We start from the raw sequence: 115,935 nt of genomic DNA on the forward strand, positions 1-115,935 counted from the left end.
CTTAATTCCCAAAAACTAATTGTTTGATTCAATGTGATGTCACACAGAAGAGAAAACAAAGTAACTAATTCAATAACGTTTGCCTACGTTGCGTAAATCAGTAAGCAAAATTCGTTTTTCTTTTACAACATTGATGCAACGTCTTCAGACGCAGGCGTTGAATCAATGTAAAAAAGATGGATTTTACTATTTGTGCGAAGATTGTTGCATTCCCAAAACACTCTTGAGACTGAGAAAAAAGCGATTCTCCGGATTGTCCTCACGGTGCACTTGTTTCAAATAAGATTATGTCAATAGGAAGCCATATGGGTTACAGTTCAATGTTTATCGATTTGTTTTGTAGAATTTATTTTTTAAACAAACGTAAATGTACAATAACCTATATACACAGATCTATTGATACCTGTTTGCTGACCTTTTTAGACGGTTTTCAAATAGTTAAGGCAAATTATGGAATCATCTATTGAGACTAGAATACTTATGCGTGTTGGTATCGGAGCTTGCTTTGTTTGTTCGTTTTACTGTAAGTATTTTTTACTTTTATCCAAAAAAAAACATTTTTTCTGTTTTTACATGATGTGCGAGTTGAAGATGTTGTTATTCTGCGAAATAAATTCTAAATAAATTATGTTAAGAGATTAGATCGTTGTGCAAATGCGCGCATTTGATGAATGCAAAGTAGCATTACCATCTAATTGTATAATTGAAATTTAATCTTTCTATAAAAACACGTTCTAGTTTCTAGCTTAGTCTTTATCCAGCCAGCGAACAACTCCTTTTGAATTAATGCATTATGCATCAACTGCAAACGTTGAATCAGTACACTAAGGAAATGATTTTCTGGCTAAATGAAGCATCTTTTGATGCAAATCTCCTAATAATAACAATAATGTTATGTTTTTTTTTATTGTCTCTTTGCAACTGCTAAGATTTTTTAGCGATAGGGCTCGTTTTTAATTTTATATCAGATTTACGATGTATTGTAACAACATTATTGCCCGACTTAACCATACTGCTTTATGCAAGGGAGAACACAATCGGTACTGTTTTTACAGTCTGCTGTTTGACCCGGCCTGGAATCGATCTGAGAGCTACCAGAGTCGAAGGGATGACCACTCGGCCACTGAGCAGTTTGCAAATCTCGCAATTCACCTTGTTTTGATGTTCGTATTGTTAGCCATGGACGTCGCTGTCCAAGTATCAGCCTACCTTGCTTCGTTCCAACGGCGACTTTCTTGCTCGAATAACTTGTGGAAGCAAAGTTTAACAACAGTTTCTAACGTTTGACCAATGTAAATTTATAGGTTTTATTATATTCATCGCATCAATACAAATTTGACTGCTGTATTACTTGAAACGCAATAACAATTGAGTAGAGCTTGGACATTGAGCAATTTTAGAGCTTATACCTAATTTCCTGTCACATGTTGAGCTTTGTGAGTATCTCTTTCATTGCTTTACTTCACTTGGTTGCTAAAGTTTTGGTAACAATTCGTGTATTTTGTCGTATCCAGGCTTACACCCGGTGGTTGAAGATTTAGATTAAGTGGACGGGAAGGCAAGGAAGCCAATCTTCGTGTCCACCTTCAGGCATGCCTTCAAGTGTCCTGCCACAGACACAGCCGCATGCTCTTGAGTGGTGTCGAACCGGCGCCCTTTCGATTGCCGTTCCAGTGTTCTCACCACTCGGCTATGCAGCCGGCTTCGTGTATTGTGTTGAAATGACGCTTTCAGACAGCAAATCAGTCGCTTTTTACATTGATTCAAGGTCTGTAGACGTTGCTGTCTGGGATGTGGTTTGTCAGGAAACTTTAAAGGTTGTTGCATCTTGTGAGCGCATGAAATGTTGATCAGTGTAGAATTGTGACATTAGCTGTAACTTACAACTAACAAATCACACATTACAGTACGGCACTGTAAAGTAAAGAGTCATCAGTAACAAAAAAACTGGCCACCGTGTACTGTAAAATGACAAACCGGCCGATAGGAATTATACTCCACTAAATTAAATTATGCAACGTTTAATCATGAAAACGATAACAGAATATTTGAAATACTACTCTTAACCGCTCGAACATTGAAATAAATATTCAAGAAAATAAGCCCATAAAAGTAAACTTTGATGACAACAGTGGTTCTTAACCTTTTTCCTTGTTGGCACCACCTTAACATCACCAATCAGTTCTCGTACCTCTCTCAGAACGGCTAAAACGTAATCATCATCATCATTAAGTTCCTTCTTCTCGTCGGGAGGCAATGAAGCGTCATGTTTCTGTGTTGTGAGATTTTTCTATTGCAGTTTTGTAATCAAGTCCTGACCAGTCTTTAATATCATTAGTCCAAAATCTTGGTGATCAACCCCTATTTCGTTTTTTCCATTTATTTTTTCTTCTAGTAGTTCTCTTTGAATTAGGGAACGTTCAAATATTACGTAACGCTTTTTTTCCGAATTTTTGACCCCCCCCCTCCCCCATGTAACGCCAACGTAACGCTTTTTTCAATCCCCCCTCCCCCATGTAACGCTTTTTCACTACGAATTCAGCACAAAAAACTACCATTCCGTACTCGAAAGCGTTACGTAACGTTTTGCTTGAACCCCCTCCCCCGCGATGTGACGCTAACGTAACGCTTTGCATAAACCCCCCTCCCCCTCGAAGGCGTTACGTAATATTTGAACGTTCCCTTATTGCAAATCATATGGCCAGAATACTTCAATTTTCTTGTTTTAATTGTTTGTAGAATTTCCAACATTGGTTTGCATTGTAAACAGTACACCTTCATTTGTTATTTTATAGTAATAATGATTTAAAAAGTAATAGTCACCTGCAATTTAGTATGCTAACAAGGCAACCAAGAATGGTTTCTAATGACATTTCAAAAGTAACCATCATTATCCAGCATCTACGCACCCCCTGGGAACAGTTCTCGCACCCTTTAGTGGCGCGTGCACTCCCAATTAAAAATCCTGATATACATTTTCACTTTATTTTGATCTAGAAAACTTGAGAAAAAGAGTACAAGCAACCGAAACGAGTTCTGTGTACGTTTGATCACTCAACGAAACCCAGACATTTTTCTCTGTTGACTTTTATACCTTTTGTATCTAATAACCACTTGACAGGGTTTGTCCATTAGGGTGGAGTGAAACATAGGTTAAAAATGAAAGTTGATAGAATCAATCTGTAATAGTTACTAAAAGTTGTGATGTGGTAAATGTATTCACATGCTGAAATATTTTTGATTTTGATCAACGTTTACGTCTGCCGCAAGTCCATTGAAGTTTTCACTGGTATTTTGGAGCTATGACGTCATCACAATTAGCAGATCGTCACTTTTATCTAACTTCTACCTTCGGTACTTCTATCTAACAATATCAGAGTTGTAAATTACACATAAATCGTTGCAATGCAGTGGAAAATACGTCTTTTAGAACGCTTGTTGCATGTATATGATCAACTGATAAGAAAAAACACGGATTTTAAGCTATTTTCTTCAAATTTCTGTTCCTTTCACAAGTTCATCACCACAGTTTAAGCAAGTATGTGCAATGAAGGTAAAGCAAACTACAGTAGAAAAGTGTTTTTCTTAATATGACAATATTGAGATTTCGGTTGCCTGTTTACTTTTGATCCCATATAAATATTGTAAACGCTTTTTAAATCATCAGCTTATACAGTACATGGGCGTTGGCAGAAATATTGCAGGGGGAGGGGGCAAACATCTTTTAAGCCAAATTTCATCTTGTGAGCTACAACGAGTGCAACGTAGCTAAGTGTATTGATGAAATGTAACGTAAATTTGGACGGCACGAGCGAAAACGTTACAATTAAAGATATTTCCAAGGCATACTTAGCGATAGTTTCCGAAAGCGCGAAAAAATAGTCCTGGAAAAATGTTGGTTTACTTCGAAGAAAATTGGATGAAAAAGATATTATCGCCCAAAGGTAAGAAACATTTTTGAAAGTATCGTTTTCATAAGGAAAGAAACGTTTATAAAACCCAAATCCAGGGGGACAAGTGCCCCTCTCTGCCGACTCCCATGAGTTTAAATCTCATTAAGCACTCCATTTGCCAAAAACTCTCGTTTTGTATTGAATACAGGCATTTCTAATTTTGACTGCAGTCTACTTCGAATAAATCCCTCCCGTTGTTTTTGCCCACACACCGCAGATGCTGCTTCAGTAACGAGGCGCACGGCCCCTTCCATGGCTTGCGTGTGACACGGATAGCTAGGAAATTCAAGCTCTGGAGCTGCAGCATCTTGAATGAAGGACATTAACTGACTGTCCGGTATGTCTCGAGTTAGTGGTGGTTCATATCTCTCTGTATGCTGCCAATCAATCAGTTCAAAGTATTCGTTTGCTTCAAAGATCAAGAGTGGAACTTTAAAGAGACGAATGGAATCTCCATGACCTTGTTTTCTGGAAAGTATCCTTCTCAGTGCTAATTTTCTGTTGTACAGACGTTCATCTACCAACATCCACAGCAATAGGTTCTCTTGGTGAGCAAAAACGGCATTTCGGTTGATACCAGGGACAACTATTGCTTTTAGTTCAGCGCTAAGACAGCGCGACTTTTTAACTACGTGAAACAAAGTGTTTAGCTCCTTTACAGTAAGTAGTACAGGAAGGTTGCCTTTTCACTGCAAACCACGTTGGAGCGTATAACTTGGCAATGTAGGCTACTCCACCAAAAGTTTTCTTGCTTCAGTTGTCCCATTAAGTCATGACGATGTCGCCGCCAATGTGCGGGTTCAACTATGGCAGGAGAGACTGGCAGCCGGACCGACATTGGCCAATATGGAGCTCACACCCATGGAGAGCCTTCCTCCCAGAAAACGTGAACCGTGGAAGTATTGGCGATGCCTCAACCGCTTAAGAACTGGTATTGGCAGGTGTAAAACCTTGATGAGACACTGGGGGTATTCCATGGGGAGCACAAGTTGCAAATGCGGACAGGAGCAAACGATGCAACATCTACTCGAATGCCCTGACCTAAAAGCAAGGTGCTTTGCACAGGATTTGGCCGAGTTCAACGATAGAGCAAGGGCCTGCGTGATGCTCTGGGCTACGGCCGTGTGATACACGATGAAGAAGACCAACGCTCTCAGATTTTACAGGGATTGTTTCGTGAAACATAAAGCTTCAAAATGCGATTGGTTGTTGTCAGCCATCTGGAGTGATTCATCTTTCTTGGATTACAATAGGCAAGCTTGGCATCACAACGCCCTGAGCTAATTGCTTTACAGATGCCATACAAGTACAGTAGGCTACTGCTGGTCTGTGCTTAAGCTCACGTCAATTGAAGGCAGTTGAATATCAACAGCCTCAAACTCTGTGACTGGTAAACTGTCACAGTCTTCAAGTTTTTTACCAATGGAGCCAGAAAAACTTAGTGGACCAGATGTAACTCCATCAAGATAATGCATCAAGTGTCTCAGTGGTAATTCATTAAAATGCAACAGACATACAAACCGCTGCAATGGCTTTTTCAGGCCCTTTTTAAGAATTGCATATTTCCGATTATGTTGCTTAAATGGACTAATTGAATCGTAAGAAATATCCTCTATGACGTCACATGCGATGGTTTTGTTGCGGAAAAAAATCTGAAGCAAATTGTGATATTTAATCAGCACATCCCTTGTAATCTTGAACTTGCTTGCGGCAGACGAAAACTTTATTTTAAAACGCTGAAATTTTCAAAGCTTAATAGTCAAGCCACACTACAACTTTTAATCGCTATTACAGAGCAAAAATCAAAATTTTCTTTTTTCACTCCACCCTATTGTCCATTCCTAAGACGATTACATCTATTTAACATCGGATGTAAGATTTGATTACAGTTGTTGCAGATTGAATGACAAGCAAATATCCTCGTTTACATTTTCTGAGTTAAACTACGCTTTGATTCTGATTTTATTTTGTGTGTATAACATAGCATTCCACAGATCCCTTGTGTTAGTTTAGCTCAGGATGTCGTAATTACAATAGAGATAGGAAGTAATATTTTTGTACGTTTGAGTTTATGTTTTTATGCCGAAACAATGGTTCGAAGATGGAGGAATTTTTTCTCGAAACAGTTTTTTTCATTTTTGAGTTGAATACACAATAACGCAAGCCCTAATCATTCGTATCTGCAGGATATGGCACGCAAGCTCTGAAGGTTTAAGTTTCACAGTGCTTTTGTGTTTCGAGATTCTTGTGTGTTTAGTTTTTGTTTCGAGCTCCGACTGAAAGGAAATTGTTTCTGTTTTAAACAAAATAAAATTACTCATTGATAAACAATATTCAAAGTGAAATTAAACAAAGAAAAGAAATTTTGCCTCGAGACGAAACGAAATATTTTAGTTTTGAAGAGACCAAGAATTTATCACTTTTAATCACATTGTCAGAGTTTCTAACAGGTTTGAAAGGCTACGTTGGAAAACACTGATTTCCTTGTTCAAACGAACCACATCACACCAATCTCCACAGTGACTCATCTATGTGTGTGTCACAAGCATTCATTGTTCTATGATCTGATCAAAGCTGCTCGTGGTGTGTGGCAATTGACAATGTCCGTTAGGTGGAAGTATTGATCACACGAAAAAGACCGCTTTTCTCCAGAGACCGGCATGATTAAAAACAGGCGTTTGAAGCGCCGCAAATCATTGATTCTTCTTCGCGTCACACTTTTGTTTTTACTCAATACTCATGAGCCATCTCAAACTCGTAATGAGTGGAAGTCAAGGATACGTTGGCTTAACCAAAGCTGTGAACCTTTTCAAAATAGCTCCAATGACTAGACCACATAGATGTTTTTTATGAATAGCCGTTTGGTCATAGGGATTCTCAAGGATTTATTTATTTTCTACCAATTTTACGTTTATCTTCTTCAGTTTTAAACGTCTAAAAATAAATTCGTATTTGCATTTTTTCACTAAAAATTGCAAATTTATTTAAATCATTGTTAAAGTCACTAAAATGATTTGAGATATAGGTCACCCGACACAATAACATTTCATAAACTTTGATGCAAATAAATTTGTGTTTTAAATGTTTCTTTTGCTGATTTGTTGTGTTGCTTTAAACTACTTTGTTGTCAAAGGTGGTGCAATGGCTCTGTCGTGCAGCTCCTCAACGGCGGTGAAATTTATTTAGAGCCTTATCATGATCCAAAACACACTCAAAACAACAATGATGCAATTTTTGACTAATGTGGTAGCAAAGTGCACGGAAAGAAGCTACGTTTCTTGAAGTATCATTAACACTGTCAACAAATTAAGTACAAGTAAGCTAAAACGATAACCAACTTTTCTTTATCATATTTCAAATCCCCAGAGTATATTCACTTGTCTACTTTCACGTTTCAACAAAGCAGAGTAGAGAAATCTGTGGTCATTTTTTAATGTCTTTTTGTTACTAATTTTGTCATAAATCTACACTTGTGCTTGCAATTTGATGAACGAATGAGTGGGTGACGTGAATGAGATGCAAGTTAACGTCGAATTGACGTGATTTGCTACTGTTGCGTTTCGTTAGCAATCGGTTTCCGAGTTTAAAATTATCTTCCCGCACTTTCATTAAACTTTTATTAGGACTTTGATTTACGAAGATCGAATTTCAAATTGAATCGCCAGACTGCCTATCCTTGCCAAGATACTGCGTCACTTTTCAGCCGATTTCGCGTTTTTCTACAACCATTGGCTCGTTTTGCCGACCGCATAACTTTGGCTCCTTAGTCATTAAATTGAATTAACTCAAACTCTTTCAGGTTTAGCAAGTGATTCCTGAAACTTTCTACCAGTTAGAGTTATCTTTATTTTTCTTTTGCCGATGTCGACGCAAAAGATGTCTCACTATGTCATAGTTATTTCAGTATTTTAGTAATTTTCTTAAAAAACTTAACTTCATAGCCTATGCCCTATATTATGTTTGCAGCATAAGTGGGTCTCACAATTGCTGATGCTAAGAGAGAAAATTGACAGGGAGTGACAAATAAGTGAGAGGCAGTCGCTTTCCGTGAAGCTTTTTCGGGATTTAGAAAGGCTCTTGCTATAGCGAAATTGATAATCTTATAATAAATAACGTTGAGATATCTGAAGGATTGGATTGTTGTGCAAATGCTATCATTTAGAAAGCGAAATGCAAATTAACTGTCGTGTCAATATTTTTCAAGCGTATTCACCTTTACTTTACCATAAGAGGCTGAGAGACAAGCTTATATCCGCCACGTTTGGGGGACACTGTAATAGTAATCTCAGCCTTATTAGCGAGAAATAGTAAATAACTTTCATTATTGTATATGTTGATTAGACGTGACATATATAGTTTATACACTGCGGTGAAACTTCATTTGGTTGCTTGTATAGATTGACTAAAGTCTTGTCAGTGTAGGCATGTGCTACATGTTCTACTATCGGGCATTTAATATTTTTCAGTTATTAGTTATTTTTCGCTGATTAGTGGAATTATTATTTATTTTGTAACGCTTGCAAGCAATCAAGCCGTTTGCTACAGTGCACCTTTTGGAAAGTCGGTAGTCTTAATTTAAAATACAAATCTATCAACTTTGGAAAAATGCCAGTTTAAATTTTGCTCAAACTTAAGTTACGAAATATTGCATTAGTAAATTGCTATGTCAGTCTTCTGCCAAATTTAAAAGCAAGCGTTATGTTCGCCATCTTGCGTGCTCGCTGCTCACTTTAATATTGCATTTTTGGCTACGTAGAACTACTTTCAAATATGAATATGAATTCAAAAGGTAGCCTAGATCCTAGAAGATAGGCTACGTAGAAGTGGAAAAAATGTTCTGAATTATGTGAAAAAAAGCGGTGGTTGACGTTTTACTTTCATAGATTTTGTGACATGCTTTAACCGCGTGATATTTTGTCCGGCGGAAGCTTGTACGGAAGTCAGTCTGTCATTATTAATTTGATGTGAAAACAAACATCAACTGAGTTATGACTGAAAAAAGTTATATAGGCATGCTTGAAACAAGTAGTTGAAAAGTACGTACCTGAGTAAACAAGTACTATTGATTGGGGCATGCTAGCATTTTGGTTTTAAGTATTTTGGCAACACTACAATACGTTGATATGGAATGGATACACACATAATGTTTTCAATATTTGGTTATTGTGTAAGAATCAAGGTTCAATCAAAGAATTCGTTGCATAGATTGATTCAAAGCACTTCTCCCTTGCACAACTTTAGTGACCGTTATTTTAGAGAGGCCAGTCTTACTTTTTTAAGTGTTTGTGTATTCCAACCCACAACAATTAACTGCTTAGTTGCTTTAATGTACCACAACGTTGGGTCATTGCAAGGTCCTAACATTGATGAATAGGCCTTTTCTTAAATGCGTAACGCCACTACGCTGTTTAGGAAGTGACGTGTTGGAGTCCTCTTTTCTCTCTATTTTTCCTCCTACTTTCTAGTTAGGTTTGTGCTGTGCTTGTTTCTTTATCTTTTTATAATTTGCAACAGGAAGTAATGGGCGAGCTCACTCGCTTCATACATAGCGCAGTTAGCGGTGAATCAGGAAAAAACAGACATAGGTTAGTGCCAGATTGATTTCAGCTCAGCCCCAGTGATTAAATAGGCGTTAGTTTTGGAAATGGTAACAGCTTGATGTGTTCTGTTGCTTTAGTTAAAAGCAGTTAGAGTTAATCAACTTTCTGTTTATTGGTTTTATTAAAGAAGTTTCATTCTCAGGGATGAACACTTGAGAGGTCAGAAATAATCGTCAGAATCTCTTATAGTATTTTTCATTCCATGTTTGACGTGTTCTGCAGCCATGTAATTGTTTGAATTTCATCTCAGGTCTTGGATTATTTTCTTTTGCTGCATATAAACGAAAACAGGATCTCTACATAGATATACGTAGTAATGTAAGTAATGCATCAGCGCTTTACCTTATTCAACTGATTCAAAGAATAACGCAAAGGAATACCAAGACAGCAAGCACCATTATTGTTTGCTTTTTACACCTCACATTTGACTATATGTGACATCACAAACGATGAGCGAGCCAATAGAGAAGACGATGCGAATGAGGACCTATGTCCTCCAAGAGATTTTAAAAACGGAGCGAGATTATGTTGAAACACTTCGTTTCTTGGTTCACGTAAGTACAACGTAATAATAGCATAATTTGCATGCCAATCAGTTTTTTATAATCTAACTTCATCCAGGTAGAAAAACTCAGTAGTCTATTTGTTGCGCTCGGAATGCCAACCAGCTGTATCATTGTCTGCGTGCCTTTAGTTATCACTTATTAGTCATTGAATATGTGTAACAAAGCTCTTTGAAATCGCCCATTTGGTTATTATTGTGGTTGGCAAGATTTTGCGGTTGAATTGAACAACACTACGGCCAACATCACGTGAACTGCAAAGTGATTACATGTCATGTGAACTTTCGATTTAATTCTAATCTCAGTTGTATCAAGTTCTGTTGTCTGCTATTATCATGATTTAGAATTTTAGATTTTACCACATTCCGTACTGCGTAAGACAATAAACCAACCTCCCATATGAATGCCATCATTGCCTGATCGGTAGTGTTGCCAAGTGAAGCTGATTGATTGATTGAATCTTTATCCTCGGACTGGGAAAGCTTCTTGCAGAGCTTAATCCTGGCAGTTTCTCATACTTGTAGAGGCTTTGAATCACTGATGCAGGCCCGGTCACCGAGATTGACAGAGTGAAGTTTCCGATTGCTGAAGTCTTGTTGCCGTGGAACTATTCCATCCATTAGATGCCGCTGAATGGAAAGCAGTCCTTAACGTGCGTTGCTTGAGCAACGCACGTTAAGGACTGCTTTATTTTATTTTTTGTTCTCTGGCACTAGCACTCCGCACGTTTATTTTTTTTTTTGTTCTCTGGCAAAACGAACGACTCATTAAACATGTTACTCCAGGTCCTATACTGTATAGGAAGATAAGTCTGATGAGAGATATAAAGAGAACATCGTACCTGGACTGGGGAAGACCAGCAGGATGATAGTTTGTGGCCCCACAATGATGCAAAAACTTTCTCTGCTGAATCTCTATATTTGCAAAATAATTTAGTCCATTTTTTTTGAAAATTGTAATTTTGTTTTCATAACCTCAGGTAAAATTCTTGTCAGAGGCTTTGAATAGACACTACAGTGTTTGCAAGCCTAAAAGTTTATCATCTTGTTTAATGGAGCCGCTTGTTCTTTGTAGGTCTTCATGGAACGTCTGCAAAACAGAGAAGATGACGAAAATGATAAATTGATCCCACAAGGATCCGTAATGCTCCTCCTGTCGAATGTTGAAGATCTATACCAGGTTTGTTCCTAGATTGCCAGTTCAGTTGGTGTTCAGCTTTACAGCCATGTCAACCAGAACTTTTTTCACACTGTTATTTACTTAGCATCTACTTGATTTTAAAATAAAAATAAAAGTTATATCGTTTGTATTATCTTACGTGATAATGACAAATTAGTTTATCCATTACGGATTTATTTAACTTTCTAATGTTGTGAATGCTTTGTAGCAACGTTAAAGCGCATGGTTATCTTATGTAAATCATACCATATTATGACCAAATGTTCTGACAGTCGAAGGATACTTTCATAAAACTAACAGTGATGCAGTGACAACTTGTAGCAAGCTATACCTTTCAACTTTTAGTTTCATCAAGAGATGCTAAAGAGCGTTGAAGAAGCTCTTGCTCCTGAACCGGAGTACCATCAGAAGATTGGAGATGCTTTTTTAAAGCATGTAAGTGTTTGCATACTTTTTGTGGGTTAGTTTGTATTAGTTAGGACCTGATCTACACATCTTTGTAGTTGCAACAAACTTTAGCATATCCCAATCCCTTCAGTAGCTTGATATTGTCTTTCAATTTGGCTTTCTGTAGGTCCATGTTTAAGTATTCATAGCTTAGCTAAGGTGGTCTACAGTAGAAGACCGTTTGGAATGCTCTGTTTTTTTTTTTTTAATTTTATATATAAGTGTTTTAATCATTTTAAACGCTACTGGTGTGTTTGCAAGGTCTGTGATGGTGTGCTAATTTGATTTTCATCCAGTTACATAGTCTACTGCTTTAGTCATTATAAAATGAAACCTTATTAGAACATCTGCTCCAAAGGCATGTAGTCCAACTTAACCACACACACATCTTGTCAAGATGTAGCCTGTACTCTTGTATGGCATGTCAGCTTGCAAGCTATGTCGAATAGTAAACGGTTGACACATAAATTTCCAGGAAGTCCGCTGCTTTTACACTGCATCCCAGCAAGCACATCAGTCTGCTTGCGTGGATTTAACATTTTCAAACGCTAGATCAACGTAAAAAGGGATGATGTTGCCAGCTGCGACAGGTCCTGTCGGCGTGCTATACAAATTTGTATGAAAATAGCTACATGGCACTCATAGTGAATAACGTATTGACAACTGCTATTCAATATTCTTAGAATTTATAAGGATTTTTATCGTGCGATTATATGACAAAAAGTAACCATACAATGTACATTTTACCTTTGATTCAGCATATCCAATTGTTCTGTAAAATAGTGCAATAATGTAAACAGGTCACACGGCCCGACGTGTTTCCCGAAAAAGGCTAACCCAACCTGTGTATAATTGTTGTTCTTATTTTAGCTGTTGTAGAAGGTTTGTTTTAGGCTGCTATTGACAGAGGAGCTTTATTTTTTAACTGTATAAAACTGTTGTTATTGTTTCATCTACCAAACTAATACTGTGTTTGTATTTTGTCCTTTTTTATAACTTAGGTTTCACCAAAGAGTTGATTTTATAGAACCACAATTGGGTTCCATGGCCGACATATATCTGGTTATGTGAAACATGAGTTTGAATTTTGAGTTGAGATTTTGATGCATGAAATGTTAACTTTGTAAAGTACAATAGTCTGGTTTATTTATCACGTGCTATCCCGCGTTGGTCACTTGTGTTGGGTTTGGACCGATTTGACTCTCAGTAACGTTGAGTAAAAACATGCAATTTGGCGCTCTCTTGTCTCGTAACAAGTTTTGGCGAAGATTTGTGTCATTATGTTTGAACATTTGTGATCAGCGAATTGACATGCGTGGGTAATACCGAGTTAACAAGCCAGTTATTTTTACTGTGAGTTTTAACGTTTTATGACATCGTTTTAAAGCGATAATGCTGTTTAATAGCAAGGGATTATTTGTAACACGGATTTTAGTACAAGCTGCATGCCATGTGTGTCGGGTGGAGTTAGTAATCATCCCATCTTGTTTTCACTTTGTCAGCCCTCACAACTTGTTGAATTTTATTTTTTGAGATGATGACTCAATATTTGCTAACGTTCAGTTGAAACCATTTTGAGCGAGAGTAGCCTATTTATTTTGTTTCGACAAAAACGTTTTAATCAAGCAACCTCACTTTTGGTGTTGAACACACGAAGAAACCTTTTCCTTTTGACAAATTGATGTGTAATGACATTTTTGTCCTAAACCATTTGCAGCTTGAATACTTTCATTTTGAAAATCAGAGTTAATAATAAATAGTGATAGACTAATGATAGAATGATAGTTTTTGATCATGACTAGTATTTTAGAGGTAACGTTAAACAGCAATGCAAGAATTCAACAAACCGAGATTGGCAGAGTGGAATTGCACATTAATCGTGGGATCAAAAGGTTGTGTGTTCGATTCCCTTATTGGCTTTCCTTGTTGTGTACTTAGATATTAAACGTTAAGACATATTTGCTACTGAACGACATTGTTAGCATGCGTCTGTTTTCCACAACATATTTTTTCGCAAAGATCTGCGTTCTTGAAAAGAGACACCCAATAGTATTTTTATTATTGCTTATGATTTTACTGGGTTTGATATTTATTAATGTAACTGGTTGTTTCAGTACACGAAAATGCAAAGTTACTATTTTCAACTTGGTAATATGTTGTAGCCCTAATTTTAAACTGGACGCATTTCTTTCCACAGTTGACTTGATGTGACCAAAGCGAGATGTTTATTGGGACTATCAAAAAGGAGATGGTTGTCTTTGCTGTAACGATTTTCTTTGTCTTTCAGAAAGATAAGTTTGAAGTTTACGCACCCTATTGCTCGAACCACGAGAGGGCTCAAAAGAAACTGAACGAGTTGACAGAGAATCAAGAATTCCAAGGGTTCATTTTGGTAAGTTATCGCTCCTTGGTTACGTCACTAAAAACAGGTTTGTGACACAAGACGATAATGCGGAAGCGCTGAGGATAACATACAAACGCCACTTGGGGAGCGATGTTTACTATTTGCATGCTGAAATGCTGAATCAGCAAAGAACAGTGTTGGCTGGTTTGTTGAGGTCTGTGAATTATGGTTAGATGGGTTTCCGAGAGTGACTAATAACAACCCTACATCAATTCTTAGTTGAGAAACAGTAAATGGTAATATAGTTACCACTTTTTTCCCTTCTTGAAACCGAGAAAATGACATCATGTAGTCTGGCCAGCTAGCAAAACCTGTCGACGTTTAATTGAGGTAAAAGTGACGGATTATATCAGCTAGGTGTGTGTTCAATGAACCGTACACGCCATTTGTTGACAACCGTGCTTAGCCTACCACGCATTTTCCCATTTAAACCAGCCCTATTGAATCACTGTGAAATCTTATAATTCACCGATTGGCTAGTGTCTGTGGAAATGCAGTTGGTACTTTGATCTTACGTTGTCCATTTGTCATCGCGGCTACAGATATTTAGTGAAATCACTGAGCAGGATAAATACAGCAAATTGACATTGCTTCATTTTGCGTTAACGTAAGAGGTATTTTTACATTTCTCCTCAGCTTGATATGTGATTATTGCCAAAAAAGTATTTTTTCAAACTGGATTTTTTTCGTGTGAATACTCCCATTACCAATCACTTATTCTCAATTATAACTTACAGTTTTCCGTAATACCGAAGAACCAGAACAAAAGTTAAAGACATTAACATCTGCTTTCTTACTCATTTACATAGTTTTGCCAAGCATAAACAATTTGGACATACTTTTTCCCGCTAGAATGACTGACAAAGTAATTCAAAATTGTTTACTTTACGACCACATGATGTACTTGCATCAAAATGTCTTCGACGTGAAATCCAATGTACCCAGCCAGCAAATCAGACTTTGTTTTTACATTGAGTCAACGTTTGCAGACATTGAATCACTGTAAAAAAGACATTTACTGGTTGGGTAATTACCGTTATGTTATAATCATGTACGGTATTGAAGGGAAAGGGCTTTTGTTCTGTTGATACCATTTGTCTTTCTTACCGTGCTATGGGAAATGGTTGTCATAGCGTGAAGGAAGGCATCTAACTGACCAAATACAGATCAGTACAAAGCATTATCCCTTTTAAACAACAGTTGCTTTCTTGCTTATAGAAGTTGAAGCGACACAAAAACGTTTACTAGCGTAGGTTTTTACCTTGTAAGTATGTGATCACTATCTTGGATGGAAATACCCGGTTTCAAGCACATGAAATGCGTCGCCTAGTTGAATTAGCATAACGCGTCGGTTTTTCTGCCACTAAAAATAAGATGAGGTCAAGGATCTTTGCATATTGGTTCCATTGTTGATTGTCATATGCTAAACTTTGCACTCTTTCATCATCTCACAATGGAATGCATTGTGATGATAAATTGCGTACAATTTTTTGCGCTCCTCAACTACTACAATTGGTCATTACATGTTCACTTAAAGATCTTCTATTTCATTTTTGTGTATGGGGGTGATTTGTGTTGTTCACTTTGGAGGTATGTTCGCAGTTTTAAAATGGAAACGCTTATTTTCTATTTGTCATTTTTTCTTCTTTGGATGCACTTGAATGTATTAACGGTTTACTGTCGAGAACACAATAATGGTGTTGCGCCGAGAGCACAAAAAGCAGCGTCGAGAGCACATGCACTTCAATGGAAGTGGCCACACGACCAACCATGGAAATCATTCTTGCATTTTGCATCAGTGTTAGATTCACATACGTTAAATCAGTATAAAAAATGGACAGTTAACATTTTGTCTGCTCGTCAGATCCTAGCCAACACATCAGATCGCATTATCGATGTAAGTAAAATATGTAATTAGTTGGCTGGAAGTGTCTAAGCCATGGTCTCGTCCTAGACTCTTCTAGGGCCTAGGCCACGAGTGTCTGCTTTATCAAAATTGCACAGGCACTTGTAGAGTGTGACTGAAGCAAATTGTGACTTGGATCCATGCCGTAACCATATTAGTCGTTATGTTTTTGAAGTTAAAGACTTTGTTGTTCAACTTGCCTCACTATCTCAAAGCGACTGCTGAGGCATGTTTTAAATCCTACAAACTTGCACCACCTTTTCTTTGTCAGCACGCCGATGTATCACATATTGCAGCTAGTACAGTTTTTCTCGAATACGTTAAAGACGCACAATAAGCTGAAAACGATTTATAGCGTAGTTATCAATTGTTTTCATACATAGCTTTAACACTAATGAACGTCTTGCAACCGCTCATTGTTAAGGTGTTGGCCGTTGTGAGTGAATAAGCAGAGATTTGTTTCAAGGCAGGCCTACAACTTATCGGCTGTATAACCGAGTGGTGAGAGCCATGGTTACACGTTCGAAAGCTCGCCAGTTCGACACCGCTCAAGAGCATGTGGCGGTCTCTTTGGCAAGACACTAAAGGCGTGTCGTCGATTGCGGAGTGAGGGCCTTTCGGCGACAGCCCTTGATTTTTCTCATGATTATGAACCATACGCTGGTTTAGAGAGAAATGCCTACGGCCGCCCTTCTTAAGGTCAGGGCCGTTACGAGGATAATTTGGGCTCGGTACCAATGAGATCCTCGCGCCCTTAAGATTATCCCTGGCCCGGGTCCAAAAGTACCACCTGAACCCTTCGTCAACGCTACTGCTTAAGTCTATGGCCTACTGAACTGAGGCCAACAATAAGATCATAAATGTAGCAAGCATCCATCAATCAGCAAGCATCCAAAACGTTTTGTAACTACTTGGTAATGCTCTCGGTGAAGATGTTGATTGATGGGTTCGTGTGACTTAGTTGTGAAAATAAAGCAGGTGCTTGCTTCCGATACAAAAGCATGCACATTGCACAGTGTTGGTGTTAGCTCATCACGTTGGGATTATCACAACAATCCTGATGTAATCTGCATGACTCAGCCTATGCGCAAGAAGTTTTTGTTTAGCGCAGGCGGCACCTTCAGTTCTAAGGTTAGTTTCTTAATGAAAAATTAAAATTTCCATTTTGTTCGTTGAGTTACGCAGACCTTGAAATTTCGGCATTGCTTCTGTTAACCTTGTACAAGACATCCAAACATTTTTTGTTTCTACAACGTTTATTGACGTCAGATCGCTGCAAAAGTATTTCCCTTTCTCACTGAGATTGTTTCCCTGCACGTTGATTGACACTTTTCTTCTTGTTTGGAAAAGAGTATTTGTCTAAAAGTAAAAATTCCGGCAGTTTATATTCATTGTGTCAAGAGCTAAATTGACATATTCTTGTTTCAGTTACAGCGTTTTCAGATGGATAAGGCCTACCATGTTTTCAGCCCACTAAAGATGCCATTGTTACATCTTTTACAACTTTGCCAGACGTTAAAATAATGTTAAAGAGCAACCTATGCTAGCTGATTTGGTTGCATTGTGGCTAAGTTTTGAGTAAAGGAAAATTTGATGTTTTAGTGCAGTCACGCTTAAAATGATGCTGCAACGGTTATTACAATAGCAAAAGCGTTGATTTCTTGGACCGCCTTTTATGTCCAGGTGTGACCAATCGCACGGCTTTGACGCAACCACTTATTGATGGTGCAGCTGTATAATAAACGCAGTCACTGCTGCACGAGACACGTTTATGTGCATTATTATTAATAATGGCAGTCTATATTTAGGACTATTGTCATTGTACGACAGCTACCAGCTCAGTGGCCGAGTGGTTTCGCCTTCGGCTCTGGTGCTGGTAGATCTGAGATCGATTCCAGGTCGGGTCAAACCGAAGACTTTAACAACGGTACCGACTGTGTTCTATCCTGCATAGCGCAGTGAGAATGAGTCGGGTGATAATGTGATAACATCGTAAACCTGATATAAATTAAAAATGAGCACTGTCGCTAAAAGACCTTAGCTGTTGTAGAGCGACAATAAATAAAACCATAACATTATTATTATTATTATTATTGTACGACAGCTGAGGTTTGAAGTCACTGTCTGTTTCCAACTGTTTATCCTTGTTTGTACCATATCAACGATGCCCTGTATATTATTATTTTGGCATGTCTTTGCTGTGTAAAGCAAGAAAAAATATAATTCATACCATCTTCATAGTCGTTTGATGTGACTCTGGTTGAAATCAAACCCTGGCCTACCAGGATTAGAGACGAGGTTAATTACCTGTGGGTTAATGAGCTGACCGCCAATACTATCGGTTGATAAGAACCCCATGAACTTGCTTTATCGCATGCTCTATCCTGACATATTAATATCAATTTTTTTCACAACTGTTATTAGTGATTGTTGAACAGTGAACACTCTTCAACGAGTTTATCGTTCCAAGCAAACAAGCACGCGTGCGAAACTGCATGTCTTATTTTGTACTGTCGGCCAATCTCAGTTCTTCTGTGCTCGTTTTGTCAGCTTTTCAAAAATATATGTAGTAGAGAAGGTTATTTTTTACATCCAGGAATGGAGGAAGGATGTTAAAACAAATATTTGAAGACATGTCAAAAGTCATTGATCCCATTACGTACCCTCGTGTGTGCATACAATTCATTTCGTTTTTACCCCGTGATATGCCTCTTTTCTTTTTCCCTTCCCACATCTCTGTCTTCTATTTCTTCTCAACTCCATGATATGCATGCCCACGCGTTAGAAAGGAGTTTTCCCCATGTGCCATTTTTACCACTCTGCTTTCTAGAGGTGGAGTGATGCTGCATCCCGTCACCACATGATTGGACAACGAGTTAAAACCCTAAATGGATCCTGTTTTTCGTTTGATGTTTCATACTACCGCAGTTTGAAAGTTGTCCCAGAACGGGAGGTGTTTTCTAAACTCGTTTGAATCATGACAAAAAAGACGAAGAAGTTTTTGGTTTACATGAAAATCAACGTAATATTTAAATTACCTGGACTGGTTTGGTGGCATCTGCTCCGTTTAAAATGAAGTTGCGATCACTCATCGGTGTATTGCAATGTTGTTTGTATTTAAATTACATTTATTTTTCATGTTAATATTATGCGATCGCAAATTGAAGGACTTTTGCTTTCCAGGGCTGTTTGCTTCTCGGAAATTATGTAAACGACGTGTCAATGGAAGGGTTTTTACTCACTCCTATACAAAGAATATGCAAATATCCGTTGCTATTGAGGGTAAGTGATTCTGCTGCACTTGAGATTGAAACAATGCAAAATCTACATTTAAAAAACTAAAGTTACTAAAAGCTTGCTGTGAAGAGATCATCCTAGCCAGAATGTGCCCTGAAAATCCATAGGCCAGCTCACAAAATTTATCACTTTTATATTAATTTTACGTCTGAAGATGTTGAATCAATGTAAAAATGTCAAAGAGGACAAATTTTGCAAGCTAGGTTGGTTTCATGCGTTGCGCAGCGGGGAGTTGACAAGTGTGTAGCAAAACTTCTCTTTCAAATATTATCTTGGAACGTGAATAGTTTACATACTTCATCATCGTTGGGTATCATAAATGTGTTTTGGGCTGTAGGCACACACGTCGTATCAACGTTTAATTAGTGTTGGTTTCAAGGACGTTATTGTTGTTTTGCTGGAAAGTTTTTGTTTACACAAAGCGCCTCTAACTTTTTAAGCAAGGTGTTTTATTTTACCTCAAAGCGGCTCTAAACATTCGCCATGTAGAAACAAAGCTGCAAGAAAATTCAGGTAATCAAACTTTATTTCGACGTTTCATCAACCAGGCATCTAGCATCTAGCATCTAGCAAGTCAATTAAGTCGTGTCTGATTGACGAACCGTCAGAATAAATGCAGATTATCACCTCAAACAGCTTTTGGCAGTTTTGTTTTACACCAAAAGAACGTATCATGTTATTGAATTGAATGCCTTTGAACAGTCTCATTCAATTTTAAAACTTATTCCAGTTATTGTGAGAAATGCTTTGTGAATGTGCTGCAGCAGCACAATGTCAGTATTTTCCAAGTCAGCATTTGCTCGAATTTGTGATGCATCCAATCAAACCTTCAACAGTCAATCTGCAGACTGAAACTGCACTTGCGGTTTTCACAAAATTGCAGTTTCATCGTTTACGTTGCAAGAATAATATTTACGTTGTTTTTTTGTTATTGTTACACACGTAAATGATCACGAAAACAAATTAGAATCAGAGAACGTTCATTTGATGGCAATGATGAGCGAAAGATACAGCTACAAACTCTCAACATATTGCAACTCTGCTTTATTGCCAATATTTTGGCAGTCCTGTTTTGGTTTATTTATTGTCACTCTATAACAGCTAAAGCTACTTTAGCGACGGCTTATTTTCGATCTTTTCTCATAATTACGATACCATCACATGATTACCCGACATCTTCATTATGTTATGCAAGAAAGAACTTGATCAGTCCTTTTCAATATCGCAGGTTTCCAAACAGACGTTTTAAGCCTTTTGTTATTTTCAAACTATATCACTTAAAAGTATTAGAAATATGCCTACATATGTAATTTTAAATCACTGAAAAAGAATTTAGATTTTTTTTACGCTTTTTTGAAACAAGTTTTGTTTGTGACAGAAAGAATTGGACTTCAATGCTTTGTCAGAAGTTGCAAGCGAGGATTTTTAGCGTAAACATAAAAAATGCTTACTAATCAATCGTCGATGGTTGTTTTATTGCCAGTCATGCTGCGATCATCTTCATTTCTTCGTATTTTTAGGAGCTCATTAAGAAAACTCCAACAGATCATCCTGACTATGAATCGGTCAAAGGTGCACTCAACCTTATGAAGGAAGTTTGTAGCAATGTCAACGAAACCAAACGGCAGCTTGAGCAACTGGAGAAGCTAGAAGATTTGCAAGCGACGATCGCTAACTGGGAGGCAAGAGTTTACCCCACCAGGCCACCTGGAGATGCGGCTTGATTTATCACATTTTGCAGATTTTGATTACCGCTACTGCTAGTGACTGACATTTTCTGCGATGTTTTTCTTTTTTGCTGTCTCTTAGTCTTAATGATGCAAAAGCTTTTTGTTGGCTTGGGGAAGCAGTAGCAAATGAATAAGTTGAAAAACGCTCAATCAGACTGTTATTGAAAAATTAACAGTCTGACTAAAATCTGAGTAATCAAATTGTCTTTGTTTTTCAACATCTGATGATGTTAAAAGTTGTTGTGTCGTCTGGGGAAAACAGTAAAGAAGGCGAAAAAATAGAATTTTTAGAAAAATTCATTTATACAGTCGCCCAAAGTTGGCATAATCTGGAAATTTTTGCAAAATGTGACAAATTTGGCCGTATCTTTATAGGTAGCCATGCCCTCACCTATTTTTTTCTGATAAGCAAGTTGTGAAAACAGAGGATAAATGGTAACATGATGGTAATAATAATAATGCTTCATATAATTTGTTGTTGTACCAGCCACAACTAATAGGTCAACCATTTAAAAACGTGCAAATTAAATGTATTATTTTATGGCTATAATACCCAGACATATCCTCGTTCGTTATTCCAAACAAAAACGCATTTTTAAAGTTGATACGGCTGTATTAGGAACCGTAGCCTGGTCTACCAACAGCAGTCACAAAAATTTCAACTGTTTAACACTGTTTTAGTGCAGATTAGCAGATTACCACTTTTATATTTCCAAATGACGATATGCGTTGACAGCACTTCCTGCGGCAAAGGTCATACATACAAAGCCCTGCCGAATTTGTTAGGGTTGAAATGTTTATTGTGTAGGTCACATGTGGCATGACATTTTAGTGCAAAGTTTTGTCTCATTTTTTGTTTGCTTGCATTCTCGCAGTAACCAATATTGTATTTAAGATTGCATTGGCTTATATAGGATCGCATTTCTCACAATTGCTTTGTGTTTGATAGTTATGGAATCATATAGTTTGATATGTGCAAGTTTTTCTTATAGGGTGTATGTGGCTCAAAACGGGTAGAGAAAGCTGCACGATTTTCATTAGCAATTAAGTCAAATGTTGCTTCAGTTTTCAAAAAGACGTCTTTATCCTCATTAGGCTACTCTTGTTTGCACCTAATTCTAATTACAGGTAGCCTATTTGTTTTAATTTTTGTAACGATTCCATGAATTTTTTTAAACCATTTTCTTCTTTTCTTTTCTCTTGATAACCTTTTTATCAACAATGGGCGCTTTCTGATATGAAACAAATGGTTACTGACAACAGATTACCCCAATCGAACCATTCTTTCCAGCTGAGTTCCTGCCATAGGGCATTCAAAACACCACCTTTCCAGTGTTATATGGTTTAAAAGTTTAAACTGACGTACAGTAGGTTGCAAGATATTCCCCAGTTAATAAATCAGTCCTCTGTTATATTAGTTCAACGTCTGCAGACGTTGCGAGATAATATTTCAAACTTAATTTGTTACAACAATCTTTTTCTTGGTCATTTTTGGAATTTGTTTGCAAAACGAAACTTTGAACGCTTTCAAAGAGTACCAGGAAGTGGACTTGCCACAGCAAAGGCTGCATGCTACCTTATAAATAGCATTCGAAAGTTATTTATTCTCGTTGTCGCAATGCGGCGAGTGCACGTGTTACAAAATTGTAAAGATGGCCGCTTCTTTTAGGCTAGAAAATGCAAACACAAACTGAAAAGAAGATTTCAGCTAAAAAGTAACCTTTCTGAATCAAATACACCTGACACTGATAATTTGTAATGGAATTTCTACTGGTCAGACCCGAATTAACTTTACGCTTTCTTAAAGTCAAGGCCTAATTCGAAAAAACGCTACCCGATACTAGCCAACGCATTATGCGTTGTCGATATGGTTTACTCTGCCTGTGTTAGCTCATGTTTCCTGTTGTAACAGCAAGTACGATGACGATGTATAATATTAAATTTATTTGTTTTTGCAGGGGGCAAATTTAACTGACACTTGTACGAGGTTGATCAAGCAAGGGGCGCTGCTTAAAATATCAGCAGGAAACATTCAAGAAAGACAGTTCTTCATGTTTGACCATCTCCTTGTCTACGCAAAGAAACTCAACACTCTGCCAAGGTTTTTACCTTTTATTTTCGTTATCCTTGATCTTATTTCAAGACCTTCAACTTATTGTTGTTCAATTGCGACTCAAATAGCAAAATTCACGTGTGCAGACGTTGAATCAATGTAAAAATGACGAATTTTGTTGTTTGGGGGATGAACACACCACCTACAACAAACCAAATCATTCCTTTGTCTAGTCTAGTGATTCAACGTTTGAATCGTTCAACGTTTGAATTACTAGTAGTTTTAACGTTGATTCAACGTTGAAAGAAAACAGAGCTGTGTCATCTGGTATTTGATTTGTTTGGATAAGAATTACTAATATTATGTCACTTTAGATCAGCAAGTCTCTGTTTTTGCAGGCAGAGGTGGCCTTGCATGGCCAGCAGGGGTTTCCTTTTTTTTACTATATTGTTTTATGTAACGCTATCTGCTTGGTGAACGCATTTCAACTCCCTTGTGTTGATCTGTTGTTGTTTACATTAACGTCCTGTTAAACGATGGCATACAGTAGCAACGTTATTTTCATTCAAAAAGTGGCTTCCATTGTTTTAAAATAATAATGTTGGGTGGAACGTACAACTGTTGGAAACGAAAATATTTCGTTTCGATACAACTTTCGTGGAATCGCCTGAAAAAGCAATTTTGTTGTTTCTTTTTGTCACATCCAGGTTAATTTGCGGTGAATCAAGATTTTTCTTATCTACGATTTACCTATTCTTGTTATTATTTAGACTGCGGGGTGTTTAATACCAAAATATTTTAAAAGTAAGAAACATTTTGTTTAGACACACAGTTCGTTATCGTGATTTCGTATTGTTTCAAGCGAAATTTTTTACTGAAGAACTTCTTCGTCCAGTAGCAAGAAATCATTGTGTATAACGTAATTGAAAACAGTACAGTACCAATCGTACCATGTGCGTGAAATAAGTTTATTTGCCAAATCAGATTCTATAATAGTATTAAGCTTTCATCACAATAACGTACAATTCACAAAACATAGAGAAACGTTATGCTCAGTATTGAACATTTAAATTTGATTTGCTCGGATCAGCGAAAGATCGTTCGGCCATCCAGTCAGCTGTGACGACAGGGCCCGGTTAAGGGCTAGTGTTCATATGTGTTGAGTTAATTACTTTTTGTGACTGTATGGTCACATGTGTTACGGTTTTAATTTAGATTGACAAGATGGTATAAAGCGAAACAATTATGTTGTGTTTACAAAACAGCTGCTCAGGAAATTAAGCATCGAATTACCAAACTTCCTTCACTTTAACTAGCAGGCTTCAGGGTACAGCAGAAACAAAGACGGGCACAATTCAAAGAAAAAAAGTGAAAAGGAAAAAGTCTGCTATCGACCAAAAGAAGTGGCAATTCAAAGGCAGGATATCAACAGAACTGATGGAAATAGAAAACCTGGAAGATGGTGCATGTAAGTTGCTCTGAAGAGGTTATTTAATCTTCGTTAAAATTTCTATTTATGATCTTATGGCCGACGTGGCAACACCAGCTGGCTCGCACATTCCACTCATATAATAGATTCATCAAACTACCCAGCCAGCAAATCGGTGCATTCTGCATTGATTTAACACCTGCAGACCTTGAATCGATGTAAAAAAGGTTGATTTGCTGACTGGGATACGTTTATTGCCCTTGAGTTATTTTGTAGGATTTTGCATTGAAAGTATCCAAAATAGCATAATGTATTCTTTTAATCTTCTGAGATGTTGGTACATTTTCAGCCATGACTGGGTCCGCACTAGCCTACCTGGATTACAACAAAACTTTTTGCATTGCATTTGTTAAATGCATGTTTGTTACTTAATTCTCCAAATATCCTTTCAGAAGTGTTAGAAAAATTCAAATAGTTTTCATTTTCGTGGTACGAAACATATCGTGGCATCAGGAACACGAATATCGGATATGTGGGCGTTTGTCAAATTTTGGAAATTTAATATTGAACAGTTTTCTGAAATAAAAAAATAACAAAATATTAATGTGTACTTTGACTCTGTTCAAGTAAATAAATATTTTGAGTAAATTCCGTCAGACAGACCTACAGTAGAAGCTAAATCAGTCCTTTTTTGCATTTATGCAACGTCTACAGACATAAACTGACTCACTGTCTAGAAAGCACAAGATGTGCTCTGAATCTTTGTTTCCGTCAACTTTTGCGCAATAATGACGTAATCCACTCATAACATCACAATTGCAGCTGATTACCATTGTGGTGGGTACACCGTCACGCATGGATGGAAGGTATTGAATGCTGCCAAGAATAAGTGGTTTGTCCTACTGGCCAAAGATAAAGAAGAAAAAGAGGCTTGGCTGAATGAATTCATATCAGAACGTGAAAGAAGAAGTATGCACAATATTATGAAGACGTAATTATTATAAAAGACCTCCCTAAATAACATTTTCTGCTAATTTGATGTTGTGCCTTAAAGTTCAAAAAAAGGCAAGCTTTTGCTTGTATCGTTGTTCGCAATACGAAGGTTCTATTTTTATACTTCGGTCAGCACATTGTCTTCATGAAAGCAGGCTTGACACTTAAGTGGTATAACTGACATTGTGGTATAGTATGCCACAGTGAATTAATTTCAACTAGATATTAAGTGAGAATCAAGCAGCAAATTAGTAAAAAGAAATTCAACCATAAAATAGGCTACGTTTCCTTGAGCATCTTGGCTTGGGATGGTGCAGCGGATAAGGCACTAGCTTTACAGTCATGCAATCCTGGTTCGACTCCCGGCTTAAGCTGGTTGTTGAAAATCACCGCTCACCTCTACCCAGGGTGTAATAAATTGGGTGGGCGTAGTTGCTGAAGTAAAGGCGGCCGAGAGAAAGGAACTGGCCACCCTACTCTCGTTAGTGCCGAAGGCTTATCTTATAATGAGAACCTTATCTTCGTCATCCCCCGATGCTTGGATCAAGTATGGGACTCACCACTTGAGCATCAAAGTCTTTGTAATAGGACAAGCAATAAACATGTTCTGTATTACGTCTTTGCAATTTGCTCTATGACGGTTACTTGTTTTTCGTCGTATACATAAAACCTAACCGACGAAATGTTATCCATCATTCCGTTTTACTGAACTATTGAACTTTGTAAAAATGAATCTTTTTTTTCCAAAAGGCAAAGTGAACATTGACCAGCGTGACACCATTGACGTCATGCATAGCAGAGGCAAACGAATCTATTACAAAGCGACCCACCAGAAACTTATCAGGGATAGAAAGTCTAAAATGAGGCACTATCCTAAATCCGTCCTTGGAAAGTAAGTCATGCTATAAACCATAGGCTCTCAATATGTGTTCCCTACTTTACCCCTTGCAGACAATCTCAAAATAAATTTGCCTCCTCCATCTTTTCATTAATCAGGTTTTTGGCATTTGAAAGTCATGAAGTCTGTTTTTGTTCAAAATAATATTTACTCTTTTGATAGATCAAATTTACCCCTGAAGAGGGTTTGCAGGCCAGAGATAAATTTACTTACAGGGGAGGGTCTTTGCTATAAAGGCAATGGAAGTAAAGACTGAAACGTAAAGCTTGTGTGCTATGAGGAAGTCTGTTACTTACATTGACTGAATTCAAAAGCCTTGTAGTTGCATAGTGTTCTCTAATACTTTAACGTAGGAACGCTAAAAAAACGATACCAACTCCAAACGACTAAAAACGTTTTCGTCACCGCTGTGTGCAGCCAATTTCAATGACAACCTGCTGCTACTTGCGCCTGTTTAGGGATTAAATATGCTTGAAAATGTTTTTGTTTCAGCGAATTTGTCAATTGGCTGGTGGAAAGCAAAGAAGCCAAAAGCACCGACGAAGGAGTGCTGCTAGGCCAAGCGCTACTTGATTGTGGAATAATCCATCACGGTCAGTAATAGACTTCCTGTTATCAAATTACTGCTATTAGGTTTGATTGATTTGATGTAAAAATTAGTGCCACGTAATTGCCATTGGCTTGTGCGAATTTGGAAAGAATCAGGTATTTCAGCGTAAGAATGCAACCTTACTCTCTGTAGTGGGATATATAAAGGTCAACGGCAGGTTTTCAAGAACTGATTCATTAAACTTTTGACACCCTGATAGACTCAGTCAAAAGCTAATGTTTTGAAACTGCGAATTTGATACACGATTAATAATAATCACACATTTCTTATTAATCATTAAAAGCTTACTTTGTTTCAGCATAGACAACAAAACCCGCATTTTTACATTGATTCAACGTCTGCAGACGTTAAATCGATACAAAAATGACGGATTTTGTTGTCTGGGAAGTTCTTTAAAGTTTATATTGCAGATGCTTTTATTTCACGATTCCACTTTTATGTTTGCAGTCCAGGACAAACACCACTTCCGCAACGAGGCTGTCCATTATAGGTTCCGATATGACGATGGCACTTTCAAGCCAAGAGGGGAAAACCAAGACTTGATTGCCAAAGGGTTGAGGATATTTTGCCGTGTGCACTGCCTGTTCCAACCTATAGTGAGGTAATAAGAAAGGTTTATCCTGGTTTGACAATGGAATATTTTAATTCTTTCGTGTAAAGACTTTATAAGCGTTGACTGGAAAATGTGACAAAGTTAATAAAGACTTGTTACTCTGTCAACGGCAAGATCAAGGGACACTGGTTCAACTCTTTCCGCGTGCAGTTGAGAAGTTTGTTTTAAACGTAGTTCTGCACTTCATATTTTTTAATGGATGACACTCATAGTTAACTGGCACGGACGCTTCAGCTGCAAGCAAAATCTCCACATCGTCAGGCTTGTGGGCTGGTGCTGCGTCAATTGTTCATGAAATTATCGAGAAAAGACTTCAAAAGACGTTTTCTCGCTCCAACTAAACATTTCTTTTACCAAGCAATCAACTCCATAGATTATCTTCATCTGTATTCTTTAGTACCCTCACTGTGCATTTATCATTAACAATTATTTCATACGTGCGTTGAACAACTTGCAATCAGTTTTATCTTTGATCCATTTGACGTAGAGCCAGATTCTCCGTGAAAGCTTTAAGTCAACGAGTCAACAAGTCTACAAGATGCATCATAATGTATTCACTCCGTTATTTCATTTCATGACAAACTTTATTCGTGCTCACAATACTTGCAAAGGTCAATTTGTTCAGGGATAAAGAAAGGAACCTGCGCAGCTACAAGCTTGTCATTGAAGCGAAGAAGCTCATAGACTGGCTGCAAGACAATGGAGACGTACAAAGCAGAGAGGAGGCGGCGACCCTCGGTCAATCTTTGTGTGAAAACGGGGTCTTGCATCATGGTGCGTTTATCGATTTCAATTTTGTGTTGTCATAATGTATTATTTGTTGAATCAAATTATTATAACTTACCAGTGCTAAAAAGTTACTGTTCGCCCAGCTAACAAAATCCGTCTTTAATTGATTCAACGTCTACAGATGATGCATTAATGTCAAAAGAATGAGTTGTACAACATTTTGTTATGTTAGTAAAACATCGTCAAGCTTTGAGATTTAATAAAGAAATAGATTTATGCTACTGGTTAGCTTAGGCCTAGTAGGTCCAGTGTGTTTAGAAAAGCAGAAGTTCTTATTTTTTTGCTAAGTTGTGTTTGTAAACCAGTTTATAAAGTGAAGCATTTTAAAAATTAATCTTGTTTTCGTCTTTTGATGACTATTTTCCTCTTTACTTTACATTGTTGCAATTTGCCATGGTCCCATTGTGGATCGCTTCATTTTGCGGCTTTTGTGTTTTGCAGCTTTGGACAAGCAAGACTTCAAAGATGATAATTCTCTCTTCAAATTTTTCCCGGACGAAGAAATAGGAGAAATGAGTAAACTAAAAGATCTCATGAGGAAGTCCTCTGCCAAGCTAGACTTCAAATTTCAAGAAAGTTACAAAACAAAAACTCTTCTCTTGGTGAGACGTCTTGCACTTAAAAACATAGTTCTACTCCAACTAAAAATAAATATAAAGTAATTATTCTTAGCTCTCCGTTAGTCAATTGCCTCAACAAAGCAGCATGTCTTTGAAAGTAGTCGATTCAATCGTTTGAAACAGCAGCAGTACTTTTGTAGTTGGAATTCACTTTTATTTTGCGATAATATCATTATGTTGTGAGCCTGTCAAATTCTCCAACTAACTTTAAGTCAGCCAATCAGTCCTTTCTTCTATTGATTCAACGTCTTCAGACGATTTTCAATGTAAAAAGAATTGATTTACTTTGTGAGTTTTTGTTGACCCCGTTAGCTGCTCAATCCTCATAATATCTTACTTTCCAGCTGAATGTATCAGACAGTGAATCACTTGGCCTGGAGCTAAAGTACATCGAAGACAAATCTTCCGTTGTCATCACATCCATCATCAAGGGATCTCAGGCTCAGGTGGCTGTCTTGTTTCAAGATTGTAAAAAGAAATAGCTTCGCGCTACCTTTCGAGGGTTGAAATATTTTGTGTTGCGAAATTTACTAACAGTGATGCAGCCTGACGCCATAGGCTAATGGTTGTTTTTTTCAAAATAAAAAATAGCAAAAATCGGCCTTCTTAAGATTCACCACAAACTATGACAAACCTGGCCGTACCTGGATTGGCCATGTCGCAACTAAAATTTTTTATGATTTGATGACATCACATCGAAACAAGGGACAGCATTCTGTTATTCACCTGACTCTCTCAGCAACGTGTAGCATGCTGTGCACAGTATTCATAATCAGAGAGGTATAATTTTTACCATTCTGTGTTTAGATCCAAGGTTTCCAGCCTGGAATGACCGTAATCCAAATCAACAATGACCTCGCCACCAATTGCAGCTCACAAGACCAGCTAGACTATGTGATGAAATACAACTTAGAGAAATATAAACTCATGCACTTTGTTGTCAAGTGCGATGACGAAACGTACGGCAATGTCTATCTTTGAAACATGGTTTAGTTTTTACGTTAGTTTTACGTATTTTAGACCTACACACATGAAAATATGGAATACGCAAATATGAGTAGGTTTAAGGTTGTTCTCACAGTATGGTGTTTCATAGCAGTAAAATGCTGTTAGAATACATGAAAAAGATGTCAAGCCGCTGGGAGAGTGTTTAATTTTAACCCTTGAGTGTCCGTCATATTTAATGTGGTTGTCACCTAGTTAACAAGATCCTTTTTTTTTTCATTGACTCAATGTCTGCAGAAAGCTGGCAATTATATTTGTGTCGTAACATGTCAATCGTAATAGGTCGCTTAATTACGAAACAGTCTTTTAGTGGATCTCGTTTCTGCTGAGACGTATTTTTCTGAATAGAGTTATGTTTTGTTTTTCGTTAGATTTGTATTTTGTGAACCAGCCCTGAGTATCTATCATCTTGAGATCTTTTCTTGCCGAAATGCAACTAAATTTAAACTTAAGAGACAAGTTCAGTCATTGGGTGGTTGATGCCCTGTGCACACAAACAAAACTCCTTGTCAACACCACTGCACTGTTGTGTTTCAACAGACCCATATCAATACCTGTCACTAAGGACGGCATGGGATTCCAGATCCGGGGTTCGAATCCATGCGTCGTTCATGCTGTTGCTAAGGGAGGTATGGCGATGAATCACGGACTTGTTAAAGGTCACGCTATACTGAAAGTAAGTGAAAGCAGTGTCAATTGTTTCGTGCATCCCAATACAAGTTAAATTGCGAGGCTTGGTCTCCGTGCTCAGTCCAGCGCTTTCTGTTTTCCTATGACGAAATGTTGGTAATAATCTGGTGGTGTAGAGTTGAAGCGAATAATTTGCAAGTGAAAGGTTTCAAAATGCGATTGCGCCTGAACCCAAACTTGCCGAGGGTCGCCTTGGAGGTAATTCCATTCCGCCATTGCTCCCCACACGTGACTCTTACCGGATCCAAATGATAATGAAGAGATGATTCGATGAATTTATCATTTCAACTAATGCACTAAGCATTGCCAATGTGTGCAGCATTCAAAGTCTGATTGCTTTTCGGTACATATCGAGCTAACTTTGTTGAAGGTCTAGATTACAGATGCTTTCATAGCCGCTTCATATTGTTGCCAGGTTAATGGAAAGCTTGTCACTCAAAACTCTCATGATGATGTAGCAGCATCCATTCGTGAAGGATGCAAACTTCCTTCTCTTCCACTTCCTGAGAAAAAAGAAGATGAGAATAGAGAGAGATCACCTTCGCTCTCCTCGGAAGAGGACGGAAAAACAGTATGTCAACAATATCTTATTATCTTGCTGTTTCTCTGTAGGTAATAGACTTTTTGGACGGTTTCATTGGTAACAACTTTCCCTTTTGTCAGTCTTTCACTGATGATTGAATTCTTTCTCAATCTCAGGACAGCAATAGCTCCTTGTCCGCTCCTCCATCTAGAAGTGGAGTTAAAAAGTCGAGAAGTTTCAAGAGGCAAAAGCTCGCTATGCTGGTTGGGATCAACCACACCAGCCTGACACAAAAAGGAGAAAAACGGTAAAATAAACTTTGCATCCTTTGTAGGTTTTGTTAGTGCTCGAAGCATAGAATCTTTCCACTAGGCATTAACACTTTACATTGTGAACGTCATTTTTCTCTCAAACAGCATCTTTATCAATGGATTTAAAGGATTCTTGAACCGAGACTTGTAAGTAAAGGTGAGGTACTTCTGGAGTACAAAGCTCACCGTCTGCGTTATGTTTACTAACATATCGCCAGTTAAATACTGTATGAATACCTCATAACTTTCGGAAACATGTTGCGACGTCATCGCAAAGCCAATAATAGCTTCTGCTGATATGAGATATGCTTCGAATTCACACGCCTCTTAATCTTAGTGGTTTGTTGCAGTGAGTCAGAGGCAGGAACGGAACCCCCTAAAAACGAACCTCCTCAACTTCAGGTGATTCGATACCTTAGAACTTCATTTTTAAGTGTTTCATTTTATTGATACTGGGTAAACAATTCAAATGAACTAAAATTAGAACAGTAATTAAATCATTGCTATAAGTTGATTACTGTTTGGTTATGACATTTTTGTTTGCGTATGACTATTTCAACTGCTTCCATTCATAACCGTACTGGTTCCATTTTCTTGAAAGGAAATACAAATTTCCTTCAACTGATCCTATTTTGAAATATTTTCAGCTTTTGGTTGGAAACCGCCATTTGGAACGCACTTGTGTTTACAGTTACATCAATGTAAACGGTGTGAAAACTCATGTTGTAGAAAAGATGTCAGAAACTCCCTCCATTTTTGACTTAGCCGCTCAGGTGAGATTATCACCAAGCATAGAGACACGCAAGTTTAGTCGGTCATCGCTGCATCTTCCCATTTAGTTGATATTTTAAGCTTAATCTACTTGTTGCTATGTAAGATTTTGTAGCAAGTAAAATGGGCGATTGTAGGCTTAAAAGCGTTTGTTATGTTTGAAGACGAATGCAAATTAGCTGGAAAGCTGTGAAGTCGAGTTCAGTTTAAAACAGACTGTTTGATATTCAGTTCCCTGTCTTGCTTACTTTTAGTATAGCTTTGGTAGAGAGATAATTTTTGAATACCATAGACAGATAATTGTAGTTATCTTTTATTTTATGTGTTGTTTTTGAAATATGCAATTCAATTCTATCAAGTTACTATCAATTTTGTCTATGCTTACTTTTAGTTTAATGGGAAACCTGTAACATTGCGTCAACACAAATCGACGTTTACTGATCATTTTGTTAAAACAACCTTTAGCTTCTTGAAGTGCTTGTCGCTGAAGACGAGCGGGTATTGGCTGACGTGCAAGCCTTGGAGAACGTTGCTCCTTACATTGCTGACGTCAAGAGCGAGGTATTTGAGAGAAGAAGGAGCCTCAGATACGAGGTTATCAATGAAAGACTGGAATGCTACAAGAAAGTAAGGCCTAAAGCATCTTTTTTATTTTCTATAATAATTTTCATATTGGGTTTCAAAATGGGGCAATAAAACAGCGAACTCAATTTGCTGGAGGTTAAGTTTAAATTTATAAAACTTTTGGAAATTGTAACTTGGCAACAGTGGTTCTAGAAGGAAAATATTATCAATAACTTCCTTGGGCTTGAAAGCTTAGCTCATGAACTTATTTGTGTTAGCAATTCTTTCCAGTACAAACGCCATCTAGCTTCCTACATGTGGCCGTCATACAAAGAGGCAAAGGACCGTCCATCGAGCTTGACCGCGAAAGACTTTTGTCCCACAAATTGCCACGTCAACCTCATGACGGTTAGTAATGATTCTTATGACGTTTTAATGACGTAATAACTGATTATGCGAATGTTGCCACCATCCAGACGACGTCTGAAGACGTTAAATCAATGTAAAAATGATTCAGCTGCTGACTGGAAAAGCATAGGAGTTTCTAGACTTTGAGAAAGTGAAGTGTTAATTAAGAACTTGAGAAGTAAATATCTTCTTTTCAGGTAAGCCACGCAGCCGAGACGTACAACCTTAGAGGAATGGCACTCTCCGAGTCGAAGCGAGAAAGCCAACAGTTTGATGTCGGTGGGTGCTTCAACGGTTTCACCTTATTAACATTTTTGTTATGTTTGCGTCTAGTTTAGGCTACTGAGTTTCACGTCCTATCTTTTTTGTTCATTAATAGTAGGCGAGAGTTGGGAAAAAGTTGTTGTTTTTTCTTGCGAAAAGCAGAGAGTTTTTTTTTAGTACAACCTCATATTCCGTTGAGTTTGAAAATAAAAAGTGCACTTTAAGGAAAATATGCGTAGCCGAGTGGTGAGAGTCCCCTGAAAAGGCAATCGAAAGGGCGCCGGTTCGACACCGCTCGTGCATGCGGCTGTGGCTGTGGCAGGACACTTGAAGGCATGCCTGAAGGTGGACACGAAGATTGGCTTCCTTGCCTTCCCGTCCACTTAATCTAAATCTTCAACTACCGGTTGTAAGCCTGGATACGACAAACAAACATTGATTTTAAAATGTTTTTTGCACACTTTTAGACAGTATAACCTTGGAGAGAAGTAGTTATATAATACCACAAACAGACAACAAGAGATTGAATTACAGTTTTGGATGCTTTTTATGGTTGTTTTTGTTTGCAGCAAACATGGTGAACACAACTCACGCTACGACATGCTTGGCTGCACCCTCTTTCCGCAACCGTGGGAAGGAAGGTCACGGTCTGATGGCTGTATTACGTGGCGTGGAAGCAAGCACCGAACTCATGGACGCCATCCGACAACTCATGGTGGCGCTTGACCATGCCTTACTGGAGCTGAGACAAGGACAATGCCAGTTGATCAAGTATGTGAGGAAACGAAATCGATGTCATATGGAAGGTTTACATAAAAATAACGCAATTTTTTTGTGTGCGTTCTTGGTTCAAATTCTTGATTATTATTTCAAATAAGACTAGTTGCGGGATAATTACAAAAATTTACTTAGGAAACCTATTGGTCACTTCTAAAAGCAATGCGACATAGATAGTAGTAACATTTATAACGAATACAGAAAGCGTCGAAATTCTTTTAGTCAGCATCTCGCCCCTCAACCGTAAAGTCCGAAATTACATTTCACGCTGAAGTGTAACCGGAAGTTGTCTTTCAGGATTTTGAATTCCGGACTAAACTCAGACGGGAAACGAAATTCCTTCCAACCCACTCCAATGCACTCGTGTTCTTACCCGCTAAATGATGAGAGCGAAGATCTTCCCAGCACTCCAATGACTCCTCCCACCAGCTTTGCAATCTCCTCATCGCCAAATAGAAACCTGGTAAGACAACATCTTCATACGTCAAAAGCGTGGTGCGTGCTTGAAAACGTCAAAAGTTAGTTGCGTGGTGCGTGCTTACGTGCTCAGGCTACGCTTGTGTCTGGTTGAGAGTGAAGACAATTTGCTGAATTTTTGCGTAGAAACCTAGTTTGAGTGACAACCAGGTGGGGTTGATCAGAGTTGAACGTCAAGCCTCCATCAGCCTTATTTTGTCGTTGTCATTTTTGCACGTTAACCGTCGTATGTATCATACTATCATTACTATTGCAGCCTTGATTTAACTTAACTAGCTACTGGGCTCGTCAATTGCCATCATTTCAGTTTCTGTGCAGTATTTTCAAAGTTCTTGCAAGCTTATTATTATTTTATTAATTTAATATGACTTTGCACTTAATAAAAATTTATTTTAGGTGCAAAATAGCGCCGATAAAAAATCTCCATAATTGGCGATATTCAGCCAATTGTCGCAGTTCTTCTGAGCTGGTGTTCTGTGAGGCGTACTTTGCACTTAGCCTGCAATGAGCATCATAATTGATGAAAAAACTTGACTCTTTGTAATCCGTCTCGTTTTTGTCACAGAGGCCTAAAATTCCACCAACGCCTACCCCAGATGAGGACCCTCCCACCCCTCTCCTCACATCCACTGGTAGGATTCCAGACTGTGGGACATTAGAGAAGCGTTCTGGCCAAGGTAAAATGGTCACGTCATCACTTTCATACATTTGTTTTTAATACTAATTTATAAAATATTAAGCTAAAGTGCCGCTTTAAAGATAGACTTACTTTTTTTCACATTTTTCTTATTTTTTTCTATGAAGTTATAGCACCGTGAGTGTTGTCATCTGACTTTGAATTGGCCTTAAGCTTTTTGATTTTCCTGTTTTCAACTTTAGTAACGCAACAGACATGTCGCGTATTATCCTTTGCGTCAAAGACTTAACTTTTTGTCTGTCCTCCTGTGATCGTATTCAGAGTAGAAGGTGATCTAGACTCTAGAACATCTTCGCTTCCTCATCCCCACATTAACGTGCCACTTAGTTGAGTTAGCTTTATCTAACTAACTTCGCCTATGATTTGACTATGATCTGCTTCAAACTGTAGCAGCTTTTGAACAGTTTTTTTTTTTAATTGTCACATGCTGTTTTCCACATCAACGTACACTTGACCAAAACGTAAAGTACTAGTTACAACAAGAGCTTTACTAGAATGGAAACTCAATAGGATTATAAAATATTTTTTACATTATTGCTCCCTAACCGTTTTCATTACACGTAGAATCACCCGTAGGGGACCCTCACCACAGCAACGACAGCGGGCACGGTGGAGACGAGCCTCTTGCGCGTAGCACCCCCCAGCGTTCCACTCAAGGCAGGGGGAGTTCACGCAAGTCAGGCGACGAACAGTCGATCACAGGCAACGACTCCGAATGTGATTCAGGTAGTTTGTGGTGTTTATGCGCAGTTGTGCACTACGCAACTCTGCACACTTTCACCTTGATTTGACTATCAGTTCTCTGCAAAGAAAATTTTAATATGTTTTTTATTCATGTTTAGTGAATCGTGACTTGAAGTATGCCTCCTTATTTTAATGTTTTTTTCTTGAGTAAAAATAGCATTCTACAAAATGCCTGCTAACATTCTTCGACTAAGTCTGTATAAACTGCATCCAGTTTCAATAGTTATTGAAATATTTCGCCCCATGCAAAAGAATAGAGCGACAAGATCAAAATATCTATAGTGTTTGACGTTTTCGTATACAAATCTCACCCACTGTAGCTTACTACAGTGGCTGAAGTAAAGATATGAACTGCTGAAGTGCTGATGTTCAATTGCATTATACATTGTTTGTTGTCAAGATGGCTGAAATGTTGTTTTGTTGGACGTTTAGGTATCCATAGCAACCGGGGTTCAATGGTGGTTAGCGACAAACTGGTCTTCAGTTTCTCCAACTCAATCGACGCTGGCGGTGAAAGCAAGCCAGGTACCACGACAAGAGTTTTTCGTTTATGGCTTCTTAGAGAAACCATCTCCAGATGGCCATGATTTCATCGAACTTATGCTAAAGATATAACTGTTACTTTTATCGTGCAATTTTAGCTTGAAATGGTGATTTGAATTAAGTAAACCAAGAACTAAAACGTTTAAGTGAATGCACATTACACACCACTGTCAGAAACACTTCTTAAAACAACCTTTCTTGTCTAAGTATAAAGTTTCATTCAAGTCACTATTTGGATTTCTGCCAAATCGAATTTGTTACATTTTCTTTTGTAAAATGATCACAACAACAGCAAGTAGTAGACATTCAGCAACTCATGTCAGTCTGAATCCTTTCCCAGACGCCAGCGATCCGTCCCAACGGATGTCCGTTCTCTCCGTATCGAATTCCACTGACCAACTTAGCACAACCGCGGATGACCCGAAAGCAATAAAGTCATCGCTGTCTATGCCGTCCCTGTCGTAAGTGGATTGTCATCATTACTATATGTTTCAAATTCGACTGTATTTGCGTATTTTTCAATGGAGCGTTCTTTTTCGTGTTGTTTTATGTATGCAAAGAGAAGTATTGTAGTAATCGTATCGCGTTATTTCAATTTGAGAAAGTAGATAAAGGAGTTTGAGATTAAAATTGTTGTACTTTGTGTAAAGTTTTTTTTGTGCAATTCTCACAATGTAAAAAACACGTTTGATTTGCTATCTGAGTGTCACCTGCCTGTGCAATGAGCATTGTGCAATGCAGCGCGGCCAAAAATTAAAACCGCGTCCGCTTATCTCTTATGTAAGCTTTGAGTAAATTAAAAACAAACGCTCTCTTTCTTTGTTGAATGTTTATTTTTACAACGATGTTCATCGAATTTGATCAAACCAGTTGAAACGAATGATTGCATATGTATAAGTTACAACTCTTCTCGTCTGTATTTCCAGCCCCCCTCCACCAGTCTCCCCAGTTAAAATGAGGTCAAAGACAGCAAGACCAACATCGCGTGTTCGGTTCTCAGGTAAGTTAAGTCCAGCAGCTTACTAAATTACGACATCCAGCAAACACTACATTTTTTGCATCGCTCCAACGTTGCCATACGTTGAAACGATGTAAGATAAACAACTTGTATTTACTGAGCACTAACGCAAGATTCACGTAGTGATGTTTCTTTTATGTAATGGACTAAGAGTAGGATGCTGAATGAAAGGTTTTTGCCAGTGGTTAGGGCATTAGGCTTTGAGTTAACACTTAGACAAACACCGGTAGCTTCATCCTGTCAAATTGGTTATTTCCGACCACCTCACCTGGTTCATCACTTCCAGGCCGAGATCGGATATCTCTGATCAGCATGACCGAAAGCACGTGCTCATCTGAAGGCAGAGACAGCATCAATTTCTTCGATCTTGAATTGAGTTCTGACGCGTTGGACAAGCTACAAGGAATGATGGAGCATTTCTTTGGAAAGGTTAGTAAATCCTGCAGAGAAGGCAATCCTCACAAAATGTTCCCCTCGTTCTGAGGAATACTTTTGTGCGGACTACGTTCTTCATTGCTGTTGTAGCCTGTATCAAGAAGTTCTTTTTTTCCTTCACTTCGCCTGAAGTGCAGTAATATCAATGTGTGCCTTACTTGTCAATATGGCTACTACAATGGTGGGACTGTAGCTTACCAATTAAAAGGTGCTGAGGTTGATACCATCCGAATGCATAGGCCGCTATGCTTTCAAGTTCTCTTTAGTTTTCAGTCACTTGGCAGGTCTGCTACTTTTGTTCTTCCACACATCCCTATCTTCTGCTTTCCCCTTCGTTTTACTATTACTAATCCTTTTCACTAAAAAATATAACGTTTGTTTCTACACGTGCCTTTTAGTAATTCAGACAACAGGGACCCTCAATCCGTTCAGCTGTTGGATATATGAACAAACGGTTGAAAGTTTACACATCACAAGTGCAGATTCTATTTGAAACCAAGACTGATGCACCCATCAAGTCACCGTAGTCCTTTCTGTTACTTCTTGCAAATTTCATGTTTACCATTTTTCCGTCTTTAATTGCGATGTTTTGCCCAGATTCACAGCTTGGTCGATCTTGTCCAGTCTGAAACGGTCAAGACCGTATTCTCCAATACACAGGACACCACGCCAGACCGGAAGTACAACAAGATAATAGAGGGCTTGACTGCTTGGTATGTCTTGTTTGTGTTTTTTTGACTGTATCATGGCTTTTAGCTGTGAAGTATCGAAGTGTATGAAGCTTACATCACGTCGGGCATCTAGAAGAAAAGACAATATTCCATTGATTCTTTTGAATTAGATTATCGACAAAACCACTTTACGATGACGAAACTCCAATTCAAAAATGCTGTTTTATTAAATTTTCACTTAATCTTTCCCAATCAGAAAAATCAGTCATTTTTACATTGATTCAGCGTTTTCAGACGTTGAATCAATGTAAAATGATGAATTTTCTTGTCTTGGTCGTAACCCCGGCCATTAACTTCCAGCACAAGTGAAGACTCTGTCAAGTTGTCTCTTTCAACCTGCGGAGACACCGAACAATTTGCTGACATCATCAACACTCTGATTGAAGGTGTAGATCTGCATGTGAATGAAATCAGAACCCAGCTCGTTTTATCTGTCTTGTTGTACGAAGGTAAGCTCGTTAAAACTTAAGAGAATGTCTGTGATTAAACGTAGGAGTAACGTTGTAATAACAAAAAAAGGAATAATTTGTTTATTACGACCAAGACATATGAAATAGGATTGTGAAGTTTGGCTAAGTGAGGTTCGAATGAAACTACCAACACAGAAGGAAAAATGGCACAGGAGAAAAATAATTGGCAACATTTTGTTCAGACAACGCCTGTCTGGATATAGACAACCTATCACACGCATCTCGTTTACTTCATTCACTAATTGCTTTCAAAACCTTGTAATACGGCCATGTGGTAGCCCATAATGAAAGGTAGTGTTATTGAGAAATGGTCGTATTACTTACTGTTTCTCACTGATACCACCAGGCCAAGCTTAGTTAGCCATTTAATGTTCTTATCGCTATATTTAGATCCAAAGCTGGTGTCAAGAAGGGACAAAGTATTCAGTCAGTCTCTCATCACGGCCATTTCATCCTTCTCCACTCAGCTGCGTTGCGCGATAGCAGGGACCTTCAATAACATGAAGGTGGAACTTTAGTTTTTTAAAGGAGCTGAGCTACTTTCTTTACAAGGCAGTGAAAACATTTGTGTTGCCTGAACTAGGCACCGCAGCCTCATAGTTCCGTTTATGTGTCTTTTTTTGCCACTGTTTATCAAGAACTATACAAATCATTACTTGTACCGTTTTTGAAGTCTTTGATATGACCCGATCTGGAATCAAACCCAGACCTACCAGAGTCGAAGGCGATCACCACTCGACCATTGGGCTGGTCAGAAGGGAAAATAATAAACCTTTTTTTACTTATAATATGGTGTGATATTTAATACTCCAATGGTCACGTTGGTTTATTTTGAATGAAAAAACATCTGAAATTTGATTTTACTTTTGTAGTTTATCTGCAGTAGATTAAAAGTTTTAAAACTCCTGTTGTTAATTTTAAACTACATCTGTGCAGTATTGCAACTACCACATTTAGTGAGAGTATCTTAGTACCTTTTACCACACCCAACACTTTATCAATATTAGAAGTGATGTTTAAATGACGTTTCCCTTATTCCTAACCAAAATATCACCATCCTCAGCCGTACGGAGTGAGATCAGAGGAAGCCAGCAGGAAATGGTTAGAGCAATGCATGTCCATCGGAGTCTGCATCATGTTCCAGACAATGCTCAACCCTAATGAGGTGCACCATCCATGTATTCGATTGGTTTAATTTACTTAGAAAGTGGTGGTTCTGATTGTATGTTCGTGGCGGTGTATCCTAATGTAGCTGTTGCATTGGTCCATGCCGTGACGCGACAATTTATCGAAAGACAATTTATCGAACGACAGTTCATCGAACGACAGTTTATCGAACGACAGTTCATCGAACGACAGTTTATCGAAAGACAGTTCATCGAACGACAATTCATCGAAACGACAGTTTATCGAAACGACAGTTCATCGAAACGACAGTTCATCGAACGACAGTTTATCGAAACGACAGTTCATCGAACGACAATTCATCGAAGGGGCTAGAGGCTAGGGGTTAGGGTTAGAATTAGGGGTTGGGGGTTAAGGGTTAGGAGTAGGGGTTATGTTTGGGGGTTAGGGTTAGGGGTTAAGGGGTTGGAGGTTAGGGGTTGGGTTAGGGTTAGGGGTTGGGGATTAAGGGGTAGGGTTAGAAGTTAGGGGTTAGTGGTTAGGGGTTAGGGTTAGGTTTTAGGTTAGGGGTTAGGTTTTCGATTAACTGTCGTTCCAGGCCCGTAGCCAGCCGGGGGCCAGGGCGGGCCTCGCCCCCTGAAAAAAATTTCGCCCCCCCTGGCAAAATCCCAACATTCAAGAGCAACAGCTACAATTATAATGATTTTGCCCATTTAAATTTTTTCAGCCCCCCCTAAAAAAAGTTGGCCCCCCCTTGCTTTGCGGTCTGGCTACGGCCCTGTGTCGTTCGATAAATTGTCGTTCGATAAACTGTCGTTCGATAAACTGTCGTTTCGATAAACTGTCGTAGTACCGGTCCATGCGAAGTAATGCAAATATATGTAGCCTATTCTGTGTGAATTACAACTATTTATCTACTTTGGAGCGAGAGAAAAGGTTTTGGTTTTCAATTTATTAAGGAAGTGATTGGTTTGATTAATGTTAAACCCACGGGCTCCAACCTTAGGAACTTCTTGTAAGCAAAATTGCATGTTGAGTTGAGCCAACGTAAAAAAACGTACTTTTCCTTCAGCAAAACGAATGCTCCATGCTTGAGGACAGTTGTGTCGGGGTGTATGATCTTGAAAGGGTTTCCTTTCACTTTCGAGCCATCACAGGAGATGTAGAGCCGAATGGTATGTTGCAATATCTTGAAAATGTCTGGACTTTGTTGTTTTTGCGTCGAAACAACGTGATATAACATCAAGTTTGCCTTGAAAATTTATCTTTCTCATTCTCTGAACAGTTAACGCTTTCAATAGTTGGTGCTGATTCTTTATCCGATGAAACTTTATTTTTGATCTGCAATTGATCGCAAGAAATTGGTCGTAGGCTAAACATTGCATGGCTTACTTATATGACTTTGCTGCTGCGTAGTTGAACACTGCACTGTTTATTCCTTGGGCACTGTCTATTGTCTATATTTTTGTTTTGCGTTGATCTTTATTTTAAAATGTAACAAAATTTATAGGTTTTATTTTGGCAACATCTTGAGTAGTAATATTGCTCATGTAGAAAGCGCTCCAACTTTGGCGAAGTATGGTGTCTGAATGAGCTTATGCTGAAGTTAGCTGAAAGGCCAGTTTCAATTTGAGAATAGTCTTATATCCGAAGCCTTGGCAGCATTTTTATTTGCATTGACTGGATCAATTACACAGTTTTCCCTTCAATTACACCAACAAATTTTTTAATTACATTGTTCTGAGATTTTTAAATTACAATTTCAATTACTTCCAAATGTGATAAAATGGATTTCTTAAAAATTCATATGGTTACTAGTCCCCTTTTGAGGTTTTCTTGACAAAATGTACCTCAAATCGTACACAAGCCATGAGCTGGCGGCTTGGTGGCAAGTCCCTTACCCAGCCGGCAAATTGGTCTTTTTTACATTGATTGAACATTTGCAGACATGAAATCGATCTAAAAAGTAATGATTTGCTGGCTTGGTAAAGTCATGACGGATGACGGACCCCGAGGTTGACTTATTTGCTTTCCATTAAATTTAATGCAACTCCTAAATTGTTATCAGGCATGATCCTTCATAAAAACAAAATAATAATCAGCTTAAATGCAGCGGTTTTCTGATTGAGCTTCCCATGATTTTGTTTTGATTTTGCTTGTATTTTCTTTGAATCAAGAATGCCCCGGGAATGTCCACAACGATTTTGACGGTTCGCGGCCGGTTCATATCGATGGTGAGTACATCCAAGATTGTTTTGTTTTTTCAATTAGCAGCTTTTATTTTTGCACCTTATTTACTGTAACCAATCAAATAACCAGCAAATTGTGTTTTTCTTGCAAATTTGTGTTTACAGTAGCTGAGAAATTCATGCACTGTTGATTTATTTTGTTTTTATGATGTTCACATTTTAAACAAATACATTTTTTTGTTGATTTAACGTCAGTAAACATCTAATCATCACGATCAGCCGAAAACACCGGTTTTCTGTTGTCACCTCTTGATTTCATTGAGAACAATGATAAATCCTCAATTACCTGAAACGTCACAGACAGCAAATCAACTGGTTTTTACATTGATGTGACGTTTGTCGACGTTAAATTAATGTAAAAACGATCGATTAGTTCCAAGGACTTTCTCATTGTCAAGCAAAGTTTCGCATCTTGTTCCGACTCTCTGACCCGAATTTTGTTTCCCATTCTTCGTTTTGATTTTAAAAACTCGATCAAACTGCATCAGCAATCGTCGTGTGTTGCGTTAAGTAGTAGTGGTGACCGGTCTTTCTCACTTCCCTCTTGTCATCTTTCTTGAGGGTGAATTCTCCCAAACTGCCGTTCACATCTACTGCAAGCATTAAATCACATGAGTGTTGTTTCCGAAATAGAGGGAAAGCCAACCATCTTACTGTGTGTGCCATGGACCCACTACAATGAGCCTCTTTCTTTCTCACACCTGAGAGCGATTATTTGCTTTTGAATATTACAACGACACCCTACAACTGAGTATGGGACCTGGTAGTTTTATCCTCACTGGTATAAATCTGTAAGAAATAAAACCATAACATTTTCCTCAAAAGTATTGGTTTTAAATAGAGTTGAACTGCTTGTTGAAATGTTGATGTTTCTAAGAGATGCTTTGACTCATGTGATGGTCAAAGCCACTGGATTGTTTTGAGGTGACTAATCAATCGTTGGCTGTAAAATGTATATTTTACGACCGTTGATGAATGATGATCCTAATCTTTTGTTTGTCAAGAGACTAACAGACAGTTCAGTCTGCGATTTGCTTGCTCTGTAAAGCATCGTTGTACTTTATGAGCATCTTTCTAGAAAGACCTCAATGTGCGTTTGCTTTGTCACTGAATATAAATATGGAGGTCGTTCAATGATGTTGCTATTCTCTATCTTTATTTACGTAGCAAGAAACTGAGCCTGACTGCAACTGGAATCTTTAAGCAACTCGTTTACTTTTTTTTTGTCTCTGCAATTTACTTTTATAAATTGTAAAATGTGACGACGTTGTAGGGAACGGAATTGGTTACTCTATGGAAGGGAATAGATGTGCCTTGAAGATATACTTTCATCTTGACAAGCATGTCTTCATCAAACTCCCACCAAGACTCCAAGCTGGTGGAGGAGTCAAGCTTATTCCCGTCCTCATCAATCATGGTTAGTGTCAGCTCTTGGAACATGTCGCATTTCTACTTTAATTGAAATTGGTTGGTGAAACTCAACTTAAAATATATGTTTGGTAGCTAAACTTCATTTTTTACATTTCATGACCATTGACTACTGTTTTGACTTCCAGGTCTGCAGGACCTGGGGAGTTTGTTGTACGAACAGGGTGTCACAATGCAGGCGTTCAGCAACGCTGTGAACGAGAAGGCGATCGGGAAGGCGTACGACTACTACAAGAGGTTCCGCGCCTTCCATCTAGACCGTTCCAAGCTGCCCCGCGACACAGAAGCAAAAGCGGTGTTGATTGACCGGGTAGGTGCTGATGACAACTACGAAGATTTTGCACTATTTGTTTTTTCATTTATTTAACCTTTGTCAGTATGATATACTTGTAAACAGATTTGGCGATGCATTGATCATGTGGCAGCCTTTTTTTCCAATCGTGCATAACCCCAGACAGCAAACCAACCGTTTTTTGTTTTACATTGATTTCGGGTCCACAGACGTTGAATCTGCAGACGTTGAACTTACAGTTTTCAGACGTTGATTCAATGTAAAAAACGGTTGATTTGCTATCTGAGACCTCATTACGGTTTTCTTTAATGGTTTCATTCTTATAAAACGCCATCTACTTTCAGCTTTCGCGACCTTTAAACGCTCTGGATGAGGTCATGACCTTAATGGAAATCAACGCCAAGCCACGTCACGGAAAGCCCAGTACTCTAGCGCCGCTTGGCTGTGGGGTGATTCCCCTAGCCATGGAGTTCTGCCAGCGTTTGGGTGGCTGTAGCGTGATAGCTTGCCACAATGGCACTCAAAGGTAAATGCAAATACCTTTCTTACGAAAGATATCAAGTATTTATGAAAGTCTGTCCGATTGTCTTTCCAGCGAGCAAAATTCGTCCTCTTTGCATTGATTCAACGTCTGCAGATGATGTGAAATCAATACAAAAAGACCGCATTTTCCTAGCTAAATCAATCTCTTTTAGATAAAAATTTGTGTCAGTGGGCAAAAAAATTTTGGTCTGGTGTAGTTTTATAGCATGTATCCCGGAATATCGAAGCAGCTACCTGTGAAATGTTGCGAAAAAGGTCTTCAATAGACATGTTACTGCGCAGCGTGGAAGTGATGAAACCTTCAAGAATCAAATCTAAGGATTTTGCCTGACGAATGTGCATATTGATATCGCCGCTCGTGACATTTTAAGTAACAACTTCCACAGGTTTAGTGGTGCAGAATGTTGTGCAATTATCAGCATTTTGAATTAATGTACCAGCAGGCAGTTTGGCAGCAAACTGTAACAGAAAATGAACCTCTTTTTTCCTCTTAGGTCCACTACAGCATGCAGCATCCAACAAGCATTGTCTCTTGCTTGTTGCCACGGACTTCCTCCGAAACAGCTTCTTTCCGCTTCCCACCAAATGAGCAGGGTTGGAGCTAGAGGATATGCGGAAGTGAAAAACCCTGAAACGAAAGACAGGATCTTCAGCACCCTCCCAAGGTGATTGGTTCTTGCACGCGTAAAACCTGGCTTGAAAGTGATTTTAAAGAAAAATCTATGAACCGCAATTCTAACCATTTTAAGATTTTTTTAAATAAAGTGGTATCCTGGCGTAAAAACTATTCTTCTTTTCTAAAAGAGGACTGATTTTGACCCTGATTGGGTATTCGGTTTATTGTTTCTCTTTTTATATTTTCGGAATCGTCTGCATGGAGGCTACTATTGTACTGGCACTGCTGTAACAGCATTATTTGAAAAGAATGAAAAAAAAATTTTTTTGACCGTCCTTCATGAAATTTTCTTTCAATTTCCAGGCTCTTTCGAAGATGTCACATTGACGGTGAAGTAACGTCACCATCATGACTCGTCAGTGACGTAGATGCATAGGATGACGTCATATTCTTCAGATTGTCATCAGACTGTGATGACCGCGACGTCCGAGCTTAATGCAAATTTACTTGAAAAGGCAAAATATTTTTGTGTTTGTGTTCATCAATAGAAAATGCTAAAATAATCAAATCTGGCTTGATACTCGGCCTGCCCAGTTTAGTGCATTCTGCAGGAAACGTTTGCATTTGCAGCAATTTTTATCTTTTGTTATGAAAATGGAACTTTTCACTGTAGCATTTTAAACAACGTCGCTCTCTTCGTAAAGTTCTTTCACCCGTTTTGATATTCGTTGTTCTGCTTCAATGTGTCTTCGTTTTACATTATCTTTCCCTAACCTTTGTATACTGTATGTAAGCATTATTATTTTCGACCAGCAGTTTTGTGTATATTTTATAGATCAAAATTCCTTGTGTGGAAAGACATTGAGAGCCAATTAATGCAACTTCTTTTATTTAATAATGATTTGTATTGTTAAGAAGTTGACAAAAGCTTGGTAGCTATTCAGCCATCAAAGGTTGTAACTTTTACATCGCTTCAGCGTCTCTAGATGTGAAAAGAACATCATTACTGATTGGGTGACACCTTGGTAAATTCTGTTATCAATTTCCCATTCACTGCTGCTTCCTGAGAAGACTTATATTCTACTCATCGTATTGGAAATGCACTCGAAATCAATAGCCGGTGGTTTACGCCAAGTGTCCTACTCTAACCGGTGTAACGGTTCAGGAGTTACTGCAGTCCAAAAGTTACCGTGCTGCTGCAGCGTGGCAGTCTAAAGTGACGTCAGACCACAAATGACCAGAGCTGCCCGGTGCTTCAGAAAGCGATGCAAAAACAAAAATGTTACAACTAAGTTTAAGTTTAATTGAGTAGTTGCTCTTAAACTAATGCATACCTTTTCATTTAAGATTAATCAATGCTTAAAATTGTCAATGTTTTTTTAGCAAAACGAATTTCAATTATTTTCATAAAAAAAAATAATTAATTATATTTGGCAACCTTTCTAACTTTCGGACTGCGGTCACTCTTGGACCGTTACACCGGAGAGGAAGTTGTCTTACTCCATCTTTCCAACATTAAGACAACCCCATTTAACTTAATTGGGCGGGATATGTCATTTCCCAGACAATAAATCAATATATTTTTAATATACAATGTAAAATATAATAAATAATATAAAAAAAAACTGACTGATTTGTTGTTTGGGTTGAAACGTCTTCATTTCCAACTTGTAGGCAAGTTTGTGAATTGTTTTTTTTTCGTTCAGAGCTGTTTATTCAATGCCAAAGTAGACAATTCTTAGTGGAGTGATGATAACGCATGAGATCATTGATTTGCAGACGTTACAAGTATCCAGCAATGACGTTTTTTAATCTCTGATTGCTGACGTGTTTATCAGTGCACCCATGGCCACCTGGAGATGCTGCCTGATTTGCCACATTTTGCAGATTTTGATTACCGCTACTGCTAGTGTTTGACTGACATTTTTTGAGATTTTTTTACTTTTTGCTGTCTCCTAATGATATAAAAGTTTTTTGTTACCTTGGGGAAGCAATAGCAAATGAGAAAAAGTAAGTTGAAAAACGCTGAATCAGACTGTTATTTAAAAATTAACAGTCTGACTAAAATGTTCGAAGTCAAATTGTCTGTGTTTTCCAACCTGTGAGGATGTTAAAACCTATTGTGCCATCTGGGGAAAACAGTAAAGAAAGCGTAAAAATATCATTTTCAGAAAAGTTTATTCAAACATTCGCCGAAAGTTAGCAAAATCTGGAAATTTCTGCAAAATTTCTCAGTTGCGCCTTTATACGGCTGCATTGACACTGTCTGCTTTGTAAAGCGCTGAGGAGCAACTCCTTCTGCGTTGGATACAGCGCTATATAAAAACTAACATTATTATTATTATAAAATGTGACAAATCAGGCCGTATCTTTAGGTAGGTAGCCATGGCGCACCCAAAATGTAAAAAGCGGCTTTACAAAGTATCTTCTATCTATTATCCAGAATTGTTTTTGCTGTCTTGCCAAATTGCCATCGCAATACTGTGGATTGTGGAACTACCGAATGATTTTTTCTTGATGTTTTTTTGTACTTTAGAAACGATGACAAGTAAATTGAACTTTGGAGGGGTTAAACAAATTAAACTCGAACCCCCTCAAAAGCTATTGTAAACAAATGAATGTCCTTGCAATTCTGCGAAACCGTTTTTCATGAAATGTTTACCAGCTTCTAGTCTGGTGACAAAGTCCAAAGAAACAAAATTGATCGGAGTTGATATGCTACAGCTGCTAGTTTGATGTCCTCAACAATGACATTCTCTTTCCCGGAAAGCCAACGTGTTCTTATAGTTTGAGTAGCGGTTCTTTCAATAGAGTAATTGCAGCCATATGTCGACGTGCCTGCGTGGTACGCTTCATTTCAAAACTTGATTGCCCGATTTTTGTTTGTATTTTATCGCCAACCATTGGCAGCAATGTTTCTTTAATTATCGCCATGACTCGTTTGTCAAGTGTTTCCAATTATATTATCGATTTTAGTTGATTTTTTACGTCACGAACGAATCGATAAGAAGGGACGCTCGATCGACGATTTTAATTTTATGATTGCTTTTCTTTTGATCAACATTCGATATTTCTCGCAGTAAATAAATGTGTTGAATTTCAATGTTTCTTGTTTGTTTTGAGATGGAAAGATGAAACAGGATTAATTTTATTGGTCCGCAAATCTTATCAACTATGCCCCAGTTTTACTATTAAAAACTTTTGTCGAAATTGGCGTTTGCATCAATGCCAACACCATACCTCCAAAGCAGTGGTGTCCAAAGTCCGGCTCGCGATACGTTTTTGTACGGCGTATTGTTGAATTATGTGTTATTTTTGGCCAGCAGGCACACAGAAATCGTACAAGTTCAATTTTTTTTTAATTAATGAAGACTGTATTTTCAAGCAAATCCAAGCGAAACAGTTAAAATCATTATTGCGTCATAATAACGAAACCAGCTTACATTACCTGAGAGTGTAGTGCTGTAGTATTTGTAGTAATGAGTGGTACAGCCGAGCATTCATTTTCTTGCTAGCAAATTCAACGACCCCTGCTAATTGAGCATCTCTGCGACGCCGAAGCTGAGAGCAACATCTTATTTATTGATAGAGCTTCGGTAGAGATTTTGTCTTGTTGAACCATAGGCATACGAAGCCGAGTAACGTGATCAATCTTATATATTATATTATAAATTATAAGTCCGTTTCTTAACTTTAATATATGTGTATGTTGTAGTTTTTTTGTGATGGTTGACGACTGATGACTGAACGAGGAGACGACTGATTCTTTCAACTAATCCATCTAGTTCTAGGCTATTTGTTTTAACAATCAGGTTTGGCGGCCGTGCCTAATTACTGTATACCCATTGATACATATACCATAGAATTAGATCTTGTATGTTCACGTCTTAAACCATTACGGTTTTGTCACCTTTTCTTGGTTCTTTTGATGTATGTCGTTTCGCAGTATCATTTCTTTTGTGTTCTAACGAAGAAACATTAATTAACTTGAATTTACCTCATGCTTTTATGCATGCATAATTGCGCATGGCAATGCGCAAAAACCGTGAGGACAACTTTATCGTGTTTAAAGGTAAATCTTTGCCCACAAAAATAGTCTGCGGCTGTGCTTTTGCAACACGTTGGTGAGTTTCAAAAACAAAAATGACGTAAATGAAACATGAGGCGATTTTATCGTCGTCTCTTTTCATAAAGTAAATTTTGGGGTTGGAAAGGAGTTTGAATGGACATTTAAAAAAATCGACCAGAGCTTAGAATACCCTGTTGCATCGAAACATCAAGGCTAAAGTTAAATTTGAAAATGTTTGCTAAATAAGCCGTTTGTTTGATTTAGGCCTAATTTAAGCCTAATGTTTCAAGCACGGTATCATTTTTTTCATCGGCAGTGAGTGCAACTAGGCTACCACGAGGTAACCGATAGCGGTTTTAATTACCGCAGTATGTAAAAGATTCGTGGGAAAAATACTTTACGGCCCGGAGACCGAGGATGACGGTTAGAAGTCTACTTCCAAGTCTGTAACATAGAGTAGGCCTATATCAATAGATCTACAAGCCTACTAGGCTTATTTTAACACATATTTTTGCTTTAACCTGAATGTTGTTGTGGTGGTCGGATTAAAACCATTTGCAGTATTTAAGTCCGTCAACTGAAGCATTAAAAACGAAATCATATTCCCTACTATCTGAAAAAATAAACAAAATATTGGCAAAGATTTAGTTTTTCCTCGTGTGGTAGGATTAGCAATGCACCAATTGCAGGCCTGCTTCGAGGTTTGTTTTATTTAGCGGAAATTGGTTGAGCATACCAAAGCTTTAATTTGTAAAGCTGTTTCCTGAATCAATTTCCGTATTCAGCGGGATTTTTTTCTGCAAAATTCTTTATTGTGTTAAAACTTTCCTTAAATGGTCTTCATTTTCTACAAATGTGTGATGCTGCATAAAGACACTTTGTCATACCACTACTAGGAAACTAATGCGCAGCTGATTGATAAGTATTTAATGGATTTCCATTGAAACAGCTTGTTAATTCCAATATCACTAAAATAAGGAAACACTTCTTAACGGCAGCAAAATTTAATCTCTGTTGCATGACTATAAAGAGGCTTTGAAGATCACACGCACCTATTATTAAAAGGTGTTAATTAAAATTTCCTACGAAAATACAAACATATGCAATTGATTGAGTTTCGCTTTTAGCAGCATGATCGTTGCTTACTTCAAACTCAACAGCCGGCAGCCTCAAGCTATACCAAAGAGCCACATGAAAGAATCACTCACTGAATTCAACACCAATCGTCATAGCACATGACTAGGAAACTGTGTTCCGAAAGCTCGTGCAATTCGATATTGCCACAACGAAAACTCGCAGCATCAGGCTTAAACAGATCGTTAGAATCTACACTGTGAAGTACAAACATATGTTTATGTGAAAGTTGAACAAAGAACAGGGAGCATCCCAACACCGCCAGCAGCGTTGATAGATTGTTCCAGAGAGTAATTTTGGACCCGGGCTAGGGATGACGTTTTGGGCCATGCAACCTTTCCAAGGAGCCCTGGAACTTAAAAAAACACTTTGACTTGGGGCCCGAAAGTCTCGTTGGCACCGCGAACTCAAATTATCATCTCAAAGACCCTGAACACCATACTACATTGTTTTGTTCACAATGCAAACACTTGGAAACATCTTTTAATGTTTCAACACATATTGTCGCTGACACGGGGTACGGACGTTCCATCAAATGTTTCCAGTGACGTTGTAAGTCATTTTGGGTACGGGTAAAGCATGATTTTAGGGACCAGGAACTTTTCCAACTTTCAATTAAAGAAAAAGCCTCATAGGTTTTGCCATGCTGCATTTACAGCACCTACTTTTTTTAATTTTGGAGACCACTCTCGCTTTTAGAAAAGCATTAGGCCTACCTCTTGCATGATTTTATTAGGATTTTCTTCTCAATTTTGGTAAAGAGGTGACTTTCTTCAACCATAGACAGATAAAACCAAGCAACCACACGGCATTTAACATCATACATTAAAGCAATGATGTAAGCGCATACAAAAAATATTGACGCGTCAGCGTAAACGCAAACGTTCGAAAAACCATACGCCGTATGCGTCAACGTAACTTGTAAAAAAAGTTTGGCGGTGTCAGCGCATACAATAGCGTAAACTCATTTTTTTTGCTAGGTGCCAAACATTCACACGGTATAAACCACTGGAAACAAACAAGTTTTATTTTGAATCTCCACGAGGAAACACAAGCATCCGAAAGTGTTCATCTGACATTTTGCTGCGTTTTGGTTTCAATATGCCTTTGCCCATTGAAAACATTCTTTCAACTGCAGCACTGGAAGGTATCGGCGTGTTGTAGCGAAAAAAACATTTCGCAGTTTGAAAAAAAAATGCAAACAAAAGCTAAGACATTAAAAAATATAGGCCTACGACCTACGTTGACGCTATACGCCAAAAAACCGCGAAAACTTTACGGCGTAGCCTCAAGCGAAAACTATCCAAAAAAATGTGGCCGTAAGCGTTAGCGTAGAATTTGCGGAGTATACGTACATATCTGCAGTGAACATAAACTATGAACGTTTTCGGCCATACACATGTTAGCCCTTATCAAGTAACGAAAACAACTGATTTTACATCTACATTGAAAATAGATAACTGATCAACACAATGAATTGAAAAACTAAATGCATAAGAGTGAAACGGCAAAGCAGGGGAGAAAGGCACATCACATGGTGGTTAACTCCGCGAGGCAAAAATGCATCATATGATGAATTAAGAAAAGACGTTGAACAGATAGGAAGAGCCTGCGGCAAACAATTGAGTATTGAGGCGAGGATTGCAGGATTTTATGATCAAAGCTTTGTGGATTTTAGTATCAAGTTCAGTGAAACATTCACACACAACTCTAAAACATTCCCAGGATGGGCGTTAACATAACATGATTGGCAATCGAATATACAGTATGGTCTTTAATGGCACTTTTTCTATTCAAATTAGTTAAATCTAAGTGCTCCCTCACTCTCGTGGCCAAATGCCGCGTGGAAATACCAATGTATGTACAGACATTGTTATGTATAATTGTTGTCTTTTTATTTGGAGAAGTTTATCTGATCGTAAATCTCTGAACGGTTTTGATAACACACAACAGTATCAAACTAGCCAGATGGGTAAATGGTGCTATACACATCGATATAATCCAGTGAAAGTTAAAACTACTTAGTAACACGAATAAAAGCTTTCCGTATAAACCAGACAAATATTTGGTGAAAAACGATGCAGTTCAAAGCTTCTTTTTTTGGTTTGACGTTGCGATTCTTCATTTCTTCGTAAACTACAACAACGATTGATAGGCCCAATAGCACCAGTCACTAACTTATCATAAAAAAAATTATTTGTTTTTTGCAACATCATTGATCAAAAACTTCATTTTTTCAAGTACGGTAAACAAAAAGCGATCTTGATCTTCAAGACCACGTTGATCTGATCTTGATCTTCAAAATCATGTATACTTGGTGGTCTTGATCTTCAGTTAGAGGATAAGATTAGAGTGTTAGGAAGGGAGTTGAATTGGGAGACGGGACAGTTTTGTCGACACTGCCTTAGATAAAATGATATAGCTTAATTGTGGAAAAGCTAAGTCATCGTGATTGAATATAACTCCATAACACTAACGATAGAAATTTTTATTAGCTTCTCCGTGAATGAAGCTTTGTCGATGTTGGAAGATGGCTTTCCTCAAAATTACTCACAAGCTGATATTTATCTCTTTCCTGCTGTTTCTACGCTCTCGGACGAAGACATTGACGATGAAGATAACTTTAATAGTATGAATCACCTCTTTGGCAGACAGCTGTCCGCTCCAGCAGAGGTCGTTATGCGTACACACCAAGAATTAAAAACTAGCGAGGATGAAGCCCAGCTACAAAATAACCAAAAGAAGAGAGTTACAAAACAAAAAAGAAACCGCTAACAGAACTCTTCCAAATCAAGAACTTGGAAAGCTAAGGACATATCTTCAAAAGAGTACCTAGGCATTCCGAAGCGTTCATACGTACAACGAGATTGGAGTCCAGTGGAGTGTTTTCAGTTTTTCTTTGACGACGATCTCATCCAATACATTGTACAGTAGAGCAGTCCATATTGCATGCCAAGCAATCAGGAAACCATAGTTTTGCCATCACCGTTGATGAGCTCAGGGTTGTAGTATCTGTACTGCTTTTGAGTGTCTACACCAGATTACATCCTCGTGATATGTATTGGGAGAATGCAACTGACGTGCACATTGACACAGCAGCTGTCATATGGCGTGCCATATAATAATCATTCGCTATCTCCGCTTGCAGCAGATTGCGCATCAACATGGGTTACTTGACAGGCTTCCATGTGATTTTATGAGCCGTACTGCTTCCATGCTGGCTTGCCATATGGTGGTTTTAATTGCCAAACTGATTGAGAAGATGTTGTTGCTGTCATTGGCGTATAGCTAGGGTTTGTGCCGCCAGGTGCCGAGCATGATTTTTCCACCCCTGATCGCGTGAAGTAGGAGCCAGCAAATAGAATTCAAGCCGAAGGTTACAAATAAGATTTTTACTATGGTTTTTCGTTTACATGTTTCTCGTTTTTCAAAACAACTTTGTGGCTGAAATATCACCTAGAAAGAGCAATGGGAACTTGTGGCGGTTTTTAATGGGTTAACAACTGCGTTTCGATAGCATCGCATGCTAGTAGAGTCACGCGTGTATTTTGTTTCTTTCACTATTTTTATCGTATAAAACTCATAAATATGGAATGGCTCTCCCCTGATACAAAATACTTACGTCACTGATTGTGAAAAAATAAAATGTTTTTTTTGGCTAAAAGATACCACAAATGTTTGAATAGCTGTGGGTGGTACGATTCCCGGCCTGCTCCACTCAACGGCCTTACCTTGCTGACCCGGTATCAACTATCAACAGTTATTTTCTTATTCCTTGTTAACTAATGTCAATGGTAAAGATCTCAGCTAAACAATAATAATAATAAAAAACACAAGGCCTTGAAACAAAGCAAGCGATGGTTAACTTACTTGAAAATATATTAGCCAGCGTGTAGATGATATACAGAAAGTCTCCCATTATGACGACATCACGTCTCGCTCCCAAGTAGGCTCATCGGTAACTGCCGAGGAGAAAATTGAACTACAAAGCATTGCTGCAACGTAAAAAACTGCTAAATTTGTTCTCTCTAGCTCCAGCAACATATATGGACGGCTGTAAACTCACCACCCCAATGAAAGAGGCAAATGAGCAAATAGGATAATCTCAAGAAATTTGATTGTTTTTTCAAAGATTTAGTTTCAGGAGAGAGTTTTCTTTCTTGTACCAAAGGCAGGCAAGACACAACAATGCAACAGGGTTGAGCATTACAACAATATATTTTACATATTTACAAATAGTTCAGTCAAACGTTTTCGGCTTAACTTAAGCCTTCATCAGGAATTTGAAAATATTTATAAAAATGCAATCAATTTCAACTTCTAGAAGGTAACTAGCTAACTAATTATAAGCATCAAGAAACACGCAGCGACCAAAAGCACAAGTACATAACTACAAAAAATTTGCACCACAGGGTAGTGATAGGCCTACCCGATACATCCAGTAAATGTTGGGAAGAATGGACGCGCCTCCCGCAAACAATTGTTGTTGAGCGGCATGGCACATTGGTATGCAGTTCAAACCTAGTTGCAGTTTGATGGTCCAGCCAAGAATGCTTCAAAAGAATGGTGCCGTTGTAGACAAAACAAGCAGGTTTTCACTGGTTAGTTCATGACGCTTGATCTAACTCAGCTGAGCAGCCGAGTTGTGCGAGCCCTTGGACGACGTTTAGAACACGTAACACAGACCACGCAACACATAAACCTTGTTATTTTCTGTGATAAACAGTGTGTTCACAAAAGTTTTGATTTAAAAAAAATGTTTTTTTTCTTCAGTCTTGCTTCTTTGTTAGTTGATTTTTCAAATAGGACAGTCCTTTCAGTTTGAAATACATATAGGATCCATGGAATCTTTTTGGAAGATGGTTGAAAATAAAATCCTGAAAGGTATAGTTAAGTTAATCCTGAGGTAAACAAGCTTAATATTTGATATTTGATGTGATGAATAATGCCTTTACCATTATCAAAAAAATCCAACTGCTGCTGTAATCAGATTTCGCAAAAATTGCCCTTATTGGCGGTTGTCTCTAATTTATATAATTTTCTCCTCACAAAGCACTTCGAGACGTTCATCTGTGTGGCGTTATCTATCAAATCTTCACATGCAAAACTAGAACTATTGGGGTTAGGGTTAGGGCTGAGGGTTATGCATTTATGTTATGCTTGACATTCTGCATTTGTGTCCTAATTCTAGCTGTGATGAATACTTTGTTCAAAGTTGTTGTTCTATTTTTCTTTGTAAGATGTTTTTCAGTAGTTTAAATTCGCTTTTGTTAAACTTCTAATAAAGCGTATGCGATGCAACATTTACTCATGTGGGGTCTGAGCATGTAGCCTATCAACCTTTATCCTGTTGTGGTGAAAAAGAAGTCAGCTAAGTTATTCAATAAATTGTCGTTTGATATAAACTGTCGTGGCAACAAACTGTAGTTTGAAAAATTGTCTGATGTCACGTTATGACTAACCAGTTCTTTATAGTTAGTTACACAATCATTAATTACCTCACGGACACTCTCTATATTTCCAAAGGTGATCGTTTCTTTGCCCACAGTTGCAAGTGAGGATGAAACGTATTCTTCTGGGGTTTTCAATGTGTTCCAGACTAGAAGGAATTTTGTCATGGCGGTTTTGAGGAAGTAAGGACAGCAGCACTGCGAATCGTAAAAAGTTTTAGTTTGACTTCGAAAAGTTCAATGTCTTCAAATGTTGCCTGGAAGAAACCTATACTATACTACATTTACTTTGTATAGGTTACAGGAAAACATAAGCAAGATCACCACTTCTGGTAAGCTTCAAGATCACCAAGAATAGGTGATCTTGAAGATCAGGATCAGATCACCAGAACAATGTGATATTGAAGATCAAGATCACTTTCAGGATCAATTTTTGTATAGGCCTACTTAAAAAAGATAATTTTTAACTAATGAGGTTGCAAAAACACAAAACAAATTTTACACGTTAGCAAACTGGCTAAAGATAATTGCTATGGCTAACTTTTTTTCAGTAGGCTATCTACTTGAGCGCGAGCTAAACAATCATAGTAAGTTTGTAGTTGTTATTATGTCAATCATTGTTGTAGTTCGTGTAGGATTGCAACGCCACACACAAGGCTGAGGGTTATTTTTAGAGTACTCCGGTAGCTTATTCTCAGACTGGATATCTGGACATAATATGAACTGTTATGCAGTTACATTATATCTTTATCAAGAGTTTTAGGACTATCCAGCTCAGATGGAGGTCAGCACAAACGGTTGTCTTGATTTGCGTCGCTGCATTTTTCCATTCTCTAAATTTCTTTGTTTTTTTTTAGAAAGCAAGTGAAACGTCACCGAGTTACGTCAAACAAGCTGGAGAATGGCAGCCCTAAGGCAAACCTTATGATTGGATTCCTCAGAGGATAGAAAGATATATCGTTGGAACATGTAGGAGGCTTCCAGTCATTATCAGCAAGACGACGCTCATAGTGCTGCACTGCTCAGAAGTGGGGTAGACCGGTGCAATCCCAGCCAGCAAATTAGCCTTTTGTTACGTTAATTCGACGCCTAGAGTCGTTAAAACAATGCAACAAAAGACCGGTTTGCTGGCTGGGATGGCTGCTGTGCAAGGGTCGCCGTGCGAAAGTAAACATTTTTTTGGAATTTAGAAAATAGAAATCTGAATAATTTTTCCATACCCAACATAAAGTATAGACTATGCATAGGTGTACTTGTTTTTTATTAACACAAAAGGATCCTTCAATTTTGAAATGGCAACACTAGCCGATTAAGACTTCAAATCGACTTTTGTTACGCATATTATATTAAGTGACTTAATGTTAGTAATTGCTACCAATTCCTTTGCACAGTACGCAGTATTAAAAAAATGTCTTTATCTAAGTCGAATTAATTTCCAAAGTGTTCTTGGTCTTGTTGGTTTTCAAGATCAAGATCACACAAAAATTAAAAAGTGCTCTTTAAGATCAAGATCACTTAAATAAAAGTGATTCAAGATTAGATCACGATTTTGATCATCAAGATCACACTGTAATCTTTAAAATCAAGCTCACGCCCATCTTTGGCTACAGGCGAGTTTTTCAATTTTGCCTACATTAAATGAGATGAACAACATGTGCTTTACCTGAACTGTGATACCTTTGTGTTTATATTCGTCGCTAAGTGTCTGCGAAAAATGTTTGAGATACGCTTTACTAGCTCCGTACAGCGATACTTTGCCGATTTCATGAAAAGCGCTAAATGACGACACATTGATAATGCACCCACGTTTCCTGCATTCCATTCCAGGCAGAACGACTTGGATCATCTAAAAGTATTCTAGAAAAGTTTAGATGTAGCCTAAGTTCTTCGATTTTAAGCAAAAATACTGTGAGCTCATTCAAATAATAGTAATTCAATCAGAGCAAAACTACCAGCGCTGATGTGTTTTGAGCCATTGTTTCATGGCTGAATTATGGTCTTATTAGGCCGCCATGACAACGTATAAACCTTTGTAACTTTTTAGAATTTAAATAAACAAACAAATAAATACGTCTTCTTATCTGCAGTTGTATGATTGTAGTCAATATACGGTAGGTTATACACTATCTGCAGTTATATGAAAACATAGACGTAACTGTTTCGACCTCCTTATTCCCATAATATCACTATACTATATATTGTATAGTAATTTTAGGATAGCAATTGTCCATTTGTGGAATGCAATGAACCCCACTTGAAACTGTCACCTGCTTTACCACTTGCACCTACTCTTGAACTGCTTGATGAGCAGTAATCTACGCGCAACGCAATATATTTAGTAGGCCTACATATTTATGTGTTACAATATCATTGATTAAACCGTGACACATTTTTTCGATTACTTCCATAGACGGTTTACAGTTTGATCAATTAATTATTATTAGAAACAACATGATTCTTTATTGTCACAGGCCTACAAATTTATTTCATCCAACAGTGTCCTACCTTGAGAGCGCTCAGGATATTAATTTTGATTGAATTGTTTATTTGCTTTGAAAGATTTGGAATTTCTGTGAAATGGGCTGGTGTGTGTGCTATCCCAACATTATTCACCAACACCCCAATATCGTAGTCTTGGAGAAATGTTTCTATATCCTTGTAGATTGATTCATCTTCACTGAAGTCGACTTTGTATTGTTTAGTTTGAACTCCATGATGAGAAGCTACGATGAAAAACAGAACAAATCGACATTTTAATATTTTGAAGTTGAAAATTGATTTTGAAATTGATGCTAATGGTCTTGTTGGTGCAACCACGGCTACCTAGACTCCTAGAGATAGGTGGCCATGGTTCAACTTAGACACTACTGTTCGCATTGCATCGTCTTGGCTTAGCATAACTTATAACACTTATAGCTAAGTAAAGTATTAAAAATAGAATAAGACTGTTCACCAGGCATTCAATTATAAAACAATATTTTCCGTTCTTCTGGTGACTGTAAGCTATAGGCTACCGGTACCACAGGACGCTGAGAATGGCATTGGCGCGAAAAGCATTGTTTTTATAAGTAGCCTACAGTATGTTATTACGTAGCCTACAGAATATTGTGTTATTGAATAAATATAATTTTGCGGACTGGTCCGCGAATCCTAGGTTGGAAACTTGTGTTGTAGAGTAGAGGCTTTTAATCACTGACTCAGGCCTGATCACAAAACTTGATAGAGCGAAGTTTCCGATTATTAAAGTGTTGCTTTCTGTGAATTATTCCACTAAGTGAGTGCTGCTAAATGAAGAACCGTCTATGTTGCTCATGTGCACACTGCCACCATGACCGATAAACTACCGTTGTTTGATCATGCCGTTTCTTCATGCCCAGCAACATCGAGAGATTAATTAACTAAACTATCGCAGCAGTTGCAGCCAAAGTGTTGTATGTCGACTCCTTCTCAAACAGTTCATCAATTGCAAACAATTTCTGATGCCTCACTCAGAGAGAAAGAAAAAATTATATGCACACGAAGACCAGTTGTGGGGACAATGGAAAGATGTGGTATAAGTTTTGATAGGAAAGATCAAGATGCATGGGGTCACGTGTGATCCCAGTTTTTGAATTACAATGACAAGTTCTATATGCATCATGGAGTAACTTGCACATTTTCTAGGTTCCGCTATGTACATAAACATGAAACCAAAACATGAAACCAATTTGTTAAATGGAAACGCATGGGTTCACCAACACTTGGGGCGAGAGCATAAAAGCGCGAGAAGGGCTTCGGGATGACAATAGAATTAGACGTTTGCTTTTCAATCATGGTTAGACTTCCGATTTAAACTGATTGTTAAAAAAAAAACACTTCTCCACTAAGAATATAATTAATGTGCGGAGTTGCTGAACAAGTGCGCCATAAAGAAAAGGGAACTCGCCACTCTACTCTTACTATAGTGCCGATAGTTGCGTCAGTACAATGACAACCTGGTTTTATCATTTTTAAGATTCAGTGACTGAGTAGGCTACCTCAAATCAATACGAAATGTAATATTCTAGTTAGTTAAAAAAAATAGCAACATTTCATTGTGATATTTAATCTCACATATGTAGTCGGCAACCTCCACCAAGCCTTTTTCATCCCGATCCATTAGGATTATGTTTTGGCCTTTCGAAGCAAGCTGCAAGTCGTTTGCACGGTTAACTACGAGTAGGCTTATTTACAAAATTTGTAGGCTACTTTGTAACTTATTAGTTTTGTTAGAAAAGATAGTTTTGCGTGACTTGCTTACAAACTTAACCAGCATTTCTTTCAACTGTTACTTCCAATACAATCTTTACCTCCATGGCAAAAGCTTTTCCTAGTCCAGTGACAGAGCCGGTTACAACTGTAAGAATAGAAGAACATCGCATAAACATAAACCATCAGCCTTACCGGTATTCAAATGGACCATCATTACGCTTTGGTGGGTCGCGAAGAAACAATGAGAATTAAGAAAATCACTACCATTTAGATTGACTTGGTTTGGTTTTTGAATCTTTATCCTCGGACTGACAAAGCCTTGATAAGTTATTCCTGGTAGTTTCGCATACTTGCAGAGGCTCTTGACGCAGGGCCGGTCACCGAGATTGGCAGAGTGAGGTTTTCCGATTGTTGAAGTGTTGTTGCCGGGGAATTATTCCATTCACTAGATGCCGCTGAATGGAGAGCAGTCCTGAAAGTGCGTTGCTCAAGCGCACACCCCGAGAGTCGAACTTGCGCCGCGAGATCTTGAGCCGAGCGCGTAACCACTGAGCTAACGGAGCGAACAAATTGTTCAGCCAAAACGTAAAAGTGTTGCGAATCGGTCTTTTTTTGATATATTGTGACGCAATAAGTGCAGTGAGCTAATCCATCATGTCGTTGGTGTTTCACAACTGGCATCGTTTTTAGATTATATTATTAGTAGCATTTGCAAAGGGTCCATAAGGTACTCGAAGGCGCGAAGGTTTTATTGGTAACCTAAGAGCCGCAAAGTATCTTCTCAGACGTTTTAGGTAATGCACTATATCTACGCGGGGAGTGTTTATGCAGTGTAGAAACTTATTGATATAAAAGTATAGCAAAAAGAACTGCATCGACCAAAAGCGATTTGTTTCAAGTTTTCTGAAGTTGTCTTTGAAAATGATATTCCGTTTTCTATAAAGCATTTTTCAAATGTAGTTATGAAGAAGAAAGTCAAGTTGCAGATTAATATTAATTTAAAACAGTCCTTCAATAATAAAAAGTATCTTTCACTTTAGTAAAGGATTGTCTTCATTCTTCATGTGCTTTTATAAAGATATGAAACAACACGTTGTAAACACTTACCTGACCACTTTCCGTACTTTGAAAAGTCTGGGTATGTTTTAAAAATATATAGTCCAGCAAGATGATAGAAATTGTAAAGCAACTTCAAAGTATAGTACAAAGTAAAGTAGACACCGATCCATGTGAGCACACTAACATCCATCATTAAGTGATATTATGAAGGTATAAAAGACTGTAAGTGTAATATGTCATAGAAGTTCATTCGATTTCTGTAATTTGAAAATGTTTTTAAATGAAAACTTTGTCATTTCACACGAAAATAAAAGTAGCCTAAGCAACCGTTTCTTTTTCTTTTCTTTTTTTCTGCAACACAAAGCATCGCTATTGTGGTTTTTGTGATACACTAAATGATACAAATCCTATTTAAAAATACACTGTTCAACAAATCATTGTCGTCAGGCAATTAAAAAAATGGATGGTAAAGACAAATTGTTCATCACTATACGAGGCATTAAGAAGTAGGCAACCGTTGCTAACTAAAATGAAAAAAGACTGTTCTAGCGCACACTAGTAAACAGGAAAAGTTTCAAGATCTCTAAAAGTTTAAGGTGCACATAATTAGCTATTTTGGTGATAAGGTAGGCTGGTGTTAAAGTTTTGCCCTAGCACGCCACAAAGGTTTAAAATTTCTCAAGAAATTAACAAAACTCAACTAAAGCAGGCAATGCAATGGAAGAAGTTGTCGCTTTATCAGAATGCAAGAAGGATTGGGTGGGGCAAAAAAGAACCATGACACTTTAATTTTTTTAATAATTAAAAAACTATAAAAGCTATGCTTGTAAACCTTACCACATATAACAAAAACTAAGCAATTTGACACTTTTTTCGAGCATTGAAATGTTTTAGAGTAGACTGAAAAGTTGAATTTACAGATTGCATTCGGCATTACATTTTTAGCTGCTAATTTTTAAACTAGTCTGTTGTCTTAAAAGTAGGAATTTAAACATACATGGCTTATATTGCTTAATATTGAAAAACTACCCCTTTCATATAAAATTCTTTTAATTAGGAAACTGAATCTTTGTCTGACGTTTTGTGAACTTCCAAATAACGCGCTGTTTGGGCATTGTGACTCTTAGTTTAAGAACCACCGAGCTAAGATGTTGCAACCAAGGGCGTGGCCACGGGAGGTTTAGGAAATCGATCGTGTCCCAAAAACGTCCTCTTGCTCTTCACCCCAAAAACGGGTTTTTCTTTGCTATTCCAACGTTTTAATGACATTGTATACATGTTGAATGACGTTTCATAAATGTTTGTTGTATTTTCTAACAAACTCTTATTTTAAATAACTTAGTTTGCCCCCAACAGTTGTTTTTGGCCTGCTAAAATTTTCGTTTCAACTAGCCTACGTTACTGTTTGCAACGTGTGAATTCCTTTCTACTTAGTAGCATATACCATTTCGATCTAGAGAACCGTTTAATGTTTGTGTTTTGTGTTTGTTTCGGTGTTCTGGTCACCTTAACATTTTCTAGACTCCTGCTATGTAGCCTATTGTTTTCCCTTTATGATTAAAGGTAAATATACACTGAACTGAACTTGTTTATCAAAACTGGCATGGTGTCAAAAGCTAACAGAAAATGATTTGTCGTGGCCTGACTGTACAAGACCATTGATATCTCACCGAATGTATAAAATTTGAAATCAATCCAACTGCAGATTTCCAACTGGTGCACAGATGTAAAATCTACGTACAGCTTATAAAGAGTTTCTACACTTTTTTGTCAGCTTCCTTTAAGGAAAAGAGATTTCTTACAACAGAATTCATTCCAGATGCTGTAAATAAACCGCATGCAATGCATTTAAGCATTATTATTTTTATCAAGTTGCCGTCACGAAAAAGACGGCTGTTTGTTAAAAAACGAACACATTCCCTTTTTTTGTTTGGAGGGAACACTCGACTAAGAATCGCTTATTGGCAGTATATGGGGTCTACTCTATACTGCTAAGGAAGTGATCTTTCACTTATAATGATTCTTGAATATTCACCTCTCACAACTGAAGTAGAACCCGAACGTTCCAATGTTCATTTAACTGGTGATGTTTGAACGTTTTAAAAGTTTTGTTGCGGTCCTCTTCACAACAGATGATCTATGCTAGTCCACATTAACACTTTGCTCCTCAAAGGGAGGCCAGATTTGGCCCCCCCCTCATATTTCCTTTGATTATTTGAAGCACAGTAACGCCATGCACTTGGTTTTTCTTGACTTTTTCTAAAATTGCCAGGCGGATCTGATGATATTAAATTTGATGCTAACAGTTGTGTAGTTTTCTTGTAAATTCAAGATTTTGGTGAATTTTTGCTATTTCTAGCTGACTTCCAGCAAAGCGTGAAATGGATTACATTGCGATAACAAGCCATAAGCTCATAATTGCTTCGTGCATCGATATGCGCGAGCAGAGAGAAACGTCCTCTTGTTTTCCTTTGTTTGGTTTGACCTCAATAATACAAAGCGCGTTATTTCTTACGCTACAAAAGAAAAGCCAGTGATCACAAAGCTGTTAATTAGAAAAAATAATAGCAAACGTTTTTTGCGTTATCAGCTCTACAAAGAAGAATAGCAATCCACGATCAAAATAGTAGGCTATGTAGGCCACAAACTATTCAAAACAGTTGTTTCAACCAGATAATATTCATTGACGAATAAAAAACGTTACAATAAGAAATCTTGGGTAAAGGCACGAAAACCTGGTTTCGAAATAAACGTTCTATGGAAAACTCTCATTGACAAGCATTGCAATTGCGGAAATGTATGACTGCAAATGCTTTTGGGAGAAGCCGGAGAAATAGCGTTTTTGCAAACAGTAATTGTGAGATACACTCAAGATTATGAGATAGGCTCCATTTACACGTAGCAGCTAACTCGATGGCGTCCCTTCCCTGCTTTATGTCGCCTACTTGTTCTTACGTCCTGCATTTTTGTTTCACCGTGCACTGTGTGTTGTTCCAAAGAGCGCAAAATAAAGATGATAATGCCTCATGTACATTACAAAATATTTTGTAATGTAGATAAGGCATAAAGTTAGGCGTCACATTAGACAAAAAACAAATCAGCTTTCTTGATCATTGATTCAACATCTGAATACGTTGCGCCAATGTACAGTATAAGAGGCCGGCTATTGTGAAGACCCGCCATTTATAAACGATCCGATTATACCAAAAGTGAGACAAACTAGTGGATCAAAGAATGAATAAACAATGCTGAGGAAACTAAATCTAAGTGACAAACAATACCGATGTCTTCATTTATCTTGGAAAAATGCTGCCTAAACTTATCAACAAAAAATACAGTAAATAACGGCAAGGATCCCGAAAGCAGAATTTGCTCGACTTTGGCATGAATTTAGTCAGACATCTACAGTAATAATTCCACACATACAATAAAGGGCTCTCAACGGCTGTAAGATACATAATAGTCAACCTGGTTCTGGGCGGTTTGTGTAACAGCTTAGGGGAAGACACTACTTGAAATGATGCACCACACAAAAGATTTTCAATGAAGACTGAGTCTAAAAACCGATGTGGATTGTGCTTCACAATGACTTCAAGTTTAGGACAGAAAAGGCACAAAAATATCACGATGAAAATAAAGACCTTGTGGGAAATTTTCGAGAATCATAACTAGGGCAACCAAAAGTCAATAAAGTCAAAATTTTTCTGCCTTGTTCAAAGTTTATAAAACGTCCATAAACTAAATTTCAGGCTGACACGAAGAGAGGTTTCAAAGTTATTAAGTAAAAAAAAGTCAAATTTTATGGTTAGGTCAAAATTTTTTTTTAACATAGTTTTTCTTCTTTCTATTGATATTTTATTAAAGCTACACAGATATTGATTTTTTGTTGCAATTTCTGTTGCTATTTTAACGTAATAATCCTTTTGTTGCAATTTCTGAGGTAATAATCTTGTTTCGCCCACTACTGACGATTGAATATTAGCCAGCTACCCTGCTGTTGATGAATTGGTTGCCAGGGTAAAAGCAGTGACCATTAAAAACAGGTCACGAAGAGCTAGTTTTACTTTCATTGACCAACCTCCACAGCCAATTGTAACTTAATGGGCCACTTGGTTGAAAGCTGCTTTCTATTATTCAAGAAGTCTACCAGAAGTAAGAAATATTGTGGAAGGCTTCCATGATGGCGCGGCGTGCTCAAGATGCTGTAAAAGCTCTCAATTTAGCTACTCGCCTTGTAGAAATAGAGGAGCAGTACAGTGCATTGTTTGATATACCGGTAATTCAGAAGATGGAAGACAGCCGTTACACCATTCAAGAAGCTTACCAGAAAATGACGTCCCTTGATTTTGGTGTTGATGGATGCCAAATTGGAAAATATATTCAAGCAAGAATCTCAAGGGATGACAGCAAGTGCTTTGTGAAAATGGGACGAGATGATACTTCACCACATTTATATATCCCGCTGAGGAACTCCCAAGCAACTTCTTTATCAGTAGAAAAAACCTTTTCAATTTTAGGAAAAATTTTGGCGAGAGACAGGAACTTCAACGGCGATAATGTGAAACATCACTTGATGTTGAAGTATAATACTGCAGAACCTTCTCAGTAATTTCGGGATATTTAAAGACACTCCATACTTATCTTTTGCAGTTTTTCGAGTGACTTTCATTACCTGCTCGTTAGCTGTGGTGTCGTTGAGTCTTCCACATTTTTCTTTTATTTTATTAGAAAAAAAGATATCCTTAACTAACGGTTTGATTTCTAATATGCTTTGTATTTGGCATTTGGGTTGCAAACGCAGAAAGTTATTGGTCAAAATTAGGTCAAAATTTGTAAATTATAAAGTCAAAATTTCAAGTTTTTAGGTCAAAAAATTGGTTGCCCTAATCATAACACGATGCAAATACCAAAAACGCGTAGTTTGAATGCTGGTCTAAGCTGGCCGGCAACCACAAAGGTAAACAATACAGGCAGTTTATAATTCGATAACAGCGCAATAAACATTATAAATACGTAAACCGACAATTTTCTTTTACAAACATTTTACGTCTAATAGTAAATTTTCCCCCAACAATTTTTTGTAAAGCGCTTGCAAACCACGGTTTTGTAAAATAATTCATCATTATTATTTTTTACTTCTCGGATATTGTAAAACGTCATCAGCAAAATCACAAAAAAAATTTCATTACTTCAATGTAGTAGGCCTAAGAATTTTTTATAGAATTGTAGCCACGTTGTTTCAACAAAGAAGCCATTTTTTGGCAATATAAAGTTATAGAAAATAATTTGCAATCATGCAAATGTTTGGAAAGAATCTAGGAAGTCTTCTCACAATCTGGCACAAAATGATTATGTTTATTGTATCTGTGCAATATTTTTTACGACAAACTTTGAAGCTTCGTTATAATCATTTTTATCTTTGAAGTCAAAAGTTAATTTTTTTTGGCCAGAGACATAATCGCTGCCTTGTTGATGTTGTCGCCTTTACGCGTATTTTTTGTGCTTCAAACAATAAGGACCCAGTCAGCAATCCAGCCCTTTTACATTGATTCAACATTTGTAAACGTTAAATTTATGTAGATTTGCTGACTGTGGGTTATTTCACATTTCCTTTGTTTACGCATGTTCCTCAATTCGCTGTTGCATTGTTTCGACGCTGGCGGACAAAAAATGTTATTTCAAATTGATTGACACAATCTTCAATAAAAAGTGAGCTTCGAACTTAGCTTTGTTGATGTAAATGCTGTATTTTTGTGGATGTAATTTATGAGTCATGTTTATAAACACCCGTAAGCGAAATGACTTATGATGTGGCCTGCATGATATTTGTGTTGCGACTTGACACAAATCCACAATTTTAAAAGCACCTAATTTGAACTTAGAAATTTCAGATAATTTCAACAACTTGTTCAATTGTCTTCTCTCTACTAAAAATATTCATACTACAAACTCAATTGTAGACATAAAATACATAAACGAAGATGTAAACAGCTATTCAAGCAGGCTAAGGTGTTACTTATGAGAAGTTTGGTTCGATACAACTAGAAGCTAGCCATGAGTTTCGGAATGCATTAGTTTAGGATAAAAATGTAAGACAACAAACGCAGTTTTGTTTTTTTTCAAATTCGTGTAACAATGTTACTCTGATTGTAACTACTTTAGAATCAGTGAGTAGCTTACAATAAGATTTGCTCGCAAGTCGTAAATTCTAATCAATGCAATGATTCGGCACACCGCACACACACTTCGTGCGTTCGATCGAGCTCTTTGTTATTCACAAGTTTGCATGAAATCGGATTAGCACGGTAATTAAATAGCGGCAAGTTAAATCAAAATTGTCGTTTTTGGGTACCTTTGCAAAAATTGAAATATCAAGTTTAACATATAAAATTTTAAAATAATGACTTTTCAAACTTATAGACAAATGATTTGCTTTCACACCAGTGCAACTTCTGTTGAAATAGCACCAGCGGATAACACGTAACAGCTGATTGAATTTGATCCAAAAATGGCCCCCCCTTGAGCAGTTAACTTCCAAAAAAACGTTGAAAAGCAAAGGGTTAAACTTGAGCATAAATTGGCGAAAATAGAATTTTAACTATTTATTGCTTAGATGCAAGTTACGCTTCAATGGTATTTAACATAACCATACTATGTTTCTCGGCAGCCGATTTGTAGCAAGAATTGACAGCGATAGACACGTGGGCGAAGCCTCATGGGCCCAGCCTCGTGGGCGATAGACACGTGGGCGAAGCCTCGTGGGCCCAGCCTCATGGGCGAAACACGTGTCTATCGCTGTCAATTCTTGCTACAAATCGGCTGCCGAGAAACATATTGTTGATTGGATGGTTTGAATGGCTAGCGTGGAAGCCACACCGTTATGGTTGGCGAATCGCAGCTGCTCGCTGTACTAGTGAGTGCTCAGCCTTGTGCTGATAGCCGGGAAGAACGCCCCTTTCTTCACAATAACCATACTAATTCACACATATCCAGAAGATTTTGAAAACTACATCCCACGATTTCAAAGGTGTGTTAATTGGAATTTGCGTACGAAAATACTGATAAGTGTTAATAAGGAGATTGAATATAAACCATTAAAAGTCCATGCTGCAATGTCCAAGATGCTTAAATTTAGAAACATTTTTCATCAAAATTAGTTACTAGTTCACTAAAAATCTTAACAGCCTGTTTCACCCCATTAAAAACCGCCACAAGTTTCCATTGCCTTTTTTCGGTGATATTTCAGCCACAAAATTGTATTGTCATAACTTTTTAAGTATATCAAAAAAATATGGTGATTTTGATATTTTTGATGCATTTTTTTGTTTACCTTTTAAAACGACACCGGCCACATGGTCAAATATAAATCTCGCGATACCAGAAGCAGGTGTTTGTTTCGGTAGAAATTTGTCAGATCTTTCTTGAAGGACGTTTCAAAATTTTTGTAAAAAATATTATATTCACGATAACCATCGGCGTAGTTAGCGGGAGGGCGGTCTCCCCAGTGGAAAGCCCCTCCATTCCTCCTAAAAACCCATCCTTTCAATCAGTTTGGCAATTAAAACCACAATATGACAAGCTAAGGAATATTCCTAAGGTGATGGTAAAAGTATGGTTTCCTAATTGCCTGGCATACAATATGGACTGCTCTACAATGTACTGGATGAGATCGTCGTCAAAGAAAAACTGAAAACACTCCACTGGACTCCAATCTCGGTGTACATATTAACGCTTAGGAATGCCTATAGGTGCTCTTTTGAAGATATGTCCTTAGCCTCCCAAGTTCTTGATTTGGAAGAGTTCTGTTAGCGGTTTCTTTTTTGTTTTGTAACACTCTCCTTTGGGTTATTTTGTAGCTGGGCTTCATCCTCGCTAGTTCCAAATTCCTGGTGTGTACACATCACGACCTTTGCAAGAGCGGACAGCTGTCTGCCAGAGAAGTGATTCATACTTTTAGGGTTATCTTCATCGTCATTGTCTTCGTTCAATAGCGTACAATAGCGTAGAAACAGCAGGAAAGAGATAAATATCAGCTTGTGAGTAATTTTGAGAAAAGTCATCTTCCAATATCGACAAAGCTTCATTCACGGTCATAAAAAGTTCCAGCGTTAGTGTTATGGAGTTATATTCAATCACGATGACAGCCTTTCAACAGGCTATAGCCTACCATTTTATTTAAGGCAGTGTCGACAAAACTGTCCCGGCTCCCAATTCAACTCCAGTCTTAACACTCTAATCCTATCCCCATAATTCTAACCCCTAATCCTTATATCCAAACCCTATAAATAAAACGAGCAAAAAGTAATACAATACACAAAATGCTAAACTTACACCTGCGTCGGAGAGGATTCCAACCAAGAATGTCCAGAGTGCTAGCCCAATGTTTACCATTCCGCCATCAGACCACTGACGTGACCCTGCACATTACGGCGTATTGAAGCGAAAACCGGAGCAGAGGTAGTCTAGACTTAGAGTCTAGGACACTTTTCTTTATTCACAATAAAAAAGCTGAAAACAGCCAAAAAAATGTGGTTATGTGGCCGGTGTCCTTTTAAAAGGCAACAATAAATATAAACTGAATACTGAAAAGTTTAGGTGTTCATCAGGACAATTATCGTTTCTAGCACTAGCTGCAACGTTCATCTGATGAAATTGAAAGTAAAATTAACAACAAACAAGATGGTTTATTGCTTCACAGTGAAGGATGTCACACAACTTACTTATTTAACAATGGCCAAAAGGTTGTGTAATCAACATTATTTGGATTCATAATCAAATATTTGCTTAGCCGTAGGCGATGCAAACTACATCAAGAATTTATTAAAGTTGCCAATGTTTTACCATAAAAGTGTTTAGCTCTCGTAATCGAGGACAAGAGACAAATAAAGTCCAAATAGGTTAGCACGAATGTATAGGCGACGCATTGCATAGATTCTGAGAATGGAGGTTTTGGGGAAAAAGTTTGTTGGCTTTTTACCATGCCAGCTGTTTGACCTTGAAATTGCTTGTTGTAATCGGTCGCTTACCGGTACTAGATTTACGGGAACATCGGATTGCAAGGACATAGCAATATTCTCAAAGCAATTTTTTTGTAACTTAATAAATGTCAAGGCAAAATGCAAACATGATCGTTTCAAAGAATTTATAATGTGTTTTTGACACTGATAAAGTCGTTTCAAATATAAAAGTAGCATACATTACACAGCATATGTATCAATGCACGTGACTTGAAGTCAAATTAGAAGTTAGAGCAGTGTGATCAAGCGACAATCGAACTCACCGGTAATTATAGTAAATTGATTAGACTAAAAGTTTGAATTTATAAGTTTTTAAACTATTTGTAAACGTTTTAATCTTTAGCCGAGCCGAAGAACAGACGTTAAAAACGGTTGATGTTTGCTTGGTCGCTGGAGTCCAGAGGCTTGTGCAATTGTGCATCCATATTATTGTTACAATGAGTAGTATAGCGTCCTGCAGTTTTTCTTATGTTTTTTTTTTATGTCCTATTACTGTTGTGAAACCTGGAGGCCCTTCATCCCCTACAGTTTCTCTTTAGGACATTGTGTCGTTTACTAGAAATTTGAAACGCTTGTTAGGAATTCAAGTGTTCGTGCAATTCTTCAAGTACTTGTATGCCTTTTAGGAATTTGGAATGGATGCCACCAATAAGTTGAGCGCATTCTTGCTACTGGCAGTTTAACATTTACGACACGTAGTTTTACGTATTCTTAGCGTTGTAGCCTACATATGTTGCATGTCACACTTGTCACAGTGCTTTTGTATATCGTGATTGCAAGCGTCGCTCAGGGCATTCCTATCAACTTTGGAAATTTCTTAAACCAAGCGTCTATAGCGTTGAAATTCAATTAGTATGATTTTTTTCTCAGTCATCAGTATTATTCTTTTTCAGTCGTTGAGTCGTGGCTTGATGTCGGTCTATAGTTTACTGTTTCCCAGTCGTTAAGTGTTGACACCGTTCAATCAGTCCACCATGTTCTATTCGTAGTCAAGCCATGATTCCAGTTCAGTTGCGGTGATAGTTTAATTTATGAGACATAAACTGATTTGAGTTCCTTATGAGATCGAGACATTTTGCGGTTGCAACCCTTTAAGTTAGTGTGATGGCTTGAAGATTTGTTTCTACAATAAATACATGCATGCAATCAAGAAGGCTAGATATTGTTCTCTGGTCATTCCTACCGCACTACCGCGCTCGGAATGTTGCTGTAGACTAAATACTCACAGCTAGGTGTGAGTGGATAGTCTGACTCTGAACTATACGACGTCCGCTACATGTAGCCTCGGTGGATAATCGCACTCACTAAGGTTGTTTGATCAATCTGCAAATGGCCTTTAACCCAGTTTTACGGTGAATATAATCTATGATTTATAGTCTAAAGGTATTTTTTTACCCAGTTTTTATTTTACAGTTCAGTGTATGATAAGCTACTAAAAAGTCTAATTTTCGTAATGTCTTCAAATATGTTGGGTTTCTTTGAACAACATATGTTTCTTTGTCATACGCTGGCATGGATTGGAGGATTATTTTCTCTGTATTATGGTTTGAAAATAATTTACAAATTTTACAAATTGTTGAGAATTTATATTTTTCCCACTTATCTTGATTTTTCTAAGTATGGAACGTGGTCAGGTAAGTGACCTACAAATAATTTTGTTTTCTTAAAATTATGCTACAAAATAGCCTACTGGATCGACCCACTTTTTTGTGCTGTTGGGATGCGCTTGATAAACTTCAAGCTTTCAAATTTACAATTTCTGACAAACTTTTTGTGAAACTTGATATAGACTACAGACTTCCTAGAAATTTTACTCTGTTGTCCCCAAAGCATATAAAACTAAGCAACACAAACGTATTCATCAGTTTGTTGTTTAGCCAGAAAAAAAAAAAAATTCAGAAAAATTAAACGTCTTCGGCACTGCACTAAATAGGATGTCGTTGAATCTTCTTTGTTTGAACCTTCTTCGCTAATCCAGGGGTCGAGGGGGTTTGCCTTTTAACCACCCTTGGGCAGTGGCGGCGACTCGGTCTAGAAGACTCTAGATGTTTGAGCAGGTGTCGAGCAGCCACTGAATTGATTCGTCATCCAGTTTCCGCAGACCACGCACACCATTTGGCGCATGGTAAATGGCGCAGTTGCAGATTGTGTGGTCTGCGGTTTGTTCCTCCTTGTCACACTCACAGATCGCGGATGGAGCCATCCCCATTTGTGCATGTTGGAGTGGAATAGTCTCCGACACCAGTACGCAGGTGGTTGAGTGGCACCAAGGTCTTCATTGGCAAATGCATTCCGGTTGGATGGGGGCCGGTGGAGATAAAACTTTGGAGTCTTAAGGAGTTCTTCTTCCACTTCGAGCTCCATTGACAGTCCGCCTAGATAGCCGCACTGATGGATTGGTCATCAGGAGTTGTGCGGCACGTACAAATGGGTGTCTCGATTTCAATCGCCGGGTTCGCTCGCTCACATACTCGTAGAGAATGAGACGGTGACAATGCGCAGGGTGTAAGCTCTAGCTCCCCAGCAGCCTGAGCCGACCTGACGTTTTAGCAAAGCTGCGCGTGTTGAGATCTTTTTGCGCATTGACTCCAAACGTTAACTGTAAGTGAGCTACCTGTGCAGGACTGCCCATCGATATTTAGGGTTTGGGCAGAAGGACAGGGTTTTTCCATTGGTGTTGATCTTGAGCTCACGCTTCGCTTCCCGGTTGTTTAAGTGGAAGGCTGTCGTCACTGTTTTGGTTTCGCTGAGCTTCAATTTTCATCTCTGAAGGTATGCCGAAAGTGTTGACAATTGACATGTCCTGGATCGTGGTTGTTGAATCATTGTTCACCATGTGATGTCCTTGAATCATCGTTCATTAACATATCAGTTAGATTGCCTGGTCTAACTCCTAAACATTAAAAATATTTTGGTTAGCAAAAAATTACACGCTTACTTCGCTCTCCTTGTGCGCCACCACATTTTCAGAAGTTTACAGGTGCGGTTCAAAGTAAAAACATGGACACACTGACCTAACCCTTTATGTATGGTAGCTGCTCTGGTAGGCTACAAATCTCTTGTAAAGTCGTGCGAGATTAGAAAACAAAGCGACATTCCATGGGAGTCAACGTTCGTCTTTAACTAATACTCATTAAAATTGAATGATGCTGTTCACCAGGCATTAAATGAAATAATATGAGATGTTCTACTGGTGCAAATTAAGCTAAACTATCACAAAATGTACACAGTGACAATCTGCTTTTATTGTCAATCAGACACGACTGATTTCTTCAAGGGGCTAGACCAGGTAGTGACTACCTGTCTTGTCTAGCATGGCAAAACACAGGACCATGTTGCTGAAATCAACTAAACATGCAGTTGAATTTTCATTTTGCATGTTTAGTTGATTTCAACAACATGGCCCTGTGTTTTTCCATGCTAGGCAGGTAGTCACTACCTGGTCTAGCCCCGTGAAGAAGTCAGTCGTGTCTGATTGACAATAAAAGCAGATTGTCACTGTATACATCGTGTGATAGTTTAGCTTAATCTGCACCAGTGGAACATCTCATATTATTTAATACTCATTAAGTTGGTTCAAAATTATTTTTGGTTGAAACAACATTCTTTGCAGACATTTTATAACAAAGAGAGATCAAGATAACGAGCTTTGAATGTTTCAAAATATTTTCGAAGTATATTGTGCTGAGCACACTTAGTATGAATATACGCTTAGTCTTCTAATGTTTGCCCCGTTAGCTCTGTGGTTACACGCCCGGCTCAAGATCATGCTGCGCTGGTTCGACTCTCTGGGTGTGCACTTGAGCAACGCATTTCAGGACTGCTTTCCATTCAGCGGCACCTAGTTAATGGAATAATTCTCCGGCAACAACACTTCAACAATCGGAAAATTTCACTCAGCCAATCTCGGTAACCAGTCTTGTGTCAAAAGCCTCTGCAAGTATGCGAAACTGCCAGGAACAACCTATCAAGGCTTTGTCAGTCCGAGGATAAAGATTCAAAACAAAAACTAACCAAATATAATTGGCTAAACGTTGTGTTGTTCTGCTTTTATGTTGTTCTACTTCAAATTCACAACAAAACTCAGCTGCTTTTATCGAAACGAAATATTACGACATACTTTTTAAACAACATTACAATCAATGCCGTAACTTTAAATTTTTGATTAATAAATGACTTTCTCTTAAAGTTGCTTTAACTTTACGATACTTTCTTACAGTTGTTACTGGAGCTGCGGGAGGTATAGGAAAGGAGATAGCATTGCAGGTGAGATTAATTTGCATTTGATCTTTCTGTGCCTAAAGACAATTTAATGACTGTAAAATTGGGCAAAAAATATACAACTCCGACTCCTCACTGTTACCTGGCCGACTCCCGCTTCAGTGTTGCCAAATTTTTGAAGGCTGCCAGTTTTTTTTATTTTTTTACTTTTTTAAAATTTCACTAAAGTTGCGATTGAAATTGAAAGGATGACTTTTACAAAAACTGACAAGGACAAACACTTCTATTTTCTGGTGAAGGTTTAAAGTGCAATAGCCTACACAGAACAAGAGAGTATTGTTACGGACAATCTTCAAATCAAACGTCACATAAAACCGTTGTCTACTGAGCCTGACGTTTTACGTAAAATGTAGGCTACTATTGCTAGAAATAAGCAAAGATTGCATCACCTTTGTCACACCTGTGAACTGTGAAGCATTACATCATCGTTAAATCTTGAATTACGAGATATGGTGTAAGCCAAATTTAACAGGTGCTTGAATAGCTTCATAATGCTTATCATTATTACGTCACAGAAGATGGTTACGTGCGTTTGGAATATTGCAATCTATTTTCTCATTCTTAAAATTGTTGCTTGAAAAGTTGGTCGCGTAATAAAACGGTTTTGTTTGTGCTTACCAACTAGACCAAATTTCCGTCTTTATCTCAGTAATTTGTATTGTAGTGACAAGTTTTAGTGGGTACGGTGTTGCCTCCATTCTTCGACAGCCTTGGGACTATTTTTACAGAAATACGAATCTTGAATAGACGTTTTCAGAAGAGTGTTTCTTTCGGTCATTGCATACAGACGAACGGATCTGGGAACTTTATGTTACAACTTTCCCACGAAGAGATTATGGTTTACCGTTGTGACCAAGACCAAGTATATTTAGAAAAAAGATTGCAAACAAAAACTCTATTGTTTAATTTTTGTATCAAGCCGGAGTTGGAGTCGGCCTTTTTTTTAACGACTCCGACTTCGGGCATGCCGAAATTCTTCCGATTCCACGACTGCGACTTCACAGCCTTGCAATTGATTCACCACTCCAGGGGCATGTAAGCGATGCTTCCCGAATACATAAAAAGGTTTTTAAAGAGCAGCCAACCTGGCAACCTTTCGTATTAAAATCGAAGAGACGCAGACTTTTCGCTTTATTTGTTTGAAGACAGCACAGCCTTTGGTATAAATACAACAAAAAACAACATATTTTAAATTGAAGAATCTTATAAATTATAGTCAACCGAAATTGTTTTTCAGCTTGCATCAAGAGGCCAAAACATTATTCTGATTGACATAGACGAGGAAGGATTGCAGAAAACCTCGAAAGAAATAGGTAGGCAAAAACATTGACATTTCAATTTCTTTAAGGCGACTAAGTAGGCTATAACATTTGGCTTTTTGCAGCTATGATTGAACTGTAATAAATTGTCAAGCTTTTGCTGGAGTGATGAAACACGTATTTTAGACTAAACAAAACTTTCTTTAAAAATTAACTTTAGGGGCTATAGGTTTGCATGGTTCAGTTAGACCAGAGGTGGATAACAATTTTACCACAAGGGCTAGTTAGGAACATGTAATGCTTGTTAGGGCTGCACAGCAAATAAGCACTAATTTATATTTTCAAGTTTTACTAAAACATTACAGCTTGCCTACATACGGATATGTGCCATTCAATGTTTAAATAACAGTGAGAATATTTGTGCTGGATATTTTAACCCTTTCAATCATGAATTATTTTTTTTCACTTTTTTTATTATTTTTTGTGTAATTCTGGGTAAATTGAGTACACTAAACATTATTAACCACATTTTGTATTCCAAAAATTTTTACTTTGGCAGAAATTGGTTGTATCATATATGATACAATATGACTACATGGGTGCAAAATGACAAAATTGTGTCTTACAACAAAACACAGGATATGTAAGAAATGATAACATTTTAGCTTATATTTATAGCTTAGAAAGCTTACATTGCATTTACTACCAAACTGCAAGACATTATAACATGTTTTTTTGCATTTTGGAACCCCCCCTGCAGGCAGCTCTACCCCAAAATTTTACCAAGCATTGGCTAAAAAGCCTTTGGCTTACCCAAAAAAAAAGCAAATAGCAGAAAATGATCCTAACAAACATGTTACATACACACATTAGATATACAATGAATGGAAGTGATGAAAACAGTTTCTATTTTAGCTCAAACATGCATTTTATGCAAAATTTTGATGTGCAACAAGTATCTTTCATTTTATTTTCCACAACCATTGAGTCATTCTGTATCATATTTGATACACATGTCAAAAAGTACCAATAATTTATGAGAATCTAGTCTAATACCTGCTAAATAACATGGTACGAAGTCTCTAATGTCCCCCCACTACAAATCGAAACATTTCAAGCTGTACAGATGGAAATACAGGGCTAAGTTGAAATGCACATAGCCTAAGTCAACAACCTTGTACTTTGACCACCAGTAATTCTTGCTAAGCAGGAAATCACTCGTCACACTTGATTGAATTTCATTCCCACACTCATTCAGGCATGATACCAAGTTAGTTGACAAATAAAAAATAATAAGGGGCTGCAGAACAAGACGTTGAAAAATGTATCATATATGATACAAGATGAATGAAAGGGTACTAATTTGTCAAGGTTTGGTTCCATTGGTTTGGCTTGTCCGTCCGCCCCGATAGCTAAGTTGATTAACACGTGACTTCGTGACCGAAGAAACTTCAAGCTCAAGCGGCGCTGGTTTGACTCTCGGGGTGTGCGTTTGAGCAACGCACGTTAAGGACTGCTCTACATTCAGCGGCACCTATTGCATGGAATACTTCCCCGACAATATACTTTAACAATCAGGAAACTTACTCTGCCAATCTTGGTGACCGGGCGTGTGTCAGCTGTTCAAAGCCTCTACAAGTCTAGAAGTATTGGAAGTCTGTTCGGATTAAGCTCTCGAAAAAGCTTGCCAGGTCCGAAAATAAGATTTAATCAACCATTGTAGATACGCATACACGCGAACAATCAGTTTATATACAAATGGAAGATTAAAAAGAAAGCAGAGGTGATGTTAAGTAATCAACAAATGACGAATTGACTATGTTCTACATTCTACAGTACAATCTCTGGTATTTTGACAATGCAACAAAGAATGTGGCAAAAGTGGCTTCAAAACCACCATGTCAAACTAATTTCTATATCACACACCGCACAAAAAAGCGGCTTCAAAATCACCACATAAAAGTGACACCGAATCACTACATAAAAGCGATATCACATCACATTAAAGTGAGTCTCCACAAAGATCATTCGTATCTGAAGTTTATTTCCTACTACTTCAATCAATTGCCAAACCCAACCCATTTGCTAGGTATGGATAATCTAATATTTAATGGAAGTGCTGTAATCAGGGCCTCTGAGAGAAATTTTCACTAGGGGTACGAAGAGTTATTCCGGGCCCCCTTTGTCTTGGGCAAAACGATTGATTTTTTCTTAGGCGTACTACACATCATACAACATTTTACTGTTGATATCTGTGCGCAATAATAGTATCAGGCCCAGGCGGCAAAAAAACTAGTATTTAGTGTTTTGTGTTGTGCCTATTATGTGATCTGTCCCTCCCCAACTTGTGTATCCTGCATTGAATTCGTGTGTCAGTTGTTGATGGTGCTGTTGAGAGGTGTTGCTTGTACAGCTTTAATGTAAAATTTTCAAATTCATTTATTTATTACTCTTAGATGTAGCGTATAATTATTTCTGATGAGGACACTATGTGGTGTCGAAAACGTTAGTTTAGGCTAAGCTTGGTAGTTTTTTTTTTCTTGTTTGTTTTTGTGTGTTTGATCAAAAATGTTAAATCCGTTAACGTTACTGAGTGTTACATGTATCTGGTACAAGTCAAGCTCTCTACCAAGGCTCAAACATAACATCTTGTTAAAACATAAACAAATTAATCATCTGACCAATAACCTTTCTTCATTAACTTTTGCATTCACCACATGCCTAGCAGAGGTGAACGAAGTCAGTTTGTTTTTACTCCGGCTCCGCTTTTGCTCCGAATGTATTGGCTCCGGCACCTGCTTCAACTCCGAAGTTTATTTGAAGTGAAATAAGCGTGAAACTACCTTTTTCAAACAGTTTTTAAAAACATAAAACACACCGGGTTTTTCTCAAAACTGCTTATGCTACACTATACCCCCCCTCCCTAGACAGGAAAATAACCAACTTTTATGATTTCATTTAAGGTGCTTTTAACAGGACATTTTGGGTTCCTAATTTGCTCGCAATGCATTCAATTACTTTTCCGGGCCCTTTTGCTACATTACGGGCCCCATGGGACTAAAGAATAATAACTTTTATGCTTTAATTTAGTTGTTTAGGATGATTTTAACCAAACATTTTTGCGCGTAAAGTATAAAATCACAATTTTGGGCCCCCAACAAACACAGGCCAGGGCCCTCAAGGGTACGCCGTACCCCCCTCCCATAGGCCTTGGCTGTAATTAGACTTTGTTGCTCAACTACAAGAACCATTGTCGTTGGACCTATCGGTATTTTTTGTGGCATCGAGTGTTGTGTTATAAGAATTATCCATTCCAAGGATAAATATGAAGAAGGCTAATACTCTGTTAAACAGTTTTTACGATTATTTTATCACAGCTTCACTGCATGGCGTCGTCACCAGACATTTGCAAATCGACTTTAGCGGAGATGAATCGATTTACGAAAATATAGAAATGTTCCTCAAAGGCTACGACATCGGAGTTCTAGTCAATAATGTTGGAATGGCTGCCCCGATTTGCAATTTTATAGACACTGGAAATCTTTCAAATGTCGTAACCAAATTGACTAGAGTCAATATGCTAAGTGCTGTCAAGGTAGGGCGATAGGCCACTATATTACGCCTATACAATTTTGACAAAAGTATAAACTACAGCATAAATGTTTTGTTTAAAATTTGTTTAGTGTTTTGGTCTATTTTATGATAAACATCAAGTTTTTCATATTTAATGAATATTATTACAACCGCGTTGCAGATGATTCAGCTCATTTTACCAGGAATGCAACACAAAAGGTGTGGTTGCATTATTAACGTGTCGTCAGCTAGCTCTCTTCATCCAGCGGTAACTGCAGCACTGTATGGAGCCACCAAAGCTTTTATCAGACATCTTTCGCTTACTCTTAGTTACGAATGCGAAGATAAAGGCATCATAATACAGGTGACATCTTGTTTTACAAAATTTGACAAATACAAAAAACAAGTGATACACCAGACTTATTTACGTTCGTACGGGAATAGCTTTCAGTCAAACGACAATGAATTTTCATGAATTGTCGTTACTTCACACACGTCGCAAAGAGCTGCAAAACATTGTAGTTTATAGCCTCTTGTGGTTACCAAAGGCTTAGGTCAGGGATAGTGGCGTAGGCTACGCAGGATTTTCTCAAGGGGGGGGGGGCCATTGAGAGTAGCGTAGCCAGGAATTTTGAAAGGGGGGTTTTTAACGACCGGCGGGCGAAGCCCGACGGCGTTTTCGCTTAAGACGACACCCAGCGGCGGGGGGTCTGGGGGGCCTCCCCCATAAAATTTTGAAAAATTACTTTGAATTTGGTGCATTCTGAGAGCATTTTCAACAAAAATGTGGGTACGAATATTCCTGTAAAATGGTGCTGTCAGGTGGCATAGCAAAAGGATAAGATCATGTTTTCTTCGGCATTTTTCGGAAATAAAGCTAAGTCTCTATGTTTTCTTGTTGTTAATTCCTGGCTGAGATGTTTGAATGTTTGGTATTGGCAAAACTCGCTCTTTTAATGCAGTTTTGTTTAAAATTAGGCTAGTTTTTTTTAGACTGAAAGCATCATTCCCAAGCATAAAGAGACTGAAAGCATCATTCTCAATATCGTGACGTCACACGCGGTAACCCCCAAGGCCCGACCCCCCCCCCCCTTGGCTATGCCACTGGCCATTGATATCCCAGACGTCTTCATGATATCCCAGTAATGGTTTTAGTTTAGACTTTATCCATTTCTTTCTCACTGATCACTATAATAGGCTTACAGAACACTATGCTACATTGGCATACCTGGGGTGGGGTAGGTGGATTGGGCCATGTATTTCGTATTGGCTTAGTCTATAAAACAACATTGTTACAGTAATTGCTTTGACAGAGTAATGCAAAACATATTAAATGCCTTAATCTACGTCGTTAACTACTAAAACATTTTTAAGGGGGGGGGCATGGCCCAATGGCCCCTCCCCTGCGTACGCCACTGGTCAGGGATATCCAACCTGCGGCCCGCCTGAGAGTTTTGTGCGGCCCGCTAATCATTTTCACTCCAAGTAGTATTTTGAACTTTGAATCTTAGTCTTATAAAAATGTACCAATCAATTTTTAGGAGCGTAGCAATAGTATAGTATGGGAGCAACAGGATTATAAGTCCGATTATATCTAAAGTCCGATGGCTCAGTAGAGCAGAAAGATTTCAAATATTGTTACCCGAAATAAGACAGTTCATGGAGAAAAAGAAATAAAATGTGAACTTGAAAAAAAATGAAGAATGGTTGAATTGATTATTTGTCTTAGTTGACATCACATAAATGCTAGCTGAGCTCAATTTGCATTTATAAGGAAAAGGTCAGTTGTGTAGTTCAATGTTCGAGCGAATAAGTAGCTTTACCACAAAATTAAAACTTTTCATAGCACAACTGAAAGCTGGCGCAATTGTATATTTTCGTAGTCTATCTGAAAGAGCTCAAGACTGTTCTGTAAACTATGAAAAGCATGCTAAGTTATGTGAATTACTGGTTTGCTTGTAGAATTGAAGATTTGCTTGGATGGAAAATTTACAGTCAGATTTTCTGACTTCAAAAAAGATTAAAATTGACTTAAAATTATTCAGTGACCTATAGTTTCATTTCAGTATGATAAAGCGCCACTCGAATTCCAACTTGAACTGATTGAACTGCAAAGTCGAGAAAGTTTGAAAACTTTCCACACAGAGCACACTTTTGCTTTATTTTATAAAGAATTACATTCATGTAATGAATTTAATAAATTAGTTAGTTTGTCCAGAAAATTATTGTGCATGTGGGGGCAGCACATATTGTTGCGAGCTATTTTCATCCATAAAAAATTGCAGAAAGAAGCAGACTACCGACAAGCACTTATCCCAGACAACAAAATCGTCATTTGACAGATTTTGCTATCTGGGTAGCAAACATCCCAAGAATCAGGACAACGTCCTTTACTGCAAATGTTGATAACATCTTAGCTGGAAAACAAAGTCAAAAGTATTGTAGAAATAAGTTTTTGTTTCTTTCTATGTGAGTGTTATTTGTTCCTATTTTCACAGATGAAATTAATGATTTTTAATTGTTACTTTATGTACCCATTTTTCTTGAAATTTGATAGGTTCTGCTGTCCATTGAATTATTTCAAATGACAATGCGCCCACTATAATAAAAGGTTGGACATCCCTGGCTTAGCCTACCTGCGTGGCGGTACGAAGACCTAACATTATTGTGCCAAATGCTCATCGGTGTCAGACATTCGCACACGTGTCCTACTTCTCAATACTTAATCGTCAGTTCAATTTGAAATTTTGAAATATCCATGATATAACCTACTTTAGGCGGTTTCGTTTTGGCGCATATATATCGTTGGGGTAAAACCAAATGGAGTTATGTCCAAAATCATCAAACTGAGATAACCGCAAAAAAATTGTTTGAATGTTTTTGATATCTCAAATGGATCAAACCAACTAGTGCCACAATACTTACAACCTTGTTTTGCAAACTTGAAGTGCTGGAAAGAACTACGCTCAAAAACCGAGACAGTGCAATAAAACTAAAAGTGGACATAACCCAGTTTGGTTTTACCTCTACGATATAGGCTAACCATTTGTCGTAATTATGTTTTGAAATAATTTGCTTAAACTTTCAGTTTCTTTGACTATTTAAATTCGGTAATGCTTATATTTACACAAACTTTAGTGTTGCTGTCCATATTTCCTCAAAACAAAATTGACAAACAATCTTCCAACCTGGAAGACAATGCCAGGTCCTAAAGAATATGTTAAATCTATGCTTGCAACAGTGGGAAAAGAAAGGTGTACACTTGGGAGCCTTCAATTTACTATCAAGGTAATTAAATTGGCATCACTTTTTTTTAAATTTGTGTCATTTGATAAAAGGGAAAAACAGTGGTGATTTGCTGATGTTTTATGTAGAATACCTATTCAATTCAATGATCAACTAAGTCATGCGTCACATTACACCTCAAATCATGCTGATTGCCAATGCAATCTTATAATTGTTTTTCTGGAATAGCCTATTATTATATTCAAAAAACAGGGTAAAAATATCCTTTACAACGTAAAAAGATGATGGAGCAAAAAAATGTAAGAACTGCTGTTATACCTACAGTAGAACACAACACCCACTTCAATCAGAAAAAAGTTCGGGACCAAAAACCACTGACCCAAGTAGATGATTGTTTAAAATCTGCAGTAGGCTATTGATTTTGCCATCTGATACCCTAATACCCTACCACATATAGTTCGGTTCCATATCAAGAGTAAAATTGTATTTTACGTTCACTGAATGAGCATTAATAGGTCCTGCATCTCAAGGGCGATGAGGCGGGTGTGAGCACTGCGACATCAGGCATGGGCGCTTTTTCTGCCTAAATTAATAATAAAACTCTGTCAAATGATGCTAGAGGGAATTTTTATTTAAGTTAGACTTGCATAAAACCAAAACAGCTGTAACAATAGAGTATATAATAGGCCTATAATGGTGGTTCAATGGTAGGCTTCAGTATGTCAATAAATACTGTACCTTTCGCATAAATTACACAAAGTACTTACCTAATGTAGGCTACATTTTAGATTGAGGTAATACATCGTACGTAGAGACAAGCGCTTAGCCAGGGCCGTGTTAACCGCCTTTTGTACCCCCCCCCCGACCGGGGTGCTCACTCATTTTAGTAGATTTACGTCTAATGTTTTATGACTGTTTAAAATAAAATAAAAAAAATACTACAGAAGCTCTATATAATTAGTAGCTAATTAAATCATGCAAGGCCGTATTCACTGATTCTCAAACCCTTGACTGAAGCACTACTCTAACTAGGGGCTCACTCATATTTAGTTCTTGCAGAGTTTTTCGGCTTGTAATTCTTTTTTTTTGGAAAAATTTTCCCTCGCTTCGCTCGCTCAACCATATTTTGTTCATCTCGGCGATATTGGACAAGGATAGTTGGGGATTAAGGGAGTGAAAGAAGGTGTTTTGTGTGGAACAAAATAATGCAATATTTCGAAATAAGCACTGCTCACTCAAGTAACCTAGTTAATTAATAGTAATTAAATTGATAAATTTCAAAGTGAATCGAGATAATTTATGGAGGGAAAATATTACCTGTGAGGATGGGGACACCTCAGGTAACAGTTTCAAACTAAGCCTCTACAAGTATGCGAGACTGCCAGGATTAAGCTCTACAAGAAGCTTTCCCAGTCTGAGGATAAAGATTCAATCAGTCAGTCAGTCAGTCAAATCTTTCTGTGGTTGTGAATAAAAAAAAAAAAACTTGACAGGGTAGGCTTCTACCCCAATCTAATTTTAATTTGAATTCGATTATATACAAAGTGTTCATCGTGATAAAAAAGTATTGCTCTTAAGAATTCCTATAGTGACCAAAACAAGATTATATTTGTCAAAAGTTTCTGTAGGGCAAGCCCCCCACACCCCCTTTTTGTTTCATTTATTTGGACATTAAGTCTTGCATTACATTGTTTGTTCCTTTAGTTTAGGCCTATGTTATTTTTTCCAACAAAATCTTAAAAGTTGCTTATTCTTTGCTAAATGATGAATGTAATTTTTTTCCCACATTGAAAGAGTTTGCCGCTCTAAACGCTTTCCTATTTTTAAGAGCAATCACTAAACATAAGGACCCACTAGTAGATTTCGGAGAGAGGCTGAGATGGTGCTCACACGGCCGTGCGTTTAACATTACAGTAAGCGACCAGTAAGAGAACCTTTAACAACAAAATTGCTTATCACTGCCTGTGACAAGCCTACTGTTAACAGCGTAAGTGTTGCATGGGTAAATGCCACATCAATTTAATTGATCAAAGAAATACATCTTCTTTTAATACACTTTCCTACAGATTTTCAATAACTTAGAAGTGCGTTAATCAGTTGCATAGCCTACACAAAAACATTTCGGGAGGGTGGAGGGAATTTCCTCTTTTGCCCCCCTCCTGACTATGGCCCAAGATAGAACCATGATAGAACACTTTTCTTTTGTCGACACCTTCAAAAAAACACAAATAAAATCACAAACTCTTTTTATAGCCTACTTCTGCAAGATACTAAATTTCAGGTAACACAGACTAGGCTACCGGTACTTATTTTGTATAACTCTTCAGTAGCCTAAAGATAAAATTGTTGATAAAGCCTAATTAAGAAAAAATCCTATTATTAAATTTTATTAGCGCTTGCAGCCAGGGCCTCTGAATGAAACTTTCACTAGGGCTACGAAGAGTCATTGCTGGCCCCCCTCTCACTCCGGGCCCCCTTTGTCTTTGGCAAAACGCGTGAAGTTTGCTTAGTCGTATTGCACACCGTACAACATTTTACTGCAAAACTGGACATCTGTGCGCAATAAGTATCAGGCTTCAATAAAACTAGAACATTTTAAAACATTAACTTACTTTGAATTTGGGGCATTCTGAGAGCATGTTCAACAAAAATTTGGGTATGAATATTACTGTAAAATGGTGCAGTCCGGTGGCATAGCAAAAGGATAAGATATCATGCTTTCTTTGGCATGTTTAGGAAATAAAGCTATGTCTCTATGTTGAGTCTGGATGCAACCTATTTCGTCCCCTGAAAAATTGGTACCCCGATTTCGTACCCTGAAATCGGAGTAACAAAATCAAATTTCGACCTATTTCGTCCCCTGAAAAGATCGAGAGAAATTTTGAAATGTTTGCGGCAACTCCGATCAGCGACTTCGACTCTGTTGTTGTTTTTCTCGATCTTTTCAGGGTACGAAATGTTTAGGGGACGAAATAGCTTGCACCCGTTGAGTCTCTATGTTTTCTTGTTGCTAATTCCTTTGTTGAAGTCACTTGTTCTATTTTTCCATTGGAAATGACAAAATTACTGCATTTTCTAAGTAAATTACGGGCCCCCTAATTTGGGGGCCCTGTGCGATCGCACGGTTTGCACACCCCATAGACCGGCACTGCCCTATGCCTTCCCCCTCCCGAACAGGAGAATAATCAACTTTTACGATTTAATTTAGGATGCATTTAACAGAACATTTTTTTACAAAAAGCATTAAATCACCATTTTGGGCCCCTAATTTGCACGAAATGCACTCAATTACTTTTCCGGGCCCTTTTGCTACATTACGGGCCCCCCAGGACTAAAGAATAACAACTTTTATGCTTGAAATTAGTCGTTTAGGATGGTTTTAACCAACATTTTTGCGCGTAAAGTATAAAATTACAATTTTGGGCCCCCCAGCAAATACAGGCCTGGGCCCTCAAGGGTACGCCGTACCCTCCGTACCCTCCTCTTATAGGCCCTGCTTGCACCACACGCCTTGCAGTTATGGAGAATACGTCACCGCAATATACGTGTTTTTCGAAGAGTCTAATATCTTGCAAAAAAAAACCTGACATGTTACAGGAGAGGAGCCCAGTTACGGATCCAAAGGATACAATGTCAAAATCGCGATATGTAACACGATAATTTGTTACTTGAACTTTGTCATGCATTTACCTTGAACATGTAGGCTAACATTTTAAATGTTTTTTTTTTTTTCAGAACTTAATTATCGATTTAATTCCACCAAGCATCCTAAAATACGAGTTATACAGAAGAGCTGCGTTGGTGGACAAACAACAATAGAAGAGCAAGTTGATACAACATGGCAAAACTTTTTGAAAATCTACTTTCAATCAATCGTCGAAGTATTTGTTGTTTGTCGAACTGTTGAAAAATTGCCCATGAGCAGTGTTCCCTCCAAGGCGTGTAACTGCGCAGTTACGCGAGGCCATCTGCACAGATTTAATTTCTGCGCTCTTGCAAAGCTTCAAATTTAAAGCAAAGCATTAATTTTGACTTCTGCAGAACGTATCGGCGATCTGTTGAATTATAGGCCTACTTACAATGCAACTAGACATGTTTGTCTTAAATAAAAAAAAGATCAGTCAAAAACTACCAAAATAAGTTCAAAAATTGTCAAATTTTTCTGGAGGTTTGCCTCCAGATCCCAGCTTAAATTCATCCTCCTACCTCAACTTTTTCAAGGTACGGTACTATCTATTCATCCTTACAATATTTTTTGGACGGACCTAGACCTGGATGCAACCCAGTAGCATTGACGGAGTCAAGGGGGTAAATTTGGACCAGGAACTGAGATCATTAGGGGTCCATAACCTTTCCCAGAGGCACAGGAGCTTGAAGAAACCACAGCATATGCTTTGAATATACGGCGTATTTCTTAGAAGTGTTTTGATTTGGGGCCCAGAGGATCTTATTGGTATCGGGCCCAAATTATCTTAACGGCCCTATTGCCACCAATTTTATTTCTAGTTCCGCCACTGAGTGATAGTCAAATCTGTTATGACTAAAGCATCAGAAATAAATTAATAGATGACGGCAGTAAAAAGTGTGTAGGTTATAGCCTAATCGTCGGAAAAGCGCGAATTTAGAATTGTTTGAATTAAGTTTGTAATTTGTTGATGCTCTTTGATAGCCTACTTTAATATTACTTTTAACAATTCATTCGTAATTCATTAGCAACTTTGCAAACGCAACCTTAAAATACCAATGCTCACTGAAAAAAAGTTTTTGCGCACTGGTAATTTTCATTTGAAGGAACACTGCCGATGAGGCTTGGATGTTATGTTTGGCATATGGGCTATTGTTTTTCATTGTGATGGTCAGAAATAAAACCACAAACTGAACTGATTCGACTTTTGTTACCTTTTGCAATATTGGTAAAAAGATTTTTTCAAAATAACAAATTTGTCAATTTTGATGCATGTATTGTAGACACTAGCTTACGCTAGATAGCCTATGCGGTAATATCTGTCGTTTTGCGTAGATTCCTTTGAACATTCCGTGTAAGCTTTAAAATATTGCTGATTTATCATTCTTTTCCCATCTACGGGAAGATTGACTCCTAAACGTTAAGGTCGTTGTGATGTTTCAGTTACCGGTAAATTTGTAATAGGATATGTTGGTATTCTTTGATACTTTAAGATTAGCCTACTTCTAACAATCCCCTGGGCTTGTAATTTATTTGCATTGCCAACGCAACTTAGAAATATCAATTCAAAAAAAGTAGAGAGGCCTATCTCCTTATTAAAGAAGTTAAAATTGATATATAATAGAAGTTTTGATATTTATTGTCACGATTTCTTTCTATCTCTTACCAGGAAAGAGACTAGGAAAGGATTAATGACGTAGATAAATTAGTTGGAAGAATCAGTTGGTATGTGGAGCCAACTGTTTCCAACTAATTCATCTACTTTAAACTGTTAGGTTTGGTGGCCGTGCTTAATTTACTTTCGTGTACGTTACCTTTAAATTTGCATCGCTTGCACGTTTTAAACTTTGTAGTTTTGCCACCTTTTCCTTTTGTTAGTTTTGTTCCCGTTCACTATTTGTAATTTTTTCATTGCTGTTGTTTTCTGACAAAGAAAAATAAATTGAATTAAATTGAATAGTTTAATGGGGCATCACCGAAAAACAGTCAATTAAATGGTCGGATAGTTCTACTAGTGAAATGATAATGAAAATTCTTGAAGGACTTTAACGAATGGTTCAGCACTTCCAGCAACTAATCAAAGTAATAGTAAGAGTCACGCAGCTTGAGTCCTGTCTTTGTCATGAGTTACCAGGGGGGGTGGGGGGACTTGTATACAAGTCCCCCCACCCCCCTTGGTAACTCATGACAAAGACAGGACTCAAGCTGCGTGACTCTTACTATTACTTTGATTAGTTGCTGGAAGTGCTGAACCATTCGTATACCTGGGACTGGTACTTGTATACCTGGGACTGGTATATAAGTTCCCCCACCCCCCTCGGTAACTCATGACAAAGACAGGACTAAATGGACATGGCTCTTTCGCCTTAGTTGTGTGATGTTCTAGTCGTTACCCCATTTTGTTCTGTCCTTTGTTTTTATTAGTGTTTCCGGCATGCTTTTTATTCCTGTAATTTGCTTGATGCAGTCAAAATATTTCATTTATTTCATTCAAAATATTTCATTGACAACATAAGCCCCCTTTAATTTAACTTAAAATTGATTGGCTATGCTTCGGGTGATCATAGCAACGCAGGTTTCATTGCAACGCATAATAGGCCTAAATCATAGCAACGCAGGTTTCGTTTATACCGCTGCATTGAAATAATAATAGTGTTGCAAGCACAGTGGTGCTTTTTCACCTTCATGATAACTTACGTAGCAATATTAAATAAGAAATGTTAGAAAACGTTTATTATTTTTACTCACTTAACGTTGAAATTCCAAATTTACTGGTGTTTAAATACATTTTTTGTTAGGCTACCAGTGATTAAAGCTTGCAATAATGCAAACTTGGGTCAACTCCCGGCTAAGCTGGTTGTTGAAAACACCGCTCACCTCAGGTGTAATAAATTGGGTAGGGATTATTGCTGAAGGAAAGGTAGGCGAGAAAAAGGAACCGGCCGCCCTACTCTTAGTGCTGATGGTTTAGCACCGGTAGTCTACAATGAGAGCCTTATCTTCTCATATCCTACACTTGAATCAAGTATGGGACCATCCTTACTAGATGTAATGCAATCTATGGTAGGCTACCGTACTTTTCCATGCGTGCAGTATGATCCACGGTAAATTGACATAGCCTAACTGACATATGTGACATTTTTTTTCCTTCAAAAACAGTACGGTAGTAGCCTACAATTCGACAATTTTGTTGATCCGACACGTTGCCGATTTTGTGATAGTATTGAGAATATAAGGCGTCTTGGAGGACACAAATTTTGATATTTTATGATTTATTAAAAGAAATTGAATTTACGCGTGAATAAGTTGTTTTGTATATTGAAGCATTACATGAAGAGACAGCATCATCTGCAAACCTCCTGAATCAATGTTGCCAGATGACAAACTTTGTGTCAAATTTGTAAAAATTTTAAGGTCGTTGGATAAAAAATTAAGCAGCCGAGTCTAGTTCAGGCTACGACAACGCTTGCTAAGTTAAATTAATTTTAATGCAGCCCAGAAGCAAATGCATATACAAAAGAGTAAGCCATGGGATTTAAATTTTTTTAATTCTTTGCATCAAAATATGGCTTAGGCCTAATATGTGCAACTTGCATAAATGCTATCATACAGTGTTAATACTATTTCAACTTTTTATTGATCGCTAGTTCTAGTAGGGTTACCAAAGAACCGGTGTAGTAGCCTAGCCTATATAATGTATTAAAATATCAATTGGATGAGGTAGGCTATTTTTTTCAGTAACTATACAGGTAAGGTATTGATTAGGCCTAGACGTAGCTTAGTTTAATTTGAAACAGAAAACAGACATAGGCAAATAGGTGCCTGATCATTCTTCTGTTGCATGACATTGCTTTTTAGGCAGTGGCTATATAGTTACCATAATAATGTTGCCAGATAAAGAATTCTGCCCTAATTTGAGAAAAGTTTAAACTCGTTAAAGACAAAAACTCGTAATTTAGAAGTCCTGGACAGAGAACAAAATTCTATTCCAACCCTAACTCTTACTTTAATTTTAAACTTGCCACAAAACAATGCTTTTTAATCACAAATGGGTAAAAATAACCACTCCGTAATTTTTGTAGTAACATACAATCAAAATACAGGGTAAATTGTCATCAATAGGCTACTAGCCTATATAGCTTTCACACGATCAAACCTTGTGGAATGTGGATACGCAGTTCATTTGTAACAAATTTGCACTGGCAATGCTTATGTTGTGTGTATGCAGTAAAAAAATATTCGCCATTCTGCCTACCAGAAATGGACTCTTTAGTATCAGAGTAATATTTGGAGAAGGCTAAACGTTGTTCACCTGATAGACCAATAAAACGGTACCTATTATTGATTGTCTAAATTTGAATTATTTTGTGCAGGTTACAATTCGAACAAAGTAGCCTATACTGTATGTTAGATATAGGGAAGCTATGCAATGAGTAGTACCAGTACATCAACAAATAAACGTGTGAGTTTCGATAAAGGCCAAAGCGGAAGTAACGAACTGTTTCCTGAAACTGATAAAAAAGATAAGCCTCGTATTACTCCTCATGGTGATATAAAAGTTTTAACAACAGTGTAAGTTTACGTATCGTGGCACTAGAGTGAAGAGGATTTTTTTTCATATAAAAAAACAGATGTCTTACAAGTGGCGTTTAGGCCTAATAACAATAACTTTTGAAGTGATTTTGGTCATCTGCCACCCGCACCCAGGTGGCTAAATGCCCCGAAAGATCATGTGACTTCCTAAACCGGCAAAAATCTCATCTTTGAAGCGGTTAAACTATAAAACTGTTTTTTGGCGTAAATTGCTCAGAAGGTTCATGTTTATATCTGCTACAATACAACATTTGCTTTTAAATGTAGGCTACCACATCGATCACAAATTGGCAAAAGCACAATCACCTGAACAAGCAACAATAGCCTAATCATTTCTTCATAGTAGGCTATTTATTTGACTAAGTCGATATCGCCGGTAAATTGTGTTTTTGCCAATTTCTGATCGATATGGTAGCCTACATTCAGAAACAAATCTTGCATTAGGGCCAGTGGTTCTTAACCTTTACTAACCTGCCGAACCCTTACGCTAATCTGTAAGCTTTCGTTGAACCCCAAATTTTCGCTGAGTCACAAAAACAAAGTCTACCATATTTAATAGTAATAAGCTACATTACTCTATCAATGAGACTTCTGCTGTTGTTTTTCTGAGACCAATAGTGAAATTCAAGGCTTTGTCTCGAAACAGCAATTCTCATGTCATTTTCGCATGCAAACCGGTTTCGTTTTTGTGTTTTAACATACACCAGAATAGAAAGCGCATGCTCTCATAAATAAGTGGTTCCGAATGGCATGAGAACTTCAACGGCAACTTTTGTAATAAGGGAATAACTTTCCATAATTTGTTTGCGCCAAAACGTCTGAAGATTTGTTGTGTTGAACTTTCTTTTTTGCACCTCGCTTTCTTGAAGCTCGATAATGCCATTCAAGTATGGACTGTTTATATCGGATGTTGTACTCAGTGTTGTACGTTGACGCCGTCAACTTTTTTGTTGACGCTGAGGCTAACGCCGTCAATTTCTTTTTTAGTTGACGGAAGTGATAGCGCCGTCAACTATTTGGCCGATTTTAAGCGTCAAGCGCTATGCGTCATTTTTTGTTTTCATGGAAATCTCGTTTCACAATTAGAGTTTCACGATGTATTCTGGCCATCGCGACTCATCCGAATTACCGGCTTTCGCGTTGGTTGGAATGGCTTCCTGGAATACAAGCGGAAGAAGTTCGCCAAATGGTGATCACTCATATCGTGAGCAGTATCGAGAACGAGAGATCAAAGAGAGAAAGAGGAAAATCAATGAATGTCATCGCGCAGTGCCGGATTAACCGTTAGGCAAAGTAGGCACGTGCCTACAAGCCAGTCAAAATTTCAGGCCACTTTAAAATCAGTAGAAAGTTAGTCATGTTTTCAAAATAATTATTTTCTAAACTAATAATTATGTATTTATCTTGATAGCTCTGTTTTTCCAGATGAAAAATAGGTTGCAAAAATCGTTAAAAAAAAAAAATTGAAACATGTTGCCACTTCCTTTTTGATGTTTTTAAAAATTCGCATTTCCTTTGGGTCGTCGTCGTGTGAGCGTCTGGGGCCGAGGGTCTATCCTTTTACCACCCCAGATTCACGATGTTCCCGGACTACACTGGAAGGCTACTAGAGAGCAGCCAGTCTTTGGTTTCATCATCCATGACACGCAGACCTTCCACTCTGTTAGGTGGCTTGAAGATGGAGCAGTCATTGATGACGTGGTCTGCGGTCTGTTCCTCGGCACCACATTCACAGGAGGAGGAAGAGGCCATTCCCCATTGGTGCATGGTTGAGCGGAAAAGCCCGACGCTCGTACGGAGACGGTTAAGGCGCACCCATGCCTGTCTTGGTAGTGTTAGACCGATGGGGCGTGTGTCGGCGTCGGGGATGAACGAATAGAGTCTGGTGGCGGTTGACTTCCATTCAGAACTCCATTTATGGTCCGCCCAAGCAGCCGCAGAGATGTCTTGTACATTAGCTTTGTTAATAAGAAGTTGAGCGGGTGACGGGTTGAGCGGGTTGCGTCCGTTGGGTTCTTCTCTTCTCTCGTTTGACTTGTAGTAGCTTAGATTGGCAATGCCTCATCGTGCAGCCATGATACGGTAGTTGGGTCCAGTTTTCGAATACCAATGATTCCACTTGGGGGCCGTAAGATGGGGCATTCGTGGAGTATGTGTTGCATTGTTTGTTCTACCGCTCCGCAGACACATATCGGCGTATTACGCAACCCCCACCTAAATAGATTAGCTCCAGTGCAGCCAACGTCACATCTGATCCTGTTCAATGTGACCCATGCCTTTCCTGAGAGGTCTGCTCCAGGAGGGATGGAGAGTGCTGGTATAACTGAAAACTGGGGAGGGATATGTGGCAGCTCGTTCCATTCCTGGGCCCATGTTTCCATGCAGCTGAAGTTTTTATCCACAAGCTGTGTAGCATATCGATGGAATGGGCGCCTTGATGACAGGCGTTGGGGTCTGACTGGTCCATATCTTTGGGAGTGACTGTGGAGAAGGTGTTGAGGATCGAGTTTTGCATGCAAAGCCAGTTTGTGAGAGGCTTCTTCCCTACGGACATGAGCAGGAGCAATGCCAGCCAAAGTTGGCAGATAAGCAGTAGGAGTGGGGCGGAGACAGCCAGTGATGATGCGCAAGGTGTCGTTAATGCATACATCCATCTTTTTTATGTGTCTGCTACGGTTCCACACAGCTGTGGCATATTCGGCTGAGCTGTAGACCAAGGCTATTGCACTTGTACGCAAGATTGATGCTCGGGCTCCCCATCCTGTTCCTTCAAGGCTTCTCAAGAGGTTATTTCTCGAGGTAACTTTGGCACGGAGTGACTCGATGTGGGGTCTGTAGGTCAACTGTCGGTCAAGTTTTACTCCAAGGTAAGTTGGGTTTGGAGTATGGTTGAGGATTTCTGTATATGGTAAAGGATTTCCTTTTAGCGAGACAGACAGTTGACGCTGGGATTCCCGATTATTTAGATGGAAAGCGGAGATTGTTGTTTTCGACGCATTCAGTTTTGCCGGAATGGCCGTGTGTTAATACTTTAGAGGACGTTCGCGCCGAACCCCTGAAACAGCTTCGTCGAACCCCAGGGGTTTGATCAAACCCTGGTTAAGAACCACTGAGGCTATAGCAGATATAAACATCGACCTTCTGAGTATTTTAAGCCAAAAAACAGTTTAGCAGCAAGCTTAACCGGTTCAATAGTTATGAGATTTTCGCCCATTCAAGAGGTCATATGACCTTTTGGGGAATTTAGCCACCTGGATGCAGGTGGTAGATAATAACGTCTTAATTGAGGCTTTTGTGGTAACCAATGGAGGTAGCTCTTTGTCATTCTGATATATTTTTTGCAGATTAAGTTAAGATACTATTTAATATCTTTTCAGGTATTACTGATTTATGGCTTTTGCATATTTTTCGGGACCTTCTGATGATCCCCCTTTTAGGGTGAAACAGGCTGTAGAAGTTTTAGTGAATAATAACTATATTTGATGTAATTTGCTCTGCTTGGCTTTTAGCTTGGCATTGCGCACTTTTTCTAGCATTGATAGTATTTATTGTTTAATTGACCATACCTGTGCAGTGGATAAAAAGCCGACCAGTGGGTAGCTAATTAGCTTAAATGTAGGCTATAATCTTTATAATTCCTGACTTTTATCTTCTAAAATAGACAATTGAACTCTTCTTTGGGTCGTCGTCGTGTGAGCGTCTGGGGCCGAGGGTCTATCCTTTTCATCGACCAGTGGGTAGCTAATTAGCTTAACTGTATAATCTTTATAATCCCTGACTTTTATCTTCTAAAATTAGACAATTGAACTCTCCTGGATTCATCTGCAAATTTTCAGAAACCGGTGAAGTGCTTGCGGTTGGTTTAACAAATGGAGATATCCAGGTTATTTTATTTTAATAATAGTTGATTCGCATTTTATCTTTATCTTCGAACTGAGAAATCATCTAAAAGTTTTTCCTTGATAGTTTTGCATTGAGTCTTTGAACTACTGACGCAGGCCGGTCACTGAGATGAGAAGATTCCGATTTTTGTTGAAATACAAATATGAATTATTCCATCTGAGCTTACTTGGTGCCGCTGAATGGAGAGCGGTCCTCAAATGCGTTGCTCAAACGCACACCTCGAGAGTCGGACCAGCGCTGGTTGATCTTGACGTTTCTTTGAGCACAAAGTTCTCATTATACTAAGTCTTAGACACTAACGAGAGTAGGGTGGCCAGTTCCTTTCTCTCGGCCGCCTTTCCTCCAGAAACTATGCCCATCTAATTATTACATCCTGGGTAGAGGTGAGCTGTGTTCCTCAACAGTCAAGACTCGAACCAGGATTGCGTGATTGGAGATAGAGGGCCTTATCCGCTGCGCAATCCCATTGTGTGATATACGGTTTTGTTTTGGTTTATTTGAAACCCAAATAATATACTGACATCCAGCATGGATTATTCACAACTAAATACTGTTTTTCAACAGTCAATTGTTATTGGATAGATATACGGAGGATCAGATTATGTTTTGGTTTCCAAATTATCCGATGAGCACACTAAAGCCGACCGTCTTCCGGTGACATCGATAAACTTTATTCCACCGAGACTTTCTGACCGAGGAGAATTACTTGTAGCAACATGTATGTAAAAGGGTGGTTTTTAATTTCAGATAGTGTTAATTTGACTACAACATGCAGTAGATTCAGTTTCGCTTGTAACAACATGATCGATGTTTACTTCACCAATGTTTATACAAACAACCTGTTTTAGCCTGATGGGCCAACCTGAACCCGCACCATCAGGCTAAAACAGGTCGTTTGTATCTAAATTTGTGAAGTTTACTACAACGTGTTTTAACGATTTACTTCAGCTTTTGAGAAGTGACTTAAAAAGTAATCGAAAGAAACTTTCCACAGTTTAAGTTAAATTTCATCAACCAGTAGCATTCAATTTCGCAGGATTGCCATAAACTGCCTCAACGTTGCGTTAAATCTATTTTTCGAAGAGATTGATTTGAGATAGGCTATAGTGTTGAAATTTGCGTGCCCAATAGTTTGATTTTATCTTTCCAGGTATGTATCGGTCTTGTCTAACGTTTTGTTCTGCAGATGCCAGTGGGACAATAAAGTTTTGGAGTATTGACACAGGAGAGGTTGTGCAAACAATTCATGCACATTTTCAGTTACTGACGGGCGCTTTAACGCCCACTGCGGATCAATTAATTGTGGCTGGAAGTTCAGAAGATATATTTGTTTATGACGTCACATCAGGAAGGAAAATCAATACTTGTCATCCAAGGTAAAATCGATACCGATCGCATTATATCAAAGTTGTTATCATACTTTGATCAGTGGCGCCGCCAGACCTTCAACAATGGGGGGCAAAATATTGACAGTGCAAGACAATAGCGTAGCCAAAAATTTTGAAAGGGGGGTTGTTGACAGCCGGCGGGCGCAGCCCGAAGGCGACACTTAGCGGCGGGGGTCTGGGGGGCCTCCCCCAAAAAATTTTGAAAAATTACTTTCAGTTTGGTGCATTCTGAGAGCATTTTCAACAAAATTGTGGGTATGAATATTTCTGTAAAACGGTGCTGTGCGGTGGCATAGCAAAAAGATAAGATCATGTTTTCTTCGGCATTTTTCGGAAATAAAGCTAAGTCTCTATGTTTTCTTGTTGCTAATTCCAGACTGAGATGTTTGAATGTTTGGTATTGGCAAAACTCGCTCTTTTAATGCAGTTTCGTTTAAAATTAGGCAAACTTTGTTTTAGAGACGTAGGTTGATTGCTTTTTTTGCGAGATTATTACAGTTTTATTATTTATCAATTTTCTCCTTGGTTGATTCAAAAAGCGATCTTATTCCGGTAAGTCACTAACTTTTATGCTCTGAAGTCAACCCAAAGTTTAGAAAATGTAACGTCATAGACGTCATACATCTTGATGAGTGTCAAACAAAAAGCTTTGAGACAATGAAGTTACTTTAGGCTATTTCTGATATATTCAAGTTTTGCATAACGAATACCTGTTTAGATGTTAATCTAGATCGAACAAGCGATCTCAGCAGTTGCAGATGGCTTGCATCCTTGCACAGTTTGACGAGAAATTACATCATAGGCTAAAGCTTTTCTTGTAAACAATGTATTAACATCCGTAAATTCAATTTGAAAGGTTGAAATCCCCGAACCCCCCTCCCTTGGCTACGCCACTGGTGCAAGACATGCAAGACAGTGGTATATTATTTAATTTCTCTTGTTTTCTACCAGGGCTGGAAAAAATGTTTAGCTTCCCGGGAATCTGTTTTTTAAAGAAAAAATTTCCCGCGGCTTACAATCACGATAATGAGAACCTTATATTTTACTGATCTCGGGGGCTGACGTAAACCTTAAAAGTCATGTCGACATATTCTTGATGCCCCCCTTATCGAAAATTGTTCTTTGTAATACCGCTTTGAAGGAGGATTACGAGTTACGACTATGAACAAAAAAATTAATTTTAAACTTCATTTTGAATTGAAAAGACATGACGTAATGTCTTCCAACCTTAGTTATATATTTTTTCATTACGTAACGTCTTGTAGGAATAAATTGAAAATCAGTATGATCACTCAAAATGAAAGCAATGGGGCTACGAATCCTCACTAAACCAATCAATCAATGGTCTTGTTGCACCGAAGATGACAACCTTAAATTTTACTGATCTCCGGAGCTGACGTAAACCTTAAGGCATAGATCTGTTGACTCAAAGCAAACCCTTTGAAGGTTGGGGGGGGGGGGGCTGTCAATTCAACTTTTTTGTATCAACAGTTGTATCTCTAAAACCATTGAGACTGCAACTACGAGATTTCTTGACTTTTCCTAACTTTTATTCACCTCTATTGAGCTAAAATTTTGAGCGAAGGAATAAAGGTTATAAATTGAAAAATATATGGCATTTAATTCTCAGCACATCCTCTGAAATATTTCATATTCTATTGTGAAACATTCTCCCACCGGCTGGATGAAAGTAATTAATTTGGCCCATGTCTCGTTAATCCTAACTGTTTCACAGCGTGAAGGGCATTGGCTGTATGTAAAATAATGTAAAAAAAAAAATTAATTACAACATTACAATGCACGTTCTTCATTACTCTACCAAAAAATAATGTGTAAACTCACGCTACAAATTACACTCATAAGTGACCTCAACATTTCAACGTAATGAGCAGTTCTAAAATTCACATAGTTTTAATTTTTGGATATGCTCAGCGTGAATAATTTTAAAAAGTGAATCCCAAATTGTGAAACCTTTCCAAAATAACAGAGATATCACTCCTAAAGCATAAGAAGAATCGACAGCCCCCCCCCCCCCAAACTGAGCAAGACTCCAGGAGCCCAACCTTCTAAGGGTTAAAAGTCATGTCGACTTATTCTTGATGCCCTCCTTATCGAAAATTGTTCTTTGTAGTACCGCTTTGAAGGTGGATTACGAGTTACGACTATGAACAAAAGAATAAATTTTAAACTTCAATTTGCATTGAAAATACATGACGTAATGTCTTCCAACCTTATCACATTTTTTCATTACGTAATATTTACAATTTACCACCACCAAACCACTTTTGACGATCGAATTTGTTAATTTATTATTCGGTAAAATGTTTAGATGATGTCACGTCATTACGCCGATTTGAGATATAATTTCATTTATGACGTCGTATGGATGAAAAACTTTAACAAGTTTTATACTCTGCTGAGATTAAAGAAGAAACATAAAGGATAAATATTGGAAAAATTGAGACTTCTTTACAACTTAAGAATTGAACAAATCAAAACTGCTGAAACAAAACGTTTTGTTTAAGTGAAAGAATCGCTGCAAGCAACCAATGCCAAAATGCGCGCGGAAGAAGTCATGGGAGTGAGTGTGAGGTATCAAAAATTTAACAAGTTGTTATTTTTCTACATCAATGTGACGTTAACTAGTTAAAACTTTAAAAAGTCTATAGCCTATCTTTGCTTCTGTAGAAAATCTTTTTATCTACTGTACAATTTAGTCATCAAGGTTTTCCATACTTTTTTTTAAAAGAGAGAGCTTTTACCCCCCATTGCAACTTGAGTTGACTTACTTGAGGTTGGGATCCAAATATTAAAAATATAATATTAATATGTATCAATAAAAAAAGATATTAAAAAGATGATGCCCAAAACATTGGGGGGGGGGGCAGCTGCCCCGCCTGCCCCCCCCTGCCGGCGCCACTGACTTTGATCGTTTATTGGCAAGTGTTTTCATAAACTTTTGGTACAGGTTTTATAATTTTTTGTTTCAGTGAAGGTCGTTTCGTGATGGACGGTCACAGGTTTCGAATATGCGCTCTCAAGCATCATCCGGGAGAAGACAACGTTTTCCTTTCTGGTGGATGGGATGATACGGTCCAGATATGGGACCAGCGAGAGGAACATGCTTCAAGGTAAGACTTGGTATGTCAATGCGGTTCAACTGCTTTGGAGTCCAACAACTTTTGTGGTTCAACTGCTTTGGAGCGACATGGCAGTTTGCAATAATCTTGCAACTTCCACAAAATATAAGCCTTCGAAATTTTCAATTAAAAAGCAGATAGGGCTATTTGTAAAATTTGAAGTTAAAAAAAGGTTAAATAATTGTACTTTTAACAAGGGCTGTAGAGGGGCAAAAATATACGACTCCAACTCCTCGGTTTATAACTGGCCGACTCCGGACACCGCAAATTTTTTCCGACTCCACAGACCTTTTCTTAACAAAACAAAGTGTCCAATTCTGCTCACTACTCGCATTTTGATCGAAAAAGTGGTGTAATGCACTTGACATACCGCTATAATCACCGAGATTGACAGTGAAGTTTCCGTTTATCGAAGTGTTGTGTGTGAATTATCCATCTGTTAAGTAGGCTACCGCTGAATGGCGAGCAGTCCTTATAGCGTGTTGCTCAAGAGTACACCCCGATAGCCCAATCAGCGCTGATCCTGCATTTCTTTGAGCACAAAGTCGGGCGCTTAACCAACTGAGCTATATAGTGGCGTAAGAACTTTCATGTGAAGAGCACTATTTTCTAAAGGATTTGAAGCGATAACATTGAAATGAGACATTTTTGAAAAGTGTGTTCTTCAAGCTTCTGCAGAATAACTTTTATCTCTACACCCAACGCCATTATTACTACTGGTAAGATTCTCGGAACGTTTTTCGTCTACTCGTTCTTATTCTATATCCGTGCTCGAAATCGATCACGGGGTAGAGGCAATTATCGTAAAGTTTCTTGCCCAGAGAAACAACAGCAAGTGCGGGTGGCTGGAGTCAAACATGCAGGCTCTCGACTGCGAGCCCAACGCGCTAACCACTCGGCCACTGCTGCCGACTAACCCTAGAGTTCCGCGGAACCCTAGGGTTTTGCGGAATGTGCGATGGGGCCCGGGAGTTTAAAGTCTTTCGAGAGGGTTTCTTCTTTTTTGAGGCCGATTGATGTTTTGCTTCACTGTATTGATTTGTCATTCTGAATTTTTGATCACCTTGCCACATTCACACTTCAAGTAGGCCCGTTACTAACAGGCCATCTCTGACTTCGTGACTTTTGTAATAGCTGTTGCCTATATTTTTTGAAATGTGTAATTCCTTTTTGAAGACGTCCTTGCTTGGCGGTTTGATTAATATTATGCTTTATATTTCGCATTTGAGTTGCAAGTACAGACGTTTTCGGTCAAATTTAGGTCCAAAGTTGTGAAGCATGTAGTCAAAATTTCAAGTTTTTAGTTCAAAAAGTTGGTTGTCCTTGTCGCAACGAAATAGTTGAATTTCTTAAAGCAATTGTGATTTCTAAATTTTCGTTATTAGAGGTACCGTGGTAAACGCGAAAGTAAGTCAGGGGTTTCTGCGAGGACAAAAAGGTTGAATAGCGCTGCTATATGCACTCTAATTTGTAGACGAAAGATAATTGACCTATCTTCAATCAGATGTCAAGTTAATGAAATAAACGCATGGTATTCTTTCTGAGCTGGGTGACTGAATTTGTCTTGTAAATTTGATCTCATTTGAATATAATAAAGTCGTTGTATAACATGAAAAGTCCATCACTCTTTAATTACAATAGAATAAAGCCTGGTGAGTGTGTTTAGAAATTGGAGCTCAGCTATGAGCCCTGTAAAAAGCCTGTTGGTTGTGAGATAGTTGCTTTCGATAGTTATGCCTATAATACTTTGTCTATCTACCAGTGGCGTACCGTGACCACTTTGACAGGGTGTTCAGTGACGGCAAAGCAACAGCGGGGGGTCTGGGGGGCCTCCCCCAGAAAAATTTTAAAATTAACATTGAATTTGGTGCGTTCAGAGAGCATTTTCAGCACAAATTCTGAACATGAACAGAACTGACAAAAATAATGTCGGAATGGAGAAGAATACAAAATAGATATTTATTTGACAGCGCATTGAATGAAAGACTTAATAATATCAAACATTAAGTTGCATTTCTAAAGTCACATACTTCAGTTCACTTTAAAGGGGTATTAAAGGAAAAACCTGACTTGGCGATTTTCCACGTTCTTTGTGTTTAACATGCTACCATAAAACGATTTTCAATAAAATTTTGCCCCATTGCGGTCTGACCACCATTGTGGGCGTGCTTTTGTCAGAGCTTTCAAAACGAGATTGGCCTGAGCAACGAAGCGTGCGACTGTAAAGAACGTCATAAAGTCTACGTCATAAAGTCTAGCAATCAACCGATCACGCAATAATTGTTACTGCGGGCGATTTGACTGTAGGCTATGTATGTATTTACATCAAAACAGCACATTTTAACATCAAAACAGCAGACAGTTTGCTTAAAACATCAGATTGGTAACGTGGTTTTTGTTATTGCTGGACTTTATGACGTATTCTTGAGCTGTGTTTGCACGTTTTGGTCATTTTGAAAAAAAATGAAAATAAATGAAACACTGGACTTTGGGCCTTGCCAGCGCCATTGAAAACAAATTTTTTGGGGTAATTGTTTTTGAAATGTATTCTTGAATGTTCAGTTTACTCATTTTAATGCTTAATTCCGGTTTGAAATTTTCCTTTAGTATGCCTTTAATGATTTACTTCATGCAAGGATTAGGCACGGTCGCAACACCTTGAGAAATGTACAAGCGAATTAAAAACAAACAGGTGAAAGTTAAAACAAAAAACAATAGCAAAGCAAGTCGATGATAAACAAGAAAAGAAAGTCGATTGCTATGTTGGTCGGCTGTACTTTTATCCGCCGTACTACTTAGTAAAAACGAAAATGTTTAACACTTCGACTACAGAAGGAAAATTCATCTATAGCATAATTCGATTCTTCTTGTTTGTGCAATAAATTTTTGAATTACATCGTCGTAGAAAGCTTGCTTTTGCTTCAGTTCTAGCAAAAGTTGTTTCCAACGCTGATCACCTCAAACTCTAATCCAGTGGTTCCCAATCTGGGGGTAAATTACCCCCGGGGGGTAATTTGCCTGTTTTTGGGGGGTAACGAGACTCGATTTAGAAACAGTGAAGCAAGTGAAGGTTGTGAACTTTATAAAAGCGAAGGAATTGAACAGCCGTCTTTTCAAGGAACTGTGCAAGAAGATGGTAGAAAGATACGAAGCATTAGGCTAATGTACCACACAGAAGTACGATGGCGGTCTCGTAGCACATAGATAACCCGCCTGGTCTAACTTCGTGAGGCTGTCCATGTTTTTCTGATAGAAAAGAAGTCCGACTTGGCTGAATACTTCTCAAACCAACAGTGGATTTCTCATCTGGCTGATATCTTTGGTGAATTGGACAAAGGCAATATTTTAATTCAAGGCAAGAATGCAATTGTGATCGACACCAAAGTAGCCGTAGCAGCATTTATCGCAAAGGTTAAATTGTGGAACAAGCGAGTTGGAAGAGGCACAGTGGCGCTGTTTCAGACGCTTGACATGTACCTCGAAGGCAATGGACTTGATTTGACAGCGGTGTTGAACGGCAAAGACATAGCTGACCACTTAGGCCAGCTAGCCAAGAAGATGGACAACTACTTTCCGAATTTGGACACGGCTAGTCGCGAATGGTGCACTGAGCCCTTCACATGCGATGACAGCCAGGCGGATAATGACGACTTTCCGACTAAAGAAGAATTTATCACTCTCCAAATGAACGAAGCGTTGAAACTTGATTTCAAGGGGAAAGGCTTGGAACTCATCTGGTCTAGCAGACTCCAGGACGCACCAACATTAGCGACACAGGCATTAAATATCCTGACATCTTTTTTAACAACGCATCGCTGTGAACAAGGATTTTCAACAGTCTTGGGAATGAAAACAAAGAAGCGCAATCGCCTGATGGATGTCGAAAGCGACGCAAGAATCGCCTTCAGTAATCAGTAGGCTACCACAAAGCCCAGGATCACAAAGCTGGCAGCTGAAGTCCAGGCCCAACTTTCGGATTGAATGTTTACCACGCATTTTTATCTTGTATTCAGTATTGTATTTTGATTGTCATAGTTAGCCCTTTGAAATACTTAGCAATAAACATTTTTGTTTTTGAAAATTTATTGTAGGGGTAATTGGCTCACTTCAAGGTGAAGTTTAGGGTAACAGCCAAAAAATAGTTGGGAACCACTGCTCTAATCCAACAAGCTAAACCTTGCTATTGCCGGGGATTCCCCCAATGACGCGCCAAAGTGTGCAGATCAGCGAGTGCACAGCCTGGCTGATCTAAAACCATTGCTGTTTTCCCTGCCTTGTGACGTCATTTTTCTTAATTGTTTATTTTAAATAGCACTCGCCAAGCTGTCAGTGCACACCCAGCTTAAAGGTAATGACCGAAAAAAATTAAAGGCAATGACCTCAAACGTTGGAGTATTAAAATTAGAAGGAGACGAGTTTTGCAATTGAAAAGAAAGCAATCAGCATGCAGCAAGATGTTAGAATATCACGAAAGTAAAGAACATCGACAACCGATGGAAGTTTTCTTTCTTTCTGGATTTCTTGGGGTGTGCAGTGCACACCTTGAACACCCTGAATATACGCCACTGCTATCTACATTATGCGTTTGTTATTGTTGTCGTATCCAAGCTTACGCCTGGTGGTTGCAGAGTTAGATCAAGCCAACCTTCGTATCCACCTTCAGGTATGCCTTTAAGTGTCCTGCCAAAGACACGTGCTCTTGAGCAGTGTCGAACCTGCGCCCTTTCGAGTGCCGTTCCAGGGCTCTCATCACTCGGCTACGCAGCCGATGTTTGTTATTGATGACACCTCTACGTTTGCAACGCAGGAGAATATCCGGGCCTCACATATGCGGAGAAGGAATAGATTTTGACATAAAACAAGGTGCCATTCTAACAGCGTCTTGGAGAAGAGGGAACGCTCTTCAAGTGAGCGAAAATAAAAGTTATTGCTCAAAAAGGGTTGCTCCGCACACAGGGAACGATTGGCTGATTTAGTAAATCTTCTTGTGAAGAAATTTATTTCTCCGACAGTAAACACTAGTTAAACAATGCATGTGATAATGTAAAATATATATATTTTACATGTCTATGTTCGCATGGTTTCAGTCGTCCGAGTGTGGCCTGCAACATTTGGTTATTCGGTGATACGCAAACTCAACAGTTTGTTTTTGTTTCAAATTGCTTTCTGCACACCGCCAATCTTATATACGCTTACTCATGTTTGCAATGAATAAAATAATATTTTCCAGGTGTGGGATTATGGCACTGCAAATCTTCTTAAGTCGATTCCTGCTGATGCTTCTTGCGATTCGCTGGTAAGATTTTTTTTCTGGACTATAAACAACACTTTCTTATAGTCTAACTCCACATAATATTTGTTTTAGACTAGTGGTTTTCGACCTGGAGGCCGCGACCCCCGTTTGCCTTGTTTCTGAGGATCGCAAATGCCTTTGATAATAAAAATAAACAAAGAAATTCAGTAAATGACATTAAAAATTATTTTCTTGTTTTAAAATAATGGTTTTATATATTGGTCTTCAACTTGGGACAACTAAACACCAACTTGGAAAACTAAGCTTGCTACAACTGTCGCTATAATACTGTAAAATTATTGTGCGGAAGAACCAGGGATATTTATAACTGGCGGATTGGAAACTCTTTTCAGTGCTATACATCAGTAAGGTCAAGGGAAGAACAGTCAACAGTGATACCACGAGGCGTAGTGTAAAGAATGGTCAAGCAGCATATCTCCACTTCGTCAAGTATTCGGATCTCCATCTGAAAACCAGTTGGGTTATGGCTTCTGTAGACTTGCCTCATCAAGGTTTAACCGTTTGCTCACTGGTGTTGGACGATATGGTGTATTCTTTATTGGGTACATTGGCGTACGCAGAAATTTTTTCATGAGGGGGGAAGGTTGAGAAAAATTCATGAGACCATTCTGATCGTAACCAACATGTAGTTCACGGCTGAAACGAAAGTGGACCTATTGTCACTAAACGTACATTTTTCATTGTGCTAATGATTAGGGTTACAAGATGGTCGAGAATGGTAGACAAATATTAGCGTAGGCTACGTTTTTTTTGTTAAAAGTTTGTTGGTTAATGCAAATATGCCATGTAAATCGTGAATGCAATCCACTGTCGATTCAGAATTTGGCCGGTGTTTCCTGTGGAGTACGAAGACGTTTTTCATTTGAGTTACGTTAAGATTGCATTTTGTAGCGAAAAGGAATATATACCTGTTGCAGTGCTTTACTTTGGGACAGAAAAAGGTGGGCTAAAGATGACAAAAGTTTCTACAAACCCTGCGATTAATTATTATTTATTTATCAAACAAAATAAAATTTGAAATAGGTTGTGTCTTGTTTGAAACACCCCTGAGTGAAAGCAATCAGTTTATCTTAAAATAAACACTTTTTACGCAATCCCACGCACGCTCGACGCTTTCTACCATGTAGCCTACGATTATCATGCATTGGCATTTCTTATTTCCTTTCATAGCATAACGAAGCCAAATTGCTGAGGTCTTGAAATCAAAGAAGATAAAAGAATTTTTCGTCAAATTCAAACAAAACATTTTTTTTCAAACGTTTCAACGTAACAGTAAAGTTGCTCCATGCTAGGACGTAAGAGATGTCCAATCAAACTGTTGCCTACTAAACAATAGGTTAGCCATCAGCGAAAAACAGACCAGTTATTCAAGCTGATGGTAAGCCTGGGTCTACAATTGCCTACAGTTTAGCTTCAAGCAGCTGTACTAAACTTATAAATAAACAAAAGCAAGCGAAAAATTTAGAAATTTCGATGTCAGTTACTCAATTTTTCACTTTTTTGTTTCGTTGCAGATAGTTTCTTGGCTATAATTGCTGTATCACAACACAAATACGTGTTCACAAAACTTGATTTACATAAAAACTAACTTAAGAAAAATGGAAGATGACGCATTTAAATAAAGCCATGATAAGCCATAAAACAATACAAAAATTTCAAATATTAAGCTCAATAGGGAAGGTTTAAAACCCCACCCCCCCCCCTCTTGCGTACGCCACTGATTGGGTAACAACCTTCCTTCTCTTCATTCTTAGTTTGCTATGTATTTCCCCAATAAATGAACAATTGTATTGCAGCTTTATTGCGGCCAGTGGTTAGGAAAGAACTCTTTACTTTGTGGAGGTTCAGATAATCCGATTCTACGTGTCATAGACAAAAAGACATCTTTGGTAATGCCATAAATCTTACAGTTTGCGTTTGGTATTAGGCGGTATTAGGTCTATCGTTATTTGGCGCACCACTAATTTCCCAGAATTAAAACTTTTTAAATAAATACTTATGAAACTTAGGCTACCTATTGATTATACTGTACCAGTCAACCGATTTAAGCAGACAGTTTGTCTTTGGCTTTGTTAAGTTTTCAGTGGTTTACCAGAAAATTTACAGCGTAGTACAGTGGCGTAGCCAAGGGGGGGGGGGGGGGTTTTGGGGGTTACAACCCCCCCTTTGGCACGCGTGTGACGTCACGATATTGAGAATGATGCTTTCAGTCTAAAAAAAAAATGCTTAATTTTAAACAAAATTGCATTAAAAGAGCAAGTTTTGCCAATACCAAACATCTTAGCCAGGAATTAGCAACAAGAAAACATAGAGACTTAGCTTTATTTCCGAAAAATGCAGAAGAAAACATGATCTTAACCTTTTGCTATGCCACCAGACACCACCATTTTACAGGAATATTCGTAACTACATTTTTGTTGAAAATGCTCTCAGAATGCACCAAATTCAAAGTAACTTTTCAAAATTTTCTGGGGGAGGCCCCCCAGTCCCCCCGCCGTTGGGTCGTCAAACCCCCCCCCCTTTCAAAATTCCTGGCTACGCTACTGGCGTAGTAGACCGCTAATCAGTAAACTATTGTTTGCTTCACCAATAACTTGTGCTCTGACTGTCCTGGTGACTGTATTTCCGTGGTTCAGCTTTGAGCAAGCAGATGTAGACTGAGACTCAATTTAAATTATCACTGCAATAATGTGGTGACTGTCAAAACGGACGCAATTGAGGGAATAACAAAGCATGGACTTCTAAATAGTAGCATCTGGACTGGAAACTCAATGGGCAACATGAGGCCAAACAGTTGGTACAACAGTTGGCCAACAGTGGACCAACAGGGTTAGTTACTTGGCTGTTGGTCCACTGTTGTACCAACTGTTTGGCCTCATGTTGCCCACTGACTTTCCAGTCCAGATGCTACTATTTAGAAGTCCATGAACAAAGTTTCTGGCATGGGCACTGCCTTAAGCCATTCATGAAGTCACCTAGAGTAGAGCTGATAAATATTCAAAGTAGAATCCTCTAAGAGTCTAAGCTTTACCAGCTCAGTGGCCGAGTGGTTTCGTTTTCGGCTATAGTGCTGGTAGATCATAAGTTAGATTGATTCTGGGTCGGATCATGCCAGACTTTAAAAAGGGTACCGATTGGTTGGTTTTGAATCTTTATCCTCGGACTAACAAAGCCTTGATAGGTTATTCCTGGTAGTTTCACATACTTGTAGAGGCTCTTGACGAAGGGCCGGTTACTGAGATTGGCAGAGTGAAGTTTTCCAATTGTTGAAGTGTTGTCCCGGGTAATTATTCCATTCACTCAGTGCAGCTGAATGGAGAGCAGCCTGAAATGCGTTGCTCAAGCGCACACTCCGAGAGTCGAACCAGCGCGACGTGGTAGTCTTTCTTGCATAACGCAGCGGATAAGTCTGGTAATAAGTAAGCTATAATACGATTATTAGCTAATATCTTATACAAAATTTAAACATGTCGCTTTAAAAACCTCAGCAGTCATAGGCTAGGACAAAAAAAAATCATTATTATTAGTATCTTTAAATATTGGAAACCTTTTTCTTGACAGATTACTGGCATAATCACCGGATTTTCATCTGGGGTTTACAGTATTGATCATGACAGGCACCGCTTAATTCAACATCAGCATCATGCGGTTGACGATGCTTCAATTATCACTGCTGTGGCTGGAAACCATCTGTATTTCTTGTCTAACGATGTGCAGCCTGATCAGCTTAATTAATGGTAGCCCCCAAACGTAGAGATGACATTAGTATATTCAACTATTCAACCTATCTGTTTTGTTTCTGTTGTTGACTTGTTTCACGAGATATTGCGAAAGATCGAAATAAAGTTCCTGTTAAAGCATCGTCTATCTATATAGGCTATGTCAGAAATTTAAGTGGTGACCTAATAAGTAGCCTGACAACCCATATATGTTGAGATGTAGCCCAGTTGTAGGGCCTACTCTTCGTTAATTAGCTCAGTGGTTCCCAACCAGGAAGGAATTTCTCCATAGAGAGGGATTTATATTTTATAAATAAATTGTTTTGTAGGCCTATAAGAAACTTAGGTTGTAGCATGTACCATTGTACCTCTTAAAGTTGACAACATCTTTCAGTTTATAATGTCATTATGTTGGCTATTTATAGGCCTACTTAAGAGACTAGGCTAGACCATCACATGCAGTTACCGCTTTGGTTTTGCAAACGAAAATTGTAAGATAATTTGGAAAATTTTTGAGTTTTTTCGTATCTAGGTTTTTACATGGTAGTCAAATAACTTCGGCTACGTAGACCGAGAAGGCAATCTCTTGTAGGCCATAACTTTAAATCCGGCATTAAATCTATACGGTAGGCTACAATAATGTGTTCACATCAAACCACTCAGACAATCACTTTATCTGGACCAGATAAAGTAGCTGTCTGGGCATGGTTTCGAGATGATGCAGCCAAACGGGGAATATTTGCCTAAAACCAGTGATTTTCTACCGTGGCCTTTATGGATGCAACAAAAATATTATTTGAGCTAGAAAAACTGCCCAAAATGGCGAGAATACATGGTTGTCACATTCCCTACCTTATACGTGCTGTAGTCAAATTCAAAATGAAAGCATGTGTTTTGCAAACTTATGATGTGACTATTTCTATTATGACAGAAAGTTATAATTGCAAAAAATGCAAATGCTATTTGATTCTGTATCAATATATTAGTTCCGTAAGAGCAAAAGAAGCCGAACCAAACACAAACATTAAGTGGCTAGAAACCTGGAGTCAGTGCCGGATTAAGGGGGGGGCGGACTGGGCTGAAGCCCAGGGCCCCCACTTTTGGGGGCCCCCACCTCAAAGAAAAAAATCTACTAATTTTTTTAGTTGCACAGCTGGAGATTACTGCTTTAATTCGTATCTCAAACAAGCAAGGGCGGCTCACCCATATGTGCTGCGGTGCTGCAGCACCCCTGCCCAGCCCCAGTTATTCAATTTTTCTTCGTTTTTTTAACAAAAAACATATTTACTTGATACTTTCTGTTCTGTTAGAATAACCAGACATTTCACTTACTGAAGTTTTAATTAACTTAAAAGTAGTACATCTAAATACAGAACATAAATACATACGTAAACAGAAAATAACATGATTACTCTGTACCCAACATAAGGACCTAACACCAGCTAACAAACTCAAGACTGCAACGAGTTGAAAACACAAAACACCGCGTGTACCAATAAAGAAAGAATGCCTGCGTCCGAAACAAATCAATCATGACGTCACATACACAAATCAGAAGAACGCAATTTCACTACAATCTCCTCCACCAAAATAGTGAGAATATTAATAACGAATACATAGCAAATATAATAACACGGTAGTTTAAAGACAACACAATTAATAAGATAGCCTATCAGGAGGTTTACGTTCTCTTGATGATCGCCAACCAACTTCAGTTTGTGCTTTCACAACCTTTTTGGGCGAGTCGTCAACATCGGCGAGCGGTACATCGGTAGGCCTATTATCTGCTGGGCTAACTTCCATGCTATCAGGTTCAAGCACGCCCTCTTGTGACGGAGGTGAAGACGAACGTCCTGTTGGGGCAAGATCTCTAGCAGATACAGTGGCTTCATGACCATTTTCGAAACGTACACGAGCATAATTCGAATTACTTTCGAGAATTTCGGCACTGTCAACAAGAGGTTCATATTTACTGTTACGCACATGTCGTCTAACATACACAGGACCATCTTCCAGCCAAGTCGGGACAGAAGTGCCAAACGATGATCGTCGTGAAAACTTAAACAAGCGATCGTGAGGGGTTTCGTTTGTGGCAGTATTAAGCAATGATCGGATCGAATGCAAAGCCTTGGGTAACACAGCTTCCCAGTGGGCAGTGCGCAAATTTTTCGATCTTAAACACAGTTTTATGGCAGTCCACACAATACCATTGTATCGTTCACATTGAGCGTTGCCTTGGGGGTTATACACAGAAGTGAAACTAGTCGCAACAGACAAATTTCTCAAGTACTCCTTCAACCTCTTAGAAAATTTAAACGCTTTAGCGTTGTCAGAATGTATGATGCTAGGCGTACCGTACACTGAAAACAAATTGTGCAAACATGAAATCACAGTATCGCCACTGGTATCAGCACAAGGAAATACAAACGGGAAGCGAGAATACTCATCCACAATAGTAAGAAAATAACGATTTTTAGAAACTGATGGTATTGGGCCTTTAAAATCTATGTTCAGTCTCTCAAACGGTTGGGTAGATTTTATTAAAGTAGCATTAGGCGGCTTATAAAATCGTGGCTTTACTTCACAGCATACTTCACAATTAGCAGTCAAACGTCGAACGTCTTCAGCTGAATACGGTAAATTTTTCATACGAACAAAATGAAACATTCTTGTCACACCTGGGTGACATAATTTGTCGTGAATTTCATACAGTGTAGTGTCTGCTGTGCTGGCACAATATGCTCTTGAAATGGCATCTGGTGCTACATTCAAAGTCCCAGGCCTATAGGTAATGTCGTAAGAAAATTGTGAAAGTTCAACTCTCCATCGGAGAATTTTGTCGTTTTTAATTTTGCCATGATTTTTGTTGTCAAACATAAATTTTACCGAATTTTGATCGGTGACGAGGCTAAAACGGCGGCCGTGGAGGAAATGTGACCATTTTCTAACAGCTTCCACTATTGCTGTAGCCTCTTTCTCAACACTTGCATGATGCTTCTCATTGCGATTCAAAGTGCGAGAGAAAAATGCAACCGGTTTACCGTTTTGTTGAAGTATTGCTGACAGTGCTACGTCCGACGCATCGGTTTCAACACAAAAGGGTAAATTTTCATCAATAGCTTGCAACGTTGCGTCCGCCAACACTTGTTTTAAGTTTTTAAACGCGTTTTCAGCATCTTGAGTCAATGGAAATGATGCTGTTTCCGTTAGAGGCTTTATTTTGTCAGAATACTTCGGTATCCAACGTGCATAGTACGCAAACAACCCGACAATTCGGCGTAGAGCCTTTGCATTCTGAGGCACAGGCATTTGAAGGAGGGGCCTTACTCTTTCTGGATCTGGGATTATAGTTCCATTTTGAACTCTATACCCTAGAAGATCAATCGTTTCACATGAGTACTTGCATTTCTTTTCATTAAAAGTAAGGTTACAGTCTTTAGCAACATCCAGAAAATGACGCAGATTTTCATCATGCTCCTGTTTTGTTTTGCCACACACTGTTACATTGTCTAAGTAAGCAAAAGTACTTTTACAAGAATGTCGATCAATAATGTCATCTATAATTCTTTGAAACCATGGCACCGCGTTAGTTAAGCCGAATGGAATGACATTATACTCGTACAGTTGACCATTTGCTTCAAAAGCAGTGTACAAGCGATCAGCTTCGGGAATTTCAATTTGATGATAGGCACTTTTGAGATCGAGTGTGCTGAAGAACGTGTATTGCGCAATTTTATTTACTTGATCTTGCATATTGGGTAATGGGTAAGCGTCTAAATCAGTAAATTTGTTGATTGTGCGGCTATAATCCACACACATTCTTTTCCGGTGAATTTCTTCATTTTCCCCCGACACAACAAGAACTTGGGCTCTCCATGGAGAAGTACTTGGACGAATTATTCTACTAGCTAGTTGTGCTCGAACGGCATTTCCAATAAACTTTTCATTGGTAATGGATTGTTTTCTTGATTTTGTAGCAATAGGTCTGCAATCTGCAGTCAAATGTTCAAAAAGTTGTGGCTTGAGAGGTGTCTTAATTTTTCCTAGAGCGCCAAGCTGAAGTGATGGTTCCTTTCCACCAAAATCGATTTTTACTGACTCATGTTGTTTTAAGAAGTCTTGGCCCAAAATTACGTCAGTCAGTAAGTGTTTCAAAATCACCAGATTGACATCAACATATTTGCGTGGCCCGAGTTCAATCTTTACTTGACAATAACCTTGACTACTTGACGCTTTTCCTTTTATAGCCATTCCGATTTTACATGATTGAGGGTGAACTGCAAGGTTATGCCTTCGAACAAACTCTTTATCCACATGGCTTAAACTGGATCCGGTGTCAATTAATGCATTAGCCCAAATGCCATTGATGCTAACTCTAACATTTACCTTTGTCGGGGGGTCTCCTGTTAGTTCCGACGATGATACCACCGCGAGCGATTCCATTGCAGAAGACTTCTTCCAACTCGTGCGACAAACCACCGCGTAGTGTCCGTAAGCGTTGCATTTGTAGCACTTGACTTTTCTGGCCGGGCACAGCGACCGAGCATGTTTTGGAAAACCTCCACAATATCCACATTTTGATATGAAGCTGGATTGATTGGAACTACCCGCAAGTTGGTTTTGAATAGCAGCAGTACTGGGTTCATCATGATACTCAGATATCGGCCTTGACACAAACGGCCTGTCATATTGTTCGGAGTTTCGATGAGCAATTTCTAGAGAACGAGCTTGCTTGAAAATAGCTTCTAGCGTTGTGGTCTCTGGGGTGTTGTTTTCCAAAAGACGCTGTCGAATCTCGTGAGAGACAATGCCAGAAATGAACGTTTCCCCTATAGCTTCGTTTCGATATTCTGCTGCCGTCACCTGTCTATAATCACAATCTTTGGCTAACGTTTTTAGCTTTTGTAGATAGTCATCCAGTGATTGACTTATTTCTTGTTTGCAAGTTTTCAATTGGTAACGTGAGAAACTACTGTTGATAGGTTTCTCATAGAGAGCACGTAGTGTAGCGACTGCATTGTCGAATGTGTCGCACTCACTAATATAGTCATAAACGTCGGCATCCACATGCGCAATCAGGCATCTTAGCTTGTCCGCATCAGTCGCATCCGGTGTACCGTCTAAGAATCCCGTGAATTGTTTGTACCAATGTAGCCAGGTTTTCTTGGATTGCGCAGAACTTGGATCAGCCTTGAAGACGTTAGGTTTATAAAACTTGCTTTCCATTTTCAAATAAGTTAATTAAATTGTTCTGTTAGAATAACCAGACATTTCACTTACTGAAGTTTTAATTAACTTAAAAGTAGTACATCTAAATACAGAACATAAATACATACGTAAACAGAAAATAACATGATTACTCTGTACCCAACATAAGGACCTAACACCAGCTAACAAACTCAAGACTGCAACGAGTTGAAAACACAAAACACCGCGTGTACCAATAAAGAAAGAATGCCTGCGTCCGAAACAAATCAATCATGACGTCACATACACAAATCAGAAGAACGCAATTTCACTACACTTTCATATCCAAAAATGGTACGGATTACGGGTCAAAGTTATGATAATGCTGCCAATATGCAAGTATAACGGTCTTCAAGCTCTTCTGCGCGAGAAATGTAGTGTAGCTCATTATGTCCCTTGCACAGCACATTCACTTAATTTAATCGGTAGCCTAAATGTCCTGTAGAAACATGCCGTTCTGCCGCTGAGCTTTTTGAATTGTTGCAAAGCCTTTATTCATGGCTCGTCTCGTCTACTCATCGTTGGCAAGTCCATCGAAAATTCCTAGATGGTTTGCCTGTTTTGAAGACATTATCTGATACAAGATGGTCAGTTAGATATGATGCAGTTCTTCTTCTATCGAGTCTTCTAAAGTTTGTTGATACATTCTTACCACAGATTGACACATTCTTCCGCAACGGAGTTATACACTGACAGGTCCCACCTACTGCACCGGGTGGCAAGCCGAGGCCAAACAAGAAGGTGATCCGCTGCATAGGCATAGCCAGGGGGGCGAAAGGGGCCATGCCCCCCCCCAAATTTTCCAAGTTTGGATTCCGAAGTTGAGCCTTTTGTTGAAAATACAATAAAGATTGTAGAAATTTATATCGTTTTCCAAGACATCTGGCTATTCACACCCCCAAGGACTTGTTTTAGACACACAGAATAACACCAATAAATTTTGCAAATCGTAAATCGCGCAAAATTTACGCGATTTACGTTTCTTTGAACTAATTTGTGGAAGCAATTTCAGAATGGCTTACTCTGTTGGGTTTTTGTGTAGTTATTGAGTTTTTGTGTAGCTGAGTTTTTAGTGTTCTCTAATTTAGCCACAGTTTTGCCCGTTTGTGTGTAAGAGCTATCTTTAATAACTTAATAGCTGTTTATCTGCTAATAACTTTCATACAAATATTACTCTAAAAGTGTTTTCAGAAAGCGCTATAATCCATTATTTGAGTGTAATTTTTCAAATTTTTTCCGGGGGAGCATGCCCCCGGACCCCCCTAGAATACGCGTGCCTTCGGCACGCTCTAACCCCTCTACCACTTTTATTGCTTCAACCCACCAGGATACGCCACTGCACATCAAGTGGCGATGGCTTCAAATCAAACACTTTGTTGTTCTCTTCAATTCATCAAATATTTGGCCCCCCCAACATTTCTTTCTGGCTACGCCACTGGTCCACTCTTTGGAACTCGGTGCTACAGATACATGCAACTCGGCCCGTGTCGTAGCCCCACTCCACCATTAATTTTTAGCGAAAAATGTCACTTGATAAGGGCCCCCATTTTCAGCTCAGCCCAGGGCCCCATAAACCCTTAATCCGGCCCTGCCTGGAGTGACCCTAATATGCATAGGGAGGACAAAACCATCAAGTAGCCTAATAAACGAAAATACTGCACGAAAAATTTACAGTATAAGTGTAGATTCTAAACGAAATAATAAGTTTAGGCTACCTACCTAGCCTAATTTATTTGTTAACTGAAATATTTTAAAATAAAATTTATCAATGCGAGGTCCTTTCGTTCAGTAAGCCTGTGCAGTATGCTAGGCTATAGCGCTGTGCCGGCGGTAGTTAAATGATTTAAATCCACGGGCTAAGGC

The 115,935-nt window shown here is 38.3% G+C and overlaps 4 protein-coding genes across 7 annotated transcripts; 3 read left to right on the forward strand and 1 right to left on the reverse strand.

Annotated features, from left to right (window-relative positions):
* Positions 1-10,002: 10,002 nt before the first annotated feature.
* Positions 10,003-48,862, forward strand: LOC145785035 (phosphatidylinositol 3,4,5-trisphosphate-dependent Rac exchanger 2 protein-like). The gene is made up of 43 exons (XM_082596739.1): positions 10,003-10,107; positions 11,191-11,295; positions 11,641-11,730; positions 14,030-14,134; positions 19,236-19,334; positions 20,870-21,031; positions 23,038-23,180; positions 24,452-24,600; positions 25,384-25,530; positions 26,305-26,446; positions 26,945-27,045; positions 27,510-27,663; positions 28,301-28,449; positions 28,906-29,066; positions 29,429-29,530; positions 29,892-30,043; positions 30,630-30,765; positions 31,195-31,350; positions 31,479-31,609; positions 31,964-32,015; positions 32,261-32,386; positions 32,850-33,011; positions 33,240-33,356; positions 33,554-33,635; positions 34,190-34,391; positions 34,695-34,860; positions 35,440-35,551; positions 36,136-36,297; positions 36,748-36,840; positions 37,199-37,319; positions 37,785-37,858; positions 38,163-38,305; positions 38,909-39,024; positions 39,343-39,491; positions 39,903-40,018; positions 40,576-40,677; positions 41,710-41,812; positions 42,815-42,871; positions 44,160-44,303; positions 44,443-44,624; positions 44,951-45,132; positions 45,644-45,814; positions 46,129-48,862. Exons 1-43 carry the CDS (start codon positions 10,003-10,005, stop codon positions 46,175-46,177), a joined length of 5,472 nt encoding a protein of 1,823 aa, XP_082452865.1. The 3' UTR covers positions 46,178-48,862.
* A 6,305-nt stretch (positions 48,863-55,167) lies between these two features.
* Positions 55,168-70,086, reverse strand: LOC145785742 (very-long-chain 3-oxoacyl-CoA reductase-like). The gene is made up of 8 exons (XM_082597444.1): positions 70,039-70,086; positions 61,756-61,964; positions 60,747-60,793; positions 60,511-60,586; positions 58,924-59,141; positions 58,082-58,264; positions 56,467-56,616; positions 55,168-55,845 (listed from the first exon to the last, which is right to left on the reverse strand). Exons 2-8 carry the CDS (start codon positions 61,898-61,900, stop codon positions 55,738-55,740), a joined length of 927 nt encoding a protein of 308 aa, XP_082453570.1. The 5' UTR covers positions 61,901-61,964; positions 70,039-70,086; the 3' UTR covers positions 55,168-55,737.
* A 2,190-nt stretch (positions 70,087-72,276) lies between these two features.
* On the forward strand, positions 72,277-88,651 carry LOC145785814 (very-long-chain 3-oxoacyl-CoA reductase-like). Its single transcript, XM_082597524.1, has 7 exons — positions 72,277-72,358; positions 74,944-74,990; positions 76,243-76,318; positions 79,642-79,859; positions 80,019-80,201; positions 82,976-83,125; positions 86,819-88,651. The coding sequence occupies exons 4-7, from the start codon at positions 79,719-79,721 to the stop codon at positions 86,900-86,902; spliced, it is 558 nt and encodes a 185-aa protein (XP_082453650.1). The 5' UTR covers positions 72,277-72,358; positions 74,944-74,990; positions 76,243-76,318; positions 79,642-79,718; the 3' UTR covers positions 86,903-88,651.
* A 2,494-nt stretch (positions 88,652-91,145) lies between these two features.
* Positions 91,146-108,957, forward strand: LOC145785516 (uncharacterized). Of its 4 annotated transcripts, none has more exons than XR_014291183.1 (9): positions 91,146-91,340; positions 95,160-95,244; positions 95,847-95,982; positions 96,451-96,640; positions 99,643-99,783; positions 104,600-104,699; positions 105,023-105,088; positions 105,439-105,561; positions 106,903-106,995. XR_014291183.1 is itself a non-coding variant. In XM_082597171.1 (9 exons), the coding sequence occupies exons 1-9, from the start codon at positions 91,198-91,200 to the stop codon at positions 108,839-108,841; spliced, it is 1,128 nt and encodes a 375-aa protein (XP_082453297.1). In that variant the 5' UTR covers positions 91,146-91,197; the 3' UTR covers positions 108,842-108,957. The 4 variants fall into 4 exon arrangements, 3 of the variants coding, with proteins under 3 accessions (XP_082453297.1, XP_082453298.1, XP_082453299.1); XM_082597171.1 differs by lacking the exon at positions 105,439-105,561 and adding an exon at positions 108,668-108,957; XM_082597172.1 differs by lacking the exons at positions 105,439-105,561; positions 106,903-106,995 and adding an exon at positions 108,668-108,957.
* The last annotated feature ends 6,978 nt before the right edge of the window (positions 108,958-115,935 follow it).

The sequence above is a fragment of the Aplidium turbinatum genome, chromosome 16, assembly GCF_918807975.1.
Source record: "Aplidium turbinatum chromosome 16, kaAplTurb1.1, whole genome shotgun sequence".
In the NCBI taxonomy this organism is placed as follows: domain Eukaryota; kingdom Metazoa; phylum Chordata; class Ascidiacea; order Aplousobranchia; family Polyclinidae; genus Aplidium; species Aplidium turbinatum.

Coding starts and splice junctions, on each gene's coding strand:
- LOC145785035 (XM_082596739.1), top strand. CDS start 10,003: ATGAGCGAGCCAATAGAGAAGACGATGCGAATGAGGACCTATGTCCTC. Junction 27,664..28,300: donor CTGTTCCAACCTATAGTGAG/GTAATAAGAAAG, acceptor CAATTTGTTCAG/GGATAAAGAAAGGAACCTGC. Junction 40,678..41,709: donor CAATGCTCAACCCTAATGAG/GTGCACCATCCA, acceptor CTTTTCCTTCAG/CAAAACGAATGCTCCATGCT.
- LOC145785516 (XM_082597171.1), top strand. CDS start 91,198: ATGAGTAGTACCAGTACATCAACAAATAAACGTGTGAGTTTCGATAAA. Junction 95,245..95,846: donor TAACAAATGGAGATATCCAG/GTTATTTTATTT, acceptor GTTATTGGATAG/ATATACGGAGGATCAGATTA. Junction 106,996..108,667: donor TAGACAAAAAGACATCTTTG/GTAATGCCATAA, acceptor TTTTCTTGACAG/ATTACTGGCATAATCACCGG.
- LOC145785742 (XM_082597444.1), bottom strand. CDS start 61,900: ATGATGGATGTTAGTGTGCTCACATGGATCGGTGTCTACTTTACTTTG. Junction 58,265..58,923: donor ATATCCTGAGCGCTCTCAAG/GTAGGACACTGT, acceptor GAATACTTTTAG/ATGATCCAAGTCGTTCTGCC. Junction 56,617..58,081: donor ACAAAGGTATCACAGTTCAG/GTAAAGCACATG, acceptor TACGATTCGCAG/TGCTGCTGTCCTTACTTCCT.
- LOC145785814 (XM_082597524.1), top strand. CDS start 79,719: ATGTTCCTCAAAGGCTACGACATCGGAGTTCTAGTCAATAATGTTGGA. Junction 79,860..80,018: donor ATATGCTAAGTGCTGTCAAG/GTAGGGCGATAG, acceptor ACCGCGTTGCAG/ATGATTCAGCTCATTTTACC. Junction 83,126..86,818: donor GCCTTCAATTTACTATCAAG/GTAATTAAATTG, acceptor TTTTTTTTTCAG/AACTTAATTATCGATTTAAT.